The 144,179-nt window shown below is 42.8% G+C and overlaps 1 protein-coding gene across 6 annotated transcripts; it reads left to right on the top strand.

Annotated features, from left to right (window-relative positions):
* Positions 1-25,790: 25,790 nt before the first annotated feature.
* On the top strand, positions 25,791-141,751 carry LOC122559311 (sodium-coupled neutral amino acid transporter 4-like). 6 transcript variants are annotated; one of them, XM_087997011.1, is made up of 17 exons: positions 25,791-25,864; positions 85,627-85,737; positions 91,996-92,231; positions 96,986-97,079; positions 97,527-97,642; positions 102,141-102,214; positions 102,505-102,597; positions 110,490-110,571; positions 115,391-115,473; positions 117,353-117,411; positions 119,712-119,996; positions 120,085-120,164; positions 121,918-122,018; positions 122,247-122,371; positions 136,095-136,239; positions 136,759-136,856; positions 138,259-141,751. In XM_087997011.1, exons 3-17 carry the CDS (start codon positions 92,116-92,118, stop codon positions 138,358-138,360), a joined length of 1,653 nt encoding a protein of 550 aa, XP_087853137.1. In that variant the 5' UTR covers positions 25,791-25,864; positions 85,627-85,737; positions 91,996-92,115; the 3' UTR covers positions 138,361-141,751. The 6 variants fall into 6 exon arrangements, with proteins under 6 accessions (XP_087853137.1, XP_087853138.1, XP_087853140.1 ...); XM_087997012.1 differs by lacking the exon at positions 25,791-25,864 and adding an exon at positions 25,933-26,107; XM_087997014.1 differs by lacking the exon at positions 25,791-25,864 and adding an exon at positions 55,822-55,842.
* Positions 141,752-144,179: the final 2,428 nt, after the last annotated feature.

The raw sequence follows: 144,179 nt of genomic DNA, 5'->3' as shown, positions 1-144,179 counted from the left end.
CAACATTTAAAAGGCACCTGGATGGGTATATGAATAGGAAGGGTTTGGAGGGATATGGGCCGGGGGCTGGCAGGTGGGACTAGATTGAGTTGGGATATCTGGTCAGCATGGACAAATTGGACCAAAGGGTCTGTTTCCATGCTGTACATCTCTATGACTCTATGACTCCAAAACGATATCAAGCGCCTTCATGTTCCTCAAGCTGATATCCTTTTAGCACAGCTAGGAATGCCCAGTGGGTCTCTTCCTGGATGGGAACTCTCCAATTAGGATATCGTTTGGAATGCGGCCATCCTCCATGCAGTGGATGAGGCCCAGCCAGTGCAGTCTCCGCTGCCTGAGCTGGGTGTACATGCTGGGAAGGCCAGTGCGAGATAGGACTGCTGCGTTGGACACTCTGTCTTGCCAGGATATGCTCAGGAGACAGCGGATACTCCTCAAGTGAAAGGATTTCAGTCTTCTCTCTTGTTGGGAATATGTAGTCCACGTTTCACTGTCATACAGCAGTGTGCTTATGACGCAGGTGTTGTAAACTGACATTTTTGTTTTCACTGTCAGCTTGGGATTTGTTTCTACTCGCGTAGTGAGGCGAGAAAGAGTTGAGGCTGCTTTCCTGATCTCCTTGTCAGTCTCTGTGTCCAAGGGGAGGTTGTCAGTGATGAGAGAGCCAAGGTACGTAAACTGATGGGGGACATCAATGGTGATGACTGGCAGTGTCTCTGTGTCCTGTCCCAGGATGCTCATCTTCTTCAGATTGATAGTCAGCCTGAAATCCTTGCAAGCGTGGGAGAGGCGATCTAACAGTGACTGGAGTTCCTGCTGGGTGTGTGTTGCGACTTCAGCATCATCGGCAAACAGCATGTCCCTGATGTGTGCCGCGCGTCCTTTTGTTTTGGCCCTGAGGCGGGCAGGTTGAAGAGTCTGCCGTCTGATCTAGTGCAGAGGGAAAGCTTGTATTAACAAGATTACGTTGTCAAGCACAGGGGGTGTTAGGGGGTGTTTGGGGACAGGATTGCAGGGTCACCAATTGAGGAGGCCAAGGCTCACAGTGACTCCGGTATGGCTGGGCACGGCCCCGGAAATTGGATGGCAGCGCCAATGCCTGGAGGAGGATGAGAGGCAAGAGCCTGGGCCTGAGAGCGGCCCCAGAGGAAGCAAGGCCGAGGTCCAGAGACAGCGGCTTTGGTCGTGCACGGCCACCACTATTGCCCAGCTTTACAAAGGTTCCAGGGGAGAGGGGAGAGCCAGAAAGAGCTTCGGGGGGATGTGGGTGTGAGACTGGAGTCTGGGGGCAGCAGGATTGGAGATGGGGAGGGGTCAGTTTGGCAGCAAGAAGGACAGGGTGTGGGGTAGATTATTTTAAAGCAATCAATGTATCAACGATCATATTTACTGCGTTTTTCAAAATACAGGAAATCAATTGAAAGGAGATAAACTACTGACAACAGAAAATGAAGAAAAGTTGTGAAAACAAATACAGTGAAAGAGCTGTCACCCTGAGGGAGAAATCTGATCTTTGTCTCAAAATATATTTTATTCGACAGATTCACACATTGCTTCCTACGGTATGAAGTAAATCATTAACTCGTCACTTCACAGAGTTTTCAAATTGCTTTATAAATACCATAAATAAGATAACATCTATTATATCTATTTACCCAACTAAGCTCAATTTCAAAAAGCATACATATGAGCGACCAAGCGAAAGACTTTGTTTTTTTTTCCAGAATTTATAAGTAGATAAGGAAGTACACGTGCCATGATCTCTGGAAAGTTGTACCATTTAGAATCTTTCATTTGTCCAACTGATCTTTTTGTAAATTTGTTGCCTCCTCTGACAAGGCTCGATGGGGCCTGATTTGTCAGTGTATTGCTTTCCATAACGCAATCTCATATCTTCCTTTCCCACCACTGTTAGCTCAATCAATTCTACCATTCCTTCAGACGATTCACATTTTTTTCTTCTTTATTCCATCACAGGATGCTGGAGTCATCAGGAAGGTCAGCATTGGTTACCCATCTATGATTGCCTTTGGATTAAACGGTTTGCTAATCCAATTCAAAGGGCAGTTAAAGGTCAACCACAGTGTTGTAGGCTTGAAATATGGAAACTATTCTGAATAACCATGGCTGATCCTCCATCTCAATGCCATATTCCACTTCTTCCCCATGCCCCTTGATCCCCATTTCAATCCATAAAATGACTTCTTTCTTTCTTGATTCTAGTCAGCGTGTTATGCAAACAAGGCCAGACCAGGCAAGGACAACAAATTTCCTTTTCTAAAAGTTTTCACCCTCTTTTGTATCCAAACGTTTCATTCCATTTTCAAATATTTGAAATCTACTAAGAACCTAAACCAACATATGGCAAATCTTCAAATCCCAACATGTCCAAATGTAATAACAAACTATGCAAACACTTTCACTGTTCTTCTAATGTTCTTCCAGACATTAGAATTTTCAGGTAATTTTCTAAAAATTATTACTCCAAATCACTTACCTCCACAGTTCACAGGTTACAATGCATAGCCAGTTGGAGACAGTAAGGACTGCAGATGCTGGAAGTTGGAATTAATAGAGGTGAAGCTGGAAAAGCACAACACGTCAGACAGCATCCGGGGAGCAAGAAAGTCAACATTTTGGGGTGAAACCCTTTGTCAGGACTGAATCCTGAGTCCTGATGAAGGACATCAGCTTGAAACATGGCCTTCCCTGCTCCTTGGATGCTGTCTGACCTGCTGTGCTTTTCCAACTTCACCTCTATTAACTACAATGATGGCCAAGTGTACATTAGTTCCTTACCTTGATTGGTACCTTTTGGTTCAGTCTAAGCATAGCATGTGTTGTGGTATTATACCTTGAAACACAAAGGCATGGGGTAAGAGTTGTACAGTTTCCTGGTCAGCCATCCTGCAGAAGGCAATGGTAAACCATTACATTACTTCCAGAACACGAAGAGGAGGAGGCCATTCAGCCGCTCCAGCCTGCTGCACCATTCAATACGATCATGGCTGATCTCATCTCGGCCTCAACTCTGCTTTCCTGTACAGTCTCCATAACCATTTAACCTGTTACTAATTATAATCTGTCTATCTCCTCCTTAAATATACTCCATGCCCAGCATCCACCACACTCTGGGGCAGTGAATTCCACAGAATCATGTCTCTTTGAGAGAAGTAATTACTCCTCATCTCTGTTTTAATTCTGCTATTCTAAAACTGACCTCTTACTCTAGATCAGCCCACGAGGGGAAACTTCCTTTGTACATCTATTTTGTCAATTAGCATTTCGTAGAACTTCGAACACAGAACAATACAGCGCAGAACAGACCCTTCAGCCCTCGATGTTGCGCCGACCTGTGAACTAATCTAAGCCCATCCCCCTACACTATCCCATCATCATCCTTGTGCTTATCCAAGGATTGTTTAAATCTCCCTAATGGGGCTGAGTTAACTACATTGGCAGGCAGGGCATTTCTCACTTATATCCCTCAATTAGATCTCCTCTCATTCTTCTGAACTCCAGTGAGCACAGGCATGGTGGCTCAGTGGTTAACACTGCTGCCTTACAGCGCCAGGGACCCGCGTTCGATTCCTGCCTCGTGCAACTGTCTATGTGGAGTTTGCATGTTCTCCCCGTGTCTGCAATCCAAAGATGTGCAGGTCAGGTGAATTGGCCATGCTAAATTGGCCATTGTGTCAGGTGCGTTAGTCAGAGGGAAATGGGTCTAGGTGGGTTACTCTTCGGAGGGTCGGTGTGGAGTTGTTGGACTGGATGGCCTGTTTCCACACTGTAGGGAATCTAATCTAATCTATTCAGCCTCTCACTGTAGCTCAAACCCTCAACCCTGCTTGTAAATCTTTTCTGAACGCTTTCAAGTTTCACAACATCCTTCCTGTAGCAGGGATTCCAGAAGTGAATGCAGTTTTCCAAAAGTGACATAAACAATGTCCTATACAGCTACAACATGACGTCCCAACTCCCATACCCAATGCACTGACCAATAAAGGCAAGCATACCAAATCCCTTCTTCACTATCCTGTTGACGTAGGACTCCACTTTCAAGGAAAAATGATCCTGCATTCTAAGGTCTCTTTGTTCAGCAGCACTCCCCAGGACCTTACCATGAAAGTGTACAGGTCCTTCTCTGATTTGCCTTTCCAAAATGCAACACCTCATATTTATCTAAATTAAACTCCAGCTGCCAATCCTTTGGCCCATCTGATCAAAATCCAATAGTACTCTGAGGTAACCTTCTTCACTATCTATTACACCTCCAATTTTGGCGTCATCTGCAAACTTACTAACTATACCTCCTATCCAAATCATTTATATAAATAATGAAAAGCAGTGGACCCAGCAATAATCCTTACGGGACCCAACATCAATCCTTGCAGCACACTGCTGGTCACAGGCCTCCAGTCTGAAAAACAACCCTCCACACCACCCTCTGTCTTCTATCTTTGAGCCAGTTCTGTATCCAAATGGATAGTTCTCCCTGTATTCCATGTGATCTAACCTCACTAACCAGTCTACCATGAGAAACATTGTTGAATGCCTTACTGAAGTCCATATAGATTATATCCACTGCTCTGCCCTCATCAATCCTCTGTCGCTTTTTCGATCAAGTTAGTAAGACATGATTTCCCACGCATATAGCGATGTTGTCTATCCCGAATCAGTCCTTGTCTTTCCAAATACATGTAGTCTATAGGAAAGTTATTTCACAGTGCACCGAATAGTACAAAATTATCCTTCATCTCTTACAAACAATTCAGTAGACTTTAGTCAAAGTAAAAATCAGTGGAAAGAACATTTTTTAAACTGAATTCAATGTTGCCTATATCTATGTTCTCATTAATTAATGATGTCTATTAATCTAACATCTTCCCACCACAATGGAATTATAGTATACCTAAGTTTTGACAATTTTTTCAGTCAAAATATGCACAATTTTCTTTCACATAATATATGTATGAAATCAATGCTTTTCAGAATTCTGAAGATGAATGTCCAATGAGTGGATTAAGAAAATTAATATTCATCTATTGTTCTCATATCCTAGTTCCCAAGTATTGGACCATAAGCTTATAGGAAAAAGCCAGAAAAATAGTCTGCAGGTACAGCATGTAATAAGGATGCTGTATCTGCAGATTTTGGTAATTATTACTAAAGGAATAGAATATAAAAGTAAGGACGTGTTGTTGCAATTGTTCAAGGCATGAGTCAGAAATCACATGACTACAGGTTATAGTCCAACAGGTTTAATTGAAATTTCAAATAGACCTGCTATACTATAACCTGTTGTCATGGGATTTCTGACTTTATCCACCCCAGTCCAATACCAGCACCTCCACACATTAGTGAGACCACACCTGGAGTATTGCATACAGTCTTGGTCCCTTACTTAAGGAAGGATGTAATTGCATTGGAGATAGTTCAGAGGAGGTCCATTAGATTGTGTCTAATGAATAAGAGATAAAAGGTTTGTCTTGTGAAGACAGACTGAGCAATTTAGGGAAAATAGCCCCAGCCTATTCAGCGTCTCCCGATAACTCAGGCCTGGAGTGTCGGAGGTTGAGGGGTGACCTTATAGAAGTTTATAAAATCAAGAGGGGCATGGATAGGGTGAATAGTCAAGGTCTTTTCCCTGGGGCGGAGGAGTCTAAAACTAGAGGGCATAGGTTAAGGTGAGAGGGAAAAGATATAAAAGGGACCTGAGGGGTAACATTTTCATGAAGAGGGTGGTGCGTGTATGGAATGAGCTGCCCGAGGAAGTGGTGGAGGCTGGTACAATTACAACATTTAAAAGCATCTGGATAGGTATATGAATAGGAAGGGTTTAGAGGGATATGGGCCAAACACATATGGGATTAGATTAATTTAGGATATCTGGTCGGCCTGGATGAGTTGGACCATGGATGGTGTTTTTCCATGTTGAGCAACTCTACGGTTCTATGACGCTAGTTCACACTTTGGCACACATCCAACTCTTTAACATGCTGAGATTTACTTACATGTTTCCATTCTGTATGACACTACCAAAAAGTCTTAGGTTATATTGCATTCATAATAAGAACACTATGTTAACTTCTTTGTGTTATTCTATATAGCTGCAAAATGTACTTTAATCCCAAACAATAGACAAAACAAGCAAAATTAAAGCAAAAGAAAGAATACACTTTAAAATGTCTTATTTTACCATTAAGTGCAATTGAAATAAGCTACAGTAATCACAAGGAATAGCATTATTTTTAAAAATGCCTTGCAATTGAAGTTTTGCATTTTCTATGACATAATTATTTCTAGTTGACAAGATCTTCAACATTTTCTTTGACTCATTCAAGGGATGAAGGCATCTCTGGCTAGGCCAGCATTTCTTGCCTATCCCCAATTGCCCAGAGGGTAGTTAAGAGTCAACCACATTGCTATGAGGCTGGAGTTACGTGTAGACCACACCAGGTAAGGATGGCAGTTTCCTTCCATAAAGAACATTAGTGAACTAGATGGGTTTTTCCAACCATCGACATTGGATTCATGGTCATCTGGACCCTTAAATCCAGACTTTTATTCAATTCAAATTCCCATATTTGCTGTTAGTTACCACAAATGAAATAATCTTTTCTGGGGTTATTCAATATTGCTCAATGAAACAGTTTTTCATGTTCGTTTCCTGCATATTTAATGCTGACTGCTATAGAGAACCATACCTGTGACATGATCCTTACACTCAAAGACTTGAATTGATCACTTTGACCATGAGCTCCATACTACAATGAGCTGAGCCAGAGGCACTGGTCTCATGGTATTATTGTTAAGCTGCTAACCCAGAGACTCTGGTAATGTTCTGGGGACCCATATTCAAATCTTGACATCAAGAAAACCAACAAAAGTCTGGAATTAGATGTCCAATGACAAACATGAAACCATTGTCAACTGTTGGGAAAAACCCATTGGGTTCACCAATGCCATCCTTACCTGGTCTGGCCTTTATGTGACTCCAGACCCACAGCCAATGACCTCAATTCTTAACTGCCATCTGGGAAAGGACAATAAATTTCTGGCCTGATGACAACATCCCATGAACGAAATAAAATTAAGCCACAGGTAAGAGCTAACTGAGGTACCTTCCCCCAAGTACCTCTTCTCCTCAGGGTTACAGAGATGTGTCATGAATCATCAGCCAGGTCCCATAAGGCTGGCCTCTCAGGTGATGAGCCTCTGCTGGTGGCCTCAGAACATCCAGTGCCAATGGTCAACGTTAAGAAGGTTGTACCCACAGTCATGTGTTACATCCCCAATAGCTCACAGCCCTAAGATCCCGGACAAAGAAACGAGCTCAGCAAAGACACCACTCTCTGCCCTCCTGCCCAGCTATGGATGTCAAGGCAAAAAGGTCATAATGGGGAAAAAGTAGGATATCTTCATGAGATGGGTGTTGAGTTACTGTAAATATGTATGCAGGCAGTGGCATAGTGGTAATGCCATTGGACTAGCAATCCAGAACCTCAGGTTAATACACTTGGGGCATGGGTTCAAATCCTACCATTGGAGCTGGTCAAATTTGAATTCAATAAAAGTCTGGAATTTTAACAAAGCTGGTGTTAATGGCAAGTATTGTTGATGGCTGCAAAAGCCCATGTGGTTCACTAATGTCCTTTGGGGAAGGAAATCTGCCATCCTTACCCGATCTTTGTGAGACCAACAGCAATGTGGTTGACTCTTAACTGCCCTCTGAGCAATTAGGGATGTGATTATAAACTCTGGCCTAACCAGTAATGCCTATACCCATGAATGAATTTTTAAAACAATTTTTTGTTCCCTTGATACCTGTGTGCATCATTTCTTGAAATGTGTAATTCAGAGAGCATACTGCATCGCCCTATTCTCCCACCCCTTCTACTGCACTGTTCCATGACAAACACTAAGGTTGCAGTATCCTCCTTTTATCTCCTCTGTTCTCACCATCTAAAGCCCCAAACTTCTCTTCCGGATCAAACAGCAATTTAGGTATATTTGTTTCAATTCACTTTATCACGTTCACTGTTTTTAATCTAGTATGCTTGGCCTTCAAGTGATCAATTGTAGAAATGGGTAATTGCCTTCAGAAACAACTCCACAAATGCAACCATCACGACAACTCTCCACATTGGTCCCACACTCACCTTTCAATTCTTGATCTCCTGCTCTGACAAAGCTCAAAACATGGTCAAGAAGCAGCACTGCATCTCCCTGCCAGGCAATTCACAGCCTCCTGGAATCAACCTTGAGTCTGATGATTTCAGATTTTTTGTGTCTATTTTGTTTTCTTTTCCTTTGCAGGTTGTAATTTTACTGTCTTGCTTTCCTCTTCATTTGTTTTCAAGTCACAACGGTTCCACCTTCTGCCATTTTCACCTTCTCTCCATCTTTTGCTTCCTTACTTGTTCCGTTACCACTCCCTTCAGTCCTGCCCCACCAAGTGCTTGGCTGTGTAATCCCTCTCGCCCTGCAACTTTACGGATCACTCCTTATGTTCTCTTTCCACTCTTCCCCCATACCATTAGCTTAAAGCCTATCACATTCTAACATCTACCAGTCCACATGGCAGAAGTTTGAAACATTAAATCTCTTTCCCCCTCCACAGGTGCAGCCTGAGCTGCTATTTACAACTTCTGCTGTTTTTTGCATTTGTTTTATTCTGGCTGCCTTTCTACATTTCTGTCTGTCTTTCACCATTTTTACTCATCCTTTACGAAGCAAGTAACATCAGGGTTGTTGAGACCGAGATACAATGGTTAACTATTCATTCTTCCAAACCTAAACCTTCCAAGCCCACACGAAGGGAAGCAGATATATGAGAACACCACCCCCTGCAAGTTCCCCTCCAAGCCACGTACCATCCTGATTTGGAAATATGTCGCCATTCCTCCACTGTCACTGAGTCAAGATCCTGGGATTCCCTCCCAAAGGGCATTGTTGGTTTACCTACAGCACATGGACTGTAGCAGTTCAAGAAGGCAGCTCACCCCCACCTTCTCAAGGGGGGCAACTAGGGATGGGCAATAAATACTGGCCTAGCCAGCATCGCCCAAATCCCACAAATGAATAAAGAACAAAACATTCAACATATTCCCTTATGTTAGAAGTAAGCCCATAGGTATGGAATGCAAAATGGATTTTATTGGCAGAGGTCTTCAAACTGTAACTTTGATGTTCAGGTCTAGAATAAATAAATACCCTTGATGTGGTGACAAGGTAACTTGCAACAGTTTCAACATTTGGCAAGTTTCTTCAAAAAAAGCATTGTGTAACTTCAACGACAGCCAAAGAACAGCTTTGGTTAATCAGCTTTTCATCTTATCATTTCTTGATTCCAATATATTCTGGTCTGACATCTGAAGGAATGTGACAAGAGAAGCTTATATATTATTAATAATTTGATTTGATTTATTGTCATGTGTACCGAAGTACAGTGAATGTTTGCGAGCAGTACAGGCAGATCATAGTAATCAAGGACATACAGATCATAAGGTGAATAAAACTTGGTCAGAGTGATGCATAAAGGTTACACTACACAGGGTGTGTGCGAGGCAAGATCAACATTAACAACATCAATATTATTTGAAGTTACAGAGTCCATTCATCAGTCTAATGACAGGCAGGAAGAAGCTGTTCCAGAACTTGCTGGTGTGTGTGATCAACCTTCTGTATTATCTGCCTGTTGGAAGAGGTTGTACAAGAGCATTACCAGGGTGTGATGGGTCTTCGATGATGCTGGCAGTCTTTCTGTAGCAGTGAGCTGCGTAAATGGACAGAAGGTCGGCTTCTGTGATGGGCTGGGCTGTGCACATCACCTTCTGCAATTTCTTATGGCCCTGGACAGAACAGTTGCCATACCAGGCCATTATGCATCCGGACAGTAATCTCTCAATGGTACAAGTTGGTGAGGTCTGCCTGTGTTCCAATGCTATGTCAGTCTGACAAACCCTCTGTATAGATTCACACCTTCTCTCCTCTTTAAAAAGCTGAGCTATCTTGAGAACGTAATTTGGGGTAAGTTCTGGGATTTATATATCAAAGAACAGAAACCAGCATTTCCCATTATAAAAGATGAAAGTTTTAATCTAAGATTATTTACTGTATCACATCTCCATGACACTGGACTCCTTTGGCTATAAATTCCATGAACACGTTCTTAACCTCCACAACCACCTGATGAAAGAGCATCACTCTGAAAGCTAATGCTTCCAAATAAACCTGTTGGACTATAATCTGGTTTGTGTGATTTTTAACTTTGTCCATCCCAATCCAACACCAACATTTCCAAGTCATGCTATTTCTAACATTTTCTCTGTCTATATAAGGATAGAAATAATATACATGCTGGCAACATTTATCAAATTTCACAATTTTCTGCTCACTAGAACATCTCACAGGTGACAGATGTCATGTTTTCCATTTCAATGCGCCTCCTTACTGATGAAGCTAGTCCGAATGACCATTTGCTGCAGAGGCTGGATTTCTATAGATCCGGGGGATCTGCACACACGCTGCAATCAAGGCAACCCCAAAATAAGCAGGAATTACCATTAACTGGAGGGAATTATAATCCATCAGTGCTCAGCTTGCCCAGCCATTGATGGATGCAGAATGAATTGATGTCCTGTGTTACAAGGTGTCCAGGGATTTGCCAAGATCCTGCCCTGGACAAGTCCATTGTAAACTTTTCTCTGCTCCTGCTGAGAGGATTGGATAAGGTTGACAGTCTGAATCTTTTCCCAGGTTTGAAATATTTACTCTTTGAGGGAATGCATTTAAAGTGAGTGGGGAAAGTTCAAAGGAGATATGAGGGGCAGTTTTTCTTTACCCGAGAGATATAGATGCCTGAAATGCACTGCCTGGGGTAATGGTGGAGGCAAATACAATAGGGGCTTTTCGATAAGCACATGAATAAGCAAGGAATGGAGGGATATGGAGCAAAGGCAGGCAGATGGGATTAGTTTAACTTGTCGCCATTTTTGGCACAAAATTGTGGACAGAAGGGCCTGTTCCTGTGCTGTACTACTCCATGTTCTATGTTCAACTTCAAAGCAAAGTCAGAAGCTGGCTCTTGGACAAGGATTACTCTTCGAAGATGTGGCCGGTGAACCGTGAGGAGCCTTGCCACTGATGCCTGGGAAAGATTCAGCAGAAGAAACCGAAGAGCAAAAGCTAGGATTGAGCAAGTGGCCAAGATGTCCAAATTACAATGCAGGGTTACTGGACAGATCAGAAGGTACTCTTCAGTATGATCAATCAGAATTTTTCACAAGGGTGGTAGGCATCTGTGGACCTTGCCAGCATTAAACTGCATTAGAGACAAAACAAATTGCAGATGCTGGATTCCAGGGTAGACAAACAGGAGGCTGGAAAAACACAGCAAGCCAGGCAGCATTAGGGGATGGAGAAGTCAACGTAACCCTAAACTGCAGCAAAGCTTGGAGGAGCAGGGTGATGACCATGTTTCAATTTCCAAGGAGAAGAACAGGAGAGGAGAAGGAAAGGAGAGACTCTGTTGTGATGCAGTCACTGAAATGTTTCAGGGATAGCAAGGACAGACTGCTTCGAAGAAACTTCAATTAGCACAATGCATCAATTCTGAGCTCAATGTGAACCCTATCCTTCCCCCCTCTATCTGAGCCACAATCACAAAGCACTCTCACAATTTATGATTCGTTCCTTTCACAGATACATTGCACATCTTCAATTCTTGTCATACACTTCTTCACAAAGCAAAAGACCTCCATGATTGCAAATGCAAGCACAAATGAAAGACAGGAAAAAAATGCTGTCATGAACATAAACATTATATGACAATATGCAGAGGGATCTTGGGGTTCATGTCCATAGCTCGCTGAAAGTGGCCACGCAAGTCGATAAGATGGTGAAGAAGGTATACAGGGAGGAGAAAGTGAGGTCTGCAGATGCTGGAGATCAGAGCTGAAAATGTGTTGCTGGAACAGCGCAGCAGGTCAGGCAGCATCCAAGGAACAGGAGAATCGACGTTTCGGGCATAAGCCCTTCTTCAGGAATGAGGAAAGTGTGTCCAGCAGGCTAAGATAAAAGGTAGGGAGGAGGGACTTGGGGGAGGGGCATTGGAAATGCAATAGGTGGAAAGAGGTCAAGGTGAGGGTGATAGGTCAGACTGGGGTGGGAGCGGAGAGGTCAGGAAGAAGATTGCAGGTTAGGAAGGCGGTGCTGAGTTCGATGGATTTGACTGAGACAAGGTGGGGGGAGGGGAAATGAGGAAACTGGTGAAATCCGAGTTCATCCCTTGTGGTTGGAGGGTTCCTAGGCGGAAGATGAGGCGCTCTTCCTCTAACCGTCGTGTTGTTGTGGTCTGGGGATGGAGGAGTCCAAAGACCTGCATATCCTTGGTGGAGTGGGAGGGGGAGTTAAAGTGTTGACCCACAGGGTGGTTGGGTTGGTTGGTCCGGGTGTCCCAGAGGTGTTCTCTGAAACGCTCCGCAAATAGGTTGTGGTCTGGCGATGGAGGAGTCCAAAGACCTGCATATCCTTGGTGGAGTGGGAAGGTATACAGTATCCTTACCTCTATTGGGAGATTTCAGAAGAATTGAGTACAAAAGTCAGGTTGTCATGTTGCAGCTTTATAAGACTTCGATTAGACTTTAATTCTGGGCAGCACAGTACAAGAAGGATGTGGAGGCTTTGGGGAGGGTGCAGAAGAAGTTTACCAGGATGCTGCCTGGATTAGAGGGTATGAGCTATAAGGAGAGGCTAGAAAAACGCAGGTAGTTTTCTCTGGAGTGGCAGTGGCTGAGGCAAGACTTGATAGAAGTCTATAAAATTATGAGATGCATAAATAGAGTTGACGGTCAGAATCTGTTCTCCTGAGTTGAAATATCAAATACTAAGGGAAATGCATTTAAGGTGAGAGGGAGGAGTTGGAAGGAGATGTGAGGGGCAGGTTTTTTTACACAGAAAGTGATAGGAGTGTGGAACACATTTGCCAGGGGTGGTGGTGGAGGCAGATACGATAGGGGCATTTGAGGGACTTTTAGCTAAGCACATGAATATGCAAAGAATGCAGGGATATGGACCAAGGGCAGGCAGGAGGTATTAGTTTAATTTGGCATCATGCTCTGCACAACATCATGGTCCGAGGGACCGGTTCCTCTGTTATACAGTTCTATGTTAATAGTACCTGAGTACACCTGAGTACCTATTCTTGTGCAGATCCAAATTATTCCTCTGTCCATTTCTACTAATCCTACTGCCCTGTAATGTATTTTTATTCATTCACAGGATGTGGGCATCACCAGTCAGGTCAGCATTTATTGTCTATTGTTACCCAGAGGGCAGTTAATTGCCAATCATGTTGCTATAGGTCTGGAATCACATGTTGGCCAGATCAGGTAAAGATAGCAATTCCCTTCCTTAAAGGACATTAATGAATCAGATGGGATTTTCTCCCAATGACTTGAACAGTTTCATGGTCATCATTAGACTCCTAATTCCAGATTTTAATTGAATTTGAATTCCATTGTCTGGTATGGTGGGATTTGAACCCAAGTCTCCAGAGCATTACATGGGTCTCTGGATGAATAGTCTTATCTGTTGAATAGATAGTTATTAATAGCTGGATAATACCAGGAGGCCATCACCACCCCTTTAGCAGAGGGAGATGCAAGATTTTCATGTTATCTCCAACTGTCACAAAAACTTCACCAAAGCCCTTAAAACTGTTAATCTAACATACCACCATCACTATATCCTTTGAGAGTCTCACATCTCAAGAGATCATCAATTTCAAAATAAATAGAACTGAGTTAGTGAGTTCAGAAGGGACCAACATTGAGGGGAGAAAGTGACAGTAGGATTAAAGACACAGCAACTCAGAGACATGGATCTCATTTTTAGATGTACTTTAATTGTTCAACATCATCCCTTCAGGAAATCATTTATGAGGGCACTATGTTGCATTCATAGAAAGCTCCACACTATACTTCTGATGTGCCTGACTAATATTGCAGACTACCAAAGAAACGAGGGTCACTCTAGGGCTTTCTTTAACAGGGACCCAATTAGCCAATGACCTAGTCACATATACTCTGAAAAGAACACACTGACTGGTGCTTTACTTATTCTTCAGACTCTAAATTTCTGTAGCTAACTTTTGACTGGATTTAAAAGAGGGTGAAAACACCTAACCCTCATGGAAAGTGGGCGAGGGAGTTAAATTCTGAGACATTTTTGGAAAATCATGTTGGGTCTATAATAGAACCTGAACTGGTGCCACCAATCTTCCACATTCACAGACATTTACAATATCTTCCCGGGAATATGGGACTAACTGTCAAATCAAATAAGAAGGGAACTAGTTCTAAGAAGAGATGAAAGTTTGTGTGAAAATGGGGAAATGAAGCTTTAATGAAGCAGAGGTCAAGCACATATAGATTGGGAATACCTAAGCGGTTTTGTTCAGCTTAAATTTAATGTATTACTGCCTCATGCTGCTTTTGGTCAGTAATCTTCATGATGGTATAATGGTAAGTGACCCAGGTAGCAGGGAGGAAATAAAAGTTTTTGCATTTTTCAGCTGCACTGGCTTAAAAATGATTGAACATTGCATGACCTGTGAATCAAATTTACTAAGGCCAACAGTCCAACAATAATAATTCAACTGGGCTTATATGAGGAACAACTTGATCAAATTGATTTGGATAGAGATATTCAATACCAGCTTTCCATGTTCGTTTTTTTGCAATCAGATTGTAAGAAATTTTAATTGAACACAACCATATCCTAGGTCTTTTTTGAGGCACTGAACAGCTTTAAGTATTTATATATAACGTCACTAATAAGGGTCTTGTGATAGTGTCTCTAATCTGAGGTAGAAGGCCCAGGTTAAAGTCCCACATACCCTGGAGATGTGTCATAACATATCTGAATAGGTTGATCAAAAGCATCTACAAGGATCATGATTCCATCTCTGTATCTCTCAGTGCTCATTGTGTGTCTAACTGTAGAATTGCTAACTTCCTGAATTGATTTTCACTGGTTTCTAAGTTGGATTACAGGACTCCAGTATGATGTGAATGTTTTTGAAATAACTCCATTGAGGCTGATATCTCATTACCAAGTCACCCTTTATTTATATGTGGAAAGTCCTTGACACTATTCCAGCTCTCTCAGAGCCAGCTCCCAGAGTGAACAGAACCTCTGACACTCCTGTTTATATCTGTCAGCCAGGGCTCCCTAACCAGACCAGGTTAACAGCCCCAATCAGGGAACTCATTTTCCCTAAGATCTACCTGGCTGACCTCATTACAATCACTGCAGTTGTTATTTGGAAAATTACTACATCAAATTTGTTGAGACGTACAAATGCATTTTTAAAACATCTTTTATGCAGAATAAATCAAACATCATTTCAAAGCTATGATGATGAACTCTAGCCTAGTCAAACAGAGGCAGGATGTTATTTTTAAATAACAACAGAAAAAAAGTAATAGAAGTAGTTCAACATTGACAACTTTTCAAGTTCAATTTTGTTTTATGGATGAACTCTCTCTCGTGGTTTTATGACCTGTGCAAAGAAAATCCCAAAGTTACTATCAAGTAAGAGAAATCTCAAATGCTGAACATAAATGTCAACTTTCTACAACAGGTGTTACTATCAGAAAGTTAAAATGTCTCCTTATTGATTTAGAGATATCGTACTTTGGTAAGTAGTTACTCATTCAACCAAATTGTTGGACCAGAATCATAGGGAAAACAGGTGAAGGATTCTGAAGTGAATATGAAAGGAAATGCACAGAATTGGGAATAGCTGCATATTAAACACTGTTCACACTATTTAGCAATTACAATAGAGCACAGTTTTGTCTTTAGATCTCAAAAGAAGATCAAAGAATAAAAGTAATATCTCTAATTACTGTACAGCCAATATATAATATGCAATCATATAGTTTAAATTTTTAAAATGTTAGTTGTATTGGATACACAGTTGCATCTTTAAAACTACTAATTTGTTCCAGTTTATTGATAATCTCTATGTCTTTGTAATTCATCAATTTGTTTTATTTTCACATAGATTAAGGAAGTGGGATGGATTTAGTACAGCTTTGGTGATACAGACTCTTACTATACTGTAAGATTCAATGATTCTATGAACAAAGAATTAAAAGAACAAAGAAAATTTACAGGCCCTTCGGCCCTCCAAGCCTGTGCCGATCCAAATCTACTGTCTAAACCTGTCGCCCAATTCCTAAACATCTGTATCCCTCTGCTCCCCACCTGCTCATGCATCTGTCCAGAAGCATCTTAAATTAATCTACTGTGCCTGCGTCTACTACCTCTGCTGGCAACGCGTTCCAGACACCCTCTGTGTATATGCCCCTTAAAGACTTTCAGTCTGTAGCAATGTTTGGGGAGTTGGAGATCACTAACCAGTGCATTGTAATACTTACTCACGAGTTACAAAAATGCAATATTAGTGCAACCTAAAAATGGTTGATGACGATTTTCAGTTGTCACTGCCAGCATTGTGCATTGAGGCACAATATCCTTGGGTTAGGCAAACACAAACTGCAGTGACCTAATTTGTTACACAATTCAGCAGTATTATGTGTTCTCACTAAGGGGCTGTTGGAGGGCAGCATCCGTTGGAACATCAGACTCTCAAAGTTCACAAATGCGGGCTCCATTCCCATTTCTCTGATTTCTCAGCCTCAGTCAAGACTTATAGAGACACATTGTGCACATAAAATTTCACAGTTGTCTCATTGAAGACAAATAAATGAGGGTGAGTTGGCAACATTTCGTTTCTAAGCTTCTTAGCAGCTAGTTCCAGAGGGGAATTGGCCAGAGCTGAAAGCCTAGTTGAATGCTGCCAGTAGTTTGTTACATGGCCTGAGGAAGCTGAACAAGAAAAAAAAAATTAAAAAAGAAACACATAGAAATAATAAACCAGAAGTGGGCTGTTCAACTCAGTAGTTTATTCTCTCAATGTCAGTAGTTAATACCAGTCTCATTAATCCATCCTGTTCTGACCTCTTTTCGTTTCCTGAATCTACCAGTCACTTTGACAAAGGTTTCTTTGCCCTTAGTTGCTACCCTTGTGAAAGGTGTCTGCAGCATCATAACACCTGCAGGATTACACCAGTTTTTGTTATCCTGCTCATTTTCTGGTTTACATATTTTACAGCATGATAATCGACATGTTCAACATTGTTCGTGGAGAGAGAAAAGCAAAGTTAAATGTCTGAATCTTCTGGAGGCAAATGATGGGGGCTGTGTCAAGAAGTGAGGCAGAATGATGCAAAGCATCCAGCAAGGCTAATCTCAACACTGAGGAAAACTTCAACAGAAATTGCTAGAAAAACTCAGCAAGTCTGGCAGCATCTGTGGAGAGAAATCAGAGTTAACGTTTCAGGTCCGGTGACCCTTCTTCAGAACTGAGGAAGGGTCACTGGACCCAAACCTATAACTTTGATTTCTCTCCACGGGTGCTGTCAGACCTTCTGAGCTTTTCCAGTAATTTCTGTTTTTGTTTCTGATTTAACGCATCTGTGGTTCTTTTAGTTTTTCTTGAGAAAAACGTGTTGCTTTTCATTAAATTCGAAGTGAGATTCTGGCTAGGCAGCAATGAGTTGCCTATCAGTCAGGATTTATACTTATTAACAAACTTATGAACAGCTCTGCCCTGACAGTCCTGTTAAAGATGGCACTGGCAGTCCATTCTGGGTTATCCATCACTGTTCCAGGTACACTGAGTGGTAAGATGGAGCTAGGATAGATAACGCGGCTCCAATAGGGAAAAAGTGAAGACCGCAGATACTGGAGATCAGAGGCGAGAGTGTGGTGCTGGAACCGAGGAGCAGGAGAATCGACGTTTTGAGCATAAGCCCTTCATCAGGAAGGTAGTCAATGAGGCAAGTTTGGTACAATGCAGCAATAAAACTATCCAGGCATCTTGGAGAGAACTCCTGTGTGATACTCAAGAAAACTGACCCTTCTCCGAAAAAATAGATTCAGCCCAGAATTTGGTTCACCAAATTGGTTCCTGGGATGGCAGGACTGACACATTTGGAGAGATTGAGTCAGTTAGGATTATACTCACTGGAGTTTAATAGAATGAGGTGGAGATCTTATAGAAGACCAGGTGGAGATCTTATAGAAAATCACACAAGACCAGGCTATAGTCCAACAGGTTTAATTGGAAGCACTAGCACTAGCTGGTAGTTGACCACCTGATGAAGGAGCAGCGCTCCGAAAGCTAATGCTTCCAAATAAACCTGTTGGACTATAACCAGGTGTGGGGTGAGTTTTAACTTTCTACACCGAAGTCCAACACCGGCACCCCCAAATTATAAAATTCGAACATGACTAGATGGTTCGATGTGGGAAGGGTGTTCCAATAGGAGGAAGAGTCCAGAGCCAGGAGTCATAATTTAAGGACAAGGGGTAAGCCATTTAGGATTGATTGATTGATTGATTGATTGTCCTGCATACTGAACTACAGTGAAAAGCTTTGTTTATGAGCAATCACAGCCAGATCATAGTAAACAGGGATGTACAGATCAAAGCTTGTAAAAAAATTAAGGTGAGGAGAAATTTCTTCACCCAGAGTCTGTAGAATCCATTACCACAGGAAGTTGTTGAGGCCAAACCACTGTATGTTTTCAAGAAGGAGGCTGAAGTAGCTCTGGTGGCAAAAGTGGTCAAGGGATATGGGAGGAGGGTGAGACTAGGATATGGAACTGGATGATCAGCCTTGATCACAAGATAAGCCCTGGTTAGCCCACACTTGGAATATTATGTTCAGTTCTGGTCGCCTCATTATATGGAACTGGATGATCAGCCTTGATCACAAGATAAGCCCTGGTTAGCCCACACTTGGAATATTATGTTCAGTTCTGGTCGCCTCATTATAGGAAAGATGAGGAACCTTTAGAGAGGGTGCAGAGGGGATTTACCAGGATGCTGCCTGGACCGTTATGAAGAAAGGATGAGGGAGTTAGGGCTTTTCTCATTGGAGCGAAGCAAGGGAGTAGAGACATCCCTGGTAATTATAGACCAGCGAGCCTTACTTTGGTTTTGGGTAAGGTGTCGGAAAAGGTTATAAGAGATAGGAGTTATAATCATCTTGATAGGAACAGGTTGATTAGGGATAGTCAACACAATTTTGTGAAGGGTAAGTCATGCCTAACTAACCTTATTGAGTTCTTTGAGAAGATGACCAAACAGGTGAATGAGGGTAAAGCCATTGATGTGGTGTCTGCAGATTTCAGTAAGACATTTGATAAGGTTCCCCACGGTAGGCTACTGCACAAAATACGGAGGCATGGGATTGAGGGTGATTTAGCGGTTTGGATCAGAAATTGGCGAGCTGAAAGAAGACAGAGGGTGGTGGTTGATGGGAAATATTCATCCTAGAATTCAGTTACTAGTGGGGTACCACAAGGATCTGTTTTGGGGCCACTGCTGTTTGTCATTTTGAAAACGACCTGGATGAGGGCGTAGAAGGATGGATTAGTAAATTTGCGGAAGACACTAAGGTCGGTACAGTTGTAGATAATGCCAAAGGAGAGTGTAGGTTACAGAGGGACCGAGGTAAGCTGCAGAGCTGGACTGAGAAATGGCAAATGAAGTTTAATGCAGAAAAGTGTGAGGTGATTAACTTTAGAAGGAGTAACAGGAATGCAGAGTGCTGGGCTAATGGTAAGATTCTTGGTAGTGTAGATGAGCAGAGAGATCTTGGTGTCCATGTACATAGATTCCTCACAGTTGCTACTCAGGTTGATATGTTTGTAAGAAGGCATACGGTGTGTTAGCTTTAATAGTAAAGGGATTGCATTTCGGAATGATGAGATCATGCTGCAGCTATACAAATCTCTGGTGCGCCTGCACTTGGAGTATTGCATGCAGTTCTGGTCACCGCATTACAGGATGTGGAAGGTTTGGAAAAGGTTCAGAGGAGAATTACTAGAATGTTGCTTGGTATGGAGGGAAGGTCTTATGAGGAAAGGTTGAGAGACTTGAGGATGTTTTCATTAGAGAAAAGAAGGCTGAGAGGTGACTTCATTGGAGACATATAAGATAATCAGAGGGTTTGATTGGGTGGACAGTGAGAGCCTTTTTCCTGGGATGGTGATGGCTAGCATGAGGGGACATGTCCTGTACAGCCGCAACATGACCTCCCAATTCCTGTACTCAAAATTGAGGGGTGATAGATATAGGACAGATGTCAGAGGTAGTTTCTTTACTCAGAGAGTAGCAGAGGCGTGGAACGCACTGCCTGCAACAATTGTAGGCTTGCCAACTTTATGGGTATTTAAATGGTCATTGGATATGGACGGAAATGGAATAGTGTAAGTTAGATAGGCTTCAGGTTGATTTCACAGGTCATACAGTCATAGAGATGTACAGCATGGAAACAGACCCTTCAGTCCAACCCATCCAAGCCGACCAGATATCCCTAACCAAATCTAGTCCCACTTGTCAGCACCCAGCCCATATCCCTCCAAACCCTTCCCCACTCTTTCAGGATAAGGGCCATCGTATTCTCTCTGCTCCCTCACACTGTATCTCTTATGCTCACATCCAATCCTTGTGGCACCACTGGTCACAGGCCTCCAATCTGAAAAACAACCCTCCACCACCACCCTCTGTCTTCTACCATTAAGGAGTTCTGTATCCAAATGGCTAGTTCTCCCTGTATCCTATGAGATCCAACCTTGCTAACCTGTCTCCCAAGGGGATCTTTACCGAATGCCTTACTGAAGTCCATATAGATCTCATCTACAGCTCTGCCCTCATCAACTATTTGTTATTTCTTCAAAGCCTCAATCAGGTTTGGAAGACATGATTTCACACGCTAGATTAGTGTGGTGCTGAAAAAGCACAGCAGATCAGGCAGCATCTGAGGAGCAGGAAAATTGACATTCCGGGCAAAAGTCTTTCATCAGGAATGGAGGTAGGGGGCCTCCAGGGTGGACAGATGATTTCCCAAGCACAAAGCCATGTTGACAATCCCAAATCAGTCCTTGCCTTTCCAAATACATGTACATCCTGTCCCTCAGGATTCCTAGCAACAACTTGCCCACCACCGACGTCAGGCTCGCTAGTCTATAGTTCCCTGGCTTGTCCTTACCTCCTTTCTTAAACAGTGGCACCAAATTATCCAACCTCTAGTCTTCTGGCACCTCACCTGTGACTATTGATGATACAAATATCTCAGCAAGGGGCCGAGTAATCACTTCCCTAGCTTCCCACAGAGTTCTAGGGTATACCTGATCAGGTCCTGGGGAGTTATCCACCTTTATGTGTTTCAAGATATCCAACACTTCCTCCTCTGTAATATGGACATTCTTCAAGATGTCACCATCTATTTCCCTACAGTCTATATCTTCCATGTCCTTCTCCACAGTAAATACTGATGCAAAATACTCATTTAGTATCTCGCCCATCTCCTGCTGCTCCACACAAAGGCTGCTTTGTTGATTTTTGAGGGGCCCTTTTCTCTCCCGAGTTACCTTTTTATCCTTAATGTATTTGTAAAACCCTTTGGATTTTCCTTAACTCTATTTGCCAAAGCTATCTCATGTCCCCTTTTTGCCCTCCTGATTTCCCTCTTAAGTATACTCCTACTTCCTTTATACTCTTCGAAGAATTCACTCGATCTATCCCGTCTATACCTTACATATGCTTCCTTCTTTTTCTTAACCAAACCCTCAATTTCTCCAATCATCCAGCATTCCCTATACCTACCAGCCTTTCCTTTCATCCTGACAGGAATATACTGTCTCTGGACTCTCGTTATCTCATTTCTGAAAGCTTCCCATTTTCCAGCCGTCCCTTTACCTGCAAACATCTGCCCCCAATCAGCTCTTGAAAGCTCTTGCCAAGTACCATCAAAATTGGCCTTTCTCCAAATTAGAATTTCAACTTTTAAATTTGGTCTATCTTTTTCCATCACTATTTTAAATCGAATAGAATTATGGTCGCTGGCCCCAAAGTGCTCCCCCACTGACACCTCAGTCACCTGCCCTGCCTTATTTCCCAAGAGTAGGTCAAGTTTTGTAACTTCTCTAGTAGGTACATCCACATACTGAATCAGAACATTTTATTGTACACACTTAACAAATTCCTCTCCATCTAAACTCTTAACACTGTAGCAGTCCCAATCTATATTTGGAAAGTTAAAATCCCCTACCATACCTACCCTATTATTCTTACAGATAACTGAGATCTCCTTACAAATTTGTTTCTCAATTTCCCTCTGACTACTAGGGGGTCTGTAATACAGTCCCAATAAGGTGATCATCCCTTTCTTATTTCTCAGTTCTACTCAAATACCTTCCCTGGATGTATTTCTGGGAATATCCTCCCTCAGTACAGTTGTAATGCAATCCCTTATCAAAAATGCCACTCCCCCTCCTCTTTTGCCTCCCTTTCTATCGTTCCTGTAGCATTTGTATCCTGGAACATTAAACTGCCAGACCTGTCCATCCCTGAGCCATGTTTCTGTAATTGCTATGATATCCCAGTCCCATGTTCCTAACCATGCCCTGAGTTCATCTGCCTTCCCTGTTGGGCCCCTTGCATTGAAATAAATGCAGTTTCATTTATCAACCCTACCTTGTTCTCTGCTTTGTCCCTGCCTGCCCTGACTGTTGACTTGCTTCTGTTCTCAACTGTAGTCTCAGATCGATCTCTTTCCTCACTATCTCCCTGGGTCCCAAACCCTCCACCTTACTAGTTTAAATTCTCCCAAGCAGCTCTAGCAAATCTCCCTGCAGTAAATTAGTCCCCTTCCAATTTAGGTGCAATCCGTCCTTCTTGTACAGGTCACTTCTACCCCAAAAGGGATTCAAATAATTCAAAAATGTGAATTCTTCTCCCATATATCAGCTCCTCAGCCATGCATTCATCTGCTCTATCCTCCTATTCCTGCCCTCACTAGCTCGTAGCACCAGGAGTAATCCAGATATTACTACTCTTGAGGACCTCCTTTTTAAATTCCTGCCTAACTCTCTATATTCTCCCTTCAGAACCTCATCCTTTTCCCTTCCAATGCCGTTGGTTCTAATATGTACAATGACTTCCTGCTGGCCCCTCTCCCCCGTGAGAATATTCTGCACCCTCTCTGAGACATCCTTGATCCTGGCACCAGGGAAGCAACACACCATTCTGCTTTTTCACTGCTGGCCACAGAAACGTCTGTCTGTACTTCGGACTGGAGAATCCCATAACACAATAAATCTTTTGGAACCCAACATACCCCTCATTGCGTCAGAGCCAGTTTCAATGCCAGAAACTTGGCTGTTCGTACTATGTTCCATCACCCCCTACAATTTCCAAAACAGCATACTCGTTTGAAATGGGAATAGCCACAGAAGACTCCTGCACTACCTGCCTACCCTTCTTACCTTTCCTGGAGTTAACCCATCTATCCGACTCTATCTGCAACTTTTCTCCCTTCCTATTACAATAGGATCTGGACCAGATGGGCTAATGGGCTGAGAAGTGGCAGATGGAGTTTAATTCAAATAAATGCAAGGTGCTGCATTTTGGGAAAGCAAATCTTAGCAGGACTTATACACTTAATGGTAATGTCCTAGGGAGTGTTGCTGAATAAAGAGACCTTGGAGTGTAGATTCATAGCTCCTTGAAAGTGGATAGGATAGTGAAGGCGTCGTTTGGTATGCTTTCCTTTATTGGTCAGAGTATTGAGTACAGGAGTTGGGAGGTCATGTTGCGGCTGTACAGGACATTGGTTAGGCCACTGTTGGAATATTGCGTGCAATTCTGGTCTCCTTCCTACCGGAAAGATATTGTGAAACTTGAAAGGGTTCAGAAAAGATTTACAAGGATGTTGCCAGGGTTGGAAGATCTGAGCTACAGGGAGAGGCTGAACAGGCTGGGGCTGTTTTCCCTGGAGCTTTGGAGGCTGAATGGTAACCTGATATAGGTTTACAAAATTATGAGGGGCATGGATAGGATAAATAGACAAAGTCTTTTCCCTGGGGTCGGGGAGTCCAGAACTAGAGGGCATAGGTTTAGAGTGAGTGGGCAAAGATATAAAAGAGACCTCAGGGGCAACGTTTTCTCGCAGAGGGTGGTACGTGTATGGAATGAGCTGCCAGAGGATGTGGTGGAGGCTGGTACAATTACAACATTTAAGAGGCATTTGGATGGGTATATGAATAGGAAGGGTTTGGAGGGATATAGGCTGGGTGCTGGCAGGTGGGACTAGATTGGGTTGGGATATCTGGTTGGCATGGACGGGTTGGACCGAAGGGTCTGTTTCCATGCTGTACATCTCTATGACTCTATAACTGCCATCCATCACATCCTCTTGCTCTTGTGAATTCCTCAATGCCTCTAACTGTCTCTCCAACTGATCCATTAGATCTGATAAGATTCATAAGCAATGACATTTATTGCAGATATAATCCTCAGTAACCTGTAAACTCACCCTAAACTCCCACATCTGACAAGAAGAACTACTGAAGGCCATTTTTGTTTCTATCAATCTACAGACACAGAAAATAGCACAACATCGAGGGCCGAAGGGCCTGTACTACGCTGTAATGTTCTCTGTTTTTTGAAGGATGAGAGGTGACTTGATAGAGATGTACAGGATGTTGAGAGGCTTGGATAGACTGGATAGACAGAGACTTTTTCCCATGGCAGAAATATCTATCATGAGAGGGCATAATTTTAATGTGATTGGAGGAAGGTTTTGGGAAGATGTCAGAGGTAGGTTCTTTACTTAGAAAGTGGTGGGTGCGTGGAATGCATTGGTAGTAGAGTCAGGTACATTAGGGACATTTAAGTGACTTTTGGATAGGCACATGGAAGTTAGTACAATGAAGGGTATGTCGGTTAGTCTGATCTTACAGTAGGATAGAAGGTCAGCACAAAATCGAGGGTCTAAGGGCCTGTACTGTGCTGTACTGTTCTATGTTTATGATTGGCAGAGCAGGCTGGAGGGGTGGAATGGCCTACCGCTGTCCCAGTTTCCAATGTTCCTGTGAGTGAAGTCTAACATGAAGCGTTAGGAAGAATCCTTATTGAATTGCAAATGTTAGCTGGATTCCTCTCTCCACAGATGCTGCCAAGTCTCTCCAGAACTTCCTGCTTTTAATTCGGATCCCTACCATCTTCAGTACATTACTCTTCTGCAAAAAGAAACGTGGATGCACACTCAAACTATTAATAACGCTGTTACAGTCACCAATGCACCAGGAAAACCGGACTCCACACGTTTGCTATGAATGAGCATATTTGGGAAAAAAAAAAGCACAATCCACACTCAGCAGCACCGCAGTCAAAGTTGCAACTCAGAAACGCCACATGTAGCGTTAGCACAAATACCCTCCCGGCCTGGGAATCCTGGGGTGGGGGAGGGAAGTTTTTTTTGCAGCGATATGAGATTGAGACAGATGAGAGAGTAAGGAATGTATTTCCAAAGAGAAACATATAGGAGACAGCATTGGGTCTGTTGGCAATTTGATGGTTGGATGTGCATTTTTTTCTTTAATGAGGCACGAATTAGACTTCTTTGGGGTGTCTGACTTTTGGGGAAGGTTTGGTCAGTATTCCTTTAAGAACAACACTGCACCGCCAGATTGTGTCTGCAAAGCGGATACTGTGGTGAGCTGGAGTCCCCTTTGTTTATGCTGGTTCTTCTTGGACAGTTCCGATTTGATTGACTGGTCCAGGGCGTGTCCTGTCATTCATGAAACATGAAACTGAGTGTTTTCTGTGCTCTGTTCACATGGTGGAAATTTCCACTATCTCTCCAACACTGTTAAATGCAGAGGAGCCCCTCTGAAAAATGACAATTGCTCGATTCACTTGCCATTTAAAGGTGGGTTTAGACCAAGACTTAAGGGGGGAACAAAGCCAGTTAATAAAAACGAGTGTAGATAACATTTAAGTTCCTTTTGCAAACCCAATTTAATCGGTCCAAAGCGTTGAGTATTTTGCTTTTTTTTAAAAAAAAGTGTATTTTTATTTTGGAAATTAAGATGTTGGTGTTTCGGCAAGTTAGAAGCTATTCCAAAATGTGCAAGTGGACAGTTAAGAAAAGCGTCAATTAATCTGGAAATGCGTGAGTAAAGGGAGGATTGTTAAATACTTGTTGGGGTGTCAATGTGAGAATCCTCTTTTCACGACCTGGACTGTTTTAAAGTCTATTCACTCTGTGTTATTGCAGGCGCGTTCGTGGGGTGTTTCTAGACGGGGTGTGTGTTTTATATAACAGCGTCTTTCCCGATTGATTTCTGACAAACCAGCTTTGCTGTGATTGTTGTGTTGCCTTTAACCGCGCGGTGTCTGAGCATTATTTCTGCAAATGTGCTGACCTCGTGGTTCTCAGGTGGGAATTGTTTAGTTTTGTTTCAGATTGTGTATGGCCCGGGCAAGCTCGGCGTTGGGTATACAAATGTGCCGGAATGTGTTTAAAGTCTAGATTGTTTTGTAGTGTTCTGGTGCCTGTTGTACCCGCCTCCCTATTGAATGTTGGATCTCTGGGATCTTTCAGCCCTTGTACTGGATTTATCCTTTTTCCCTGTTTTGTTTCTATCCCCACTCCGCTTCCTGGCAGAGAGTTGGCGGCAAAGTGGGTGGCCCAGGCAGAGGAGTGGGTGTGGGAGGGAATGGGTTAAAAAGGGCTGGCATAGGGAAGTGGGGGGTGGGGGGTAAACTGTGTGTGTGTGTGGGCGCAGTGATTTGGTTTTCAAAATCTTCAGGTCTGACTCTCCACATACACCTGGGCACAAGTGGCACCAATGGGTACCAAAGGGAGTGATCTAACCCAGGTTTCTCATTGCCTACCATTGGCTGTCCTACACGGTTTCCACTAAATAAAAAACTGAATGAACTGCGGATGCTCTAAATCTAGAAACAAAAACCAAAATTGCTGGAAAAGCTCAGCAGCTCTGGGAGTATCTATGGAGAGAAATCAGACTTAACAGTTCGGGTCTGGTGTTCTGAGGAAGGGTCACCGGACCTGAAACGTTAACTCCTGACTTCTCTTCACAGAAGCTATGATGTGGACGTGCATGTGTTGGACTGGAGTGGACAAAGTTAAAAATCACACAACGCCAGGTTATAGTCCAACAGGTTTAACTGAAAACACTAGCTTTTGGAGCACTGCACCTTCATCAGGTGGTTGGTGGACTTGATGAACCACCTGATGAAGGAGCAGTGCTCCAAAAGCTACTGTTTTCAGTTAAACCTGTTGGACTATAACCTGGTGTTGTGTGATTTTTAACTTTGTTCACAGATGCTGCCAGACCTGCTGAGCTTTCTAGCAACTTCAGTTTTGGAATTTTCAGTGGCTTGGTGTACTTCACACAGCAGTCTTACTGCGAAGATTTTTCTCCCCACCTTTACTTTTTTGGGAGGTCCTGTACCAGTCTCCTGCTTGAATTTACCATCTGTGAGCTGACAGACACCTTGATAGGTTACCAGGCAGTGAAAATGCAGGTATCAATTACATGATACTGAATGGCTATATTCTCCCTTTTGTTCCCTAATGCTTCTTCAAAATTATTTTCTCCCAAAAATATTATTTTATTAATGAAATTTGTGAAAACAGAGGAATAAGATGGGATCTTCTTGAAACAGGCATGATTCTGAGGAGGCTTGATAGGTTTGTTGTTGAAAGAATAACTCCCCCCGCTCCCCTCCCCCACCCACCCACTGTCAAGGGGTCTCGCACTAGAGGATGTTGTTTACAACTCCGTAGTCTCCCATTTGAGACAGAAAATGTCTTTCGTTGAGAGTCTTTGGGATTCGATTTCTCAAAATAGAATCTTTACATATTCTTAAAGGCTGAGGTAGGTAGATTTTTTTTTTGATGAGCAAAGGGATGAAAGATTGTTGGGGGTATAAAGAAATGTAGAGTGGAGGCTAAAATCCAATCAGCCATGATCTGAATGAATGGGGCAGCAAGTTCGAAGGACCAAACGGCTGACTGTTGTTTCTGACATTTGTATGTATGTTCTGAGGGTTGTGAATCTCTAAAACTCTTGTCTACAGAGAGTGGTGAAGGTGAAGTCTTTGAATTCTTCCAAGCGGCACAGTGGCTCAGTGGTTAGCACTGCAGCCTCACGGCTCCAGGGACCCAGGTTTGATTCCAGCCTCGGGCAACTGTCTGTGGAGTTTGCACATTCTCCCTGCGTCTTCGTGCTCCGGTTTCCTCCCACAGTCTAAAGATATGCAGGTTAGGTGGATTGGCTGTGCTAAATTGCCTGTAATGTTTGGTGCATTAATCAGGGGAAATGTAGAGAAATAAGACAGTGGGTTACTCTTCGGAGGGTCGGTGTGGGACTTGCTGGGCCGAAGGGCCTGTTTCCACACTGTAGGGATTCTAAGTTTCAGAAGAAGATAGGATTTTGATAGTGAGGTGTCTGCGGCCATTGGGGTAGGCAAGAAGGTGTAGTTGAAGACACACCTTTAATCTTAATCTTAATCTGTAATCGTGTGGTAGAGCAGACTAGAGGTGCTGAGTAGTGTACTCCTAATTCCTACATTTATATATGCACTGTGTTACAGTTCAAGTTTGACATTACCTAAATTACATCACAAAGGGAGTTCTTTCAGTAGAGATGCCTCATCACACTTAACATTGCAAACCATATTTACAATTCACGTTTCACATCAGATATGGATGCGAGCATAAGAGGTACAGTTAGTAAGTTGGAGGTGTAGTGGACAGCGAAGAGGGTTACCTCCGATTACAACAGGATCTTGATCAGATGGGCCAATGGGCTGAGAAGTGGCAGATGGAGTTTAATTCAGATAAATGCAAGGTGCTGCATTTTTGGAAAGCAAATCTTTGCAGGACTTATACACTTAATGGTAAGGTCCTAGGGAGTATTACTGAACAAAGGGACCTTGGAGTGCAGGTTCATAGGTCCTTGAAAGTGGAGTCGCAAGTAGATAGGATAGTGAAGAAGGCATTTGGTATGCTTTCCTTTATTGGTCAGAGTATTGAGTACAGGAGTTGGGAGGTCATGTTGCGGATGTACAGGACATTGGTTAGGCCACTGTTGGAATATTGCATGCAATTCTGGTCTCCTTCCTATTGGAAACATGTTGTGAAACTTGAAAGGGTTCAGAAAGGATTTACAAGGATGTTGCCAGGGTTGGAGGATCTGAGCTACAGGGAGAGGCTGAATAGGCTGGGGCTGTTTTCCCTGGAGCGACAGAGGCTGAGGGGTGACCTTATAGAGGTTTACAAAATTATGAGGGGCATGGATAGGATAAATAGGCAAAGTCTTTTCCCTGGGGTTGGGGAGTCCAGAACTAGAGGACATAGGTCTCTCTTATATCTTTCCCCTCTCACCCTAAACCTAAGGGGCAACCTTTTCACGCAGAGGGTGGTACGTGTATGGAATGAGCTGCCAGAGGATGTGGTGGAGGCTGGTACAATTGCAACGTTTAAGAGGCATTTGGATGGGTATATGAATAAGAAGGGTTTGGAGGGATATGGGCCAGGTGCTGGCAGGTGGGGCTAGATTGGGTTGGGATATCTGGTCGGCATGGACGGGTTGGACCGAAGGGTCTGTTTCCATGCTGTACATCTCTGACTCTATATTCTCTGGTGCTCTCAGTCCATCAGATTTTACATGGTTTTCAGTTGCTTGCTGTACTGTAATGGGAGGTTCTTGGACAGATGCCTTATCCCATTAAACATTATTTCCAGCAAGGTTACAGATGTCCACTCGAGTATTGATAAATTCAGGGAGGTGGATGGTGGTGTTTGGGTGCAGAGGAACTGAATGAAGAAGCAGTTTCCCGTTCCCATTCAATGGCTTTCCTGTATCCAGGATTTGAGAACGCACTCTAGACTGACACTTCAGCATGTTAATGGGGACATTGTGCATACTTTCAGAGGAGACACACTTCAATCTGTTGGATTGTCATGAAAAGTCTGACTGTGATCCATACAGAAATACGTGATTTTGTTTCGTTCAACTTTTGTGGCCACAATTTATCTTTTATCAATAAATTGGCTCTTTATCTCATTGATATTGTGAAAATTGGTTGTTCTGTCATATAATGGAAATACAATACAATTCAGAAATAGTCAATTGGCTGTGAAATGATTTGGGACATCTTTGGAATTTGAAAGGTGCTATGTAAATGCAGGATCTTTCTGTCTGTTGAAGAGTGCGTGCATTTGGATGTTAAGTGAAAATAGTTTGGGATTAGCCTCCCTATTCCCAAATTCACCTCACACTGGCAATGAGAACCATGATTGTCTTCCAAGAGAAGAAGATCCCTCCAAACTTCTCCAGCAACTACACCACTCCAGATTTCCCACACAACACTGTGTGGTTGTTTGCAAAAATTGCACGTAGGATTGTAATCAAATTTAGGATTGGCACTAGTAACCTGGAGTCCTCTCTGGTAGATATTTGTGTGATACATACTGTGAGGGCTTAACATGAAAACTACTTCTCAGGATAAGGTAATATCCCAAATCACAATTAGATTCAGTGACAAAAACAGAAATTGCTGGAAAATCTCAGCAGGTCTGGCAGTATCTGTGGAGAGAAATTAGAATCAATGTTTCGGGACCAGTGACTCTTTTCGGAACCCTTTTCTGAAAACGGTCACTGGATTTGAAACATTAACTCTGATTTCTCTCCACAATGTTGCCAAAGCTGCTGAGATTTTTCAGCATTTTCAGGTTTTTTTTTTCTGATTTCCAGCATCCGCAGTTCATTTGTTTTAAAATTGGATTCAGTGAATTGGTGTGAAGAGTAAAGAAACTAAATAATAACTTGATTTATATTTCGATCTAACTGTAATAGAAGATAGTGGTGTTTTTTTGCATAATGAGATTTCAGAGGTCTGCACTATGCTCAAAATATCTCTGTGTCTAGATAAAGATGCCTTGTGCAAAATGCAGGGATGTATGTGAAATACTATTGAAATGTAAATGTAATCCTGTCCAACACACAGACTGTCAACTTCCATCTTTGTGACTGTGATTATCTCTACCCCAGGTGCCCAAAAATGTCTCTAGCTTTTGCAGTGATGGGTCATTCCAAGTGACATCTGTGCATGGTTCAGAACATGCTAGCAATATTTTAACTCTCTCATCCCTGTTCTTGTTGGGGGTTCAAATAAGGCATTCAGAATATTGTAGGGACCTGATGTGTGCTGCGCGGTTAATGCCAAATGGCTCAAAGTATTTATAGGAGAAAGTGAGGGCTGCAGATGCTGGAGATCATAGCTGAAAATGTGTTGCTAGAAATGCGCAGCAGGTCAGGCAGCATCCAAGGAACAGGAGAATCGACGTTTCGGGCACAAGCCCTTCTTCAGGAATGAGGAAAGTGTGTCCAGCAGGCTAAGATAAAAGGTAGGGAGGAGAGACTTGGGGGAGGGGCTTTGGAAATGCGATAGGTGGAGGGAGGTCAAGGGGAGGGTGATAGGCCGGAGTGGGGTGGGGGCGGAGAGGTCAGGAAGAAGATTGCAGGTTAGGAAGGCGGTGCTGAGTTCGAGGGATTTGACTGAGACAAGGTGGGGGGAGGGGAAATGAGGAAACTGGAGAAATCTGACTTCATCCCTTGTGGTTGGAGGGTTCCCAGGCAGAAGATGAGGCACTCTTCCTCCAACTGTCGTGTTGCCATGGTCTGGCGATGGAGGAGTCCAAGGACCTGCATGTCCTTGGTAGAGTGGGAGGGGGAGTTAAAGTGTTGGGCTATGGGGTGGTTGGGTTGGTTGGTCCGGGTGTCCCAGAGGTGTTCTCTGAAACGTTCCGCAAGTAGGCGGCCTGTCTCCCCAATATAGAGGAGGCCACATCGGGTGCAGCGGATGCAATAGATGATGTGTGTGGAGGTGCAGGTGAATTTGTGGCGGATATGGAAGTGTCCCTTGGAGCCTTAGAGGGAAGTAAGCGGGGAGGTGTGGGCGCAAGTTTTGCATTTCTTGCGGTTGCAGGGGAAGGTGCCGGGAGTGGAGGTTGGGTTGGTGGGGGGTGTGGACCTGACGAGGGAGTCATGGAGAGAGTGGTCTTTTAGGAACGCTGATAGGGGAGGGGAGGGAAGGGAAATATATCCCTGGTGGTGGGGTCCGTTTGGAGGTGGCGGAAATGATGGCGGATGATACGTTGTACATGGAGTTTGGTGGGGTGGTAGGTGAGGACCAGTGGGGCTCTGTCCTGGTGGTGGTTGGAGGGGCGGGGCTCAAGGGCGGAGGAGCGGGAAGTGGAAGAGGTGTAGTCTAGGTAGCTGTGGGAGTCATAGCCACAGCTACCTAGACTATACCTCCTCCCACCCTGCCCCCTGTAAAAGCGCCATCCCATATTCACAATTCCTTCGTCTCCACCGCATCTGCTCCCAGGATGACCAGTTCCAAAACCGTACAACCCAGATGGCCTCCTTCTTCAAGGACCGCAATTTCCCGCCAGACGTAGTTGACGATGCCCTCCACCGCATCTCTTCCACTTCCCGCTCCTCCGCCCTTGAGCCCCACCCTTCCAACCGCCACCAGGACAGAACCCCACTGGTCCTCACCTACCACCCCACCAACCTCCATGTACAACGTATCATCCGCCGTCATTTCCGCCACCCCCAAACGGACCCCACCACCAGGGGTATATTTCCCTCCCCTCCCCTATCAGCGTTCCGAAAATACCACTCCCTCCATGACTCCCTCGTCAGGTCCACACCCCCCACCAACCCAACCTCCACTCTCGGCACATTCCCCTGCAACCGCAAGAAATGCAAAACTTGCGCCCACACCTCCCCCCTTACTTCCTTCCAAGGCCCCAAGGGACACTTCCATATCCGCCACAAATTCACCTGCACCTCCACACACACCATTTATTGCATCCGCTGCACCCGATGTGGCCTCCTCTATATTGGGGAGACAGGCCACCTACTTGCGGAACGTTTCAGAGAACACCTCTGGGACACCTGGACCAACCAACCCAACCACCCCGTAGCTCAACACTTTAACTTCCCCTCCCACTCCACCAAGGACATGCAGGTCCTTGGACTCCTCCATCGCCAGACCATGGCAACACGACAGTTGGAGGAAGAGCGCCTCATCTTCCGCCTAGGAACCCTCCAACTACAAGGGATGAAGTCAGATTTCTCCAGTTTCCTCATTTCCCCTCCCCCCACCTTGTCTCAGTCAAATCCCTCGAACTCAGCACCGCCTTCCTAACCTGCAATCTTCTTCCTGACCTCTCCGCCCCCACCCCACTCCGGCCTATCACCCTCCCCTTGACCTCCTTCCACCTATCGCATTTCCAAAGCCCCTCCCCCAAATCCCTCCTCCCTACCTTTTATCTTAGCCTGCTGGACACACTTTCCTCATTCCTGAAGAAGGGCTTGTGCCCGAAACGTTGATTCTCCTGTTCCTTGGATGCTGCCTGACCTGCTGCGCTTTTCCAGCAATACATTTTCAGCTCAAAGTATTTATAGTTTATCAAGAAATGGGCAGCATGGTGGCTCAGTGGTTAGCACAGCGACCTCACAGCGCCAGAGATCTGGGTTCAATTCCATCCTTGGATGACCGTCTGTGCAGTTTGCACATTCTCCCCGTGTCTGCGTGAGTTTTCCCCCCACTGTCCAAAGATGTGCAGGTTAGGTGAGGTGACCAAGGTAATTTACCCCAGTATTCAGGGATGTTTGGGTTAGGTGCAATAGTCACGGGTAAATGTAGAGTAATAGGGAAAGAGTCTGGATGGATTACTTTTCAGAGGGTCGGTGTGGACTTGTTGGGCCGAATGGCCTGTTTCTATACTGTAGGGATTCATTTTATGAAAATAAAGTATATCCTGAGCATTGTACTTTGGAAATGGGTTAATTAATGATTTTTTTTTTCTTGTGTACATGGCAAGTGTAAATGAAAGTCCAAGTACCTGCTGTGTCCTTTCACATGCTGGTTGTATAGAACCCTACTGCATGGAAACAGGCCAATTGGTCCAACAAATCCACACTGACTCTCCTGAAAAGCATCCCACCCTGACTCAACCTCCTAGCCTATCCTTTTAACCCTTTGTTTCCCACAGCAAATCCCTCTAACCTATACATCCCTGGATACTATAGGCAATTTAGCAATTTATAGAAAGTGAGGACTGCAGATGCTGGAGATCAGAGTCAAAAAGTGTGGTGCTGGAAAAGCGCAGCAGATCAGGCAGTATCTGAGGAGCAGGAGAGTCAACGTATAGGCATAAACATCAGGAATGTAGCCTGACTAATCCACCTAACCTGCACATCTTTGGACTGTGGGAAGAAACAGTGCAAACTCCACACAGATAGACATCCAAGGCTGGAATTGAACCCAGGTTTATGGCATTGTGAGGCATCAATGTTAACTACTGAGCCAGTAGAGAGAAGATGTTATGGAAACCCACAAGATTCTTGGGGAAATTGACAGATACAGAAAAGTTGTTGCCCTTTGTGAGAGAAGCTAGGACCAGAAGGAATTAAGAGCCATGGGTAAAAGGCAGGAAAGTGGGGTTGAGGAATATGAGCTAGCCATGATCTCATTGAATAGTGGAGCAGACTTGACAGGCTAAACGGCTGCCATCTGCTCCTATGTCTTTTGATGCGAAGGTCAAATCCCACTACTTGGCACTTGGATGCCAACCCATCTTAAAAACCCAGGACTTGGTGATCTCCTTGAGCTATTGCTCTTTCTGCCTGACCTTGCAGTCCTGTCAGCACCTCCCACCTGAGCCCTGACCCTGCTGTGGTTGCTGACCATTCTTGATACTGTCCCACTGAGAAGCAGCAGTCCCACTCTCGCCTTGTTTAGCTGCTGGCTCTGTGGTGGAGCTGCAGGATAGGCATCAATCCAATGCTTCACCTGTTGGCATACTTCCATTCTGTGGGGATGGGTGAACAGTTCCCCCTCTGCTTTTCCAAATCCAGTCCAAGAATTTATTGCTGCTGCAGCCTTCCTCATTGGAAAGACACTAGAATGATTAATTACAGGAAGGCAATCAGCTCGAGAAGCTGACAAGATTGAGATAATAATCCTTGTGTTGTTCAATGGGAGGTTCGCTGACATGAAGGTGTTTGTCTGATGCAACTCAATGATTGAATGCTGAGATAAAATGTGTTAGCTTTCTGGTTGAGATGATCCCAGTTATTTACCAGTTAAGCTTGGAAATTGAGTCAGAATTGATTGGAACACGTGGAATTTGCATCCAGCTTGGAAAAGGTATGGAAATTAATGCTTATTTTGTTTATTTAAAGTCTATTTAAAGTGGCTAAGCTAGTTTGAGGAGAAAGTGAAGACTGCAGATGCTGGAGATCAGAGCTGAAAATGTGTTGCTGGAAAAGCGCAGCAGGTCAGGCAGCATCCAGGAACAGGAGAATCGACGTATCTGAAGAAGGGCTCATGCCCGAAACGTCGATTCTCCTGCTCCTTGGATGCTGCCTGACCTGCTGCGCTTTTCCAGCAACACATTTTCAGCTCAAGCTAGTTTGAGGTAAACCTTGTTAGACCGTATGTAAAAATTGGCTGAAATGAAAATAATAAATAAAGTCACTATAGTCCTGCTCTCTGATGAGAAAGGGAGATGATTGGTGGTTTGACCTGAGGGTTAGCACGTGTCAGGCAAAAGGAGAATCCTTTATGGTAACATCAGTCAGTGCATGAATTGAACCCATTCTGTTGGCGTTACTCCATGTTATAAGCCAGCTGAGCTAACCAACCCCTGAGGGTGAATAACAAAGAACCATAGAATCGCTACAGTGTGCAAACAGGCCATTTGGCCCAACACGTCCACACCAACCCTCTGAAGAGTATCCCACCCAGACCCATTCCCCTACCCTATTACTTTACATTTCCCCTAACTAATGTGCCCAGCCTGCACATCCCTAAACACTATGGGTAATTTAGCATGGCCAGTTCACCTAACCTGCACATCTTTGGACTGTGGGAGGAAACTGGAGCACCCGGAGAAGACCCACGCAGACACTGGAAGAATGTGCAAACTCTGTTCAGGCAGTCGCCCGAGGGTGGAATCGAACCCTAGGCACTGTGTGACACAGCAGTGTGAACCACTGAGCCACCGTGCTGCCCCATAACATCAAGTAAACCTGCATTTCAAGTCAAAAAGGCAGGTAGCCTGGGAAGGTTAGGGAGCTTTATGCTGCTTTGCTAAGCAGGGGTTGTGGATGAGTAGAAATCGTTGGTAGACTTCGCTGGCAAGATTCACAGGGTCGTACCTATGGTAGAGGGTGGCTTAGCTCAACTAGTTAGCTGGTTTGCAATTCAAAGTGGCACCAATAGTGTGGGTTCAGTTCTTGCACCAAATGAGATTACCATGAGGGACTCTCCTTCTGAACCTCTCTCCTAGCCAGAGGTGTGGTGACCCTCAGGTTAACCACCATCAGTCATTTCTCTCTCTAGTGAACAGGACTATGACAATGTTGCTCCACATTATGAAAATAACAATCAATTTTATAAAGCGTAGTAAAGTTTCCTGCACAATGCCTGGACTAAGAAGGGGAAGGGCCAAACATAAGATGTACCTGATCTCTCGAAATGCAGAAAATTGCGAAGTGAATGCCGTGGCACGCTGTCTAAAATGCACAGATGTAATCTGGCGATAGTGTTATTAGTGAGCAGCCTGCTGGGAATGGCAGATGGATAACACAACACTTTCTCCAAAAAGGCCTCATTAGTGGCAATTAAAGTTTGCCAAATGTTCTCCCTCTGCCCACTTTATTTGAAAAGCAACAGACAAGAAGCATAAAACTACTATGACTGGGATCACCAGCCCCATTTTGTAACTGCAGTTTGTATCATAGGTTCTTTGAACAAACATACTACAAAGGATATTTGTGTAAAGAGAGTCAAAGGTTTGACGGTGGCGATATGCAACTACCCTTGATCCGCCACTCTGAAATAATGACTTTAGCTTCCCCGATATTGGAGAAGATTCCTGCTCAACAGGGTGCTTGTTGGTCAGATATGCAGCTGAATAGTTTAATCATGGTGAAGCGAGGCGATGTTGGTGAGATCATGCTTGGTGTCATTAGTATACATGTGAAAATGGATTCTTGCTTTTGTTTATAATCTACATGCCCCTCAGTGACATTACCCAAAAACAAAGTTTCCATGGTCCCACTCTCTCATTAGAAAGCAGTGATAAATTTAACTTGACAGCCTCAGGTGAGGTTGAGAAGGTGGAACCATCATGATAGCCTGACAGCCAGTTGTGGCAGTCAACTGAGCTAACTGACCTACAATGATAAGAAATTGGAGGGGATCAAAGATGGATCCTTGGCTGACACCAGTGTGGGAGCATATAGAGAAGCCATTGTATTCTCTGAGTACAGTGTACACGTGAGAATAGAGTAGCTGAGTAGAGGTCCTGCATAGCTATGGGGAAGGTATTTAAAGATGGTGATGTGTTCAACCATGTTGAAGATTGCAAACAGACAGAAAAGAATGAGGAAAAAATTTGTGTTCGTTCTTGTCACTGAGGATGTTATTTGCAACTTTAAGAACTGTTTGCATAAATCTGGTTGATTGTGATGTGGGGAGAGGTCAGAAAAAGATAGGAATGGACTTAGGAGGTGATGACATTGAGAAAGATTTAGTGTCCGGTCTAAATAAATGCTCAGAGTCAAAAAGTGTGGTGCTTGAAAAGCATAGCCATTCAGGCAGCATCTGAGGAGCAGGAGAGTCGACATTTTGAGCATGAGCTCTTCATCAGGAATGGAATCTCTCTACTATCTCACTCTGCGTTATCTATGTGCATGTCTGACATCCAGACCTGGACGGTACAAAGCTTAAAAACCATTTTTAGAAGCATCGAAAAGTGAGAAACATGGGAAGTTCAAAACTATTTAGAGTCCATGCACTTAGACCATTTAAATGATGTGCACGTGCAAATGGAAGCTAGCCTTGGGGAGGGTAAGAACATCGGGAGGTAGAAGCTATACAGCAGTTGCATTTATGAAGGGGAAATCATGCTTGACTAATCTTCTGGAATTTTTTGAGGATGTAACTCTGAAGATGGACGAGGGAGATCCAGTAGATGTATTGTACCTGGACTTTCAGAAAGCTTTTAATAAAGTCCCACATAGGAGGTTAGTGAGCAAAATTAGGGTGCATGATATTGGGGGCAAAGTACTAACTTGGATTGAAAGTTAGTTGGCTGATAGGAAAGCAAGAGTAGTGATAAACGGCTCCATTTGGGAATGGCAGGCAGTGACCAGTGGGGTACCGCAGGGATCAGTACTGGGACCGCAGCTTTATACAATATATGTTAATGATATAGAAGATGGTATTAGTAATAACATTAGCAAATTTGCTGATGATATTAAGCTGGGCAGCAGGGTGAAATGTGATGAGGATGTCAGGAGATTACAGGGTGACCTGGACAAGTTAGGTGAGTGCTCAGATGCATGGCAGATGCAGTTTAATGTGGATAAATGTATGGTTATCCACTTTGGCAAGAACAGGAAGGCAGATTACTACCTCAATGGAATCAATTTATGTAAAGGGGCAGTACAGAGAGATCTGGGTGTTCTTGTACACCGGTCAATGAAGGTAAGCATGCAGGTACAGCAGGTAGTGAAGAAGGCTAATAGCATGCTGGCCTTCATAACAAGAGGGATTGAGTATAGAAGCAAAGCGGTTCTTCTGCAGCTGTACAGGGCCCTGGTGAGACCACACCTGGAGTAGTGTGTGCAGTTCTGGTCTCCAAATTTGAGAAAAGACATTCTGGCTATTGAGGGAGTGCAGCGTAGGTTCACGAAGTCAATTCCTGGAATGGCGGGATTAGCTTACACTGAAAGACTGGAGCGACTGGGCTTGTATACCTTTGAGTATGGAAGACTGAGAGGGGATCTGATTGAGACATATAAGATTATTAAAGGATTGGACACTATGGAGGCAGGAAACATGTTTCCACTGATGGGTGAATGCCGAACCAGAGGACACAGCTTAAAAATACGGGGTAGACCATTTAGGATAGAGATGAGGAGAGACTTCTTCACCCAGAGAGTGGTGGCTGTGTGGAATGCTGTGCCCCAGAGGGCAGTGGAGGCCCAGTCTCTGGATTCATTTGAGAAAGAGTTGGATAGAGCTCTCAAGGATTGTGGAATCAAGGGTTATGGAGATAAGGCAGGAATAGGATACTGATTAAGGATGATCAGCCATGATCATATTGAATGGTGGTGCAGGCTCGAAGGGCAGAATGGCCTACTCCTGCACCTATTGTCTATTGCATTCCTGAGCCTTGGTTATATCACAACTGTCAGCAGTTTTGTGCAGCACACCTTAGGGTACATTGGCTTTGGCAGGAGTGAAGTGTAGATTTAGTGGACTGCTACCAAGAATCCAAGGGGGAGGTTACAAGTTACCCTTCTACAGCCATTCAACTTGTGAACTTAACTTGTTGAGTTACATTCAGATTTAATAACATTATATATGCACAAGTAAATGATGTAGTGATGGGAATCTCAAGATCCATCGAGATCTCAAGATCTCATTCATGTTTTTGTCAGTTTACACAAGAAATCTGTTTTTGATGGAACGAACCTTAACTTCCAGCCGATGCAAGCTTCTCGCGCATCGGTGACATCTTTCCAATCCTTGAATCTACACCCACCTGTAATCAGTTTAATATCTCTAAAGCTCAGTTTCACTTTTTTGAGATGGAACAGTCTAACATGTTCCCTTTCCCAGGCAGGATAGTTGTGAAATCCGTGCTCGGATGCTCCACTGCAGTCTGCCAGAAGGCCATCGTCATCAGACAGTAAATATGCTGGGATTCCTAAAGCTTCACGGTTATAGGTTTGGCTGCATCAGCAATCTTGTAAATAGGGCATTTGCCATTTTGCAAACATGATGCAGAAGTAGAGCACAACCAAGCCATTGTGCAGGACAGTGACTGTCCTGACCAGATCGTTCGTCGTTTACTGTATTGTGCAAACTCTCAAATGGGCTAAAGACCTGAAAAGGGATCAGGAAATGTAAGACCTCTCAAAAGGTGAGCTATATGTTAAGCAAGTCATCACACTGCTATCATGTAATGATTACATGAGTTCTATTTCCACTACGCTAATACTGCTATCAGTTTGAAAAGACTCCCTGCCCACCCCACCATTGCATTTCAGGGTCAGTGTGATACATAGACCACGTGGCAGAGTTATCGTGTGATTGAAGCAAACAGAAGTGCCTTTGATTTTTCCTAAAAGCCAGGGTATACTCAACTAGCCCATGCTTACAATACTCATTCTTGAAAGAAAACACCTATTACAAAACACTTGTAATCGGGGCAGCACTTGTTGAACAATCCTGAGTGCACCAATAGCTACACTAGGAACCAGTTTAAAATTACCAGTCAGGCTCATAGTGTGGATCATTTACTCTTGCTGGAAGTGATGTGTCCGTACACAGGGAACCAGTCTCTGCAAAGTAAAGAAACAACTTTTACTGCCTTGCATTCCCGTTGCCCACCCAGGAGCTGGAGAATCCAAAGGCTCCCTGTCGTTTTCTTCAGAGCAATGTCTTAGCCAAACAAAGCTGCCAGGCCAACCAGTCCGCTCCTGTAATATAAATAGTTACGATCTTTTGAAATGTTAAAAATCACACAACACCAGGTTATAGCCCAAAAAGTTTATTTGGAAGCAGTAGCTTTCAGACCACTGTTCCTTCATCAGGTGGTTGAGGATTATAAGATCATAGGACACAGAGTTTACAGTGTGGTATAACTGAAATTATATATCGAAAAATAACTGGATTGTTTGTTAAGTCTCTCACCTTTTAATATTCTTGCTTTTGTCCTGATGAGTGCCAGATATGAAGCCTTAACAATGTGTCCTCTTCTTAGCAATATTCAAGTTCTAGTTAGTGGAGTGAGTTGAATTAGACAGCAGCTTTCAGAACTGCTGGACAGCTCAAAATGCTTACTAACTGGTGAAATACTTTCGTGACATTTAGCCATTGTTGTAATGTAGGAAATGCAGAAACAGATTTTCTGCACAGCAAGCTGCAGTTTGATAATGGAGGAGAGTAGATGGAAATATTTAATTAAGTAACTGCTCTGGTTGTTTTCCCTCCTACAAAACAGGACTGGACAATAAGATGTAGGAGCAGCAGTAACCCATTCAGACCATCGAGTCTGCTCCGCAACTCAATAAGATCGAGCCTGATCTGATAATCATCAGCTCTACTTTCCTGCCTTTTCCCATAATTCTTGATTCCTTTACTGATTTAAAAAAAAAATTGGCTGTCTTAGCCTTGAATTCACTAAATGATTCAACCTCAACTGACCTCTGTGGTAAAGAATTCCACAGATTCGTTAACCCAAGTCCAAAGGTGTATAAGTTAGAGTGGGTAGGCCATGCTAAATGGCCCATTGTGTCTAGGAATGTGCAGGCTAGGTGGGAAATGCAGGGTTACAGGGATAGGGTGGGAGCATAGGTTGATGGGATGCTCTTCAGAGGGTCGGTGTGGACTCTATGAACCAAATGGCCTACTTCCACATTGTAGGGATTCTGTGAGAAGATCCATTTCTTCATCTGTGTGACCCCTTAATCCGAAACTATGCCTTCTGGCCCTAGCTTCTACCACAGTAGGAAACAACAATCCCAGATGAGGATTCTGGGTAATCCAAGATGGAGGATGGGAAAAATTTCTGGCTGTAACAGCTGCTCCTTTTTTAGGTATTGGAGGTGATTTCCTCGAATTCCAGGAGCATCGATTACTGTTTTATATGCTGTTGCATTGTTTTGGAATTTGGGAAAAACAAAGTTAAAACATCAGCAGTTTTAAAAGGGAGAAGAACAGACAAAGGAAGCACATGGTGAGGTCATTGCAGGAGAGAGAGAGAGAGAGAGAGAAACTACAGTGAACCTGCACAGTTGCTGCTTTTGCTTGCATGTTTCAGTAAGGTCTCCTCTCCTTCTTCTGAACATCAATGAGTGCGGGTCTAACCTACTCCACCTTGGTTTATAAAATAGTCCTTCCGTACTCAGGATCAATCTATTGAACTTCCTTTGGACCATCTCTAATGCTAGTCTGCATTTCCTTAGAGAGAGGGACAGAAACAGTTCACAGTATTCAGTGTGCCCAGGCTCGTGCCCTGTATGGTTTCCTATATGGAGAAAGTGAGGTCTGCAGATGCTGGAGATCAGAGCTGAAAATGTGTTGCTGGAACAGCGCAGCAGGTCATGCAGCATCCAGGGAACAGGAGAATTGACGTTTCAGGCATTCCTGAAGAAGGCCTTATGCCCGAAACGTCGATTCTCCTGTTCCCTGGATGCTGCCTGACCTGCTGCGCTGTTCCAGCAACACATTTTCAGCGCTGGTTTCCTATATGACCAGGCAGAGGCAACATGGCTTTCAAAAAGGGAAGTTATGTGTAACTAATATATTGGATTATTAACAAAGTAATATTCATGGTGGATAGAGGAAAACTAGTAGATGTGATGTACTTGCTTTCCAAAAGGTATTTCATCAGGTGCTGCATTAAGATTAAGAAGCAGGAAGTAAGGACAACTGGGTCTTTATCAGAATAAGTTAAAGAACGTTAGATGCTGGAACAAACAAAACAGAAATTTCTAGAGAAACTCAGCAGATCTTACAGCATCTTTGTATAGGAAGCACTTTGAGTTCTGTCACTCGTTTTCAGAGATGTGATGATGGTTCTGTGGTCATTATTACTGAGACTAGCCTTCAGTTCCACATTTTACGAATTGAATTCAAATTCTACCGATTACTGTAGTGGGTTTATGAGCCCAAGTCTCCCAGGACATTAGGAGAAAGTGAGGACTGCAGATGCTGGAGATCAGAGTCAAGAGTGTGCTGCTGGAAAAGCACAGCATCCGAGGAGCAGGAGAATCAACGTTTCGGGCATAAGTCCTTCATCAGCAAGCAGAACGATAGCCTGGGCCTCTGGGTTACCAGTCCAGTAACAATACCACACATCAGCCGTGTGAGATAAACATACAACACTGTGGATGCTTTACCAGCAGACTCGCAATACGACTCAATGTCTTGGAAAATGCAATTGTTCAAACACAGGGCCCTGTCCTTTACAAACAGAACATTTTCCACACATTATGCCTTCTTCAACTGACGCAAAGCTGTTGGTAGGTGCGGAGTGGATATGGGGTGAGAGTGGGAACAGTCACTGAGTTGGATGATCATAGAACATAGAACAATACAGCACAGAACAGGCCCTTCGGCCCACGATGTTGTGCCGAACTTCTAACCTAGATTAAGTACCCATCCATGTACCTATCCAAATGCCGCTTAAAGGTCGCCAATGATTCCGACTCTACCACTCCCATGGGCAGCGCATTCCATGCCCCCACCACTCTCTGGGTAAAGAACTCACCCCTGACATCTCCCCTATACCTTCCACCCTTCACCTTAAATTTATGTCCCCTTGTAACACTCTGTTGTACCCGGGGGAAAAGTTTCTGACTGTCTACTCTATCTATTCCTCTGATCATCTTATAAACCTCTATCAAGTCACCCCTCATCCTTCGCCGTTCCAACGAGAAAAGGCCGAGAACTCTCAACCTATCCTCGTACGACTTCCTCTCCATTCCAGGCAACATCCTGGTAAATCTTCTCTGCACCCTCTCCAAAGCTTCCACATCTTTCCTAAAGTGAGGCGACCAGAACTGCACACAGTACTCCAACTGTGGCCTAACCAAAGTCCTGTACAGCTGCAACATCACTTCACGACTCTTGAATTCAATCCCTCTGCTAATGAACGATAATACTCCATAGGCCTTCTTACAAACTCTATCCACCTGAGTGGCAACCTTCAAAGATCTATGTACACAGACCCCAAGATCCCTCTGTTCCTCCACCTGACTAAGAACCCTACCATTAACCCTGTATTCCGCATTCTTATTTGTTCTTCCAAAATGGACAACCTCACACTTGGCAGGGTTGAACTCCATCTGCCACTCCTCAGCCCAGCTCTGCATCATATCTAAGTCCCTCTGCAGCCGACAACAGCCCTCCTCACTGTCCACAACTCCACCTATCTTCGTATCATCTGCAAATTTACTGACTCACCCTTCGACTCCCTCATCTAAGTCATTAATAAAAATTACAAACAGCAGAGGACCCAGAACTGATCCCTGCGGAACTCCACTTGTAACTGGGCTCCAGGCTGAATATTTACCATCTACCACCACTCTCTGCCTTCGACCGGTTAGCCAGTTTTCTATCCAATTGGCCAAATTTCCCTCTATCCCATGCCTCCTGACTTTCCGCATAAGCCTACCATGGGGAACCTTATCAAATGCCTTACTAAAATCCATGTACACTACATCCACTGCTCTACCCTCATCCACATGCTTGGTCACCTCCTCGAAGAATTCAATAAGACTTGTAAGGCAAGACCTACCCTTCACAAATCCGTGCTGGCTGTCCCTAATCAAGCAGTGTCTTTCCAGATACTCATAAATCCTATCCCTCAGTACCCTTTCCATTACTTTGCCTACCACAGAAGTAAGACTAACAGGCCTGTAATTCCCGGGGTTATCCCTATTCCCTTTTTTGAACAGGGGCACAACATTCGCTACTCTCCAGTCCCCTGGTACCACCCCCGTTGCCAGTGAAGACGAGAAGATCATTGCCAACGGTACTGCAATTTCCTCTCTTGCTTCCCACATAATCCTAGGATATATCCCGTCAGGCCCGGGGGACTTGTCTATCCTCAAGTTGTTCAAAATGTCCAACACATCTTCCTTCCTAACAGGTATCTCTTCTAGCTTACCAGTCCATTTCACACTCTCCTCTTCTACAATACGGTCCCTCTCGTTCGTAAATACTGAAGAGAAGTACTTGTTCAAGACCTCTCCTATCTCTTCCGACTCAATACACAGTCTCCCACTATTGTCCTTGATCGGACCTACCCTCGTTCTCGTCATTCTCAGGTTTCTCACATACGCATAAAATGCCTTGGGGTTATCCTTGATCCTATCTGCCAACGATTTTTCATGCCCTCTCTTAGCTCTCCTAATCCCTTTCTTCAGGTCCCTTCTGGCTATCCTGTATCCCTCCACTGCTCTGTCTGAATCCTGTTTCCTCAACCTTATGTAAGCCTCCTTCTTCCTCTTTACCAGACATTCAACCTCTCTCGTCAACCAAGGCTCCCTCACACGACCATTTCTTTCCTGCCTGATAGGTACATACATATCATGGACACGTCGTATCTGCTCTTTGAAAAAGTTCCACATTTCCACCACATCCTTCCCTGACAGCCTATGCTCCCAACGTATGCTCCTCAAATCCTGCCTTACAGCATCGTAATTTCCCTTCCCCCAATTATAAAATCTACCTTGTTGTGCGCACCTATCTCTCGCCATAACCAAGGTGAAAGTCACAGAATTGTGGTCACCATCACCAAAATGTTCACCCACTAACAAGCCCACCACTTGTCCCGGTTCATTACCGAGTACCAAATCCAATATGGCCTCCCCACTGGTTGGACAATCTACATACTGCGTTAGAAAAGCTTCCTGGACACACTGCACAAACACCGCCCCATCCAATCTACTTGATCTAAAGAGCTTCCAATCAATATTTGGGAAGTTGAAGTCGCCCATGACTACGACCCTGTGGCTTCTGCACCTTTCCAAAATCTGTTTCCCAATCTGTTTCTCCACATCTCTGCTGCTATTGGGGGGCCTATAGTAAACACCCAACAAGGTGACTGCACCTTTCCTAATTCTGAATTCAGCCCATACTACCTCCAGAGGCAGATCCCCCTCAAACTTCCTTTCTGCAGCCGTTATACCATTTCTAATTAGCAATGCCACCCCCCCTCCTTTTTTCCCACCCTCCCTAATCTTACTGAAACACCTGTAACCAGGAACCTCCAACAGCCATTCCTGTCCCTCATCTATCCACGTTTCCGTGATGGCCACAACATCGTAGTCCCAGGTACCGATCCACGCCTTAAGTTCACCCACCTTATTTCTGATACTCCTTGCGTTGAAGTATACGCACTTGAGCCCATCTCTGTGTCCGCAAGTAGTCCCTGTCAGTGATACCTTCTCCACAGCCTCCCTACAGTCTTGGGCATCCTGACACACAGCTAGCCTACTTGCTGGACTACAAGTCCGGATCCCATCCCCCTGCCAAATTAGTTTAAACCCCCCCGAAGAGTGCTAGCAAACCTACCCCCCAGCTATGATCATATTGAATGGCAGAGCAGGCTCGAAGGGCCGAATGGCCTACTGCTATTTTCTTTGAGTTCTGTAGAGAACTATACTCCTCAAAAATATTTGCTAAAGGAAAGAACAATGATGTACAGAAGACTGAGCTTAGTGTAGGCTTAAATAAAATAATAACTTCCGTCGTCCACTAGTACATTGTGATCTTGGCAAATTAACAGACTGCATACGTGGAACTAAGAGAGTAAGCTGTATTAAAGAGGAAATAATGGAATGGATGTCACTAATTTTAAGTTAATTAATTTAGGTTCTTTGCTTTACTCGCAAGGCAGGATAATCAACCATGATCCCATTGAATGGTAGAGCAGACTCGAAGGGCTGAATGGCCTACTCCTGCTCTAGTTTATGCTTCTATGACCTTCTCTCATTGCTGCTGGTGCATGCTGAGTTTGGCCAACTGGTTTCATTGTTTTATTTTCAGCTTCAGCTAGAATCTGGTTTCTGTCCCTCTGACCCACTTCTGTCTTATGGTGACCTCCACACCCACCAGTATTTTGTTCATCTGTTCACAACTAATCCTGCACCTCTCCATCTTCACTTGCTGCAGCGAATCCTTAGTAATTTGCCCTCCACTACATTCCCTTGCTTAGCTTTAGAATCTCACTCTCCCTCCGCTAGGAGAACAGATCCTCCACACTCCAGGCTGACTCCACAGTCCACCATCATTTTGTTCCTGTTCCTCTCAGCCCTATTCCCAGTAAAAGTGCTGACCACCTGAACTCCAAACTTGGCAACATGAGTGAATTATTGCAGATGCTAGAAATCCAAAGTAAAAACAAAAGATGCTGGAAATATTCAGCAGGTCTGACAGCATCTGTGGAGAGAGAAGAAAAGTTAATGTCTCAGACTTTTTTTTTAATCTCTCAGGATTTTTGCTTCCCTCCAGTTTTGCTTTGTGAATCCCTGAATTTAACCACTCCATTGCTTTAAGCTTTTCAAAGTGGCATCTCCAAATCTCGTCCTCTCTCTCATTCTACGATTTGGAGATGCTGGTGTTGGACTGGGGTGGACAAAGTTAAAAATCATACAACATCAGGTTATAGACTAACAGGTTTATTGGGAAGCAATAGGTAACCACCTGATGAAGGAGCAGTGCTCCGAAAGCAAGTGCTTCCACACAAACCAGTTGGACTATAACCTGGTGGTGTGTGATTTTTGACTCTCTCTCTCTCTCTCTCTCTCTCTCTCTCTCTCTCTCTCTCTCTCTCTCTCTCTCTCTCTCTCTCATTGTAGACTCTTCTCAAATTCGATCGGTTTGACCCAGCTTTTGGTCATTTATCCGAATATCTCCATACATGGCTCAACTTCACGTTTGATTTGGAACTTCCCTTAGGAAGCTTTAATATGTTATAGGTGCAATATAAATGTAGATTAAATATAATGCCTCTTGTCTGTGTTTACGCTGTAAATCAGGATCGCCATTAACACTTCTTTCTCATACCAAGAACCTTCTAGGTTCACATCACTCCTTGCTATTTGAGTAAACATTTGAGAGCAAATGTGAACAGCTGTGTGTCTTATATTGCAACGAAATGCCATTCCTTTAGCCTTAAGCTGGTAATCAGATACCCTCAGCAAGTCCTTAGGTTAGAAGGAAGAATCAGACTCTCAGTCCCACTCTAACTGCACTGATGACCTTCAGTCATGTGTTAGTCTTTACCTTTTATTCACCTTGTTAAAGATCACACAACACCAGGTTATAGTCCAACAGGTTTAATTGGAAGCACACTAGCTTTCGGAGCGACGCTCCTTCATTAGGTAACTGTGGAACAGAATCATAAGGCACAGAATTTATAGCAAAAGATTACAGTGTCATGCAACTGAAATGATATATTGAACAAACCTAGATTGCTGTTAAATCTTTCATCTTTTAGAATGGGTTGCAGGTTTCAGTTCATTAATATGTAAGTCCCAGAACTTCTTTTAAGTCACATTTATTCACCTTCAGCAGCCAGGAGTGGTTTAAAAATGAAGGCTTTCGTGCAAATCTGAAGGTGTGAGATTGAATCCGATAGATATGCAGGGGAAATAAAATCAGAAAACACTCAAAAAGCTTCTGTGAAGAGGGAAGCAGTGTTTCCGTTTCAGATCAATCACCAATTCACGACAACTAACTGAAACTAGCTCTGCTTCTCATGGTTAGATATTGCCTGACTTGCTGAGTATTTTTCCCAGATTTCCAGTGTTTAGCTTCTGCGGATGCACACAAGACAGTTATTGCTGCTCTTTTGCAAATTAAGAGTACTTTTTTCATTTCAAAAATTTACTTTATTCATAAAAGTTTTTATATACAAACATAGTCACCAGAGCAATTTAAGTCTATGCAGTCTTTACAGATGTAGAACAAAGCATTTCTTTCTTGCTTTTCCAAGACTATATTTATAAGCATTTGAGCTACTGGGGGATTCTGATAACTGGATAGACGCCTGTTGTACTTTGACAGAAAGACCTCAGACTGTGGCTTTTCTCCACTGTGCATTGGCAGCAGCTGGCCCAAGCTTTAGCAGTTGATACGAAGATAGGGAGAGGGACAGGTAGCATTGAGGAGGTAGGGAGGCTGCAGAAGGATTTGGACAGGTTAGGAGAGTGGGCAAAGAACTGACAAATGGAGTACAATGGGAGAAATTGTGAGTACATGCACCTTCGTAGGAAGAATAGAGGCAGGGAGTATTTCTAAATGGGAAGAAAATTCTGAAGTTCTAGCCCAGGATTCTCTCATGGTAAACTCTTCTCAGTTGAGTCAGTAGTTAGGAAGGAAATGTAATGATGGCATGTATTGAGGACTTGAATATAAAATCAGGCTCTATAAGGCTCTGGTCAGACCACATTTGGAGTATTGTGTGCAGTTTTGTGCCCGATATCTCAGGAAGGATGTACTGGCCTGAACTGGAGGAAGTTCACGAGAATGGTCCCAGGAATGAAAAGCTTAACATATGAGGAACATTTGAGGACTCTGGGCTTATACTCGATAGAGTTTAGAAGGATGACTGGGGATTTAATTGAAATATACTGAATGGCCTGGACAGAGAGTATGTTTGGGACGATGTTTCCATTGGTATGAGAGACTAGGACCCGAGGGCACAGCCTTAGAGCAACGGGAAGACCTTTTTAGAATGGAGATAGGGAGAAACTTCTTCAGCCAGAGAGTGGTGAATCAATGGAATTCATTGCCACAGAAGGCAAAAGATTACATTCCTTTAGCAGGTTATTGAGTATATTTAAGACTGAGATAGTTTCTTGAGTATCAAGAGGGTCAAGAGTTATGGGGAGAATGAGTTTGAGAAACGTATCAGCCATGATTGAATGGCAGCAGACTCGATGGGCTGAATGGCCTAATTTCTGCTCCTATGTCTTTTCCTTCAGCACGTTGTCCTGTTCTTTGGAATGTGCCTATTTGCAACACTCGGTTGAGGTCAACTCTTTGCTCTGGAAGACCAATTGAAAACAGACTTTCTTCCCTTTGCCTCTGACCTAGCCCTTGTCTTTCCTCACAGTTCTTTAATCTTTATGATCAGAGCCTCCAGTTTTTGACCAAATCAAAACCACCTTTACTCAGCTCTTGCCTGCTTCCTTTGAAACATGTGCTCCTGTTTAATCCCTCTGAAAATATTGGCAGGAGTCTATTTGAATCCAAAAGTGGTGGTGGTAGAGTGAATGGGGGAGGGTGGTCCCAAGACTGCTTAATTGTTCAGAAGTTAAGACTTGAGATCTAAACTGTCTCTTTATACTTTTGTAAAATTTACAGCTGCACATATAAACCAAACAAAGTAAAACTTGCTGAGAGTTACCTGAAAGTAGACCATTTCCCCGTCCAATTTAGTTGCGAGGCAACACTCGAGTGTTGTATAAGATAAAGCATTGATAAGATGGCAAACATTATTTATTTTAATAAGATAACATAGATGCTTGGCTAACTAGTGGCAGACAGAGAGTTGGGGGGGGGGGGGGAAGAGGCATTATCAGGAATGCCTTTAACTAGTGGAGTGCCACAAGGATCAGTGATGGGACCACAATTACTTTAATGACTTCGATGAGGAAATGAAAAATGCTCCAGCCAAGTTTGTAGATGACATAAAAAAGAGATGGAAAAAGAATAATGAGGATGTCTACAGAGAGATATCGGCAGGTTACCCCAATGGACAGAAGCATGGCAGATGGAACCTAATGTGGGGAATTGTGAGGTTAAGCATTTTGGCAGGAAGCTGAATATCATTTTAAATGGGAAAAGATTTCAAAAAGCACAAAGATTTGTGAGTCCTCGTACATGACTCACAAAAAGCTATTTTCCAAGTTGAGCAGGTATGAGGGAAGGTAAGTGGTTTGTTGGCTTTTATTTCATAGATGTGGAGGTGTCGGTGTTGGACTGGGGTGGACAAAGTCAGAAGTCATACGACACCAGGTGAGAGTCCAAAGGCTTAATTTTCGGAGCACCGTTGGACTTTAACCTGGTGTTATGTGACTTCTGACTTTAGTTCAAAACAAATAAGTACAAAACTGGAGAAGTTTTACAGAAACTATCCAAAGTACTAGTCAGGCCACTGCTGGAATACTCAGAACAGTTTTGAACACTGTATCTAAGGAAAGCTATAATGACATTCGAAGCAGTTCAGAGAAAGCTTACCTAGGCTGATACCTAGGTAAGGAAAGTTTGGACTTATTGCAGTTTAGGGGAATAAGAGGCAACCTTATTGAAATGTAGAAAATCCTTAAGGAGTTTGGCAGGGTAAGTGCAGAGAGGTTGTTTCCCCTTGTGGGAAACTCTTGGATCAGAGGACAGATTCACAGAGTTAAGACAGTGATGAGAAATGTTAGGAAGATAGTCAATCATGGAATTCTTTCCCACAGAGGGCTGTCAAGACTGGGTCACTGAATATACTGTGGCTGACCTCGACAGATTTTTAATCAATAAGGGATCCACTGAAGGAGGATTGCTGGACCCAAAATGTTGACTCTGCTTTCTCTTGGCGGATGCTGCTGGACCTGCTGAGTTTCTACAGCAATTTCTGTTTTTATTTCAGATTTCCATCATATTCAGTTTCTACCTTCTTATGAAGGAATCGGGAGTTGTGGGGTAAAGGCAGGAAAGTGGAATTGAGGATTAAGGGATCAGCCACCATCTAACTGAATGGTGGAGAAGACTCGCTGGGCAAAATGTCCTCCATCTTCTCCTATCCTTATGGTTTCCATGGTCATGATTCTGAAAAAGTTAATGTCCTTGCTACATTGATGCCACCCATTCTACGGATGTCACACACACACACATACACTGTGGTTGGAGATGAGGAGTTCTTCACCAGCTTTCAGAGGGGGCAACACCCTCAGGTTCTTGTGAATCTGACCAAGTGTATTTGTACCTATTGCTATCGTGCAATAGACTTTCTTGTTAGCTGCATAGGAACAGGACTCCCTCAAGCTTGTTCTGTCAGTAACTGAGCTGATCTGTGGCCTAACTCCAAATGCCTACCTTTTGGCATAATAAGCAAAAGTACTAATAATAAACAAAACGTTTATTTTATCTCCGATTTAAAATTAACACTGAGATAGCACTCACTGTTGTTGGTTGGAGAGAGTTTCAAACCTGTACCACCTTTTTTGTGTAGAAGTGCTTGCTCCTGAATGGTCTGACCCTAATTATCACACTATGCCCCTTGTTCTAGAATCCCCAACCAGTGGGAATAGTCTTATCTTTATCTACCCAGTCTTTTCCTGTTAATATCTTTGAAGGCTTCTTCTGTAGCTACCCTCTGGTGGTGAATCCTCTATCCCTGATCATGGGATAGGCGGAAGACAAAGGAGGTTGAGTTAGTTCACTACTACCAGACAACTATTATCCAGTAATATGTACAGGTAGAGGTGAAAAATACCACCAGAAAGGTGATATTTGGCCCATTGCGCCTGTACTGATTCTATTACCTAGTGCCAGCCTCCTGCTTTTTCCCCCGACACACCATTACTATCCAAATAGCCATCCAATGCCCTCTTGAGTGCCTCAATTGAACTTGACTCCACAACATGTGCAGGCAGCGCATTCCACATCCTAACATCTCAGGGAAGTGAGAAAAACAGTTATCAAACACCCTTGCTTCATTTACCATCACGCTACACCAGTGCCCTCCTCCCCTTGTTTCTGTTCCAAGAGGAAATGGCTTGACCTTATCCACTCTGTTCAGCCGCCTCATGACTTTAAAAACCTTAACCAGATCTCCTCTCGGCATTCTTCTCTCCAAGGAGAAGAATCCCAAACTCATCAATCTATCCTCGAGGCTGAGGTTTCTCATCCCTGGAACCATTCTATTAACTCACTTCTGCACTCTCTCCAATGCGTTCACCTCTTTCCTAAAAATGCAATGACATCATCTTCCAGTCTTCCGTCATGGTCAAGGATCATAGATGCCAGAGGCAATGTCATGGAGCTTTCCCTCTCTATAATTTGTGGCCCATCTCCCCGTTGTGTGCTGAAGACCCAGAGGCACTAGCATTGCTAACCCCTGAACCACATATATTCTTCATGTGGACAGGTCACCCAGTCTTCTGTGCTCTCTCTCTGAGGCACACAACAAGACTCTGAAGCAAATCCAGGACTACGGCACCAAAGACTGTCGGAAACACTGCCGAACACTTCAAGAATATTTTGCAGTGGTAAATGTTGTCAAAAAGTACCTTACCTGAAATTTGGGTTTCTGGTCATTGAAAGAACATTAATACAGGCCCCATCTTCCAACTGCGTTGCCAGATCATCTGGCGTGCGAATGAGTTGCCAGGGCAGGCGACACCTTAACTGCAATGGAATGGAAGGAGCTGGGGCTAGGCTACATTTAGGTCAGGGTGGGAATGTGCTGTTCATCAGCCATTACAAGCAAACTGCAGTTCAGTTTTCAGGTTACACAAACATAATGCACTGAGCAAACAAATGATGGCAAATAAATTTTGGTGTCAGCTCGTGGCAATCGAATGATAATAAACGTGTTCCAAGAGTACTTCATGCAGCTCATGGAACAAACCTGTATACCTTACCCAGGCAATGCTACAATTTAGTGAGTTGCATTCTGGATTGGATGCCGGGAATGATACAGATGATCCTCACTGACTCCGGTCTAGTAAACCTGTTACAAGTGTACAAAAATAGAAATTGCTGGACAAACTCAGCAGGTCTGACTGCAGCTGTGGAGAGAAATCTGAGTTAACGTTTCAGGTCCAGTGACCCTTCCTCAGAACTGAGTTCAGATCCGAAATGTTAACTCTGATTTCTCTCCACAGATGCTGCCAGACCTGCTGAGCTTTTCCAGCAACTTCTGAATTTGTTTCTGATTTACGGTATCTGCAGTTCTTTCAGTTTTTATCTCTTACTAGTGTAGGTCTGAAAGAGGTTGAGTCAGAATGATGGTGCTCTTTTAAAATATTGTGAAATCCACTGGTGGCAGGAATTTTGGATTGTTTTACTGCACGGCTTCATGAGCACTATATTCAGAGAGAAGATTGATTTTGAAAAGTGGTGCAATATGCTGTCGTACTTCAGCTGTAAGTGTAGTATCTGCAGAAGAATACAGTACCATCAGATAAAAGTCCTTGGAGAATATGTGATCTATTGGGACGAGGGATTAATTGGATAGGAACACTATGGAGAAGTTCAGATAAAGACATAAACACAAAGCATGAAACTTTATGTTTAAACATTATGTGAAAGTCAGTTTGATCTCCACTTAAGAATTGTGGATGCTATAAATCTGAAACAAAAATAGAAATTGCTGGAAAAGCTCAGCAGGTCTGACTGCAGCTGTGGAGAGAAATCAGAGTTAATGTTTCAGGTCCCGTGGCCCTTCCTCAGAACTGATTTCAGATGAAAGGTCACCAAAACGCTAATTTTGATTTCTCTCCACAGATGCTGCCAGACCTGCTGAGCTTTTCCAGCAATTTCTATTTTTGATTTGTACTTGCCTAAACGCGTACACACAGCGATTCTTTCCTTCATTATGAAACTAATAAAGGTGAGCATTGCGACATTTATGATTGCAATAGTCGATAGGATGGAACACAATTGAACAATAACCATGTTGTGAGTGAGGGTTTGTAAGATGAGCTGAATCAGTGAAGGATCCAGACTGGAATATGCAGTAGTCTGTCCATGATGCTGTGTTCTGTTTTGTACACTTCATGCAACTTCTCCTAATGGGCAGTGAACTTTACTGTGCATAATGTGACTGGTTTGATGTTGATCCATTCGTTCTGACGTGAGCCAACACTGTGTCTCAGTTCACCATATACTCACATGTGATCTCTTCAACCTCTGCAATCTTTACTGACGTCTACATATCTTACTATGTGATTCTTTTTGTCGAAAATTACCTCTGAAGATGTTTTCTTTTAGAAGTTTGGTTAATTAATATCCACTTATAAAACCTGTTTTGGCCCCTTCAGCACACCAGTCAGTAATGATGTCCTCCTAACTAGTGGTTATTTCAGGGTGTTTGCAAATGCAGCTCCCTATTTAAGCGTGAGGTAAATTTTTTTTTAATCCTCCTTTCTATACCACAAAGATGGCCAACTGGAGATCCGTAAAGTGGACCCCCACCCCCCAATTCCTTTGCAGAAACCCTCCCTATTTGTAACCTGGAGGCTCAACTGTATCAATGCTCCACCGACAGGCCTCCCATTTCCCCCTCATCATTTTAGGATAAGGGGTAGCAGATTTAAAACAGGGATGAGACGAAATTACTTTTCTCAAAGGATCCTGAATCTGTGAAATTCACTGCCCGGAGCGCAGTGGATGCTGGGACTTTGAGTAAATTTAAAGAGGAAATAATTTTTTTTAAAAATTAGTAGTGGGTTAAAGTGTTATGGGGAGTGGGCAGGAAAGTGCGTGTTGAGATCGAGACCATCAGCCTTGATCATGTTAAATGGCGGAGCAGCCTCGAAGGGCTGAATGGTCTGCTCATGCTCTTAGCTCTTGCGTTCTAACATTTTAGCTCATTCAAATCTCTGCTGCCTATATCCAAACCAGCACATGTTCCACCCTGTCACCACTGGCCAAGGTTAGCTCCCTATCACCACACCCCTCCCCCCAGGACCTGAAGCGCAGAAGTTTCAATTTCACATCTCTGTAGCTTCACCCCTCCCCATTTCTAACATCCTGCAGCTCTTCAAACAGCCTCTCCATTCCTTGAATTCTGACCTCTTGGACTTTCCACAGTCCCATGCTGCCCACTTCCATGCTTTGGCAGTGTCATATGTTGGTTAGTTCAGTTGGCTGGACAGCTTGTCTCTGACTCTGAGTGATGCCAGCAGCGTGGGCTCAGTTCCCACACTGGCTGAGATGACCATGAAGGACTTCCCTCCTCAACACTGCTCTCCCCTGCTGCCCCCTCCTGCCTGAAGCATGGTGACCCTTGGGTTAAACAACCACTACCCACTCCCTGTGTCCAAACTAAACAGATAGAAAACTGCAACACAAACAGACTTGGGGGAACTTGTGCACACAGCACAGTAAGCCAGGCCAGCAGGTAATCAGGACGGTTAATGGATTATTCTTCCCTGTTTCAAAGGAGGAGGTGTACAAGAGTAGGGGAGTCTTACTGCAACTGTACACATTACTGATGAGACCACATCTGGAATACTGTGAGCAGTTTCGATCCCCTTAATTAAGGTATGCAATCATTTTATTGGAGACAGTTCAGAGAAAGTTCACTGCGATGATCCCCCGTATGGACGGATTGTCTTACGAGCAAAGGTTAAACTCGACTCATTGGAGTTTAGAAAAATGAGATGTGATCTCATTAAAGCATGTAAGATTTTTAAGGGACTTGACAGGGTAAATGCTGTGAGGATGTTTCCGTTCATGGGAGAGTTTAGGACCAGAGGCTATCAACTCAGAACTGAGGGTTCCAAATTAAGACCAATAAATGAAGGGATTTCTTCTCTGAGTCTTTGGAGCTCCTTGTATATTTAAGGCTGAGATTGATAGATTTTTGATCAGTCGTGAATCAAGGTTGAAGGGGAAATGGCAGGAAAGTGGACATGAGGAATGGTGGATCAGCATGATCCTAATGAATGGCGAAATAGCCTTGAGCGGCTGAGTAGACTACGGTAAGTAGAAACAGGAGTAGGCCAATGAGAGAGTGGGGCTATGGTGACTTTACTGTAGAAACTCATCAGCCTTTCCACAAGTCTTTAAGACCATCCTTAAAATCACCTCCTTGACCAAACTCTTGGCCATTCCTCATGTCACTGACATCAAATTATTTTTCCTATGCTTCAGTGTAATAACTGTATAACTGCACATTATATAAACCCAACTTGTTGGAATAGTAACAGCCGTGGGTAAAACTGAATCCAAGATGCATCTGTCACATATCCCATTTCAAGGATGGCAATATCACATGTTACTTATGGATGCAAAACCCCACCCAAAACTTATAAACAGCTAAGAATTGCCTCCTGACTGACCTGAGCTCCATGCAAACCATTCACAAAGATCATTATCAGGACATGCCAATTTACAAATCCTTCTCCACGTGAAACACAGCCTTGAGGCAACAGGTCAGATTAACACCTAAATATCCTGTATACTAGAGATCTACATTTTGTGAGATCTGTAGAGAAAAAAAAATCCAGAAGCTACATTATACATACATAACATTGTGTGTGTGATTTTGTTTTCAAGATCTGTATGAGTTTATAACAAGCTAATTAAGCAAATAAACTCATCTTTCTGGACATAGATCTTACATGGAATTATACTCAAAGAGAGGAACAGATGCCAGTGGAAAGGGATCCGGTAGGCGATCAAATAAAAAAAAACTCTGGTGCGTTGAGGCTATACATCTATAGTTACGAACTATATGAAAAACTGGAAGATATGGAATTACCTGTCGAGCTTCAGGATTAAACTGGGTTTTAACCAGGAAATGTGGTCAACAGTTTAAGGTTATGAACCACCTGTTGACTACAGAAATGGAACTTTGGAAGAAGAGCCAAGCAAGGCTGTTGGGGAGATGAGAGATGGGGTTTATTGCTCTTAATTATCCACATATCTAAATAAAAGTTTTGGTGACATTACTATGTCCTTTATCACTGAGACCTTTGGCAGGAAATGGACTTTGTTTAGCCATTCCTCTGGTACTATACATGAAGGAAACTGTTCCATCCCTTTCACTCCATTGAATTTTCTATGATATATGGATAAAGCTACAATTTGCATTCCTGCCAATTTTTAAAATAAAAACTGGGATTGCATTGACCCTATCTGTGAGAAATTTCTACTTTTACTGTTTCGGACATGAGTGTCCTCAGTACTAAGAAATGGGTACATATTCTCCAGTAAAGCCAATTATTGGAAGGTTGGTTTTCAAACTGCCCTTTGGATGAAAAGTAATGTCTTTCTCCAGGAAAAAGGGTTTGATTTAACTTCTGTATCCCTTAACACAGTTACAGATTAGTTGCATCATGGGAGAAATGAGGGTGTACTTTGACAACAGTCACATTCTTAATTGCTCAAAAATGGCTTTTGAAACAGAGAGTGGGACCCTGTGCTGATGGTTACCAAGCAACCCTTGATTTATTTCAAAAATGGAGGAAGTCAGAAGAAAGACAACTGTCATAGTTTTCACTCAATGCTGCAAGTCACTCCCTCCCCTTCCCCTGTTAATCAGTAAGGGGAATTGAGAGCTATGGGGGCAAGGCAGGAGAATGTGAGTTGAGGAAAAGTACACCCTGATTTCTCCCATGATACAGCTAATCTTTAACTGTGTTAAGGAATACAGGAGTTATTCAAACTCTCTTTTCCTGGAGAAAGGCATTACTTTTAATCCAAAGGGCATGCTGAAAGCCAACCTTCCAATAATTTTTTTTTAATAATCTTTCAACAATCTAGAAACGTTTACCCAGAGTTGAAATGTCTAATGCCATGGGGCATGTTTTTAAGTTGAGAGGGGGAAAGTTCAAAGGAGACATGAGGGGCATTTCTTTTTACAGAGTGGTAGGAGCCTGGAATTCACTGGTAATGATGTTGGTATAGGCAGATACAATAGAGGCATTTCAGGGACTTTTAGATTAGCACATGAATGTGGAAGGAATGGAGGGATGTGAGCCCGTTGGCAGGCAGAAAGGCTGAGTTTAATTTGGCATCATGTTCAGCACAACATCATGGCCGAAGAGCCCATTCCTGTTCAATGCCGTTCTATGTTCTAATTGGTATTAGTGGAGAATAGATACCCATTCCTTTGTACAGCGCTCACTTTGTATGTGACTTAATGTTCGAAACAACAATAAAAGTAGGCATTGTTTAGAAGTTTCATACAGATAAGGTGAATGGAATCCCCGGAATTTATTTGGCAGGAGTGCAAGTTGTAGCTTTGCCCAAAATAACAGAAAGTCCGATTGAAGACAAAGAGATGGAACAGTTCCAACAGGTTACAGATACCTTTCCTTCATTGGTGGTACCAGAGGAATAGCTAAACAAAGTCCATCATCAAAGTAATAACGTAGCCAAACCTTTTATTTAAAGGAGTAAATAATCCAAAATGAGTGTTTTGTCCTTCAATTGAGGCTCGGCCAGCAGATCTGGAGTTATGGAAGTTAGTAAAATTAGCTCCCACTGGAGTTAAGGCTGAGGGAAGTCTGGAGTGTACAGTGTTATAAATGGGGTTTTGATGAGGAAGTGGAGACCTCTTTACAGGTCTGGAAAAATAGATGGTCGTTGATCAGGTAGTGGAACTGCTAAAGCATCATAGCCTCAGCAGGCCGTAGAGCTGCTGTCTCTCATTTACAACCAGATAACTGGTGGTGGTTTAGCCTGAGGGTCACCATGCTTTGGGTGAGGGGAAAGGTTGAGAAGGAGAGTCCTTCATCCAGCTGAGAAATTAAACCTAGACTGTCAGCATTGCAGACTGACTATCCAGCCATTAGGACTAACCAGCCCCCATCATAAATGGATGATGTGGGTAGTTCATCAAATTGTTTTGTCAGGAATGTAGTGATATGAAAGCCCCAGCATTAATATGCCATCATTTCTACTGGCCACTCTTCACAAAGACATAGTGGAGTTTTGTGAAATATGCCATTCTCACCAAGAATTCTGCAATTTGCAATTATTCTGGCACCTTTTAATGTCCATATCGGTTTTTGAGAAACCATTCAGTCAGATATTAGTAGACTGTATATGACTGTTACCAAAACAAAAGTGGGACACCAACCTTCCAGCTTTCTATTCTGGATATGGTAATTCAGTTCCTGGGCATGTTTTTTTAGAGTGGTAGGAGCCTTTGTGACCAGTCACAGCTAAAGTGGCCGTGGAAAGTTTGGTCCTTTTTTTAATTGACTGGATAACTCCACAGAAACAGGAAGCTTCAGAGAGATGCCATTGGACTGTCAAGTCAATAATTGAAGCATATTGTCATGAAGATCTCCATGATGAGGAGAAATGGCTGGATTTGCGTTTATTTGCTTCCAGAAACACTCTGACTGAGTCAATAAGGTTTAATCCATTTGAATCCTTTATGGTCATGAGATCAGAGGTCCCCTAAAATTGATGCACATTTAGGGCTGGAAGATGAACCCTCTATGTTTGATTATGTGCCAGTGTTCCTGGAGAAACTCACAGGAGCATCTTTTCTTAAGAAAAAGCAAAGATGAAAGATGTTGAAATATGATAATTTAACAGGAATTGAAGTGTTAAGATTGTTACCTTTTACACAGTGAGACTTTAAAAGCAACATTTAGTAGTCTGTAAAAGATAACTAAGGTTTGAAAGGAGAATTATCTGATAGATATTCCAGATCCCGGGAAGAAAAGTTGGTGGTGTCCTATCAACAGGTTGAAGTGAAGATTCTAAAACTATACTGCATCGTCTGAAAATTAGGGCCAGACCGTTCAGGAGAGATGTTAGGCATCACTTCTACATATAAAGGTTGGGCGAGGTTTGGAATTCCCTTCCACAAATGACAGTGGATGCTGGATCAGTTGTTAATTTTAAATCCGAGATGGATAATATTTTGTTATGCAAGGCGATTGAGGGAGATATATGGAGTTATAAGGGAGATATGAGCCAAAGGCAGGTATATGGAGTTAGGCCACAGATCAGCCATGATGTCATTTGAATGTGGAACAGGCTTGAGAGGCTGAATGGCCTGCTCCAGTTCCAATGTTCCAATACCATTGTAGAAAGGAAGATAAGAAGAATCACGTGTGTCAGATAGTAAGTTGAAAAGTGTGGCACTGGAAAAGCACGATAGGTCAGGCAATATCCAAGGAGCAGGAGAGTCAACATTTCAAGCATAAGCCTTTCATCAGGAATGTCAGATAGTAAGAAGAGTTAATGATGACAGCGAAAGTGAGATCGAGGTAGAGGTCTACATAGGCCACTCATAAATTGATCTTCCTATCTCAGTTAGATAACTCTTAAATATGGGACAGCAAGCCATCATATACTTATCCTTAAGGGAAGGACATAGAGTGCAGTTTAGGTTTCCTACAGAATTGAAGGAAATCTTATGGAGATAAATTGGGGTGTACAACTTTAGCAAGGGATGATGTGGATGGAGATCTGCAACATAGAAAAAGATCCTTGGGGATATGGGAAATCTGCGTCAATGAAAGACCATTTTTATCGTTTAAATGGGTATATGATTAGGAAGGGTTTGGAGGATTATGGGCCGGGTGCTGGCAGGTGGGACTAGATTGGGTTGGGATATCTGGTCAGCATGGACAGGTTGGACCGAAGGGTCTGTTTCCATGCTGTACATCTCTATGACTCTATAAGTCCAGAGAAACTCGTGCACGGAAAAGTGGAAATTCAATATATGCTAGAAAATCACTTGTTGGATCTCTCAAAATCGTTGGAGTTCTCCAGTTGTAATAATTGCTGAATCTGCTGGGTCAACAAGATTCTGTTTTGATTTCAGGATAGTAAATGCAGTAATAACATCAGATTCACAACAATGCTTTGGTTAGAAAATTGTATTGATAGCATTGGTAGTGCCTGTTTCCTTATTTATGGAAGGGATACTGGCAAGCTCCATTGACATCAACAGCTAGGGAGATATCATCTTTTCTTACACAAAATTGATGTTATTAATGTATATACTTTTGTGTTGTGTATATTTCACGTCTACATCATAATGAAATGCATTTGGAAATGATTTGCATTTCCCAAGGGTGCGACCATGTTGCAACTGCATGACAACAGGTCAGTTTGCTATAACACGTTTCCTCACTGTGAATTCACTGTAACTCAATTGACAAATTGGAGATGCTGTTCCTAAAGTGCGAACTTTCAAACCGTGTGTTGGCTGTAATGTGATTACATCACCAACATTTTAAGCACTGTTTCTAAAGCGTAATTTTTCTATAACATGGGGTTGCACAAGAACACAACCATCCATGTTATAGAAGATCTGACTGCATATATTTATGGACCATGTGAAAACTGCAAGATATTGAACTGTTTGGGTACTTTCTGGATTAAATAGATTTTTTTTAACCAAGGAATGAGGTCAACAATTTAATGTAATCTGTGGCCCATCTGCTAGCTAATGAAAGTCAAATGACTTCAGAAAAGCAGCCAAGCAATGCTTTTAGGGAAATACAGGTTTATTGCCCTTAATTGCTGGATAATCTGGTTTTGGAATAGATTAGGGAAATCTGTGCTGCTGCGATCTGGCAATCCTCTCCAGCATTAGTTTCTTTTTCAAAAGCCAAGGGAGCCAGGAGAAAAATGATCTCCCAAAGCTTGTAGTAAAAGCTATAAGTTTCTTCCCTGTCCTTTTTAATGGAACTAATTAGAACCTGAGTCAATTTCACATCTCAATATTTTGACTATCTTGTAAATTCTGAGAAGCTGAGGTGCGATTATTTTCAAAAGACTTATGGTTACCTTGCCTGCGTTCGAACCAATGTTTGTGTGGAAGACCTCCCTTCAGTGTATGGCTGTCAGCAATTCGATTTCATAAAGAAGAAATACGGTGGATTGCGAGAATTCATCAAATTCTATCTTTTAGTTTGGCCATAAAATATTTTTTTCTTTTGCACTTTTCAAAAAAGCAACTGTGCAGAGACTTTGGTTTTTTGTGATGTGAGTGTGTTTGATTTGGGATTGAAAGAGGATATATTTCTAAATTGGGATTACAGCTTTAGTTGTTAACTAGTTTTCCCACTTGATTTTTAAAATAACTTGATTATTTAAAACAGAATTTATTTTTGAGTTTTTATTAAAGCAAACTGATGAAAGTCTCATTTATTCTGGATAGCAGTACAAAAAGGAAACAATTGGCCATTTTTCAGATAGAATCAAAACAATTCTATCAATGGGATGATTGTGGGAATAATGGGGCTTGATTGCCAGTGCATTCCACTGGTCATAGTCAGGACAAGGTATGTAGTAAAAGATTTATGTAGCTGCAACTTGGAGGCTATTGTACAATCTTTTTGCGTAGTGCATCATTTCAGTTGTTGACCATACTTATTTTAGTACAGGTGACAACATCGAATAGTGAAACCTAAGTGAATTAATTTACTTTGACTACGTTAGACCAACCAAATATAATGCACTATGGGAAGTTATTTGATTTCCAGAACTTGCCCTGTTTTCATACCACAGATTTCAACTGAATAATTTGAAATGCAGTGTCACTTTCCAACGAATAATTAATCATAACCAGGCGGATTTCCTGCTGTTTGGGCATCAACAAATTTACATTGGCCAATGACTTAAAATATCGACAAATCCAAATGGGAAGAGGTCTCCAGGAAGTGTAGGAAACATTTTGACTTTCCAAGACATCTTATGCTTTCACCCCACTGTTCTAACACACAGGATCATGTTGATTCATTGACATGAGCTGGTCGTAGATGTACCCATATCCGAGCTCATAGAGTGCCATTCACTCACCATCTTTGTCCTAAATTGGCTCCCACTCTATCAATACAGCACGGAAACAGACCCTTAAGTGATTGCTGGGCCTCTTGCTGAGATATTTGTACCATCGATTGTCACAGGTGAGATGCCAGAAGACTGGAGATTGGCAAACGTGGTGCCACTGTTTAAGAAGGGCGGTAAAGACAAGTCAGGGAACTATAGACCGGTGAGCCTGACCTCAGTGGTGGGCAAGTGTTGGAGGGAATTCTGAGGGACAGGATGTGTATGTACTTAGAAAGGCAAGGACTGATTAGAGATAGTCAACATGGCTTTGTGCATGGGAAATCATGTCTCACAAACTTGATTGAGTTTTTTGAAGAAGTAACAAAGAAGATTGATGAGGGCAGAGCAGTAGATGCGATCTATATGGACTTCTTCAGTAAGGCGTTCGACAAAGTTCCCCATGGGAGACTGATTAGCAAGGTTAGATCTCACGGAATACAGGGAGAACTAGCCATTTCGATACAGAACTGGCTCAAAGGTAGAAGACCGAGGGTGGTGGTGGAGGGTTGTTTTTTAGACTGGAGGCCTGTGACCAGTGGAGTGCCACAAGGGTCGGTGCTGGGTTCTCTACTTTTTGTTATTTACATAAATGATTTGGATGCGAGCATAAGAGGTACAGTTAGTAAGTTTGCAGATGACACCAAAACTGGAGGTGTAGTGGACAGCGAAGAGGGTTACCTCGGATTACAACAGGATCTGAACCAGATGGGCCAATGGGCTGAGAAGTGGCAGACAGAGTTTAATTCCGATAAATGTGAGGTGCTGCATTTTGGCAAAGCAAATCTTAGCAGAACTTATACACTTAATGGTAAGGTCTTAGGGAGTGTTGCTGAACAAAGAGACCTTGGAGTGCAGGTTCATAGGGCCTTGAAAGTGGAGTCGCAGGTAAATAGGATAGTGAAGAAGGCGTTTGGTATGCTTTCCTTTATTGGTCAGAGTATTGAATATAGGAGTTGGGAGGTCATGTTGCGGCTGTACAGGACATTGGTTAGGCCACTGTTGGAATATTGTGTGCAATTCTGGTTTCCTTCCTATTGGAAAGATGTTGTGAAACTTGAAAGAATTCAGAAAAGATTTACAAGGATGTTGCCAGTGTTGGAGGATTTGAGATAAAGGGAGAGGCTGAACAGTCTGGGGCAGTTTTCCCTGGAGCGTCAGAGGCTAAGGGGGTGACCTTATAGAGGTTTACAAAACTGAGGAGAAAGTGAGGACTGCAGATGCTGGAGATCAGAGCTGAAAGATGTGTTGCTGGAAAAGCGCAGCAGGTCAGGCAGCATCCAAGGAGCAGGAGAATCGACGTTTTGGGCATAAGCCCTTCTTCAGGAATGAGGAAGGTGTACCAAGCAGGCTAAGATAAAAGGTAGGGAGGAGGGACTTGGGGGAGGGGCATTGGGAATGCAATAGGTGGAAGGAGGTTAAGGTGAGGGTGATAGGCCGGAGAGGGGTTGGGGCGGAGAGGTCGGGAGGAAGATTGCAGGTCAAGAAGGCAGTGCTGTGTCCGAGAGTTGGGACTGAGATAAGGTGGGGGGGAGGGGAAATGAGGAAACTGGAGAAATCTGCATTCATCCCTTGTGGTTGGAGGGTTCCTAGACGGAAGATGCAAGTCTGTTTGAGGACATGGTTGAAGAGCTTCAGGGCAGAGGAGATGACCTGGGGGGTGCAGTGAGAGAGGGACTCACTGAAATCCTTGTAGAGAGAGGGAGAGAGCTTCTTCAAGGAAGGCATCCTTGCAAGAGGATTTGCAGTAGATTAGGGTTAGGGTTAGCCCTCACCCTAATCCAGCATCTGCAGTCCTCACTTTCTCCTAGTTGATTTTAACCTACTGCGAATCCTCTTGCAAGGATGCCTTCCTTGAAGAAGCTCTCTCCCTCCCTCTACAAGGATTTCAGTGAGTCCCTCTCTCACTGCACCCCCCAGGTCATCTCCTCTGTCCTGAAGCTCTTCAACCACGTCCTCAAACAGACTCGCATCTTCTGCCTAGGAACCCTCCAACCACAAGTAATGAATGCAGATTTCTCCAGCTTCCTCATTTCCCCTCCCCCCCACCTTATCTCAGTCCCAAACCTCGGACTCAGCACCGTCTTCTTGACCTGCAATCGTCTTCCCGACCTCTCTGCCCCCGCCCCCACCCCCTCTCCGGCCTATCACTCTCACCTTAACCTCCTTCCACTATCGCATTCCCAACACCCCTCCCCGAAGTCCCTCCTCCCTACCTTTTATCTTAGCCTGCTTGGCACACCTTCCTCATTCCTGAAGAAGGGTTTATGCCCGAAACGTTGATTCTATTACAAAACTGAGGGGCATGGATAGGGTAAATAGGCAAAGTCTTTTCCCTGGGGTCGGGAGTCCAGGACTAGAGGGCATAGGTTTAGGGTGAGAGGGGAAAGATATAAAAGAGATCTAAGGGACAACATTTTTACGCAGAGGGTGGTACGTGTATGGAATGAGCTGCCAGAGGACGTGGTGGAGGCTGGAACAATTGCAACATTTAAGAGGCATTTGGATGGGTATATGAATAGGAAGGGTTTGGAGGGATATGGGCCAGGTACTGGCAGGTGGGACGAGATTGGGTTGGATATCTGGTTGGTATGGACGGGTTGGACCAAATGGTCTGTTTCCATGCTGTACATCTCTGATTCTATGACTCTATAACTCAATGTCAACCACCCATCCCAGTCTGACCTAGTGCCATTGGCTCCATGTTCCTCTAAACCTTTATTCGTATACCTATCCAGATGCCTGTTAAATGGTGTAATTGTACCAGCCTCCACCACTTCCCCTGGCAGCTTGTTCCATACATGTACCACCCTCTGCATGAAAAAGTGACCCCTCAGGTCCTTTTTTTTTCCACTCTCACTTAAACTCATGTCCTCTGGTTTTGGACTCCACCATCCTGGAATAAAGACTTTTCATCCTATCCATGCCCCTCATGATTTAATAAACTTCTATAAGGTCACCCCTCAGAGTCTCATCCTGGTGTTCAGTCCCTCCATGACCTCAGTCTCCGCATCTCTGTAATGCTTCCAGCTCCTCTAGCCTCCAAATAGTTTATATTGTTCTAATGTATTTACTTGTGTATTCCTACTGCTTGTGCACCATCGTCATCACTTGTGCCTTCAGCTATCTAAGCTGTGGTGTGCCCTCCCTAAAATTTCCCCCTTCACTATTTCTTTAAGATTCAGTGTAAATCTTACCTCTTTAGCCATTCACCAGCTCTGATGTGCTCTATGTTGGCAGTGCACTTTATTTTGGGTTTATGTTCCTTGAAGTGCCTTCACCTTTTAAAATGTAATATAGCATCCTATGTAAATGGAAGGTGTTTCTGTAACATTAACGATAACGATTTATGTGTGAATGCCAGTCAGAAACTGAACTTATTTTGGTGACCTACTGTTCTGCACTGTGATATAAATGATATGTTCAGCCAAACCCTTTTGAAAATTTGAGAATAAGGAGGCAATCACTAGACCTATTAATCCACGGAGCAGATAATGTCCTGGGGACATGGGTTCAAATCCTCCACCGCAGCAAATGACGGAATTTGAATTCATTAAAGATCTGAAGTTAAGAGTCGAATGATAACCATGAAACTATTGTTGATGGTTGAAAGAAGAACCCATTGGTTCACCAATGCCCTTTTGCGGAGGAACCTGCTGACTCCAGACCCACAACAATGTGGTTGACTTTGACTGTCCTCGGTGCAATCAGGGATGGACAATAAATGCTAGTGTAGCTAGTGACACCCTCACAATGAATTTAAAAATCCCTCTATAATCGCATCTTCATGTTCCAATGGCCCTGTATCTGGAACACTGGTCATGGACTCAAAATATGAATCGCTGTGAGGGTTGCCATGACAGTTAAATCCTCTCCTGGAAGCTGAGCTTTCGGGTTACGTTCAGAAATAAGATATTGCTTCTTACTTTGCTAAATCCCCAGGGAGTTAACTAAAGAACGGCATAGAGAGAGAGAGTTGCTTGTGCTGAGTCATGCTTTACTTTAAGCCAAACATGATAACGTGTGAGAGATTGGCCTGAAAAGATGTTTGAATATACACAGTTCACCACGTCTAATATGTTTGTGTTTTCCTTTTAAACAAGCTGAGTGACTTGTACATTTACCATTGCTCTCATTTGAACTTTTGATAATATGTGTGTTATCCCAGTTATTAAATAAAAGATGTGAAAAGATCTACCTCACCCTGTTTCTTTGAAAGGGATGTGTGTGTTTTGATTTTGGCAAGCTAAGATATTTTCACTTGTGTTCATACAAACGTCAACCCTTCACCAGACACGGGTGATAACAATTTCACAGGTTGCTTTACTCAGAAGATGTACTAGAAAAGAGCAAATGGGTGGTTAATTATAATGTAGGTTGGATCAAGATAATAGCCCTTGAAGGTGTATTTTTCTATCTTGAGAAAGCATTTCTTTGGCTTATGGCAAGAAATTTCCACAAAATGTATCGAAACGCTTGCTGTGTGAATTATTCCAGTGATTAAATGTCAAACCTGGTAATATAACTTTATTTTAAGTTGATACAATTGTTATTTAAAGGACTCCAGGTTTGTATCAATTACTTATCTGCACAGTAATTGTATAGATACCTTCTGAAATTGAAGTGTAGCTATTGCCAGCAATAATTGCATTGCAGAGGAGTATCGTTTTATTTTACAAATTGGCCATCTTATTTAAACTATTTGGTGAGCACAGTCCTAATCTATCTCTGCCAGCTTGCCTCAGTAATGCCGCTATTGCCTTGGAGTTAGATAGCAATATGTTGAAATGCAACCTGAACCTAGAGCTTAATGTCTACAGGAACAGAAGACCTTGGGATGTAAGTGGATTCATTGTTGAAAGTGGCACAGCATATTTAGAGAGTGGTAACCAAAGCATAGGAGCATTATAAATCAGGCCAAGAGTACATCAGCAAAGAGGATATGCTACAGCTTGACTCTAGTTAGACCCAGGCTAAAGTCTAGCTTCCAGCATAGATAATCACATGATCTGAAGGATGCAAGGGTCCTTGACAGGGCACAGAGCAGATCGACCAGATTTTAGTTATGATCCTCCATCTCTAGAACCAAAGTTGAGTGGTCAGAGGAAAGGCAGTGGGTGGGAGCTCTGATGTGACTGTAAAGCATACAGGGTGTCTTGGGTTGTGGAATTTGGAGTGGAAGTTCAGCTCTGTTTTACATTTTGATTTATCTCACTGCTATTTGGGTGACTTTGCTGTACACAGATTGGTAGCCAGATTTTCTGACTTAACAACGATGACTTTATTACTGCATGTAAAATTCGTTGGCTGTGGAGCACTTTGTGGGGGTGGCGGGGAATACTTAGGATCTGAAAGGTACCAAGTGAACGTGAATGCTTTCTGATTTTAATGAAGTGGTTTCTGGGAACTCTGTGTCCCAATGTTTAAAATTTGAGCGTGCACAATAAAGAACCTTTTGGGAGGGCAGGGGAATTTAGTCATTTAGTTTTCTCTTGTTGCTTTCCTGAACACCCTGGCTCGAGCTCCTGCAGTATAGTTCCACGGCTGTTGGATACACTTGATGCTTCTCCATGTGTGTTTAGTCAACATGTGATTGATTTATTGTTGTCACGTACCAAGATACAGTGAAAAGTGTTAATTTGCTGCTGTACAGGCAGATCTTGTCATGCAAAATGTATCAGATTAACAGAACAGAGTGCATAATACAGTGTTACAGCGTAGAAAAGGTGCACCGAGAGAGAGAAAAATCAGAATTAGCATTTGAGGTTCATTCAGAAGTCTGATAACAATGCAGAAGAAGCTGTTCTTGAATCTATTTGCACATGTATTCAAACTTTTATATCCTCTGCCCAACGGAAGAGAATATAACTGGCATAGAAGGGATCTTTGATGATGTTGGCTGCTTTTCCTAGGCAGTGGGAAGTGTAGACGGAGTCAATGGATGGAAGGCTGGTTTGGATGATGGACTGGGCTGTGTTCATGACTTTCTGTAGTTTCTTAATGGTCTTGGGAAAAGCAGTTTCCTTACCAAGCTGTGATGTATCCAGGATGGCACAGTGGCTCAGCGCTTAGCGCTGCTGCCTCACAGCGCCAGGGACCTGGGTTTGATTCCAGCCTCTGACTGTGTGTGCAAACTCCACACATTCTCCCTGTGCTCCGGGTGCTCCGGTTTCCTCCCACAATCCAAAGATGTGCAGGTCAGGTGAATTGGCCATGCTAAATTGCACACAGCATTAGGTGCATTAGTCAAGGGTAAATATAGGGTAGGGGAAGGGGTCTTAGTAAGTTACTCTTTGGAGGGTTGGTGTGGACTTGTTGGGCCGAAGGGCCTGTTTCCATACTGGAGGTAATCTAATCTAATCATATAATGCTTTCTATGTGCATCGATTTAAAAATTGGTCATTGTGTCATTAGCCTCCTGAGGAAAACAGGTTGTGACTAATATCAGCCTAGTTAACCCAGGGGAGGGGGTTGCTTTGCTCAGTTGGCTGGACAGCTAGTTTGTCAGACAGAATGGCTGAACAGCTAGTTTGTCAAACAGAATGATGCCAACGGCAAGGTTTCAATTCCTACACTAGCTGTCATAAAGGATTCTCCTTCTCAACGTCTCCCCTCACCTGAGGCATGGTGATCCCCCGTTTAAAACTCCACTAGTTGTCTCTTTCTAATGAGGAGAGCAGCCATATGGTCTGGCAGGGCTATGGTGACTTGACTTAACAAGTTAAGAAGCTAGAGCCTGGTCCATTTCTTCCATCACACATATATTTACATTGAGTACTGATCGAGGGAGGAAACTCCGGTCAATTCTCAGTTCACAGACATGAAGGCAATCTGTCGTACTGCTTAAAAGAGAAAAAAGCAACACTCTCTTTACATCTGACAACCTGTAGGGGGCAGTCGTAGGAATTACATCTGCACTATGAATGTGGGATTAAATCCCATGCCCTTTTTATTTGCTGTTATGGTCTAATGCTTTACTTGTTAATTATGTGATATAATTTGTGTCTCTGCAACATTGTTTGAGTGTCATTGCAATTGCCTTTAACCTTATCATCATCAGTATCAAGCCTATTTTGTCAAGCATAGAAAAAAAAGAGGCTATAATTTCTGACTTCCAGGACGCAGCAGCTGACATGACAAATGACGCATTAATAACTTGCAGATAATGCTCGATCAGTAGCAAACTTAAACATGTTGTACATCCTATCTTGGGTGGGCATTACTTGCAATAATGAATATTGTAATGTTTGCTGGAGATAGCTACAGCAGGTTGAAGAGAAGTACATATTATCTACGCAGCATGTTCTCTTATTCCCATGGTCTATTTAGGTAAGAATCTAATTTGAGCTTGTACTTAAGTGCATGTCAGTCTATATAGTCTTTCAAAGTGATATGGAGAAGGTTTCAACTGGAAATATATTGGTGCATAGTTTGCAGTTCAAAATAAATTCAGCCATTCACCAAAGGAAATATCTTTCGGGTTTTTTTATACGCAAGAGACAGAGGTTTCAGTGTGTCATCTTTAAGATTAGATTAGATTACTTACAGTGTGGAAACAGGCCCTTCGGCCCAACAAGTCCACACCGACCCGCCGAAGCGCAACCCACCCATACCCCGACATTTACCCCTTACTTAACACTACGGGCAATTTAGCATGGCCAATTCACCTGACCTGCACATCTTTGGACTGTGGGAGGAAACCGGAGCACCCAGAGGAAACCCACGCAGACACGGGAAGAATGTGCAAACTCCACACAGTCAGTTGCCTGAGGCGGGTATTGAACCCGGGTCTCTGGCGCTGTGAGGCAGCAGTGCTAACCACTGTGCCACCGTGCCGCCCACAACTTGAAGGTTCAAGTCTGAAAGTTGCACTATCATGTTCAGTTTAAAAGTCCAATTTCGCCTATTAAAAACAGGGTCAGGGTTAGCCAGAGACTTTCCCCAGGGCAGGATTGACTGGTACGAGAAATCATAGTTTGAAGATATTAGGAGAAAGGTATAAAAGATACGTCAGAGGTAGGTTTTTTGCTCAGAGAGCTGTGAATGCATGGAATGCGTTACCAGCGGTGGTGGTGAAAGCAGAGTCATTGGGGACATTTAAGTAACTGCTGGACATGCACATGGATAGCAGTGAGTTGAGGGGTGTGTAGGTTGTTACTATATTTTACATTAGGATTAACCTTGGTACAACATCGTGGGCCTAAGGGCCTGTTCTGTGCTGTACGTTTCTATGTTCTATGTCTGTATTATGAGACTTGAAAATACAGACGACGCAAACATTATGAAGCAAGGATTCTTTATTCCACTGGCATCAGGTTATTACAAACAAGAAGGGAAGAGGTTGAAAAGGGAAGTGTTTCTTCTCATGAGCCCTCCTTCCCACAAAGATAACAACATTTTTTTTCTCGAGACGGTCTATTCAACTGTCGCAGTACCCCCCCCCACTCACTATCACCACCTGCTGGTGGAAGTCTTGGCACAATTGCTCATCATTGATTAGAGCCAAAAAAGGCACTAGAATCAAAAGTAGACAAACAGAAGGTTGGAAGAACACAGCTAGAAGGGTTAATACTCCAAAGGTTGACTTCTCCATCTCCTGACACTGCCTGTCTTGCTGTGTTCCTTCGGCCTCCTGTTTGTCTGCTGCTCACCATTGCTGCCTGCTGTTGGAGGTTCTGTTACATTGGATTGGACATCATAGAGAATTCCCTGCCCAACACAGGCATTAAACCCCTGCATTAGGCTGCTAGCCAATTAAAACAGAGGTAATTACACTGTACTCATTAATTGGCTGTGGAGCAATTTGAGGACAAATTTTTGGGATTTGTAATTCATTCAGTGAATGCAAATGTTTTCTTCCTTTCTTATTATCTCTGGGAACATTGTTTCCCAATCTGAATGCCACTTTACGTAACCAAAGTAGAGAGTGGGTCTGCCTGCAGTCCAATCAACTCCTTTTGAGCATGGGAGTTGGGAGGTCAAGTTGCGGTTGTACAGGACATTGGTTCGGCCCCTTTTGGAATATTGTATTCAATTCTGGTCTCCCTCCTATTGGATGTTTTGAAACTTGAAAGGGCTCAGAAAAGATTTAGGAAAGTACAGCACAGAACAGGCCCTTTGACCCACGATGTTTTGCTGGGGATTAATCCTAATGTAAAATATAATAACTTAACCTACGCACCCCTCAATTCACTGCTATCCATGTGCATGTCCAGCAGTCGCGTAAATGTCCCCAATGACTCTGCTTCCGCCACCACGGCTGGCAACACATTCCATGCATTCACAACTCTCTGCATAAAAAGTCTTCCTCTGAGGTCCCCTATATATCTTTCTCCTAATATCTTAAAACTATGACCCCTCATGCCAGTCAATCCTGCCCTGGGGAAAAGTCTCTGGCTATTGACTCTATCCATTCCTCTCATTATCTTGTATACCTCGATCAGGTACCTCAATCCTTCTCTCCAGAGAGAAAAGTCTGAGGTTAGTCAACCTCTGTTCATAAGGCAAGTCCTCCAGTCCAGGCAGCATTCTGATAAATCATCTTTGCACCCTCACCAAAGCCTCCGAATCTTTCCTATAGTAGGGCAACCAGAACTGGACACAATATTCCAAGTGTGGTCTCACGAGGGACTTGTACAGCTGTAGCAAAATCTCGCAGCTCTTAAACTCTATCTCCCTGTTAATGAAAGCCAAAATACCATATGTTTTCTTAACAACCCTATCCACTTAGGTGGCAACTTTGAGGGATCTATGTACTCAAACACCAAAATCCCTCTGATCCTGCACACTGCCAAGAATCCTGTCTTTAATCCTATATTCAGCATTCGAGGTTGACCTTCCAAAATGCATCACTTCACATTTATCCAGGTTGAACTCCATTTGCCATTTCTCAGCCCAGCTCTGCATCCTGTCTATGTTGCGCTGCAGCCTGCAATATCCCTCAGTACTGTCAACGGCACCTCCAACCTTTTGTGTCACCTGCAAATTTACTAACCCACCTCTCAACCTCCTCATCCAAGTCATTTATAAAAACTACAAAGAGCAGAGGCCCAAGTACAGAGCCCTGCGGGATCCCACTCAACACTGTCCTGCAGACAGAATACTTTCCATCTACAACCACTCTGTGTCTTCTGTCAGCCAACCAATTCTGAATCCAGAGAGCCAAATCTCCCTGTATCCCATACTTCATGACTTTATGAATGAGCTTACCATGGGGATCCATATCAAATGCCTTGCTGAAACCCATATGCACCACATCCACTACTCAATCTTCGACCTGTCATGCCACCTCCTCAAAGAACTCAATAAAATTTGAGGCATGACCTGCCCCTCACAAAGCCATGCTGACTGCCTTTAATCACACTATGCTTTTCCAAATATTCATGAATACTATCCCTCAGAATCCTTTCCAAAACTTTGCTGACCACGGATGTAAGACTGACTGGTCTGTAATTGCCAGGGATTTCCCTATTACCCCTACTGAAAAGAGGAACAACATTCACCTCCTTCCAATCCTCCGGTACAACTCCTGTGGAGCGTGAAGAGGCAAACATCCTCGCCAGCGGCTTAGCAACCTCCTTTCTCACTTCCTGAAGCAACCTAGGATAAATCTGGTCTGGCCCTGGGGACTTATCAATCTTAATGTTTGCCATAACTTCCAGCACATCAACACCATCAATCTTGATCTGTTCAAGCCTGTATCCCAGCTCCTCAAAGTTCTTATTCACAACAAGGTCCCCTTCCTTGGTGAAAACCGGAGCAAACACATTTCGGGCTTCCCCTATCTGCTCAGCCTCCATGCACAATAACCCTATGCTATCCCTGACTGGCTCTACCTTCTCCCTGATCATTCTTTTATTCCTCACGCATGAGTAAATGCCTTTGGGTTCTCCCTAATCCTTCTTTCCAAGCCTTTCTCGTGCTCCCTCCTGGCTCTCCTCAGTCCATTTCTGAGCTCCCTTCTGGCAAGCCTGTAATCCTCTAAAGCTCTGCTAGATCCTTGCTCTCTCTAACTTACGTAAGCTGCCTTCTTCCTTTTGACGAGTAACTCCTCTGTTCTTGTCATCCTAGGCTCCTTAATCTTACCCCTTCTTACCTATCTCAGAGGAACAAATTTGTGCATCACTCACAACAATTGCTCCTTAAACAGTCTCCACGTGTCTGGTGTGTCCTTTACAAAGATGTTGCCAGGGTTGGAGGATTTGAGCTATAGGGAGAGGCTGTTTTCCCTGGACTGTCAGTGGCTGAGGGGTGACCTTATAGAAGTTTATTAAATCATGAGGTGCACGGATAGGGTAAATGGACAAGGCTTTTCCCTGAGAATCGGGGAGTCCACAGCTAGAGGGCATAGGTTTAGGATGTGAGGAGAAAGATTTAAAAGGGACTTGAGGGGCAACTGTTTCACACAGATGGTGCATGTATGGAAGTGGTGGAGGCTGGTAAAATTGCAACATTTAAAAGGCATCTGGATGGGTATATAAATAGGAAGGGTTTGAAGGGCTGGCAAATGGGACTAGGTTAATTTGGGATATCTGGTCAGCATGGACGAGTTGGATTGAAGGGTCTGTTTCCGTGCTGTGCATCTCTATGACTCAAAAACCACTGGAGACATACAGTTAGTCGTTAAAATTGTGAGAGTGTTCTTTCTGGTCACAAGTTAGAACTGTGGGCCATTACTGGCCACTCCAACCAGGTGGTGAATCTTTGATTTGGTTTTTCATCATGTTTCTGTGTGATGGTGCTGAAATAATACAGTCAAAGATTTGTCATCGTGTTGCTCTCTGTGCCTTTCCAGGTGACTGACTGACAGGCATTGGGAAGGTCTAGGAGAAGGCTGATTGGTCACCTTCAGGCTCCAAGGAACTTGGGAGTTTTGACTAATTGGTAGTGAGGTAGAATGCTTACATTTAAATTTGTGGGGAGAAAATATCAATCATAAAGATTGGGGCATACTCATAGAAGCTGAAACTTCATACAAATGATTTTTTGAAATTGTATTATATTGTGGAAGCTTGAATTAAAATGGAAAACATTGACATTACAAAAATGTATAATTTGCTTCCAGAGCCAGAGAGGTTTTCTTGAAGTAGTTGTGATATAATACGTGGATAAAACCCCAGTTGCACCTTGTTAGCAATATGTCTTTTCAAGAGTTTGTACCAGAGAGATTATAAAGTAGAAAAGCTTTCAGCAGTTCAGTGACTTGTACCAAATTGTCACCTATGCGGGCTTCAGCAATGTAGCTGATATGATCAAAGAATCACCGAGAGTCAGTTCTTGACTTCCATATTTAGCTCTACACGTGGGAACAGCAAAGCTACTGTAGGTTTCATTTGGTAATTACAGTAAAGACTGAGAGTTTCACCACCATTACAGCTACAAACTCCAAGCTAATATTTCTTCTGACTGCTGTATACCAGTTACAATATACATGTGAATTGCAGAGTGCTTTTCTACTTTTATCAAAAGTGGTGCATCTCTGGCTGATTTTTTTTTTAAGCTGAAAATGTGTTGCTGGAAAAGCGCAGCAGGTCAGGCAGCATCCAGGGAACAGGAGAATCAACGTTTCCTGAAGAAGGGCTTATGCCCGAAATGTCGATTCTCCTGTTCCCTGGATGCTGCCTGACCTGCTGCGCTTTTCCAGCAACACATTTTCAGCTCTGATCTCCAGCATCTGCAGACCTCACTTTCTCCTCTGATTTTTATTTTAAACTAATCGAGATTTTTGACTGAAGAGTAGGGGGTAGTGAGTGACTGCCTGCAAACGTTCTAAACTTTATTTTGAAAGATGTTTGCATTGACAAAGAGCCAACTTTCCATGGACAAAATTGAACAATTGGCACATGGACGTGAGGCAATACTGTCCTTGGCTGGTGGGGAGGGGGGGAGTGGTTGTGCTGTTTGCAGCGCAACATGACCTTTGTCGTGATTTTAAAACTATTTGCTTCCCAGAGGTACCAATTGTTTTGCTGAAGGATAACTGCAGCCAAACTAAAAACATTGCATCTCAAAATGCTTGTTGCTCAAATCCATGAACTAACAACGACCACTGGATGGATCCAGTTTGTCCCATGCAAATGTAATGGTCGTGCGCACCAAAACAGACACACACACACACACCTCAGTAATACATCATTCCCTGAGAGAGGGAGACAAAAATCCAAAGAAAAATCCCAGTCAATTAACGGTGGGAGGAGTGGGAGGAAATTTCTTTCTGATCCCAGTTAAAAGAAAGTCACTAATGTACAGAGATGGCTCGATGCTGGTTAATGTCCTGTAATACCTAGATTTTCTACAAGATGTCCTGCCTAGTAACTAGTCTGGCTCTCACTTAAAGGAACTCTACAAACCAGATTTCACCATTTCAACTGGTATCATATGCTGGGAAATCAGGAAATTAACCAATTCCAAACATTGCGTTGGACTAATTCCAGTCTGGCCTTCTATGACTTGGTATTGTAATTCCTCTCTGACCTCCCAACCCTCAGGTCCTCTCCATTCGATTTGTTTGGAAGGAACAGTCTGCACAGTGGTCTGATTTGCTTCAATTTACAGTTACAGGCACCAGATATAGACATGATCAAACTAATAGATATTTCTCCTTATTTACAATGTTTCACTCTTAGCAATTGTTCATCTATTAACTATTTTGACTTCACTACCTCTTCTGACCTCAAAGAAAAGTATCTAACATCACCAATGTTGCTTCTTTTTATAGCCAGCTCTTAACTCCATTAACAACACAAATAGCAATAGATTCAGGAGCAAATTACTGCAGATGCTGGAATCTGTACTGAAAACAACAATTGCTGTAGATCACAGCATGTCAGCCAGCATCCATTGACAGCGAGTGAGTAAACGTTTCAACTCTAGATGACTCTTCATCCAAGCTGATGAGAAGTGTGGAGGGGGACAGCCTCCATGCTTTATTTATGTATAAATGCTGCCCCCCTCCACACTTCGCGTCAGTTCTGGTAAGAGTCATCTAGACTCAAAATGTTAGATTGCTCTCCATGGATGCTGTCTGAGCTGCTGTGATCTCCAACATTTGTTGTTTGCAATAGATTCAGTTTTATAATTTTGAACACTGCTCACATAGAGTTGGGAGGAAGGACTCTCCCTTTCTCACTTTCATCCCTGTTGAGGGTACAAAAATAAACTCCGTGTCTGTTCAGGGTGTTCTCTCACTTCTCTGCTTTCTAATTTCTGCTGTTATTGCCTCAAACTTAGGTCATTGCTTTATTAATAATGCTATGACTAGCATTTTCTTTAGTTCCTTACCATTATGCTGTAATGTGCACTCCTCACTCTCTCCTTTTTGGTACTTCTTCATCGCTGAAGATTGCAGGAGGCTTGTACTCATTTTGGGGCAGGTGGTGGTGCCGCCGTCAATTTAAAAACCCACCTGGTTCACTAACATCCTTTTTGGGAAGGAAATCTGTCATCCTTACCTGGCCTGGCCTACATGTGACTCCAGACCAGCAGCAATATGGTTCACTCTTAACTATCCTCTGGGCAATTAGGGACGGGCAATAAATGCTGACTCAATCAGCAATGTTCATATCCCATTAACAAATGAAAGAAAACTAATTAGGTACAGGCCCATTAGTAGCTCGCCAGGTTTATCTGTAACCATCAGATACTTCCACAGTTGAAACAGGTAAAGGAATAGTCACTGTTGGACCCGTACTTCTCCTTGTCTACCATGTTGGCTATTTACTCAGTCTCCATGGTCTCTGGAGTGTTCCTGATTTGGTATCTCCAGGCACAACACTATCTTAGGCAACTGTCCATTTGGGGAAAAATTCCTGAAGAAGGGCTCATGCCAGAAACGTCAATTCTCTTGCTCCTTGGATGGTGCCTGACCTGCTGCGCTTTTCCAGCAACACATTTTCAGAACTGTCCATTTGGGTAATGTGGCCTGACTCAACACAGTTGGCTGTGCAGGAAGAGTGTCTTGCTGCTGGTGACATTGGCCATTTCCAGTGTTTGTGATGTGATCCCTTCAGGAAACCATGAGCATGTTGGGGAGACAGCTTTGGTGGAAGAGCTTTCGAAAGTGTACACGTCATTGGTACAGACCCCATGTCTCGGCACTTTTTGCAAAAAGGTGGTGAGGTGGTCTACGCTGAGCTTGATCTGTGTTCTGAGACTGCAATTGCTCGACACTCATTTGTAGGGTTTTGCAAATACTCAGTTTGCTTTAGGATGCCTGTTGTTCACTTTCTTTGTCTTTGGTGGCATCAAACAAGATGCCATTCCCTAGATGGATAAACCACTTGACCGCATTTAGCCCAGTTCCCGTGATGTCAATGCTTGATGGCTTGTATCCTTTTGTTGGAGTGCAGGACTTTACTGTTTCATTAGATTGACTTTTAGCCTGAAGTGTTGTGTGGCCTTAGAAACACATGTTGTACAGTGCAGGTCTGACGGCCAGTGAGCCAGGAGAGTGCAACCATCAGTGAAAACATGTTTTACCGATGAGTGGTTCCTTTGTTTTTCTCTGAGGTTGAAAAGGCTCCCTTCACTCTGGAAGCCAACGCAAACTCCCTCATTAAGGTCTCTTGTTATCTGCTGCAGTGCCATTCTGAAGTAGCAGCACAGTGGCTCAGTGGTTAGCACTCCCTGCATCTGGTCTGTCCAGTCCTGTTCCAACTTTCTACAGTTCAATCCAATCCTTTTTCATTCTTCTAAACCCTAGTGAACACAGACACTGGTAAGTCAATGTTTAAACAAGAATAAATGTGGGGTTAGGGAGTGAGGGTGGGGTAGGGGGAGCTGAGTCTGGGTGGGATTCTCTTCAGAGTGTGAGTGGCGTGGCATGGTGGCTCGGTGGTTAGCACTGCTGCCTCACAGCACCAGGGACCCAGGTTCGATTCCAGCATTGGAGACTGACTGTGTGTGTGTGTGTAGTTTGCACATTCTCCTCGCGTCTGCATGGGTTTCCTCTGGGTGCTCTGGTTTCCTCCCAGCCCAAAGATGTGCAGGTCAGGTGAATAGGCCATACTAAATTGCCCATACTGTTAGGTGCATTAGTCAGAGGGGAAATGGGTGGGTTAATCTTCGGAGGTTCGGTGTGGACTTGTTGAGCCGAAGGGCCTGTTTCTACACTGTAGGGAACCTAATCTAATCTAAAATAAGTCAGGACCAGCACACACCCTTGCTGCATGCTATTGGAGATTCGGAGCCAGTTCGAGTGGTGACTGATGTGCATGACTTGCCCAAACTGGGTTTCATGAAATAAACACAAAGTGCTGGAGAAACTCTGGCAGCATCTGTAAAGAGAGAAACAGAATTAACATTAGAGTCCAATGTCACTCTTCAGTTCTGAAGAAGGTTCATATCAAACTCAAAATGTTAACTCTTTCTCCCTCTCTACAGCTGCTGCCCGACCTGCTGCGTTTCTCCAGTCCTTTCTGTTTTTATTTCCGATTTCCAGCGAAGGCAGCATTTTGCTTTTATTTGACTGTGTATTTTTTTCACGAAACTGCTTCCGATTGACAGGAGCCGGGCTGGGCATCCAGATTTTTGAAGAAGTTTCCAAAAGTCCATATCTGCTTACCGCGATGAGATCTACAACGGAGATGTTTTGGTCCTGTTTGACTCACGACGCCTTTTCTTGGGCTTTACCGAAGTGCATGTACCATGTCAGTTGTGCCGGTGTTTGCCCTGAAACCACACCGGTTCTCGGGGAGGTTTCCTTTGCGATGATAAGCACAAGTATTTTTAGACATATATTCTAACCAGGATCTCCCCAACAATATAAAGGTGGCTGACCCCACTACTATTGGAGCAATCTGACATTTCTCCTCAGTTTAGTGAGAGGGTGATGGTACCAGCATCTCTCCGATCCAACAGAATGCTGTCCTCTTCAGCAAAAAGTTCATGGTACTTATGTGGGGAAGGATCACCACCCTTCATGGTGGAATCTCGTCCCATTGACTCCAGGATTTATTGCTCTTTTATCTGGTTGATAGTGGTCACCAACTCCTCCTGGGCTCTCAACCAGTTTGTTTTTGATTTCAAAAAAAAGCTGCAGATATTGGAATCCAAACTATTCAAAACAGGCGGCTGGAAGAGCATAGCAAGCCAAGCAGCATCAGGAGATGGAGAAGTCAACGTTTCAGGCATAACCCAAGGGTCACACCCAAAATGTTGACTTCTCCACCTCTTGGTGCTGTCTGGCTTGCTGTGTTCTTCCAGCCTCCTGCCTGTCTACCTTTGCATTCCAGCATCTGCGGTTCTTTTATCTCCAGGCTAGTATTTATTGTCCATTCCAGAGAGTCAAGCACGTTGCTGTGGGCTTGGAGTCACACGTAGGCCAGACCAGGTGAGGAAAGCAGCTTCCTTCCTTTAAAAGACTGTAGTGAACCAGATGGGTTTTTCTAACAATCAACAATAGTCTATTCGTGGTCATCTTCCGACACTAAATTCCAGATATTGTGTTGAATACAAATTCCACCATCTGCCAAGGCAGGATTCAAACCCTGGTCGCCAAAACATTACCTGGGTCTCTGGATCAACAGTGTAGTGATAATACCACTCCTCTCCCACACATCATTTCTTTTTGACGACCTGTGGTCGATGGCACTGTCATTGAAGAGTCATTGGCTTTGACAAATCTTTCAAAGTTACCTGACCAATGGTCCAGGGATGACCCCTTTTCAATGCTCGGTTGAAGTGAGTTTGGAAGTTAATATTTGGCTGTGTTAGGAGGTTGTGATTGACCGCAGCAAGACCCAAGCATTTGTTTTGACCCCTATTAAAGATCCTTGTAAATTCCAGAGCAGGCAGTACCATCCTTTAAGAAAACTGCTCAGGTGTTTGGGGGGTTACTGTGGGAGGCAACATTCTTCCCCACATTCCTGATGAAGGGCTTACGCCCGAAATGTCGATTCTCCTGCTCCTTGGATGCTACCTGACCTGCTGCGCTTTTCCAGCGCCACACCTTTTGACTCTTAACTTTTGACTCTTAACATGGGGTGGGAAAGTGGCTCAGTGGTTAGCATTGCCGCCTCACAGTGCCAGGGACCCAGGTTTGATTCCACCCTCGGGTGACTGTCTGTCTGTGTGGAGTTTGCACATTTTTCCTGTGTCTGCGTGGGGATGCTCCAGTTTCCTCCCACAGTCCAAAGATGTGCAGATTAGTTGGATTGGCTGTGCTGAATTGCCCGTAGTGTTAGATGCACTAGTCAAAGGGAAATGGGTCTGGGTGGGTTGCTGTTCGGAGGGTTGGTGTGGACTTGTGGGGCTGAAGGGCCTGTTTCCACACTGTAGGGAATCTAATCTAATCTAAGGGCCATTAGGGACAAGCAATAAACACTGTACTCATCCTGTGAATGAATTTTAAATATTTATCAATGCCCAAAGCATTGAAATCCAAACCCAACGCATTCTCTCTCTCTCTCTCTCTCTCTCTCTCTCTCTCTCTCTCTCTCTCTCTCTCTCTCTCTCTCTCTCATTTTTCTCCCAGATCATAAATGCTGTAGAGCACTGTGCTGTGTCTCATGTTTCCTGCAATCTCAGCTGTTTAAAACCCAAATAAGCTTACAATTAATACGTAGAATCATAGAATCCCGACAGTGTGAAAAGAGTCCACAATGGCCCTCTGAAGAGCATTCTACCCAGATCCACCCCATCCCTGGTAACCCTGCATTTACCTAATCTGGCCAACCCACCTAATTGGGTTGGACTGTGGGAGGAAACTCTCGCAGATGCAGGGAGAATGTGCAAACTCCACACAGACAGTCGCCTGAGGGTGGAATCGAACCTGAGCCCTGGTGTGGTGAGGCAGCAGTGTTAACTACTAAGCCACCACATTGATTTTGATATCATGCTCGAAATTATCTAATGTTTGTTGTTTTTAAACCTGATGGTGTTTTGTGTCTTTGAACATACAAACGTGAAAGGAAAGCTTAAAGTGAAAAATAACTTCTGGGAACATTCTGCTAAAAATCAGTATTTGCTCAGACAATAAAAAGCATGACAATCAGATCATTCTTGTTTATTGTGTATTAATGTCCAGAGGATGCTTTGTTTTTCAATGAGACCTATTTTGGAAGGATGGTGTAGAATGTTGCTGTGCTACCAGATTGATAGGTGAACTAGGGCTTGGGTTAATCTTGATTTTGGATAAGATACTGCTCTTTCGTGTCACTGACGTAAGTAGGCTTTAAATGGAAGCGTTGGGTTTGGTACATTTGATGATTGGCTCTTTTAGTTTACTCCCCTCTTTTTTTATTCATCCGCTCACCTGTCCATCTGATGCAATCAGCCAACGGTCCGATGTACAACAGTACAAAAGTTGCTTTTCAGAGTTAAGCAATAATTTGAGTGAGAGTTTTGACACAGGGATTAAGGTAATAATTTATGTAATTGAATGAATTTATAAACTCCTATATTTCTGTTCACTTACATATTTAAACATTTTAGCTGTTATGCTTTTTTTATTTCAACAAGATTATGGAATTGCAATAGAATTGATTTTCTGAGATGTGTGCAGTCACTGTTACAGTTAGGATTGCTGAATCCATTTTATCAAAGAAATGACATTGAATACTGGTCAATTTCTTTCTGATGGCACTTTGAAAAATGTTGAGTTGATTTATAATTGTCAGATATACCTAGGTACAGTGAAAAGCTTTGTTTTGCGTGCAGTACAGGCAGATCATACCATACAAAGTATATTAGGGTAATAGGACATAATGAGGAATATAATGTTACTGCTGCAGAGAAGGTGCACAGAAAGCGTGATCAACATTAACTTGGAAATTTGAGATTCCATTTATCATCCTGTATTACAGTAATTTTAGAAATTAATGTTCAATCAGCGATTGATTAAGCTACGCTGCAGAATAATACTTTTGTAAGTTTTTCTCATTCTGCCAAACAATCATGAACTCTGAAATATTACCAAATGAGGTTTCTTTATTCAATAATGCAGGAATAAAATGCAAATAATGAAAGTGGATAATGTGATGTCACATTATCTTGAGCTGTGTCAGTAATTTATGTTGAAAAGTATTCCAAAATAATGTATTTGAAAAGCATTATGCCTCAAGTCTTATGAATTTTCTTTATTCAAAACCAAATGTAGTTTTGATCATGACACCAACAGATTTATTTGAAATCACACGCTGTCCGAGCTCTGCCCCTTCAGGTGAAGTCAAAGTTCTTAACGGTAATAGAAGAGCAGGAGGAGTACAATGGTATGAAGGGGCAGTTTGTGATTTCAAATACATCTGTTGGACTATAACCTGGTGTTGTGACTTCTGACTTTGTCCACCTCAGTCCAACACCAGCACCTCCACATCAAATGTAGTTTTTGCAATCAAAATACTTTTAAATGGAGAATCATCAGTACTGTTTTCCACTTGGAAATCGCAGTGGCAACTCTGTATATCGTAAAGCACAACGTGAATTTAGAATTTGCGAAGATATCTTGAGTGGCCACAGATAGGTGAAGATGGACTGAAGTTAAGGCATTTGATAAGGTTCCCCATGGTAGGCTCATTCAGAAGGTCAGGAGGAATGGGATACAGGGGAACTTAACTGTCTGGATACAAAATTGGCTGGCCAACAGAAGACAGCGAGTGGTAGTAGAAGGAAAATATTCTGCCTGGAAGTCTGTGGTGAGTGGTGTTCCACAGGGCTCTGTCCTTGGGCCTCTAATGTTTGTAATTTTTATTAATGACTTGGATGAGGGGTTTGAAGGATGGATCAGCAAGTCTGCAGATGATACAAAGGTTGGAGGTGTCGTTGACAGTATAGAGGGCTGTTGTAGGCTGCAGTGGGACATTGACAGAATGCAGAGATGGGCTGAGATTTGACAGATGGAGTTCAACCTGGATAAATGTGAGGTGATGCATTTTGGAAGGTCGAATTTGAAAGCTGAGTACAGGATTAAGGATAGGATTCTTGGCAGTGTGGAGGAACAGAGGGATCTTGGTGTGCAGGTACATAGATCCCTTAAAATGGCCACCCAAGTGGACAGGGTTGTTAAGAAAGCATATGGTGTTTTGGCTTTCATTAACAGTGGTATTGAGTTTAAGAGTCGTGAGATCTTGTTGCAGCTCTATAAAACTTTGGATAGACCGCACTTGGAATACTGCGTCCAGTTCTGGTCACCCTATTATAGGAAAGATGTGGATGCTTTGGAGAGAGTTCAGAGGAGGTTTACCAGGATGCTGCCTGGACTGGAGGGCTTATCTTATGAAGAGAGGTTGACTGATCTCGGACTTTTTTCATTGGAGAAAAGGAGGAGGAGAGGGGACCTAATTGAGGTATACAAGATAATGAGAGGCATACAAGATAATAGAGTGGATAGCCAGAGACTATTTCCCAGGGCAGAAATGACTAACATGAGGAGTCATAGTTTTAAGCTGGTTGGAGGAAAGTATAGAGGGGATGTCAGAGGCGGGTTCTTTACACAGAGAGTTGTGTGAGCATGGAATGTGTTGCCAGCAGCAGTTGTGGAAGCAAGGTCATTGGGGACATTTAAGAGACTACTGGACATGCATATGGTCACAGAAATTTGAGGGTGCATACATGAGGATCAGTGGTCGGCACAACATCGTGGGCTGAAGGGCGTGTTCTATGCTGTACTGTTCTATGTTCTATGTTACCTGGGCATTACTTGGTTGATATCCCCAGCCTGCTATCAGATTTGGTATTGAAGTGGACGATACACCAACTTTGACAGTCAGTGCCACACGGCTTGTTTAACACTTCAGCTGATTCTGAGAGGTGTACTAGAGAGCAACTAATGTCTGTCAAATCGTAACTTGGCAAGAGTCAGAACTTTCCAAACAAGAGTGGGCAAAAAGGAAATAAAATAATTGCATTTAGTTAGTGTCTTTCACAATCTCAGGACATCCCAAAGTTCTCATTGGCAAAATAATCACTTTTAAAGTGTAGCTCTGTTGTAAAGTAGGAAAACACTGCTGCCAATTTACACACATTTGGGCTTCATAAACAGTCATGTGACAAATTGGCAATTAAAGAGTTCTGGTGCTGTTTGTTAAGAGATAACTGTTGCCTAGGATACCGGAAAGCTAGTATTCTACTGGAAAATAAACTCTGATTAAACATTCAGGTCCTGGAGTAGGGTTCAAACCCTAACATTCTGGAAGAGGTAAGGGTTACCCAGACTGATTTCTTAAGCAAAAGACCTTTATTGAAAGTCAATTTCTGATTAAATTATCCTGCAAAAAGTAATTGCACACTTTAAAAAGGGAAACTTGACTAAAAATGTGAACGGTCTTTCCCTCTGTCCACAGATATTGCCAAGCCTGTTGACTATTTCCAGTATTTTATGTTTTTATATCTTTTTCAGAATTACAATTGAAATAATTAAATTAAATCAACTTTAAATGAAGAGGAATGGACCATGAATTTTAAGCACCTTTGTCAGGAATATTTGCGTTTACAAAATTGCTTTTAAAATATATGTTTTGAAGTATATGATTAATGTATATTTTAAAATCAACATTGTTTAATTCGTTTTTTTTTTATTTCCAGGTAGTCAAAAGAGGTTGAGTTTCAGAATTATGAAGGTTTGATTTTAAGCAGAAAGATTAAAGAATCTGCATCTCGTTGCTTGAATTATCTGAAGGGACTTGGTTATTTTTGGTAAGTTAGCCTGAGATGTCTTTAAAATATTTTATAATGCACATGTTATTACTTTGCAACTATTGCAGTATTTTTATGCAAATTCAGCATTGAGCAATTTCAGTTTAATGCCTCCAAATCAAATGATTGCATTTTATGATCATTTTATACATGAAAAGCTTCACTATATTGAATCATTGTGTATTTATGTATACCTTTGGATGAAGCAGCTTCTCATAATCAAACAAAATTTCTACTTCGTGCTTTAGTTTCAGGCCAACAAATAATTTATTCCCACCTAGAACAGCAAAAACCCATGCTCCGTTGAGTTTACTGGAAGAAATAGTTTAATTGGGAAGCTGGAAATTGTGATTAACCACAATTGGAACAAAATAATTGTTTCTCCTTTTTATTCCCTTCTGTCTGCTAATGAAAATCCTCACAACTTACATAACACTTCCTTTGCTGGACATTTCTAAAGTATACTTTAACAAAGCAATTTGTACCTTTGCATCGGAACTTCATTAATGCAATCAGAGGAATGCCAAGTTAACTGGGATTATGTCATCAGAAAATACTTTGTTTCAGCAGGAATGTTGTGCCAACATCTCCAATACCTTTTTTACATTCCCATCAGGCTATATTGCACTCAAGCCCTTGGTAACAGTACGCAGTCATCAGTGCACCAGCATTATCCTAAAAGACCTATTATTCCTAGACAGGCCAATGGTTTCTGTTTCCAATCTTTGTCATCCTTGGCTTTTTGAGGATGAATAAACCATTGAAATATTCTTCCCTGGGGGTCACTACAAATGCATTGGCATCTTAATCACACTTTGAAACTGTTCCGTGTAAGTTTTGCTCATATTAAATGAGTTCTAAACTAAGCAAGGGATTTGTTCACCAATTGGTATATCCAAGTTGAGGCATGAAACTATTTTCTCAGATAGATATCTATTTGATTTTAAATTTTGGCACTTGCTACTTGTTTGCATTGACTGTATCAGTGCCTCAGGCACACCGCAATGAAAGTAAAGGATATGCAATTGTAATAACACAGACTTGTTCTCCGTTAAACCAAGAAAGAATTTTGCTTTCAATAATTTCATTGAAAAAGCTAAGACTGTGCCATTATTTACCAGGGACTTCTCCTGTGATGCTTCAAGAAAGTTGGATTTATATTGTCAGTCTAATGAAAGAATGAGGTAGTTTAACTATGATTCTGTGTGTGACATTGGGTAAGACATCCCCCAGGTTGGGAATTAAAGGTCAGGACTCCTCTGGGTCCTGAACCTACTCTTGGGGAAAATAGCTGCTCATTATGATGCTCCCGGAAGTGTCCCTTAAATGACATGGAGGAAGATTCCTGCACCCATATGGGTCTCCATGGTTTACCTACAGCATTGCCCATTCCCACTGGTCTGCCACTCAATGCCACTTCCTGATTTGTAACCCCACCTCCAGAAGATTGAGCGTTTCCTGAAGTTTGTCTAGTTTGCCTCCTTTAATAGGCCTCCATTGAGTCTTCAAGAGCTGTCCTCTACCCATTGAATGGAGGTAGGGTTTAGAGGGGGAGCCAGAGAATTGACAAGCCAGGCAGCAGGGGTATTTTTAGCTACCATCTGCCACTGTCCACAACAATTTCTGTCTCAGATATATTTTCAGATGATGATAATATCAAACGCTGATGCCAGCAGGATATTTTTCATACCAGTCATGCTTTTCTCATTCTCATTTATTTAAATTCTCTATTCAGCACAGCATAATTACATGAATAAGTTCAAGGCAGACGATTTTTATTTAAGAATTAACCAGCGGGTACTGCACATTGATTCACATTAGAAAAGTTTCACTTTTCATATAGGATGTGCTGGTTAGCAACCAATAATGTGGTATACTTCTAACTCGATCAAACCTTGGCAGAATTCAGATGGGACACTGGTTTTAATACGACGAGGACTCTGTTTGACACTCTGATAAGAATGGGTTAGAGCAGACCATGGCACAGACTCTCCATAGCCAGATTGGGGGGAGGGGGTGTTGGTGGTGAAGGGACACCACGTTCTGAGATGCCAAGCCTGCCCCCTTTGCTTGAAACAGGATAGCCGGAATTGAAAAGCTCAGAGAGATTGGTGCAAGGTGTAGAGAGTCTAAAGGACAGGGATTCACCATCACCGAGCAAGGTGTAGCAGCAAAAATACAGAGCTAGATTGAATGCAGTCGGTGCAGAAACCACAGAGACTGTGCCCGCTTAATCACAGAATAGCACCCACATCATCCCCTCTGCCAGAGGTAAGAACAGCTCTTCTCCCCCTCTCACCATCCCACTGAGTCAGTCCCCACTAACCTCAGACCGACACAGAATTCACAGGCTTGCAATTTAGACTCGTGAATGTTTTTGAATCTCTGATATCTCAAAATGTATAGACAATAAAAGATTTCTGAACTGCGGTCACTGCTGCAATGCAAGAAATGCGACAGTCAACTTGTGCATATTCTGACTGCACAATGTGATAATAGCCAGATGATTGATCTTTAATGATATCCATTGAGGAATCACTATCGGCCTGGGCACCAGGGAGAACTGGCCTTATCTTTGCAATAATGCCATACTTTACTGGGTAGGGCACACAGGGTCTTGATTTAATTTGCTCATTTGCCCACACTCATCCAAAACACTGCACGCTGTGTCAATGCAGTGCTGAGAGGGTGCTGTACTACCAAAGATTTGCATTTTTATAGCACCTTTCATAACAGCAGCAAATCCCAACCAGTTTTAAATCTAATAAAGGCCTCTTGACTTGTTGCCATTATTAGAATTAAGGAAATACAAATGATGATTTGTACACAGCAAGCTCCTACAAACAGCAATCATAAAATGACCAGATAAGCAACCTCTCAATAAGAGATTAAGGATATTGGGGATAATGCCTCTATTTGCTTCAAAATCAAGCATGAGGCCTTAAAGTCCCATCTGTGAGGGCAGACAGAGCTAAAGTTTAATGGCTCTTCTGAAAAATAGGATCACTGACAGTGCAGCATAGCCTTTGCACAGTCTGGATTGTGTTCAATTCAATTGAATTGAATCCATACCCTTCTAATCCATGGGCAAGAGTTGAGCCAAAACTGTAACAGTGCATGAGAGGGTACCAAACAAATTGTAATTGCAAAAGCAAAAATATAATTTTGTCTTGTCTTCGATGTCTCGTCGAACAAGGTTTGTCTCAGCATTGTCCATGTGTTGGTACTGAGCATCCACAATATGTGGAACATCGAGTTACACCACTACTTCTGCTTGTTTGAGTAATTTCCTAACCTAGAGCATGGAACCAGATATTGTTTCTCCTTAAAATGCAGCACTGTCTTGCTCCCGATGTACTGAGGCGTGTGCCTTTTTCCCAGTTCAACCCAGGCTCCAGCTAGGCACTGCACCTGACCCATAACCCCCTCGAAATCTACCTTTAGCAGTGTTTTCTATAGTATCAAATTCACTTTGTCACTTTAATAAATAGTGCAGCCTGATTATCAATGAGGTTTCTATTTAATCATCTCCCATTATTGCACAATTCCTAAAACAACTATTAGAGTGACTTCAGTCAGTTACAAAGTTTGATAATACTGGTTGTAAAGGGTAAATATTTGGGGAGTGCTTAGTTATTGGCATGATCAATGTGTTGTATTGAGCAATCATGCTGTGTGTTCTGAAAACCCAGAACATTGAATTGGGACAGAGTGGAATTAGTAGATCCAATAGCTCGCCTATGGTGCAGAGAAATGCCAGTAACACTGATTCAGTCCCATAATGGCGAGTTCATGGAGATCTCCCTTTTTTCCTTACTCCACATTTGATCAGAATGGTGCTTTTTAAGCTCTGAAGCAATTGAATATCTCTCTAATGGATTGTGGATTATGGCTAATTTCTGACTACCTCAATGAGTGCTGCAGACAAAATAATTTCAGCTAAAAGCAAATTGTCTGTCTGATGTTTCAAGCTCTTCCGGTGCAATGATAATGTCCCTATCTCTGGAGATCTGGGTTCAAGTACCAAAGTTGTGTCATAATTTGTCTGAACAGGTTGATTAGAGTATCTATCTTATGGTCGAGGCCAAAACATTGAATGTCTTCAAGAAGAAGTTGGATATAGTTTTTAGGGCTAAAGGAATCAAAGGGCATGGGGTGAAAGTAAGAACATGGTATTGATTTGAATGATCACACATGATCATATTGAATGGCGGAGCAGACTCGAAGGGCCGAATGACCAACTGCTGCTCCTATTTCCTATGTTTCTATATACTCAAGTAACAGCCCAATCAACAACTTGCAGTCCCTATAGCTGACCATGATTGATACACAATTAACATAATTGGTCATTTGTTGCCTAGGCCGCTGGACAGGAAAACAAAATAATACACCTGTTATTGAGTCATAACGATATACAGCATGGAGACAGACCCTTCAGTCCAACTCATCCATGCCAATTAGATACCCTAAATTAATCTAGTCCCATTTACCAGCACTTGGCCCATATCCCACTAAACCCTTCCTATTCATATACCCATCCAGATGCCTTTTAAATGCTGTAATTGTATCAACCTCCACCACTTCCTCTGGCAGCTCATTCCATACAGCCAGCACCCTCTGTGTGAAAAAGTTGCCCCTTCGGTCCCTTTTGTAGCTCTCCCATCTCACCTTAAACCTATGCCCCCTAGTTCTAGACTCCCCCATCCCAAGGAAACAGCCTTGTCTATTTACTCTATTCATGCCCCTCATGATTTTATAAACTTCTATAAGGTCACCTCTCAGGTTCCTATGCTCCTGGAAAACAGGCCCAGACTCTTCAGCTTCTCCCAATAGCTCAAACCCTCCAACCCTGGCAATATTCTTTTAGATCTTTTCTGAACCCTTTCAAGTTTCATAATATTCTTCCTATACGAGGAAGACCAGAATTGCACACAGTATTCCAAAAGTGGCCTAACCAATGTCATGTACAACCGTGACACGATCTCCCAAACTCCTATATTCAATGTTCTGACCAATGAAGGAAAGCATACCAAATGCTGCCTTCACTATCCTATCTACCTGAAACTCCACTTTCAAGGAGCTATGAACCTGCACTCTTTGTTCAGCAACACTCCCTAGGACCTTACCATTTAAGTGTAAAAGTGCTGCCCCAATTCGCCTTCCCAAAATGTAGCATCTCATATTTATCTAAATTAAACTCCATGTATTTAGTCCTCAACTACTTATTTTGAGCACCTCCAAACTTATTTGTATGATTATTTGTTGGCAGTACAATTTAGTTTTAATCTATTTTTCTAATCAACATATTCAGAGAGATGTTATTACAGACTTCTGGAATGAATGGGACTTGAACCCAAGTCTCTTGGTCCAGGGGTAGAGACACTACCACTGTGTCACAAGCGAACCCTGCAATGTATTTTTACTACATTTCACTGAGCCAGCATAGATGAAGGCCATTCACTTCATTGTGCTTATGCCAGCTCTTGGGGACAGCAATTGAACTATAATCGTACTGCCCCACAAACTTTTCCCTTCCAAATATATATTGAATTCCTTTTGAAAGCCCTATTTGAGTCTACTTCCACCATCATCTCAAAGTGTTTTCCAAATTCAACTAATCCACGTTACTGAATTCAACACTAAGTTCTGCCATTTGACTCCTCTTGCAGTTCAGATGAAGTTAACTGCTTTAATAGTGATCTCTTATCCCTCGTTTTAATATTTCTTTTGTTCAAATTCTTATCCAGTTTCCATTAAGCATTATACTCTGTGCTAAATTGCCCGTAGTGTTCAGGGATGTGTAGGTTAGGTGCATTAGTCAGGGGTAAATGTCGAGTAATAGGGTAGGGGAATGGGTTTGGTTGGAATACTGTTTGGAGGGTCGGTGTGGACTTGTTGGGCCAAAGGGCCTGTTTCCACACTCTAGAGATTCTAAGGAGTCCATGTTCAAATGATATATTATGATGGAGAGAAAGGACAAGCACTTGGAGACATATGTTCTGTTTGTTTGTGGGCTTATGGATTGTGCAAATATTTCCACATTATCTTTATGGTACTCTCACTGTATTCTGTTTGCAGCCTGCTTGGTTACATAGTGAAACTCTGATTGTCAATGGCAAGACTGGTTACCCTGGCAAGTGTATGACAACCCTCCCTTCGATATTTTAAAGAAGGGTAACTGTTTGGAATAGGTATGCTAGTTGTTACACAGAGAATATTAAACTAACGTCATTTGTTTTCCTTACTTTTATTCAACAGAACGCTGTGTCCAAGAAGTAAATATTGAAGTTGAAAAGGTATCGAGCCTCCTGAAAGATTTAAAGGACCACTGTATTTGGTTTTTTTTCCTTTTGGACTGGTCTTATTTTGACAAGAAGTATGGATCGCATGGAGCTTAAGAGAGTTAATACGGAGGCTGATGACAGTAACAGTGAATGTGGTATGGATGATGACTGTACGAAACTGACAAATTCAGAGAAGGCTACCATCAGCAGGTAAGCATGAGAAAACCAACTCTGGCAGATGATCAAAAGTCAATATTTTATAAAAGTATTAATCTCAATAGCTGAATGTGGTTTAATGTGAGTTTGGGTTCTGTATTTTAATATTTCACCTGGGACTTAAACAAATTAATGTCTCCATGGGAGGGTGGTTAAGGTATATAATGTAACATGAAGCAAGCAGGATGACTCGGTGGCTAGCACTGCTGCCTCACAGCACCAGGGGCCTGGGTTTGATTCCAGCCTCAAGCAACTGTCTGTGTGGAGCTTGCATATTCTCCCAGTGTCCATGTGGATTTCCTCCAGGTGCTCCAGTTTCCTCCCACAGTCCAAAGATGTGCAGGTTAGGGTGAATTGGCCATATCAAATTGCCCATAGTGTTCAGGGATGTCTAGGTTAGGTGCATTAGTCAGAGGAAATGTCAAGTAATAGGCTAGGGGAATGGGTCTGGGTGGGTTACTCTTTGAAGGGTCATTGTGGATTTGTTGGTCCAAACAGCCTGTTTTCACACTGTAGGGATTCAATTCTATTCTGAGTCATTTTAGTTAACATGAGCTGTCTCAAACAAAGAGCAGCTATTTACTTGTTATCCTAGTATTTTTGACATATTGACAGCTCTGAAACGATACAAAAAGTTGGACAAAACATGTAAGTAGCTGGAACAGTGCCAAATATAATTTAATATGTAAAATAACTACTTCATGGGTGCTGCTAAACTAGTTAAAGATGAAGTTGAAAGAGGTTTTCAGAGGAGATCTACCATCTGAATGGAGTGTAGTCCAAACTAGTTAAATGAACACTTACAGCTGATCATGGGATTAAACTTCTAATAAAGTGATGAATATGTTAAAGATTTGCGTGTTAATCTGGCAGTTAATAAGGTAATTGGTTAACTGATGAGGAAATGGCCAGGTAGTTGTAAAGGAGGGATTTAGGGGCTGTTGTGGCACAGCAGTAGTGTCCCTATCTCTGAGCTGGGAGGCCTGAGTTCAGGTGCCATCTGCTCCAGCAGTATCTAATAACATCACTGAATGGGTTGATTAGAAAATATCTTTAGAGGGAGAACAGATGGGAATGGTGTGTGGAAAGAACTGTAAGACTGAGTAGTAAATAAACTCTATCCACAAAGCATAGTGTCTCAGTTTCTATCTCAACAATTGCTTGGAGCAGAATTAAAATCTGGGTAGATTCGGAATCAAAGGATGAATAATTTTAGATACAATGATGAGGAGAAGGTAGCATCTTAATGATCGAATGAACCAAATGGCAATCCTCATCCACAGTTACCATGAGTGGATGATTCCTTTAAAGAGACAAAAGGTTAGTTTTGCCATCAGTTGAGGGTTTTTTTTTAAACTCACTCATGGGATGTAGGATGTTAGGGAAGTGATTGCTGGGCATCTTGTTGAGATATTTGTATCATCAATAGTCACAGGTGAGGTGCCGGAAGACTGGAGGATGGCCAGTGGGGTGCCACTGTTTAAGAAGGGTGGTAAGAACAAGCCAGGGAACTATAGGCCCGTGAGCCTGACCTCAGTGATGGGCAAGTTGTTGGATGGGATCATGAGGGACAGGATGTACATGTATTTGGAAAGGCAAGGACTAATTAGGGATAGTCAACATGGTTTGTGTGTGTGAAATCATGTCTCGCAAACTTGATTGAGTGTTTTGAAGAAGTAACAAAAAGAATTGATGAGGGCAGAGCGGTAGATGTGATCTATATGGACTTCATTAAGGTGTTTGATGTTTCCCTATGGGAAACTGGTTAGCAAGGTTAGAGCTCATGGAATACAGGGAGAACTAGCCATTTGGATACAGAACTGGCTCAAAGGTAGACGACAGAGGGAAGTCATGGAGGGCTGTGACCAGTAGAGTGCAACAAGGATCGGTACTGGGTCCTCTACCTTATGTCATTTACATAAATGATTTGGGTGCGAGCATAAGAGGTAAAGTTAGTAAGTTTGCAGATGACACCAAAATTGGAGGTGTAAGACCATAAGACATAGGAGCGGCAGTAAGGCCATTCGGCCCATCGAGTCCACTCCGCCATTCAATCATGGCTGATGGGCATTTCAACTCCACTTACCCGCATTCTCCCCGTAGCCCTTAATTCCTTGTAGTGTAGTGTAGTGTAGTGGACAGCAAAGGGGGTTACCTCAGATTACAACAGGATCTTGACCAGATGGGCCAATGGGCTGACAGGTGGCAGATGTAGTTTTATTCAGATAAATGCGAGGTGCAGCATTTTGGGAAAGCAAATCTTAGCAGGACTTATACACTTAATGGTAAGGTCCCAGAGAGTCGCAGGTAGATAGGATAGTGAAGAAGGCATTTCGTATGCTTTCCTTTTATTGGTCAGAGTATTGAGTACAGGAGTTAGGAGGTCATGTTGCGGCTGTACAGGACATTGGTTAGGCCACTGTTGGAATATTGCATGCAATTCTGGTCTCCTTCCTATCGGAAAGATGTTGTGAAACTTGAAAGTGTTCAGAAAAGATTTACAAGGATGTTGCCAGAGTTGTAGGATTTGAGCAATAAGGAGAGGCTGAACAGGCTGGGGCTGTTTTCCCTGGAGCATCGGAGGCTGAGGGGTGACCTTATAGAGGTTTACAAAATTATGAGGGGCATGGATAGATAAATAGATAAAGTCTTTTCCCTGGGGTCGGGGAGTCCAGAACTAGAGGGCATAGGTTTAGGGTCATGATTTGGAGATGCTGATGTTGGACTGGGGTGTACAAAGTGGATGAGCAGAGGCTGATAGCTAAGTTCGGTACCCATAGGGAGGGCCTCAACTGGGACCTTAGGTTCATGTCACATTATAGGTGACCACCATTGCACTATACACACACACACACACAGATACTCCTACACACACACACACACACACTCGCGCACACACACACAGACACTCCTATACACACATACACACAGATGCGCACACAGACACCCACACACACCCTTACAGACACACACACTCCCACGCTCTCACATGCACCCACTCACAGACTTAAGACACTCTGCACTCACTACACACACACACACATACACTTTCTCACACTCACAACCCCCAACCCAGACAGACACACACACACACAGACACACACAGACCCACATGTACACATATATTTTGTGGGTGAATTTGTACTTGCAGAGTTACATTGTACTTCGCTCAAAAACTGCATGAATTTATATAAAACTCTGTTATCTCACTTTTTAGATTAGAATCAATCTAAACATCATGGCATAGACAGAGAACACAGGGGGCCAACACCTTCAACATATTGTCTAGCTATCACCATTGTTAACAGCTAACCCGAGAATGCAACTTTTAAAAAAAAAGATTTTGTGTGAGTTACACATGAAAGAAGTGAAACTATCATGGTATTCAAACAGATGAAAGACTTAACAGGCAATTAATTTTTCAATGTATAATTTCAGTTACATCACACTGTAAATTTTTGCTATATATTCTGTGTTCGGGTTGAGCCCTCCACTATCACCTGATGAAGGTGCGTCGCTCCGAAAGCTAGTGTGCTTCCAATTAAACCTGTTGGACTATAACCTAGTGTTGTGTGATTTTTAACTAGGTTTAGGGTGAGAGGGGGAAGATATAAAAGAGACCTAAAGGGCAACTTTTTCACACAGAGGGTGGTACATGTATAGAATGAGCTGCCAGAGAAAGTGGTGGAGGATGGTACAATTGCAACATTTAAAAGGCATTTGGATGGGTATATGAATAGGAAAAGTTTGGAGGGATATGGGCTGGGTGCTGACAGGCGGGACTAGATTGGTTTGGGATATCCATTGGTTGGCATGGATGGGTTGGACAGAATGGTCTGTTTCCATGCTCTATATCTCTGACTCTATGAGTGAGCATCACAGGGTCAGCATGTATTATCCACCCTATTTGAGCTTGGGAAGGTGGTGGTGAGCTGTCTTCTTGAACCACAGTCCCTGTGCTATAGGTAGACCCACAATGCTGATGGGGAACTCCAGAAGATTGACCCAGTGACAGTGAGGGGTCAGCAATATAAGTCCCTAAGTCAGGATGGTGAGTGGCTTGGAGGGGAATTTGCAGGTGGTGGTGTTCTTATCTACCATCTTTGTCCTTCTGAATGGAAGTGGTCTTGCGTCTGCAAGATGCTGTCTCAGGATCTTTGCTGAATTCCTGCAGTGTATCTTATAGACAGCAGCAGTAGCACTGTGTACTGAGCTTCGGTGGTGGAGGGAGTGAATACTTGTGATAATCAAACGGGCTGCTTTGTTCTGGATGGTGTCAATCTTCTTATGTGTTGTTGAACCAGGAAAGTGTGCAGTATTCCATCATACCCCTGGCTTGGGCCTTTTAGATGGTGGACAGACTTTGTGGGGGGGGGGGGGGGGGTCAGGAGGTGAGTTACTTGCCGCAGTATTCCGCACCTCTGACCTCTTGTAGCCATTGTATTTATATGGTAAATCCAGTTGAATTTCTGGTCAATGGTAACACCCAGGATGTTGATAGCGATTTCATAGAATCCCGACAGTATGGAAACAGGCCCTTTGGCCCAACAAGTCCACACCGACCCTTCGAAGAGTAACCCACCCAGACCCATTCTCCTACCCTATTACTGTACATTTCCCCTGACTAATACACTTAACCTACACGTCCCTGAACACCATGGGCAATTTAGCACGACCAAGCCATCAAACCCACACATCTTAAGAATTTGATCATTTACCTGAAACTTGGCTTTGCTTCCCTTCAACAGTCAATTCCATGATGAAGAAGATATCGAAACTCAAAGGTTTCTGACAAACGAATTTTCAGGGAAAATAAAATTTGAAGAATATAAGGAAGAATATGTGAGTCATGTTATCAGTCTATTGCTTTTCATTTTCTCAGGCATTTTTTTTTTATTTAAAAGGTTCCTAATTTTATTCCTGATGTAAAATTAACAGTAAATACAGGAAAATCAATATTAAATGCTACTACACAGAAAACTAACAGTGAATGTTGCAATACCGTAAAATTAAGAAGTTACAAATCAGAAAATTAACGGATATGTTATATTAAAGTAATATTAACTGCCATGTTACAATACAGTAATATTAACTGTAATGTTACAAGACATAAAATAACATTAAGCAATATAATACAGAAAATTAACTGTAAGTGTTACAATATAGTAACATTAGCATTAAATATTAACGTAAAGCAAAATCATCAACATTGAATGGTACCAGACAGAAAATTGATAGTAAAGACTCTTGTTTAGATTTGTACTGACTTGCATCTTTGATCATGTGCAGCACCCTGGAATGACATCATTTGGTATGTCAGCTTTTAACCTCAGCAATGCTATCATGGGGAGCGGCATTCTCGGTCTCTCCTACGCTTTGGCCAATACTGGGATTATCCTGTTTGTGTGAGTATTCCAAAGCTGATTTATCTCGTAAGATGGGATGGAATTTAGATTTTACAAAATTATAACAGACTGGTAAGAAAATAGGCAGCACTAACACATGTGTCCAAAAAGAGAGAAAAAAAGTGATTAGCCTTTGCATCATCTCTCTCTCCTCTCTCTCTCAGCTTCAGTCTATCCCAAAACCCCTGACAGCCAGTGAAATGTAATTTCCGCTGTTTTGTTTAAAATGTTAGAGAAACTCAGCAAGTCAGGCAAAATCTGTGGAGAGAGAAGCAGAGTTTGGATTTCAATGATCCTTCTTCAGAACTGGGCTCTCAATGTTAACTCTGCTTTCTCTCTTCGAAGATGCAGCCAGACCTGATGAGTTCCTCCAGCAAATTCAGTTTCAAATTTCCAGGATCTGCAGGTCTTTGAAGTACATTTTAAGGTTGCATCAGGTTGAATAAACTGTTGACTGATGTTCAATTTCAGTTCCACCTAGGCCACTCAGCCCCTGACTTCATTACAGTATTACCTTAGTCTGAACATGAATCAAAGAGCTGAAACCCAAGAAGTTAGGAGAGAGTGACCACTCTTGTCACAATGGCAGCTTGTGAATGAAACAAGGAGAGAATACTGGAAACATTCAGCAGGTCTGGCAGGATCTGTGGATAGTGAAACCAAGCTACCTTTTTGAGTCTCTTCTTCAGAAATGTTCGGTCACAGGACTGTACATCAAGGGCAGTCTGTGACACCAGTCCAGGGGCTTGGACATGGTCAGTCAGCCACTCAGTGGTTACAGTCAGCATATTTCCCTCGTAAAGGGTGAGGAGCTACAGTCAGGAAGCTAGCCATGCCCCTTGCCTCTTACTGCTCTATAGCTGGCTGCTTTCCTCCTATAGAAGAGGTAGACAGGTACTACAGGAGAAGAAAGTGGAAGGCAGAGCTGTTGCTATTGGTGGAGAGATGTCCTGAGTGAGAAGACAGCACAGAGGGCATGCAGCACTAGTGGTATAAAGGTGGTGGTGGGTGAGGGAAGATGTTACAGGCACAGTGGTTAGCACTGCTGCCTCACAGTGCCAAGACCCGGGTTCAATTCTCGCCTCAGGCTGTGTCTGTGTGGAGTTTGCACATTCTCCCTGTGTCTGTGTGGGTTTCCTCCAGGTGCTCTGGTTTCCTCCCACAGTCCAAAAAAAAATGTGCAGATTAAGTGAATTGGCCATGCTAAATTGCCCGTAGTGTTAGGTGAAGGGTTAAATGTAGGGGAATTTATCCAAGTGCACAGTGGGCTTTCGTTAGCTGATGTGGGTGCAATGGATTCCAGTCTTTCATTGACTATCCTGGAATGATGTGGGATAAGAGGGATGTTATGGGGGAGTTAGTTGGCAGTTAATGAGGTGAGTTTGGTGAGAAACTGAGAGAAATTTCACTTAGGCCCCACATCAAGAAAACCTCCAACAAACACTACACAGCTCACACTTAATCAAAAAACAAGAAGATTCAGCTCTCTGTTTCATTTTCAAAATGGCTTTCTTGATAAACATCTCACCGATCCAGGCTTCCACAGTCTTGCTACTGAATTCCACTGCTTTGGTTATTCACTTGGGCTATGCTTACTGTCTATTGTTTGATTGCGATAATGTGCAACATTTTTCTACCAATGCTTGCTCTTGAAGGGTTATCTACCACTTTTGGAGTTGAATATTTTCTGTAAAGTTGGGCTAGGAGTTAGGAGGGCAACAGATATGACGGGGGACCACTTCTCAGTGAAAGCTGGCATTTTCCTATTCCATCACATATTACCAGCAATAGGTATCTCAACAATTAAGGTTGTTAAGGGAGAGAAAATAAACCTTGTGACTGATGAGTTAAGAATCACTTGACCCCATCCGAGGCACTCTCCTTGATCTGCATTCCATGGTCTATGGAGTAGCCTCCAGATATAACAGGTTGACCTTCCCAGCAATGATGCTTCCCTGTGCCAAGTACCAAACCCAAACCCAATCCCCCTCACAGTCACTGGGACCTGGGTTCCCCCAACCAAGCTCTCCATCCTTCAAGGGCTCTACTATCTCCCTGGTAATGCAGTCTGAGCAATAGTCTGTACAAGCAGTGGCAGTGCCAACTGCTCCAATTCGGCTAGTAGCTCTTGGTGCCAGCCTATCATCTCAACTGGAGGCCTGGACAGTGGTCTGTTAATGTCCCAGTATCCTGCCAGAATGGAATCCATTCCTGCTTTCATTCCCAGAGGCAGGACTGGGGTCACTACGTGCTAAACACATCCAACCCCTTATTTACTTCTGCTTATCCAGATAGAAACTGTACCCAAGAAGCTCACCACATCCCTCCCCCCACCAACCAGGAATAAGCAGCCCATCCACCACCTTCAGTGTTTAACCCCTCCTCCATTGTGCAACAGCCAATGGCAAAGTATTATATACTTTCAAAAAGGAGGTAGATATAGCATTTAGATATAGTATTAAAGAGATCAAAGGATATGGGTTGGGGGTTGTGGGGTGCAGGAAAAGGGTATTGAGATGGATGATCAGACATGGTCATCATGAATGGCAGAGCAAGCACGCAGGACTGAAACGCATACTCCTCCTCTTTCCAATGTTTCCATCTGCAAGACTCACTGCTGCACCTTAGCAAGGTTCCTTCAACAGCACTCCCTTTTACCACTACCTCGAAGAACAAGGACAGAACAATCATATTAATACTTCCGCTTGTGAGTTACCATGACCTGAAACTATACCACCCATGCCCGCACCTCTTACTGGGTCAGACTTCCACAGCTCCCCTCCTTACAGCAATGTGGATTCACTGTAGACTGCAGCGGTTCAAGAAGATGGCTCACCATCTCCAACTAAAGGGGAATTACGGATGTTCAATTAATCAGCAATCTCCCACATCCCATGAACAAAGAAAAATACAGAAGGATATGAACTCTTTGTTTGCTCTACACTGTCTGACCAACTTTGTTTACAGTCTTTTTGTTTTGTATACTAATTCATGGGATGTGGGTGTTGCTGGCTGGGCCAGCATTAATTGCCTGCTCCTAGTTGCCCTTGAGAAGGTGGTGGTGATCTGCCTCCTTGACCTAGTCCATGTGCTTTAGGTAGACCCCTAATGCCAATAGGGAGAGAGCCCCAGATTTTTGATCCAGCAACACTGAATATTACTTCTAACATATAAAATTGTCATTTAAAATGTTAGATTTTACTTTAATTTTGGAACAGAATGTTCACTACAAGTAAAGTGATATTTGAAACTTAAAATGAATATTGAATAAGGTGGACTGATTTGTAATGGGATAACATTTATACCTCCTGACTGTAATTGTTTTGAAGAATGATTCAAGGGCACATTGAGGGTACATCTCTACCTTCTGAAAAATGGTTCATAGAATCAAAGGAGGTAGTGGAGGAATGGCACAGTAGACAGTCTAAACTATGTAGGATAGCAACCTTGATGAACAGTAACAGCTGTTAGTTATTTCTGTAAAGAGTCATGATTATATTTCTACATACCAGACCACTCTGTGATCAGTCAAAATCTGAATGCTGGACTTTTTAACTGTATGTAAATTTAATATGGAACATTGCTGTTAGTACATTCACAAAATTGTTAGTGATATTGACTCACCTTTAATTGAGGTATTAAAAGTTGAAAGTCTAATAACACTGGCTTGATTTAAGGTATAAACTTTCAGGGAAATATATAGATCACAAAGGTTTAGTGCAAAATCATTACGTTCTCAACTACAGTTTTTATTCTCTAATTTTTAATATGCCTCCCTCAAAACTTAATCTGGTCTTGTTACATTTCATCTCAAAAGTTTTATTAATAATTAAAAATACTGAAGGAGTCATAAACTAAAATAGTTAATCAAATTGTCCTGTAAAATATTGTTTTCAAAGTATCTTGGTTATACTGTGTTTTCAAAGACTTAGCAAAGAGAATGACTCAAACCTTTTTAATGAAGAATTGTTCATGAAGTCACACTATCTCTTCTTTCAAATTGCTACAGGTTGTAATATCAAACTAAAGCTTTTGTGTTCATTTCTAACTGAGGTTGATATGATGCTCAGAGCATTCAATACCCACAGTCGTACTAATATTGACAAATCTTGAGCTGTCTCATCAACATCCTTTGGAGAAACAAAAAGAGATCAGTTGCAAGCAATAGTCCACCTACAGACCCCTCCACATCCCACAGCTACTGACTGACTAACTGCTGTGTGTTTCTGGCATTTTCTGTTTTACTTCTGGATTTTCAGCATTTTACACAATTTGTTTGTATCAGTTAGAATTGACCAGGATAGATTCACATGTGACTATTTTAACATTTTTGTATTCAAAACTGAAAGGGATAATAACAGAAACAATAAATGAACTATTGAACTTCCTAGGAGATGTTAAAACTCAATTAGCTTAGTTTGACAACAATGTGACACTGTGCTTGCTGTGCTGTACCCAAAAACAACCATGTTATTCCTCACCTTTCCTTCTCTTACAGGATCTTGTTGGCTACAGTGGCTGTATTGTCATTGTATTCTATTCATCTCTTACTAAAGACTGCAAAGGAAGGAGGTAAGGGCATGACTTCCTTAGAGATTTAGCAGCATGTGTTGAGAGATAAGGATAGAAAATAGCCTCTGCACTGAAGGACAGCTTTTATCAGCCATTTGCTTATAATCTGTAATAGAATTGAATATAAAATACAGAAAGGGTTTAATGAATATCAGGCATGAGTAAAACCTAGCAACTGATCTGTTCGTTTTGCCTACTGTCTCCGATTCCTATCTGACAGCATCACTTGTTCCAAGTATGTATTATAATTTTATTTAACTAAAATCTTTGGGTTTTGTTTTGGAAAACAGGCTCTTTGGTTTATGAGAAATTAGGAGAACGAGCCTTCGGGTGGCCTGGGAAAATTGCAGCCTTTGGTTCTATTTCGCTGCAAAATATTGGAGGTAATTATTCTGTTTGGCAAAATGTATATTTAAGTCTGTTTGTTTTTGTAATACTTTACAGAGGAATTGACCATTCGAGTTTTGATTATGGCGTGTCTATTCAAAAACCATTTTCATCCTGGGTTTAATCCTGGTGGTGGGGAAGCAGGAGAGCCAGCACAGATTTATGGAGGGAAAATCACAATTGGACAAACTGATTCTATTTTCTCATTTAAAAAACTCCAAGTAGAGAACGGTTTTGAAGATCTATAAGGCATTTGATAAAGTCCCATACATTAGTCTGTTAGAAAGGTTGAAACCCATGAGGTGAGAAAGGGCATCAGCAGCAAAAATAGAAAATTGACGAAGTGATATTAAAAATAAAATTTTCATAGAATCCCTACAGTGTGGAAGCAGGCCATTGGCCTATCAAATCTACACCAACCCTCCAAAGAGCATCTCACCCAGGCCCAATCCTATCCCTGTAACCCTCTGTTTCCCATGGCTAATCCACCTAGCTTGCACATCCCTGGACACTATGGTCAATTTAACATGGCTAATCCACCCAATCTGTACATCTTGGATTGTAGGAGGAAACCCACAGAGACAGAGGGAGAATGTGAAAACTCCACACAGACAGTTGCCCAAGGGTAGAATCGAACCCGAGATCCTGGTGCCATGAGGCAGCAGTACTGACCACAGAGCCAACATGTAAATGGCTATTGTTTCAGCTCGAGGGGAACACATTATAGCATTCCTTGGAGTGGTATGTGTGAACTGAAGTCGGGCCCATTGACCCAGAAAATTCTGAGGGGGTGAGAAATTGCTAAGCCAAACTGTTTAGATGACCCACTGTTGTGTTTAAGAAGATTTTAGATCCTCTAATCTTCACCTCTAAATGCCACATCCTCATGCATCCACCAGCTAAGTATCCTGATAGCAGAGAAAGCTAAGAGGAGACATGACAGAGGTGATTACAATCGTAATGAGGATGCAGAGTATATAAAGACAAGCTGTTTCGAATGACCAGAAGGTTGATCATCTAAGGACTTGTGCCCACACCTCCCTCCAAGGCCCCAAAGGAAACTTCCATATCCGCCACAGATTCACCTGCACCTCCACACACATCATCTATTGCATCCTCTGCACCCGATGTGGCCTCCTCTATATTGGGGAGACAGGCCGGCTACTTGCGGAGCGTTTCAGAGAACACCTCTGGGACACCCGGACCAACCAACTCAACCACCCTGTGGCTCAACACTTCAACTCCCCCTCCCACTCCACCAAGGATATGCAGGTCTTTGGACTCCTCCATCGCCAGACCACAACAAAACGACGGCTGGAGGAAGAGTGCCTCATCTTCCGCCTAGGAACCCTCAAACCACAAGGGATGAACTTGGATTTCACCAGTTTCCTCATTCCCCCTCCCCCCACCTTGTCTCAGTCAAATCCATCGAATTCAGCACCGCCTTCCTAACCTGCAATCTTCTTCCTGACCTCTCCGACCCCACCCCAGTCTGACCTATCACCCTCACCTTGACCTCTTTCCACCTATCACATTTCTGATGCCCCTCCCCCAAATCCCTCCTCCCTACCTTTTATCTTAGCCTGCTGGACAAACTTTCCTCATTCCTGAAGAAGGGCTTATGCCCGAAACGTCGATTCTCCTGTTCCCTGGATGCTGCCTGACCTGCTGCGCTTTTCCAGCAACACATTTTCAGCTCTTCATCTAAGGACACAAGCTACTTTGTTTTTTCATTCACTCAGAATGTGGGTGTCACTGCCTGGGTCAGCATTTATTTCCTGCCCCTACGTGCCCTTGAGAAGGTGGTGGTGAACTGCTTTCTTGAACCACTGCAGGTCACGTGCTTTAGGCTAACCCACCGTGCCATTAGGGAAGGAATTCACCCAGCGACAGTGAAGCAATGGTGGTATATTACCAAGTCAGGATGGTGAGTGGCTTGGAGAAAAACTTGCAAGGGGTGGTGTTCCCATGTATCTGCTGCCCTTGTCCTTCTAGCTGGAACTGGTCATGGTTTGGAAAGTGTTGTTTCAGAATCATTGGTGAATTTCTGCAAGGCATTTTGGAGATAGTACACACTACTGCTACTGAATGTTGGTAATAGGAGTGGATGCTTATGGATGTGGTGCCAATCAAGCGGGCTGCTTTGTTCTAGATGGTGTCAGGCTTCTTTAGTGTTGTTAGAGCTGCACCATCAAGGCAAGTGGGAAGTATTCCATCACACTCCTGACTTGTGCCTCATAGATAGTGGAAAGGGTTTAGGAAGTTAGGTGAGTTACTCACTTTCACTGCAGTATTCCTAGCCTCTGACCTGCTCTTATAGCCACTCCAGTTGAGTTTCTGCTCAATGGTAACCCCATGAAATTTTAGAGTAGGGGATTCAGTGATGGTAACACCATTGAATGTCAATGTTATGGTCACAGTGTCTCTCATTGGAGATTGTCATTGCCTGGCATTTGTGTGGTGTGAATGTTAATTGTTGCTTGTCAGCGCAAGCCTGAATATTGTCCAGGTCTTGTTGAATTTGAACGTGGACTGTTTTCATAGCGGAGGGGTTGGGAATGGTGTTGAACATTTGAGCAAAGATCGGCGAACATCCCCTCTTCTGACCTTATGATGGAGGGTCAGTCAAAAGATCAAGACATGACATGATAAGAATATCTTGCGGCCATTTGGATTTGTGGTTCCTAATGTAGTAATAGAAAGAGGTTGCTTAGCAGCCTTCCTGAGGAAATTGCACAAAAACCTTGGAAGAGAGAAAATGTAGGGATATGAGGAAAGAGAAAAGGAATGGGGACACCTTGGAAGAGTTAGCTTAGGTTTGATGTGCTAAATGCCTCCTTTGAAATTGGTCATATAGTTTCCATGTGAAAATAATTAAATGACATTTGGTGTTTGACTGTTCAGATTTGGAGGTGTTGGACTTGGTGGACTTGGTTTAAAAATCACACAACACCAGGTTATAGTCCAACAGGCTTATTTGGAAGCACTAGCTGTCAGAGTGCTGCTCCTTCATCAGGTAGTTGTAGAGTAGAAGGTCATAAGACACAGAATTTATAGCAAAAGTTTACAGTGTGATGCAACTGAAATTATATATTGAACAAGACTTGGATTAAGTCTCTTATCTTTTAGACTCTTCTTTCATATGTCAATCCCAGAACTTTTTTTTAAAAGTTACAATCTCAAGTGAACTTTAACAATAGGGGCCATGTCCACCCATTGAAGGTGTGAGCTTCCCTGTGTGAGGCTGCCTGTGCCCCAATGTTTGACTGATTCTATTTCTAAAAAGGGATTTACAGAATCTTACATGGATTCATGCAGTTTTAGAGCAAAATAAAATGTAATTCTGCAAGTACAAATTCACCCCACAAACTTTTATTTGTGTGTGTGTGTTTGGGGGGTGGGGTGGCATGAGGGTGTGGATGTGTATGACTGTGAGTGTAAAGGGCTATAAATCTGTGAGAGTATAAGAGAAAGCTTGTGTATGAGAGAGGGTCTGCGTGAGTGTGTGTGTGTAATGTAGTGTGACATGAACCCAAGGTCCCGGTTGAGGCCATCCCCATGGGTACCAAACTTGGCTATCAGCCTCTGCTCGGCCACTTTGCGTTGTTGTCTGACCTGAAGTCCACCTTGGAGGACGGTCACCCGAAGGTCCGAGGTCAAATGTCCTGTACCGCTGAAATGTTCTCCAACTGTGAGGGAACACCCCACGAGGCATGGTACATTGGTGAGAACGAGCAGAGTCTATGGCAATGGATGAATGGATACCGCACAACAGTCAACAGACAGGGGTGTTCCTTCCCAGTCGGAGAACACTTCAGCGGTCCGGGACATTCGACTTCGGACCTTCAGAGGCTGATAGCCAAGTTCAGTACCCATGGAGATGGCCTCAACCAGGACCTGGGGTTCATGTCACACTACAGATGACCCCAGTACGTGCCCTCTCACAGACTTATACCCCTTTACACTCACACACAGACGCGTCTCTCACAAACACTCATGCCCCCCCCACCTGCACGCGCACATACACGCAGGTTTGTGGGGTGAATTTGTACTTGCAGAATTACATTTTATTTTGCTCAAAAACTGCATGCCTCCATGTAAGATTCTGTAAATCCCTTTTATTAGATTAGAATCAGTCTGACCATTATGGCACAGGCAGCCTCACAGGGAAGCTCACACCTTCAATACATTATCTGGGGCCGACCTAGCACCTATTGTTAAAGTTTACTTGAGAATGTAACTCTTAAAAAAAGTTCTGGGATTTACATATGAAAGAACTGAAGCCAACATTGTCATTCTAAACGATGAGATTTAACAAATAATCCAGGTCTTTTTCAGTATGTAACTTCAGTTGCACCACACTGTAAACTTTTGTTATAAACTCTGTGCCTTATGATCCTACAACCACCTGCTGAAGGAGCAGCACTCCTGAAGCTAATGCTTACACGTAAATCTCTTGGACTATAACCTGGTGTTGTGTGATTTTTAACTTTGACGATTCAGAAGAATTGATGCAAAATTTTTAAAACAACTGTTTCATGTCAAATTTTCGAATATGATTAATGTTTTATCTTTTCTGTTTGGCTACTCTTTAAAAATGAGCAGCACCTCATCTTCCGCCCAGGAACCCTCCAACCACAAGGGATGAACTCAGATTTCTCCAGTTTCCTCATTTCCTCTCCCCCCACCTTGTCTCAGTCCCAACCCTCGAACTCAGCACCACCTTCCTAACCTGCAATCTTCTTCCTGACCTCTTCGCCCCCACCCCCACCTTAACCTCCTTCCACCTATCGCATTTCCAACTCCCCTCCTCCAAGTCCCTCCTCCCTACCTTTTATCTTCGACCTGCTTGGCACACCCTCCTCATTCCTGAAGAAGGGCTCATGCCCGAAACGTCGATTCTCCTGCTCCTTGGATGCTGCCTGACCTGCGCTTTTCCAGCAACACATTTTCAGCTCTGATCTCCAGCATCTGCAGTCCTCACTTTCTCCTACTCTTTAAAAATGTCAAACAAGTAATTAGTGATATTTTTACATCTGCATGAATTTAACATTAATTCAAAAATACAAAATCCTCAAGCTCCCTTCCTAACAGCATCACGCATGATGCTACACACCCAGGCACAGTACTGCTTGTTGAAGACAGCTCATCAGCAACCTCCCTGGGCTACTTGGGGATTGGCGATCAACGAGGGCCTAGCCAACAGTGCTCACATCCCACGTACACATAAATGAACAATCATTTTAGCATCTCCAATTAAAACAAAATTGGAACAAGTGCACCTGTAAAGATTTTTTATGTGAAATAAAATGTGGTAAAATTTTTAAAGCCTGCAGGTAAGTCCCACTAACACATTCAATGAATCAATGACTTTCACAAAACTGAGTACAAACAGGCTATGACCTAGTGGTATTATCATTGGACTGTTAATTCGGAGACAAAAAGTGTGGCGCTGGAAAAGCACAGCAGGTCAGGCAGCATCCAAGGAGCAGGAGAATCGACGTTTCGGGTATAAGCCCATTCCGGATGAAGAGCTTATGCTCGAAATATCAATTTTCCTGCTCCTCGGAAGCTGCCTGACCTGCTGTGCTTTTCCAGCGCCACATGTTTGACTCTGACTCTGCAGCATCTGCAGTCCTCACTTTCTCCCTGTTAATCAAGAGACCCAGGTAGTGTTCCAGGTACCTGGGTTTGACCCCCACCAGGGCAGATGGTGGAATTTGAATTCGATAAGAATCTGGAATTAAGAGTCTATTGATGACTATGAGATCATTGTCAATTGTCAGGAAAAGCATTTCCAGTTCAGTAATGCCCTTTAGGGAAGGAAACTGCAATCCTTACCTGGTCTGATCCTTGACAGACCCACAGCAATGTGGCTTAGCCAGCAACACCCTCTATCCTGTGAATGAATACCTGAAACTTCAGCTCAATCAGTGGGTAAGTTGGCCTAATTCTGCACCATCCCAAATTTGAAGTGTTTGATTCCTTATCCACTTAGCTCATTACATGGCAGATTCAGCAAGTTCCCTGATGTGCATGCATTCATGGATTCTGGATTAGTGGTGCTGGAAGAGCACAGCAGTTCAGGCAGCATCCGAGGAGCAGTAAAATTGACGTTTCAGGCAAAAGCCCTTCATCATGCATTCATCGCTGTCTGTTTCTCATTTTTCACCGTCTAGGCAGTCCAATGCAGCAAGGTCAAACTCCAGAAAACTCATCTCTCCCATTACACCATGTTAGGCAGAATTCTCTATATAGCTTGCTGACAAATGTAATTCTACCTGAGGTGAACCTTGTGGATATTGCCAGGTTATAGCTAGATTATCCAGTACATGAAGCAGTATTTTGTCCTGTGTGTGTTGTTATTTACTTTTTAATTATGATTTATTTCTATTCTCATTTCCCCTGACAAAAAATATTTTACTTATTTATTCATAAGCTGTGGGCAGTGCTGGTTGGGCCAGCATTTATTGCGCATCCCTAGTCCCCTTTCAGGAGGTAATGGTGAGTTTCCTTCTTGAACCACTGCTGTTCATTCCCTGCAAGTATGAAGAGACATTCATAGAATCCCTACAGTGGGGAAAGAGGCCATTTAGCCCATCAAGTCTACACTCAGGTTAAATTAGATTCCCTATAGCGTGGAAACAGGCCCTTAGGCCCAACAAGTCCATACTGAGCCTCCAAAGAGTAACCTACCCAGACTCGTTTCCCTACATTTAACCCTGACCAGGGCACCTAACACTGGGCAATTTAGTCTGGCCAATTCACCTGTCCTGCACATCTTTGGATTGTGGGAGTAAACTGGAACACCTGGAGGAAACCCATGCAGACACTGGGAGAACGTGCAAACTCCATATAGACGGTCGTCCAATGCTGGAATTGAACCCGGGTCCCTGGTGCTGTGAGGCAGCAGTGCTAACCACTGAGCCACCGAGCCACTCCATTCACTCTGAAGAGAATCCCACCCAGACTCAGCTCCCCCCGCCCCACCCTCTCTCCCTAACCCCACATTTACTCTTGTTTAAACACTGACTTACCAGTGTCTGTGTTCACTAGGGTTTAGAAGAATGAAAAAGGATTGGATTGAATTGTAGAAAATTGGAACAGGACTGGACAGACTAGATGCGGGGCGAATATTTTCCATCTTGGGGAGTCTAGAACCAGGGGACACAGTCTCAGGATGCGGGGGGAGGGCACTTAGAACTGAGATGACATTTCTTCTCAGTGGGTGGTCACCCTGTGGAATTCACTACTACGGATATTTATGGAGGCCGGGTCATTTGAGTATATTCAGGAAAGACGCTGATAAAAATTTAGATAGTAAATGCATCAAAGGTTATGGGGAGAAAGCAGGAACATGACATTGAGGATCTGCTGTGATCACATTAAGTGGTGGATCAGACTCAAAGGACTGAATAGCATACTCCTGCTTCTAATTTCTATAAAATGTTACCCACAATAGCATTACTGGCCCAGAGACACCGAGGGACTGGTGATATATTTCCAAGTCAAGATAGTGAGTGGCTTGGAGGGGAACTTGCAGGGTATTCCCATGTATCTGCTGCCCTTATCCTTCCAGATGGAAGTGGTCATGGGTTTGGAAGGTGCTGTCTACGGAGATTTGGTGAATTTCCGCAGTGGATTGTGTAGGTGGTACACACTGCTGTTACTGAGCAATCTAAACGTTTCCACGAAACAACCAAATAAATTTTGTTGGCGGGTTTTATTCAGGAGTACACTGATGATGTGCATAATCATTCCCTGGCATTCTCGAAAGTAGATCTAAATTATTTTGTCAAATTCCTTTCCCCTTAGAAATGTTTTCTTAAAACTGAGTGAAGTGACAGTTTTGACAGTAGTGTACCTAACAAAACCATTCCCGTTACAGCTATGTCAAGTTACCTCTTCATAGTCAAGTATGAACTACCCGAAGTAATACGGTCATTTATGGGAATTGAAGACATCAATGGGTATGCATTTTAGCTTTCAAAGAAGCAATTAATTTGATACATGTAACTGTAGTTCATGGCTAATCACAAATGTATAGAACAGTAGTTGTATTCTGAGTGAATACTGGTCCCTGACAAATTTCAGTTTCAAGTTTTAATTATTTTCTATTGGAGTTGATATAAATGTTTTTTTCCCTAGCACTTGTCCACAATCACAAACAAGGTTTCACGACTCCGTTGCCCTCTGATAGAAACTTTTCCCAGGAATTTTCTCCCCAGTGTAACTTCAGCGGGAGATTCTCCGTTTACATTTCGATGCTTGGCCTTCCTCCGTATTTGCAGCTGTTAATTTGGAAAAGCACCCTCCCTGTCATTTTATCCGCTGAAAATTCCCAGTTGCTGCTGCTGTCTTGCCTGTCAGTTTCCAGCGTGTGTTTCTTAGGAGGTTATTCAATAAAACACCATTTCCAGGAATCTGGTGGACAGCTTGATCTGAAGGAAAGGCTTAAACAGCAAATTCCCAAATAATTGTGATCTATCATAACATTATTTCCACTTTATTTAAGTAACCATCACATTTAATGGTTTTTACATTTGCCAATCATAACTCTGGGAATTTAATAAACCAGTCAGCAGTGAGAGGTTCTAATCAAACCCCAGTTGGAATTCATATGGTGTGGACTTTGCATTAATTTGCTATTAGGACTTATAACTGGAAAATTTTGAAATGCTAAGGTGGACACTATATTAATGGAATTAAAACCATTTAAATTTAGAACAGGTACTGTGAATATTGATTATTATACGAAGTGTATGGGTTAGAATATTGCTTTCTTATATACAAAGTTTGTTTAAAAACTGTGTGTTTCAATGTATAGTTATAAGATTATCTTCATCAGGAATGCTTCTCTCCTGCCCCTCGAATGCTGCCTAACTGGCTGTGCTTTTCCAGCACCACACTCTCAACTCTGATCTCCAGCATCTACAGTCCTCAGTTTCTCCTATAAGATTATCATCTCCTCTCCAATCAAGATTAAAAAAAAATTGGTGTTGCTAATATTGAGGGGGATGCTCTCAAGTTACAACCTGATATCGATCAGTTGATAAATTGGGCAGAGCAATGGCAGAGGGAATTTTATTTCTGAGAATTGTGAGGTGGGATGTTGGGAGATCTAATAAGGGAAGGAAATACACAATGAATGGGTGACCCCGAGAGAGTTCTGAGGAACAAAGGGAACTTGGTGTACAAGTCCATAGAATCCCTGAAGGTGTCAGTATAGGTGGACAGGGATGTTTGCCTTCATTACCCAGAAGATTGAAAAAGGAGCAAGGAAGTCTTATTACAACTTCATAGGCCACAGATGCGGTTCTGGTCACCACACTATAGGAAGGATGTGATTTATACCGGAGATTCAGCAGGATATTGCATGGGGTGGAAAGTCTCAATTATGAGAAGAGACTGGATAGGCTGGGTTTGTTTCCCTTGGAGCAGAGGAGGCAGAGGGGAAAATCTGATTGAGGCACTGGATGTAAGTTTGCTCACTGAGCTGGAAGGTTGGTTTTCAGACGTTTTGTCACCATACTAGGTAACATCGTCAGTGAGCCTCTGGATGAAGCTCTGGTGGTATGGCCCGCTTTTTATTTGTGTTTAGGTTTCTTTGGCTTGGTGATGTCATTTCCTGTTCTTTTTCTCAGTGAGTGATAAATGGGTTCCAAGTTAATGTGCTTGTTGATACAGTTCCAGCTGGAAGGCCATGCTTTTAGGAATTCTCATGTTTTTAGTCCTAGGATGGATGTGTTGTCCCAGTCAAAGTGGTGCCCTTCCTTATCTGTATGTTAAGATACTAGTTAGAGTGGGTCATTTCTTTTTGTGGCTAGTTAGTGTTCATTGCCACTATTATCTCACTAGTATCTTAACATACAGATGAGGAAGGACATCACTTTGACTAGGACAATACATCCATCCTAGGACAAGCCAAACAGACACACGCGTGAGAATTCCTAGAAGCATGGCATTCCAACCAAAACTCTATCAACAAACACATTGACTTGGATCCCATTTACCACCCCCTGTGAAAAAGGATAGATAATGACATCACCACAGGAAATGACATCATCGACTCAAGGAAACCTAAACACACAATAAAAAACGGGCCATACCACTAGTGCTTCATCCAGAGGCTCACTAATGATGTTGACGAAATGTCTGAAAACCAACTATCCCTCTCAGCAAGCAAACCTACATTCAGAGCCTCAACCTGAGCTACAAATCTTCTCAAAACTCACTATCTGATTGAGGTATACAAAATTTTGAGAGGCAGAGATAGAGCAGATCATCAGATCTTTTCACAATGGCAGATACGGCGAAGATCAGAGGTCATATGATTAAGGTGGGGAGTAAATGGTTTAAAGGGGACCTGAGGAAAAATATTTTCACCAGAGGGTGACAGAAATCTGGAACCTGCTGTCTGAAAGGATAGTGGAGGCAGACATTCTCTCAAAACATTTAAGTAGCATCTGGATGAGCTCTTAAAATACCAGGGCACATGAAGCAATGGGCCAATTGCAAATCAATGGAATTAGTGCAGATTGGTGCTTGATTTAGGCATAGATTTGGTGGGCCAAAGGGCCTGGTTCTATGCTATATGATTCAATGACTCTATGATTAGAGGAGACATGAGGAAAATTGTTTTTGCTCAGAGGGTGCTGGCTGTCTGGAATTCACCGCCCACTTTGAGAGCAGTCTGGATTTGGTCCTGAAAGCAGTAGCCTGCAGAACAGCTGCTACAAAGTAAGATTTGAATAAGTAGTTAATTTATTCAGCCAGTTCAGTCATGATGGTTTCGTGGCCTCTTCCGTGCTGCAACCTCTCTGTTATCCAATGCATGGAGAGTGAAGAGTTTCATGCATTGCATAAAGACAGCACAGTTTGATTTCGCTGCTTTATATGGTGAGAGAGTAGGACACTGTGAAATAGAAGCCTAAGTAGGAGATTGGGAGCTAGTGTGATATGAGCAAAGTTGATTTGATGTGATTTATTAGATTTGATTTATTGTTGTCACATGAACTGAAATACAGTGAAAAGTATTGCTTTGCACACTCTTCGGGCAGATTGTACAATACAAAGTACATCAGGGTAGCAGAATAGAGCGCAGAACGCAGTGTTACAGCGTAGAGAAGGTGCAGGGAGAGAGATCAGAGTTATCATTTGAGAGGTCCGTTGAAAAGTCTGATAGCAGTGGGGAAGAAGCTGTTCTTGAATTTGTTTGTACGTGTATTCAAACTTTTATATCTTCTGCTTAACAGAAGTGGAAAAGAGTATAACGGGGTGGGGGTGGGGGAGAGAGAGGTCTTTGATTATGTTGGTTGCTTTCCTGAGGCAGACAGAGTCAGTGGGTGGAAGGCTGGTTTGCGTGATGGATTGGGCTGTGTTCACAACTCTCTGTAGTTTCTTGTGATGTCGGGAAGAGAGTTGCCATACCCCAACAGGATGCTTCCAGATAGGATGCTTCCTGTGGTGTTTTCTGTAAAACTTGGTGAGAGTTCTTGTGGACAAGCAGAATTTCCTTATCCTCCTGAGGAAGTTGAGGCGTTGTTGTGCTTTCTTGACCATTGCATCCACATGGGTGGACCAGAACGGATTGTTGGTGATCATCACTCCCAGGAACTTGACGCTCTCAACCACCTCCACCTCTGTCACTGGATTCTTGACTTCCACTCCTCTTCCTGAAGTCAATGACCAGCTCTTTCATTTTGCTGATGTTGAAGAGGAGATTGCTGCCTTTACCCCATGCCACTAAACACTCAATCTATTTCCTGTACCCTGTCTCTTCATTGTTTGAGACCAACCTACAACAGTGGGGGTGGCAGCAAATGTGCAAATAGAGTTGGAATTTGACCCCATTTCCTGAGTGTAAAAGGGGTATAGTAGGAGGCTGAGCCTGCAGCCTTGCAACGCACCGGTTTGGAAGATTACGATGGTGGTGGTGGTGTTGTCTATCCTTACTGATTGCAGTCTATGGTTAGGAAATCAAGGTCCAGTGACAGACGAGGGAGCCGAATTTTAGAGGTCTCAGAATTTAGAGATCAGTCTGTTTGGAATTATGGTGTTGAAGGCAGAATTGCAGTTAATAAGTAAGAACCTGACAGAGATATCATTGTTATCCAGATGTTCCAGGGATGAGTGCAGGGCCAGGGAGATGGTGTGTTCCATGGATCTGTGAATTGCAAAGGATCAAGGCAGTCTGATGGAGTTGATGTGAGCCATGGCTAACCTCTTGAAGCATGTCATAATAATGAAGATCAGGCACTAGTCATTGAAGCACGCTGTATGATTCTTCTTTGGCACCGGGATGATGGTGATTTTCTTCAATTGGGGAGTGACTTCAGATCATAGTAAGGAGGGGTTAATGATGTCAGCAAATACCCCAGCTAGCTGGTCCGCACATGATCTGAGTGTACGGCCAGGGACTCCACCTGGACCAGTCGCCTTTAGTTGCTGAGTTCAGACTCTAACAACAGTAGAACAACAGCAGAATCAAGTTATTAGCAGACTGGGTGTACCAGCCAGGATCTGGTATGGTGCCATGCACCACTATGACCTATGTATAAGGCAACACCTAGTTTCAAGTCATAAATAGTGACCAAAATGCTTAACCTGCTAAATTATTATTTGTAGTGGCTACCTGAATATATTTGTCATGGGATCTGTGCAGAGTTTTTATGTTAATTTTTGAGATGCATTCCTGGAGAAAAGGTATAAAGCAATTTGAACTTGAAACATGACAATATTTCGCAATTTATTGCCTTGTTTGTGATGCAAATAAATTTTCTGTTCCAGAGTGTGGTATACAAATGGCAACTACCTTGTTGTACTTGTGTCGCTATGTGTTATTCTGCCACTTACGTTTCTCAAGAACTTAGGTAGGTTATAACACCTGTACGTAAGTCTCTGGTTCTGTTTCTGCTATTTGTCCTGAGAGCGCCAAATGGAGTGCTAAATTGACACTGCTGAAACTTTATTGCTGGAACAGCACAGCAGGTCAGGCAGCATCTAGGGAACAGAAGATTCGATGTTTCGGGCACATGCCCTTCTTCAGGAATGAGCAGAGAGTGTTCAGCAGGAGAAGATCTTCTCCTGCTGAACACTCTCTGCTCATTCCTGAAGAAGGGCATGTGCCCGAAACGTCGAATCTTCTGTTCCCTAGATGCTGCCTGACCTGCTGTGCTGTTCCAGCAATAAAGTTTCAGCTTTGATCTCCAGCGTCTGCAGACCTCACTTTCTCCTGCTAAATTGACACTAAATTACATTGTAAGCGCTGTATTAACAGAATCTAAGTGCCTTTCTGGTGTGTTGCAATTAAAACGAAGCATCAGGAATACTAGGCCTCAAACCATTTAGAGAGGCCCCTCTTGCCTTATCCTAAGATTTTGAAATTACTGCTTAACTTCATAATCTGCATTTACAGCTAATGTTTGTGTGTTGTGCTGCACGTATTAACATCTTGTTGAGGATATGGCTTTAACAAACTGGTTTTGCAATGATAAACATAATAAAAGTACAGACATTGCACTGTTCCAGTTACTGTGTTTGTCCAAGGAGAAATGTAGTATCAAAATGTGTTCTGAAGAAGGGTGACTGGACTCGAGCCAGCTTTCTCTCCACAGATGTTACTAGACCTGCTGAGATTCTCCAGCAATTTCTATTTTTGTTTCAGATTTCCAGCATCCACAGTTCTTTGATTTTTTTTTAAAAATGTGTCAAAACATATTTTTAGTTTCAAGATCTGTTTTCACAAATTTGCAGCAATTATCAAGAGCATGGCAATAGGGTTGCAGGCTCAGTCTTTTTTCTCTTGAAGAGAGAAGGCTGAGTGGGGGTGGGGTGGGGTTATAGTGGAGGTCTTTAAAAGATTTTGATTAGTGTAAATACAAAGGGAGTGCCTCTAACTTGCGGGAACTGGAAAATTAGCAGCAACCAAGTAAGGAATTAAGAAGAAGTTCTTTACTCAGTTTGTGGTGAGACTGTGGAACTTACAGTGGCCGAAATTGATAAATTCTTCATCGCGCAAGGAATTAAGGGCTACAGGGAGAGTGTGGGTAAGCGGAGTTGAAATGCTCATCACCTATGATTAAATGGCAGAGTGGACTTGATGGGCCGAATGGCCTCACTTCCACTCCTATGTCTTATGGTCTTACTACCACAACTGTTGAATAATTGAGACAAATACAATAGATGGATCTAAGTGCAGGCTAAATATGATGATTTGGAGACACCGGTATTGGACTGGGGTTTACAATGTTAAAAATCATACAACACTAGGTTATAGTCCAACAGATTTATTTGAAACCTGGTGTTGTGTGATTTTTAGCTAAATGTGATGTGGAGGTGCCAGAGTTGGACATGGGGTGGTCAAAGTCAGAAGTCACACGACACCAGGTTATAGTCCAACAGATTTATTTGAAATCAGAAGCTTTTGGAGCTCTGCTCCATAAGTTTAAGGCTAAATACGAATGAGAGAGAGGAGGGAATGGAGGTTTATGCCGATAGACCTAGATGAGGATGGGTAGGAGAAGATTTGAATGAATGCTGTATGTTCTCTGTAGTTTGATTTATGTGTGTAACCCATTGAACTTGCTCAGAAACAACTCATAATTTGTTCTGATTTTGTCTTAATCGTATTGTTCACTGTCTATATATTCAGGCATTTTGTTAAAAAAAAAGTTAAAGAGATGGTTGGTATTGTCATAGAAGTGATATAAAATAATTCTAATCGCTGTTATTTTGTTTCTCCCTGTACAGGGTACCTTGGATACACAAGTGGATTTTCGCTCTCTTGTATGGTTTTCTTCATATGTGTTGTGAGTACAGACTGACTGCATTATACAATAAACCAAGGCAAGCTATAGAACAGGCAGTCCTCTTCTGGAGGCAGAAACGACAATCAATCTACCAATTCATGTCAATTGCAGGCCTTTGTTCCAGAAAATGACCAGCCCTTTGTAAAAGGGTATGTGATAAACAGCAGGAATGGATAATAAAGGTCAACTCACCATAATCTTACTGCACCATTATAGAGAGAGAGAGAGACAAGTGGTGGGTGTTTGACATGAGGGGCACCATGATTCAGGTGAGGGGAAAGGTTGAGGAAGGGAGCCCCTTATGGCAACTTCAACTAGTGCGGGCATTGAACCCATGCTGTGGGTATTACTCGACATAGCACACCAGCTATCCAGCTAACTGAGCTAACAGACCCCCAAAACTTGCATCGATGGCAGAAGATTAGAAGAAGTTTCCATAAACAATGACCAGAAGAAACAATAAGTGCTGGAAAATGGGACTAATGTAGATTTAGTTTTTTTTTATGGTGTAGACCTAATGTGCAGAAGGTCCTCTTCTGCACTACATATATAATTCGATGAAATCATTACAATCCTTGTAAATTGCTGTTTAGACCAATAGCACACCAAGCTCAGTACGTCTGCCTAGCTTCAATATCTATGCCATGCAGGAGAGAGGCTTACCTCTCGGGCTGGGAAAGTTGGACTGGGATTCTCTGCTGGAAGAGACAGTCATATGAGCCATGGGAGAGATTGGCAGAAAGCACACTGTTTATGTGTCCCAATTGATAAAGGGGTTACAGAAACTAATGTTGTTATACCAATATTCTCCAGGATTTTATCCACAGCAGTGAGGGTGTTGGGCTAACTGAGAATTTTCAGTGGCACCTTCAGAGGTTCTTCTCTTGTCATTGATAGGGTTTTCCCTGCGACCATGGGTGCCAGGCTGACTGATGGACCTATTGTCTGTTCAGAAAGGGAAGAGCTCCTGGTCAGGCATCCTCTGCCCAGTGGAAGCCTCCAGGCTCCAAGATAGTTGGCCCCACCCTGTGTCTTCCCCATTGCCACATCCTGATGAACCATGCACCCCCAAGCCTCATCACTGGAGTCTGCCTCCACGCAACCACAGACCTACCTTTCCAGTGATGACCTCCCATAGTCATGGACGTCTACAATACAGAAAAAGGCCCTTAATCCTATCGGGTCCATGTTGGTCAAAAGCAATCACCTTGGTTGTTAATGTTTTGACACTAGGCAATTGTAATAAAAGCTAAACTCCATGTAAGAGCTGAAAATTGTTTCTGATCCAATCATCACTCCCAATCTGGTGGAGATAGAGTCATAGAGACACACAGCACAGAAACAGACCCTTCCATCCAACTCGTCCATACCAAGCAGATATCCTGACCTAATCTAGTCCCATTTGCCAGCTCTTGGTCCATGTCCCTCCAAACCCTTCCTATTCATGTACCCAGCAAAATGCCTTTTAAATGCTGCAATTGTACCAGCCTCCACCACTTCCTCTGGCAGCTCATTCCGTACATGCACTACCCTCTGCCTGAAAAAGTTGCCTCTTAGGCCCCTTTTAAATCTTTTCCCTCTCACCCTAAGCCTATTCCCTCTAGTTCTGGGCTCCCCCACTCCAGGGAAAAGACTTTGACTATTCACCCTATCCGTGCCTCTCATGATTTTATAAACCTCTATAAGGTCACCCGTCAGCCTCCGACGCTCCCGGGAAAACAGCCCCAGCCTGTTTAGCCTCTCCCTATAGCTGAAACCTCCAACCCTGGCAACATCCTTGTAAATCTTTACTGAACCTTTTTCAAGTTTCACAACATCCTTCCAACAGCAGGGAGAATGGAATTGCACACAGTATTCCAAAAGCGGTCTAACCAGTGTCCTGTACAACCACAATGTGATTTGGGCTCATTCCTTCACTTTTCAGCTGGGGCTGTTGGCCCCTACATATAGTCAACTAGGTAAAAACAATGACTGCAGATGCTGGAAACCAGATTCTGGATTAGTGGTGCTGGAAGAGCACAGCAGTTCAGGCAGCATCCGAGGAGCAGTAAAATCGACGTTTCGGGCAAAAGCCCTTCATCCTGATGAAGGGCTTTTGCCTGAAACATCGATTTTACTGCCCCTCGGATGCTGCCTGAACTGCTGTGCTCTTCCAGCACCACTAATCCAGAACCCCACATATAGTCGTTTATTTTCTTTGTAATGTGGAGGATTGCTCTGTACCTTAGCTATGTTTGTACAGTACATGTTTGCACAAAACACCCCTACTTTAAAGTAAATCTCCTGAAATATTCTTCCAGGTCATATATAAGAAATTTCAAATTCCCTGCCCCTTGCTTCCACTGGACCATCATTCAGGAAACTTCACAACATTGGTCAACACCACAGGGCACTCGTTAACAGAGTATCCAGTGATCCGTAACATAACCACTCATCACGACCTGAACCTTATGATGCCCTACGTTAATGGACACACAGCAGCAGAAGATGAAGATTATGCCCTCATCCACACCAATGGGGTCAGTTATGAAGCCCATCTTGAAGCTGATATGTGCAAACCAAAATACCTGGTGTTCAACTCACAGGTATGCCAGACTTTTAACTATCGGGAGGGAAGAGTTCTCCTCTCTGATTTTTCAGAACCTCAAGAGGCTGTCTTCATTTCTCTTTCAGACGGCGTACACCATCCCCATCCTTGCCTTTTCATTTGTGTGTCATCCTGAGGTACTTCCAATCTACAGCGAACTTAAAGGGTAGGAACTTCTCACAGTCCTTTACTTTTGCAAAGAGTAAACATCCCAGTAAAAAAAATACAAGTTGAAATCCTGAAGGAGTAGAGTCATAGAGATGTACAGCATGGAAACAGAGTCTTCGGTCCAACCAGATGTCGATCAGTTATCCCAACCTAACCATTTGCCAGCCCCCAGCCCATATCCCTCCAAGCCCTTCCTATTCATATACCCATCCAGATGCCTTTTAAATGTTAATTGTACCAACCTCCACCATTTTCTCTGGCAGCTCATTCCTTTCACGCACCATCCTCTGCGTGAAAAGTCTCCCCCCGAGGTCAGTTTTAAGTCTTTGTCCTCTCATGTTAAAGCTAAGCTGACTAGTTTTGGACTCGTGTATCCTGGGGGCAAGACCATGTCTACTGACGTCCCTGTATTCTGTTCTAAAGAAAGCTGAAGAAGTTATAGCGGTTAATTTTAATTGGAGGATGAGGTTTTGGCCTAGTAATTATTATAGCTAGACTATTAATCCAAGGACCCAAAGAATGATCTGGGACCCTAGGTTTGTAATCCTCCTGTGGCAAATGGTGAAATTCAAACTCAATAAAAATCTAGGATTAAGAGTCTAATTATGACAGTGAAAGTGTTGCTGATTGTTGGGTGGAAAATACTCATGTGGTTCACTGACATCCTATAGACAAGGATATCTACCATCCTTACTTTACCTGGTCTGGCCTACATGTGACTCCAGACCCACAGCAATGTGGTTAACTCTTACCTCTCGACAGTTTGGGGTTGGCCAATAGACGCTGGCCCAGCCAGTGATGCCCACATCTTGTGAATGGATCAAAACAAAATTATTTTGTTCTTTACGAGGAGTTGACCAAAACAATAAATGGAACTGGAAAAACTGAAAAAAAAACCTGAAAATGCTGAAATATTCCACAGTCCCTCGGTAGAGAGACACTAAACCTTGAACCTTGGTAAGGCCACATTTGGAGTACTGTGTGCATTTCTGGTCGCCTCACTTTAGGAAAGATGTGGAAGCTTTGGAGAGGGTGCAGAGGAGATTTACCAGGATGTTGCCTGGAATGGAGAATAGGTCGTACGAGGATAGGTTGAGAGTGCCAGGCCTTTTCTCATTGGAACGGCGAAGGATGAGGGGTGACTTGATGAAGGTTTATAAGATGATCAGGGGAATAGATAGAGTAGACAGTCAGAGACTTTTTCCCCGGGTACAACAGAGTGTTACAAGGGGACATAAATTTAAGGTGAAGGGTGGAAGGTATAGGGGGGATGTCAGGGGTAGGTTCTTTACCCAGAGGGGCATGGAATGCGCTGCCTGTGGGAGTGGCAGAGTCAGAATCATTGGTGACCTTTCAGCGGCAATTGGATAGGTACATGGATAGGCGCTTAAGCTAGGACAAGTTTTCGGCACAACATCGTGGGCCGAAGGGCCTGATCTGTCCTGTATTGTTCTATGTTCTAAACTAACCAGGTTAACTTTTTTAAAATTAACCATCAGTCAGGTCTGATGAGTTCTGTTGAAAGATGTTGGACCTGAAAAGGTTAAATTGCTCTCTCCATCATAGCTGCCAGACTGAATATTTTCAGCATTTTCTGTTTTTAATGCCACTTTGCATGAACAGTTCTGCCAACCTGTTTCTGCAAGTGCCCAGGTAGGTCTTAGAATGGGGTATAAAATAGAACCTTTAATTCTTTTGGCAAATCTGGCATATAGAGATTTTTTTTAAAAAAAACTCTGCTTACCTTTCAGTCGCTCTCAAAAGAAAATGCAATATGTCTCCAATGTGTCAATTGCCGCGATGTTCATCATGTATCTACTGGCTGCTCTTTTTGGATACCTGACCTTTTATGGTGAGTGAGAAAAGGAACATTGACGCAAAATCTGCTGCATTTGATATCCAAACCTTTGTTTCTTTGAATCAAATGCGAAGTGTGCATCGTCAATCCACTGCTCCAATTGATTAAACTCGCAACATGTCAATTAGTGCAAACAAAGCGCCACCTTTTGCTGCTCATTTTATCTCTTTTTGCTTTCAGATTATGATTGTGTGCTTTTTTTCCCTTTCTCCTTCCACACAGGACAAGTTGAAACGGAGTTGCTTCATACTTTTACAAAAGTATATAATTTTGACGTGTTACTATTGTGTGTCCGTCTGGCTGTGCTGGTGGCAGTTACGTTAACAGTACCCATTGTACTTTTCCCGGTAAGTAAGGACATGGCTCATGGTATTGACGCCCAAATGGCTACTTTTTATTCTGTTACTTTTGGATGATTTTGACATTTGTGGGGAGAGAAAATATCCACAATCCATTCATTGTCACGGATAACACTCAGGAAGGTGCCTTCCTTGTCAACATCCAAATTGGGAACGATTGCCAGGGATGTTGAAGTTTGGACAATTCATTCAAAAAGTCCATCAGCACACCACTCATGTTTCTAAAGAATGTGTTACCTTGGCTTATGAACTACAATATAGTCCTCTCAATCCATGAGTTCTAAGTTCAAATCTAACCCAGAGCAGGAAGGTTAAAAATCGAGTTTGAGCCACGAGAACAGCAAACAAATTTGGACAATTGAAGCAAATTTGATACAGCACAACATTACATTAATGCATGGCTGGAGTGGCAAGTGGAAAATACAGTTTGGCACTCTTCAGTGAAGTAAAGTATATAGTGATAGATATAGGACAGATGTCAGAGGTAGTTTCTTTATTCAGAGAGTAGCAGGGGCATGGAACGCACTGCCTGCAACAGTTGTAGACTCGCCAACTTTACGGGTATTTAACTGGTCATTTAATAGGCATATGGACGAGAGTGGAATAGTGTAGGTTAGATGGGCTTCAGATTGGTTTCACAGGGCGGCGCAACATTGAGGGCCGAAGAACATTACAGCACAGTTCAGGCTCTATGTAAAGCTTCTGACATTAATTCAGGATTCTATGATTCCTAAACTTGACACTAGTGGAAGAATGCTGACTATTCCAGGCACCCTTCTCCAGGAAACCTTGGGCCCCTTCTCTATTTGGCTCCTCTCACCAATGCCCCACTGTCCCCCCCCCCCTGTCCCCTTACCATGAGTACCTAATAATGTCTGAATTTACAAGCTACTGTGTGAGTTGGATACAGTAGTATAAACTGTTACCTGGAAAAAAAGCATGCATTCAGTAAATTGTCCTGTACAAAGGAATATCATTGATGTTTCTCTATGTAAACTATATTACTAGCTGTTAACCTTTTCATTTGATATTCCTTCGTAAAAATTATAATATGCAGTGGAAATGCTCTCTCAAATTACAATATGAGGGATCAGGCTTTTGTTGCTGGAAATAAAGAAATGTTTAAAGGTTGGGAGGTCTAAATGTTTCAGTATGTTCTTGAATGCTTATAAAAATATGCCTTGACAATTAATTGTATTTTGTTAAAGTCTGTTGGGGTTTCTTTGCTTTAGCACATGTTGATGACATGAGGGAGTCTGTGCATTCTGAACAGGTCGATTTTAATAAGGCCTGCTCTGGGAGTTTTGAAAAACTCACTCCAGTTTATGTACTTCACCAGCAGTGTATCTTCCCAGGGTCAGGCAATGATGGATTGAACTTCAAATTGCAGCTTTTCTTATTCGGTCACAGTACTGCTCTAACTCAGTGTATCTTCCCTTGAAACAATTAACGTGGTTAAAATAGCCAGAGTGTGAGGAGGTTCTGTCCAGTCGGTCTTATCTGTATATCAGACCTAGCTTCCTGAAAAATAACACCAAGCATGTTTGTATAAAGCTTATTAACCAGTAATGAGTAGCAACATTGAAGAACATTTTCCTCAGCACTGCAGCAAATAAATTGGATGAAATCTCGTTATCCTTTTTACAAACTGAAACCGTTGGCAACAGGCAGCTTTTGTTGCTCAGTTTCTAGCAGCTGAACGTTTTAAGGAAAAGAGAACATTAGCAAGGAAGCTTTTATAATTGACTGACTGAATGAATCTGGCTCTGGATTAATGGTGCTGGAAGAGCACAGCAGTTCAGGCATTCCAAGGAGCTTCGAAATCGACGTTTCGGGCAAAAGCCCTTCATCAGGAAGCCTTCATCAGGAATAAAGCTTTATTCCTGATGAAGGGTTTTTGCCCGAAACGTCGATTTCGAAGCTCCTTGGATGCTGCCTGAACTGCCGTGCTCTTCCAGCACCACTAATCCAGAATCTGGTTTCCAGCATCTGCAGTCATTGTTTTTACCTGAATGAATCTGGCTGTTTGGGGCTGTCCTGAAAGGTGTTTATGTCAGTTCTCACTCTGGTTTGATTCAACAGGTGTGAAGGGCACTGACTCTTCAAATCTCCTCCTTGCACTTCTTGCCAGGTCAGCCACAGTGGTGGCTTGTGTTTTTCAGGCTGGTAGCTTCAACTTTCTGCTTTAGGCCTGCAGCTTGGGAACTTCGGGTAAGCCAAATCGGGCAACACCGTACCCCTTGTTTTAGTAAACCCAGGCTTTCCTAACGATGACAAGCCTCTGTTATTGCTGACTCCACCTTTAATAAAATTCATTAAACTTCTTTTATGCCATCTACCTTACTTTAAGTATAAGTTAGTGTTGCTAAGCTACAGCATTATGTATACCTACTGTTTGCTTGGTTAGGCTGAACATGTTGGATTTCAGGAGCTATGGGTGACACAGTGACTGAGTGGTTCGCACCGCTGCCTCACAGCGCCGATTCCAGCCTCGGGCAACTGTCTGTATGGAGTTTGCACATTCTCCCTGTGTCTGCGTGGGTTTCCTCTGGGTGCTCTGGTTTCCTCCCACAATCTAAAGATGTGCAGGTTAGGTGAATTGGCCATGCTAAATTGCCCATAGTGTTCAGGGATATGTAGGTTAGGCACATTAGTCAGGGATAAATGTAGAGTTATAGGGTGGGGGAATAGGTCTGGGTGGGTTATTCTTCATCGAGTTGGTGTGGACTTGTTGGCTAACTGGCCTGTTTCCACACTGTAGGGATTCTATGCTATCTCTAAAGTTTGACTTTGCTCTTGATGTTCAAATAAATTCTGTCATTGTACTTTTGTTAAGGTAACGACCACTGTAAAGAAATTCAAAGTTTTGGTGAAGAAATAAATTGCATCTTTATAGTACCATCTATTATCACAAAGGAGAGGCAAGAAAAACTTGGGTTGTTGTTCCCTGGAGTGTTGGAGGCTGGAGGGGTAACTTGATAGAAATCTGTAAAATCATAAACTGCACAGATAGGGCTGATGGTCAGAATCTTTTCCCCAGAGTTAAAATCTGAGCTGAAAATGTGTTGCCGGAAAAGCGCAGCAGGTCAGGCAGCATCCAAGGAACAGGAGAATCGACGTTTCGGGCATAAGCCCTTCTTCAGGAATGAGGAAAATGTGTCCAGCAGGCTAAGATAAAAGGTAGGGAGGAGGGACTTGGGGGAGGGGCGTTGGAATTGCGATAGGTGGAGGGAGGTCAAGGTGAGGGTGATAGGCCGGAGTGGGGTGGGGGCGGAGAGATCAGGAAGAAGATTGCAGGTTAGGAAGGCGGTGCTGAGTCCATTTTCAGCTCTGAGCTCCAGCATCTGCAGTCCTCACTTTCTCTTCCCAGAGTTGAAATGCCTAATACTAGGGTGTATGCATTTAAAGTGTGAGTGGGAATGTTCAGAGGAGATATGAGGGGCAAATTTTTAACACCGAGTGGTAGGGGTCTGAAACATGCTGCTGGGGATAGTGGTGGAGGCAAATACAATAGGGACATGAATGTGCAAGGAATGGAGGGTTATGGACCAGGGGCAGGTAGAAGTGATTAGTTTAGTTTGGGTCACATTCAGCACAACATTGTGGGCCGAAGGGCCCGTTCCTGTGCTGTGCTGTTCTATGACTCAATGTGCTTTACAGCCAAAGGATGTATTTAGAATTGTGGTCACCGGCAAGCAGGTTAGTTACAGAGTTAAATGCAGCATATAGATGGTGAGACCTAGAAAGGAATGTTCTTGATCATATATATTACTCACTGAAGGAGGTAGTGTTTAAGTACAGGAAATATACTTCAACAATAAATGATGGATAATGGTCTTATTAGAAAGTGCATTCAGACAGAATTAAGTAGTTAAGTCTTCATTAAACTTTGAAGGTTTCCAAAAGGCACCACATTTTGAGAGTCCTTGGATATTCTTCCTCCTTTTGATTTCTTAAAACAAATCACAACTTGAAAGAGCCACCTCTGACCTTGCAGACATTTGTACTGCTCTATTCTAGGCACCTGTCTCCTGGTGAATTAATGTGGGATTAGCTAAACCATATAGCCATTTATTTTAAAAGCTTAAAAATGTGTTGCTGGAAAAGCGCAGCAGGTCAGGCAGCATCAAAGGAGAAGGAGAATCAACGTTTCAGGCATAAGCCCTTCTCCTGTTCCTTTGATGCTGCCTGACCTGCTGCACTTTTCCAGCAACACATTTTTAAGCTCTGATCCCCAGCATCTGCAGTCCTCGCTTTCTCCTAATTTATTTTAAAAGCCCTATTTATTTGTGGACTGCACACAGGTAGAACATTGTCGTCCACCTTTGATTTAAATCCTGCCCTGCTGATGGGATGGAAGTTGGTTTGGGTGGTGAGGCAGTGTATATATGAAATAGGTTTGAGTTTTAATTTACTGTAACTTTTGAACAATATTGTAATATCACCCCAAGAATATAACATAGCTAGTGTGGGAACACAAGAATTCCTACTGTGAGGACTCTGCTGATTTGAATTGAACAGAAGGATTGCACAACTCTGTTACACACAACCTAGAGCAGCCCGAAAGAGAAATATGTTTCATTTTCTCATCGCTGACAAAATAAAGGTGCTTTTGATGAACTAACCTTTGTTGATAATTTAATTTACTTGAAAAACCCATTCATAATCCGAGAAATAAATGTGTTCAGCCTAATGGCAATGACATTTGGATGAACTTTCTAATCTTAATTCTACAATGAACTTTAATGAAACAAATTAAACTGATATTGGTGCTGTTAATTATCTGTACTGCATGAACAAAATCAGCTTGCCTTGGAGTAATTCATTCAAAATAGGAAAGACTAGCATCTGATTTGGGTCTTGTCGCGGGCATAGATTAAGCTGTAACAATGAACGTAATCAAACTTTTGAGTGTCAGCAGTACCACAAGGTGAAACTTCACCAATCTGGACCAGAGTATAACGGTTCTGTCATATATATCTTAACTATACCAAAGGGCTCCTTCACAACCTCCTGTTAAATGATCTGCAAAAACAATATTGTAGTTCCCTGTAGTCTCTGAGCAGTTTGTTAGAAAGAGGTTTAGAACATAGAACATCACAGCGCAGTACAGGCCCTTCAGTCCTCGATGTGGCGCCACCCTGTCATACTAATCTGAAGCCCATCCCACCTACACTATTCCATCCGTCCATATGCCTGTCCAATGATGACTTAAATGCACTTAAACTTGGCGAATCTACTACCGTTGCAGGCAAAGCATTCCATACCCATACTACTCTCTGAGTAAAGAAACTACCTCTGACATCTGTCTTATACCTACCTCCCCTCACTTTAAAGTTGTGTCCCCTCGTGTTTGCCGTCCCCATACTTGGAAAAAGGCTCTCCCTGTCCACCCTATCTAACCCTCTGATTAGCTTGTATGTCTCTATTAAGTCACCTCTCAACCTTCTTCTCTCTAACGAGAGCAGCCTCAAGGCCCTCAGCCTTTCCTCGTAAGACCTTCCCTCCATACCAGGCAACATCCTAGTAAATCTCCTCTGCACCCTTTCCAAAGCTTCCACATCCTTCTTATAATGCGGTGACCAGAATTGTACACAATACTCCAAGTGTGGCTGTACCAGAGCTTTGTACAGCTGCAGCATAACCTCCTGGTTCTGGAACTCAATCTGTCTATTAATAAAGGCCAAAACACTCTATGCCTTCTTAACAACCCTGTCAATCTGGGTGGCAACTTGCAGGGATCTGTGTACATGGACATTGAGATCTCTCTGCTCATCTGCACTCCCAAGAATCTTACCATTAGCCCAATACTTTGCATTCCGATTACTCCGTCCAAAGTGTATCACCTCACACTTGTCCGCATTAAACTCCATTTGCCACCTCTCAGCCCAGCTCGACATCCTATCTATGTTTCTCTGCAACCTACTACATCCTTCGTCACTATCCACTACTCCACCGACCTTAGTGTCGTTCGCAAGTTTACTAACCCACCCTTCTATGCCCTCATCCAGGTCATTTATAAAAATGATAAACAGCAGTGGACCCAACACCGACCCTTGCGGTCCGCCACTAGTAACTGGACTCCCAAGATGAACATGTTCCATCAACTACAACCCTCTGTTTTCTTTCAGCAAGCCAATTACTGATCCAAACTGCTATATCTCCCACAATCCCATTTCTCCACATTTTGTATAATTGCCTACTGTGGGGAACCTTATCAAATGCCTTGCTGAAATCCATATACACCACATCAACCAGTTTACTCTCATCTACCTGTTTGGTCACTTTGTCAAAAAACTCAATAAGATTCGTTAGGCACGACCTACCCTTCACAAAACCGTGCTGACTGTCCCTGATCAGATTATTCTTTTCCAGATGGTTATAAATCCTATCTCTTATAACCTTTTCCAATACTTTACCAACAAATGAAGTGAGACACATTGGTCTGTAATTACCAGGGTTGTCTCTACTACCCTTTTTGAACAAGGGACCCACATTTGCTATCCTCCAGTCCTCAGGCACTATTCCTGTAGACAATGATGATTTGAAGATCAATGCCAAAGGCTCGGCAATCTCTTCCCTTGCTTCCAGAGGATCCTAGGATAGATCCCATCTGGCCCAGGGGACTTGTCTATTTTCACACTCTGCAGTATTTCTAACACCTCTTCCTTGTAAACCTCAATCTGTTCTAGTCTAGATGCAAATATCTCTGTATCTTCCTCGGCAACATTTTCATTTTCTGTAGTGAACACTGTCGAAAAATATTTATTTAGTGCTTCCCCTATCTCCTCTGACTCCACACACAACTTTCCACTATTATCCTTGATTAGCCCTAATTTAACTCTCATCATTCTTTTATTCCTGACATACCTGTGGAAAGCCTTAGGGTTTAACCTGATCCTATCCGCCAACAACTTCTCATGTCTCCTCCTGGCTCTCTGAGCTCTCTTTTTAGGTCTTTCCTGACTTCCTTGTAACCCTCAAGCGCCCTAACTGAGTTTTCACATCTCATCCTAACATAAGCCTTCTTCTTCTTCTTGACCAGGGATTCCACTTCCTTAGTAAACCACGGCTCATGCGTTCTATATCTTCCTCCCTGCCTGACAGGTACATACTTATCTCGGACACACAGGAGCTTTTCCTTGAATAAGCTCCACATTTTTAATGTGTTCATTGTGGGCGGCACGGTGGCACAGTGGTTAGCACTGCTGCCTCACAGCGCCTGAGACCCGGGTTCAATTCCCGCCTCAGGCGACTGACTGTGTGGAGTTTGCACATTCTCCCCGTGTCTGCGTGGGTTTCCTCCGGGTGCTCCGGTTTCCTCCCACAATCCAAAGATGTGCAGGTCAGGCAAATTGGCCATGCTAAATTGCCCGTAGTGTTAGGTAATGGGTAAATGTGGGGGCGTGGGTGGGTTGCGCTTCAGCGGGTCGGTGTGGACTTGTTGGGCCGAAGGGCCTGTTTCCACACTGTAATGTAATGTAATCTAATCTAATCCCCTGCAGTTTCCTTCCCCATTCTATGCTTCCTAAATCTTTCCTAATTGCATCGTGATTTCCCTTCCCCCAGCTGTAACTCTTGTTCGGTGGAGTACACCTATCCCTTTCCATCACTAAAGTAAACCTGTCTCCAAAGTGCTCACCTACTTCCAAAGCCAGCACCTGGCCAGGCTCATTACCCAGTACTAAATCTAAAGTGGCTTCGCCCCTTGTAGACCTGTGTCAGGAACCCCACCTGCACACACACTGGACAAAAACTGACCCATCTATAGTACTCGTACTGTAGTGATCCCAGTCAATATTTGGATAGTTGAAGTCCCCCATGACAACTACCCTGTCTCTCTCACTCCAATCGAGAATCATCTTTGCTATCCTTTCCTCTACATCTCTGGGACTATTCGGAGGCCTATAGAAAACTCCCAGCATGGTGACTTCTCCTTTCCTGTTTCTAACCTCAGCCCATACTACCTCAGTTAACAAGTCCCCAAACATCCTTTCTACAACTGTAATATTGTCCCTGATCAACAATGCCACACCTCCCCCTCTTTTACCATCTTCTCTGTTCTTACTGAAACATCTGAATCTCGGAACCTGCAACAGCCATTCCTGTCCCTGCTCTATCCATGTGTCTGTAATGGCCACAACATCGAAGTCCCAGGTACCAACCCACGCTGCCAGTTCACCCACTTTATTTCGGCTGCTCCTCACATTGAAGTACACATACTTCAAACCGGGTTCTCACTTGCCAGTGTCAGATACTTGATTTGGGAACTCCCTATTCTCATCCTCTTCTGTACCTGTCCTACAATTTTGGTTCCCATCCCCCTGCTGTATTAGTTTAAATCCACCTTAATAGCTTTAGCGAATTTTCCACCCAGGATAACGGTACCCCTCTGGTTTAGATGAAGACCATCCTGCTTGTAGAGATCCCATCTAGCCCAGAAAGAGCTCCAATTATACAAAAACCCGAAACCCTCCCTCCTGCACCATCCCTGTAGCCACGTGTTCAACTCCTTTCTCTCCCTATTCCTCACCTCACGAGCACATGGTACAGGCAGCAAACCAGATTTCTTTTCCATTTGGGGCTTATAAAAGCTTAATGTGGGGGATTTTTATTCTTTCTTGGGATGAGGGCATCACTGGCTGGATGAGCATTCATTGCCCATCCCTCAACCCAGCTGAGAGTCAACCATGTTCTGTGGGTCTGGAGTCACATATTGACCAGAGTCTAGATTAGAGAAAAGCACAGCAGGTCAGGCATCCAAGGAGCAGGAAAATCAGCATTTCGAGCAAAAGCCTTTCATCAGGAATAGAGGCAGGTTGCCTGCAGAGTGGAGAAATAAATGGGTGGGGAGAAAGTAGCATAGTACAATAGGTGAATGGGGTGGGGATGGAGGTGATAGGTCAGAGAAGAGGGTGGAGTGGATAGGTGGGAAGGAAGATAGGCTGGTAGGACAGGTCATGAGTGCGGTGCTGACCTGGAAGATTGGAGCTGGGGTGAGGTGGGGGAAGGGAAAATGAGGAAACTGGTGAAATCCACATTGATGCCCTGGGGTTGAAGTGTTCCGAGGCAGAAGTTGAGGCGTTCTTCCTCCAGGCGTCGGGTGGTGAGGGAATGGTGGTGGAGGAGGACCAGGACCTGCATGTCCTCGGCAGAGTGGGAGGGGGAGTCCAGACCAGGTAAGGATGGCAGATTCCTGCCCCAAAAAACGTTAATGAACAGGAGGGTTTCTCTCTGACAACCAATTCATGGTCATCATTAGATTCTCCAGTTTTGTTTTGTTACTTAATTCAAATTCTACCATCTATCCTGGTGGCATTCAAACCCAGAGCTTTCCTGGGTCTGTGTATTAACAGTCCAGTGGTACTAACACAAGGCCATCGCCTCCCTGCAGGAATTTAACCTTAATGTTTCTCAGAACTGTAATGGCCTGATCACAAAAATGGATCATTTTAAGGTGTTATCGAGTGCCCTGATCTTTGAAACATTGTTTACTATCTTACCCTTTAATGCAAAATCTTTCAAACTGTTTCTGCTAACAACCATTCCTTATACCCTTTATCAGATGTTTCTTTAGGGAGCATTACACTGACCTAGTAGACTAGCGAGACGGATTACAATCTGAATAGTTTCCAAGGATTTAAACACAAAATACGTAACAAACGACTTGAATGGCCTGCTATCATTTAGCTAAAAAATTTGGAAGTTGCAAATCTGCAACAGTAATTAAAATCAACATTTTGTTGCAGTGCGTTTTATGCCAGAAAAAGCTGTTAGTACTTTGGGTAAATTCACTGAAGCTTTCCTTGAATTCTGCCTTTTCTTCATTGCCTGAAGAACTCTTGTCCTCATACCATATCACATGATTCACAAATGACCAATTCTGAATGAGCATCCCCTTGAGTTTAATTAGAAGTATTGCAGGCTTCATAAAGCAGCAGCCATCTAGAATAAAGTAATAACTTTGCCAAGTAATGTCTGTATGCAATGGAGAAATTGGAACCAGGTGCCTAAATGGATGCTGAGCAGCAGTTGGGGAAGTTAGGAGAGATGACTAGAAGCATGGATGATAAAAGGATGTTTTGTAATATAGACTTTTACAATCAAAGGATTTTAAGGTGCTGAGGGTGAGAAAGGGAAATGTTACAACTAAAATCTTTGGAACAGGAAAACGATATGTGTCCAGCAGTACAACATTAGAGAGGAGAGGCTGGGATGAGAAGCTGTCGATGTTTGGAGGGTCAAAAACCAAGGAGACTTTTGTCAGGGGTCACAAATTTTAAATTTGATGAAATTGGGTGCCAAGGTAACAGTGAATGTTGTGGTGAACTGGACTTGGAAGTAGGCAGCACAGTTTTGGACAAGTTAGAGCTTATGAAGTGAAAACAAGAAATGCTGGAGATCACAGCAGGCCAGGCAGCACCCATGGAGAGAGAACAAGCCAACATTTCAAGTCTAGATGACTCTTTGTCAGAGCTTGTGAAGGATGATGCTTGAGAGGATCAGTTGGAGCAGTTGCAGAGAAATGACAAAAGCTTGGGTAAGCATTTTAATGGGAGTGGGGTAAGAACAAACCTGGTCGATGTTGTAGAGGATTGGATTCTGTGGTGATCAGATACTGCGGTTGACTTGGATAACAAGCAAAGGGTGAGGGGATGTCAGTAGCAAAGAGCTTTTGGCCAATAGTGTCTGAATAAAATGATTTCCATCTTGTCATCCTTGGTAAGAGAGGGATAGTTGCCAGAAATGAAGTTCTGGTCTCATCTACAAATTAATGTCAGGCAGCAAGGACAGACAAGATGGTGGAAAGAGAAGCTGGGTGATAATGAATGATACGGAAATATAGCAGCCACAAACGATGCATTGATTTGAATGGGATGTTACTGGAATAGTGAGTACATCATTGGGAAATGCCAATACTTTTGGGGGGGAGGGGTGGTTTGGAGATAAAATGGAAGGTTTGAATCAACTGTAGCGTTCGTTCATGCTTTTTCATTCATGCTTCGACAGTTTTCAACAATAAACCATTTTTCTAACTTGATTATATCTAAACAAGAGGGACAATTGTGGGGTTTTCAGCTGTAAAACAATCTCGTTGACATTGTGGTAGAGGTACATTAACCTATACCTGCTCAGAAGATGAGAATGAAATTTATTTGGGTGATATTCCAACAAGAGAATTACCTGGTTGGAATTGTTAAAATAGAGATATATGTTATGCCATCATTTTAGTAATTTACATTCAAAACTGGAGCAACAGTTTGTAAATACCATAGAGTCTACCCTTGTAGGAGTCAATAATATTTGTAAGCCACTTTTTTTGTGCTGGCAGATGTATATGTAAAGGGAACTAGTTATTCTAATGGACAAGAGTTATTCCAAAAGAAAATATTTTATATTTACCACCATAGACTTAAACAGACAAACATCTCCTCCATCTGCCTTTACACTAGCAGCTACTGCACTTGAATTATTTTTTCTGTGTTTCTGTGTATTCATTGCAACTAATTCACTGCTTCAGACTTCACATTGGTATTTCTTTCAGATGGTTCAAATAAAGTTCAGTGCTATCTTTATCCCGCGTCCAAGCCTTTATTTAGCCTTCTAACCTGCGCAATAGGGGAAGCCTGTCACTCACAGTTTTTAAGATTAGATTCCCTACAGTATGGAAACAGGTCTTTTTGTCCAACCAGTCCACACCGACCCTCTGAAGAGTAACCCACCCAGACCCATTTCCCTCTGACTAATGTACCTAACACTATGGGCAATTTAGCATGACCAATTCACCTGACCTGCTCATCTTTGTGACTGTGGGAGGAAACCGGAGCACCCGGAGGAAACTCATGCAGACACGGGGAGAATGTGCAAACTCCACACAGACAGTTGCCCGAGGCTAGAACTAAACCTGGGACCCTGGTGCTGTGAAGCAGCAGTACTGATCACTGAGCCACCGTGCTTCCCCAGTATTTTTTTAAATAAACTTAAGCCAGGCATGTTGTCGATCTCTGTTTCCCATTCTCATGTTAATTAGCTTTGAAGTCACTGAACGATGGGTTTGCTACATCCTCTTCTGATTTCACTTGAAATTCTATGGCTGTTCTCCTTTCATAGCTCCAATGAGAGACCAGGAGAGTGCCTGCAGAGGTTCAGGGGACACACTACTCCTCAATTCCTTTTAATGAGTTCAAATGCTTATTAGCAATAAATGCTCAGAGACAGGAAATAGCACTTGAGTAAATTATGAGACAACTTTGTTACCCAGATACTCCACTAGTGGGCAGTGTTTGGGCCTCATTCAAAAGTTAGAGAAAGGCCTTTTGAGGCATGTAAATGGGAGACAGGTCCTCAAATTGTGCTAGAAATTTGGAACTGTCTTTCACAACAACAATGAACACAAAATCAACTGTTCACTTTAAACCAGAGATTGTGTTTTTTTAGCCAAAGGTATTATGAGATATGGAATAAATGCAGGTATATGGAGTTAGGTCACTGATCAGCCATGACCTTAACAGAATGTTGGAACACATTTCAAGGAGCACATGACAGATTTCTGTCCCAATGCATTCACTTTCACTTAAAGCATGAATACTTTTGCCAAAATAATCTTTTCATGCAGCTTGTGGAGTAAGACCCTTACTTTCAGACTTTAGTTGCTGTTGCTGTCTCGCAATAGAATATAGGAGCAGAAGCAGGCCATTCAGCCCTTCAAACTGTTCCCCGTTCAGTGTAATCAAAGTTCATCTCAAAACCCCCGTCCCACTTTCTCCCCATACCCTTTGTTCACTTTAACCCTAAGAACTACAACAACTTCTTGAAAACATTTAATGTTTTGGCCTCAATTGCTTTCCGTGGCAAAGAGCTCCACAGGCTCACAGTCTATGAAGAAATTTCTCCTCACCTCAATCCTGTGTGGCCTAACCCATATCTCTGAACTGTTCCCCTGATTCCGTAATCGGCAATATCCTTCCTGATTTATCCTGCTATTCCTGTTCAAATTTTATAGGTTTCTATGAGATCCCTCCTCATTCTTCTAAACTCTGGGAATAATGACCTAAACAATTCTAGGAATCAGTCTGGTAAACCTTTGTTTCACTCCCATCATAGCTAGAGCATCCATCCTCTGATAAGGAGACCAAAACTGCACACAGTATTTCAGGTGTGGTTTCACCAAGGCCCTGAACAATTGCAGCAACACATCCCTGCTCCTATACCCGAATCCCATCGCTATGAATGCCATTTATTGTCTTCACCGTCTGCTACAGTTGCATGTTTCCTTTCAGCAGCTGAGCTACAGCAAGTTTCATTATAGCTCCCAATTTCCCAATCTATTACCATTCAGATAATAACTTGCCTTCCAGTTTTTGCTACTAAAGTGGACAACCTATCTATTTAACGGCTTCTGTCAGCTAAAAGCATCAAGGCAAAGTTGCATTCATATGCCAAGTCTGATTTTAATTAGTAAAAGTTGCCTTTGAATATCTTAAGTAAGTGCAGGAAAGTTTGCAACATCCGGTTCTGACAATGAAAAAGGGCTGCCATAGATCAGAAATGGGGGGGGGGCTGCAAACTTTTTTTATTCTTCTGTTGCTAGGGCAGTCCTTTGGGATTGTCTGTTATGCAATTTTAGTTTTAGGGGTGTGGGTGAGTATGCAATCTAACATAGTTTGCAAAATGTTTGAAACATTTTTCTCATCATATTTCATGTCTACAGATCCGAACATCGATTCAGGAACTGGTATGTCCGAGAAGGCCTTTCAACTGGATACGGCACATTATAATCGGAACAATCCTGCTAATTTTAGACAACCTTCTTGTGATATTTGTTCCAAACATTCGGGACATTTTTGGGTTTATAGGTAAGCTCATGGGTACCGCTGCATAACTGGCATTACGTTATTGAAAAATAGAATAGTACAGTACAGGCCCCTTGGCCCTTGATGTTGTGCCAACCTTTTATCCTACTCTAAGGTCAGCCCAACCTACATACCCTTCAATTTACTAACATCCATGTGCCTGTCCAAGCATCGCTTAAATATCCCTAACGTCTCTCACTCTACTACCATACCCAGCAGCGCATTCCATGCACCCACCACTTTCTGCATAAAGAACCCACCTCTGACATCTCCCCTAAACCTTCCTCCAATTACCTTAAAATTATGCCCCTCATGACAGCCATTTCTGCCCTGGGGAAAAGTCTCTGACTATTCACTCTGTGTGTCACATCATCTTGGACACCTCAATCGAGTCACCTCTCACTCCTCTTCACTCCAATGAGAAAAGCTCCCTTAACCATTCTTCGTTAGACATGCCGTCCAGCCCAGGCAGCATCCTGAAGATGTTTAATCTTGATGGTTTCTCGTTATTCTGTGTTCTAGGTGCATCTGCAGCAACAATGCTTATCTTCATCCTCCCGTCAGCCTGTTACATCAGACTTGTGAAGAAAGAGTCAATGAAATCCATGCAAAAGATTGGGGTCAGTAAATGATACAAGATTACGAGCTAAAATTGTTTATGACAAATTTCTTAGGGTAAGCTTTGAAGTCATGGGTTGCACAGACCAATATTTCAACATCTTGAAGCATGTTTTCTGAAATGTATGACCGTAATTTAACTTCACACCTCGTCCACTGTCGTAAAAACATAACAATGCAAGTAGACCTTTTCGCCCCTTGATCCTTTTTCTGCTACGCAGAATCCCTACAATGTGAAAGCAGGCTATTCAGTCCATCAAGTCCACACTGACCCTCCAAAGAGCATCCCACCCAGACCCACTGCCCTACCCCGTCCCTGTAACCCTGTATTTCCCACGACTAACCCACCTATTGTTAGTTCAGTGACACTGTAACAACTTTTCATTTGCTGTCCATACTATTCTTCAGGTATTTATTATCTTCATAAATCATTAACAAGCAGGTATTTGTGCTCAGAAATCTTAGTGGGCTATTGTGCCAGCAATGTTCAACAATACGGGACACTTCCATTTGCCCAAGTGTTGATCCAGCTCCCAAAGCCTGGGGATAATAAAGGAGATGGTTAACAATGATGCCATCTGGAAGTTCACAAGGGAGAAGCGGGGTGGCATGGTGGCTCAGTGGTTAGCAGTGCTGCTTCACAGCACCAGGGACCCAAGTTCAATTCCGACTTCGGCCGACTGTCTGTGTGGAGTTTGCATATTCTCCCCATGTCTGCGTGGGTTTCTTCCAGATGCTCTGGTTTTGTCCCGCTGTCCAAAGATGTGTAGGTTAGGTGAATTGGCCATGCTTAATTATAGGTTAGGTGCATGAGTCATGGGTAAATGTAGCGTAATAGGGGAGTGAGTCTGGGTGGGATACTCTTCAGAGGGTTGGTGTGGACTTGTTGGGCTGAAGGCCTGTTTCCAGACAGGAGGGATTCTAATTCTAATTGAGAATGCACACATGTTTAACTCCCTTTCTAGATCTTGAAGGATCTGAAAGAAACACTTCCTGTAAGAACTAGGAGCAGAATTGGGCCATTTGGCCCATCAAGTCTGCTCTGCCACTCTGATATATTTCTCAACCCCATCCCCCTGCCTTCTCCCTGTAACCCTTGATCCCCTGACCAATCTGTCTCTGTCTTAAATACACTCAATGACTTGACCTCAACCATCCTCTGCAGTTATTACTTGCCAGGTGATGAATTGCTAAAATAATGAAGTGTCTCTTACCATAGACATTGGAGATTCCAAGTCTTGCACTATTTTCTAAAACGTTTAATTATAGTTGGGAATCCCACTATAATTTTTTTGTTTTGTGTTGAAAAATGCAATCACTATTGATATGGTAAACAATATGGTAAGTCTGAGTTGCAAAATGTTGTGAAATGTTAATTTTTTTTCTGTGCCTCATGTTTTCTAGGCTATGATTTTTCTTACTATTGGCATTATCTTTATGATTGGAAGTATGACTCTCATAGTCATTGACTGGATTCACAACTCACCCAGTTCAGGTGGCCATTAATGCTACTGAACAGAAACATTGATTTCTGCATTTTACAATCCACTCCGAAGGACAGAGACTGTGCCATTCCTCTTTCTTTCTTTCAACAGCATGATTCCAGAGATTTGAGCTAATGAAGAGTTACAACTAGCTGTTGGCTGTAGATAACTGAAGATTAGCTCTTGCAAGGGATTGCTTTGGTTGAACATAAGATGTCTTTGGATTTCACAGAGAAAATAAAATTCCGAATCATAGGATGTGCTGGGAATAAAGGCACAATACTTCAGACAAAGCATGCTTTGACTGCTGACTATAGTCAGTTTCGGAAAATATGTTCCTATTGCTCAAATATTGGAAACCTTTTTGTCTCTGAGGTTGTACATAATTTTCAAATATTACACCAAGCGTGCGCATGCATTTCTAACTTATAAAACACCTCTGCTAGTGTTAGCCTCATCTTTTTAGACATAGAAATTGCATCTAGCTGCTACAACATACAGGGTTGGTAAAGTAAAAGCATCCCTTTTTTTAAACAGCTTCTTCATTTTTCAGTTTAGGATTACAATTGATTAAACGGTCTTTCGTTAGAAAGTTTTGCATGTCTGGAGTAAAGGTCCAGAGCCTTGTTTTGAACTCCTTCTTTACCTCCTCCAATCCTTCGTTCATACCAGTTACAGTGCCTGGAAGTAGAATCATACAATCACTATAGGCCATTCAGCCCATCAAGTCCACACCAACCCTCTGAACAGCATCCCACCCAGACCTACCACCCTACTCTATCCTTGTATCTCCCATGGCTAATCCACTTAACTACACATCCCTGGACACTATGGGACAATTTAGCATGGCTAGTCCACTTAACCTGTATGTCTTTGGACTGAGAGGAAACCAGAGCACCCGGAGGAAACCCACACGGACATGGGGTGAATGTGTACGCTTCACACAGACAGTCACCGAGGGTGGAATCGAACCCAGGTCCCAGTCATTATGAGGCAGCAGTACTAACCATTGAGCCACCGGACTAGTCATCTGTAGTCATGAATAGCCTTTCATGAATGAAAGATGCATAAGATTTAATATAAAATTATACCTGTGTTATCTGATTTGAACTAATTAAACTTATTTCATTCTAACTTTTAATCTGTAAAGATATGCAATATGTCAGGAATCTTTTAACTTCACTGGATTATTAGTATAACATACATATTAGTTATTACCTCTTAGAAAGGTAGAAGATTCATATCAATCTGAAACTTTGGATCATTTCACAAAATCCAGTCAAGTATGTAAGCTATTGCCTTGCCTCGCCAACATGTATAAATTTATGTTTTTCTAACATTTCAAGGTCATATTTCTTATGGTGTTTTGCAAATACTCTTAAAATTGCAGAACAAGTTCAAGATTGCTTTGTCTTCCATACATAAACAGAAAAGTGTGAGAGAGTGAAATGATTTTAAACTAGCACTAGTTATTGAGAATGTTATACCACAGGCAATGATTTCGTCAGTGTATGTATTTTTTTTTATGAGTTGATATATTTGAAATTAAAATGTATAGTATTGTTTCTGTTCAATTGCAATTTAAAAAAAATCTCTCGGATTATCAATGAATCAGATTTAGTTTTAAACTAGCCTCTCCTTAGCATTTTAATTGTTGAGTTGTCCAGCAATTTGTATTACTCAACTGTATTACAATACAAATTTTTACTCGTTCGCACAGTACACTTTGACATCTGAATTGGCTGCCCAGAAGTTCCCCTAATCCACCATGATTAAATTCAGTGTTTGATGTACTTTGAAAACAGCATTTTAAAAAATATGTAATATGAAAAAAATCATTACATTACGTTGTGGAAACAGGCCCTTCGGCCCAACAAGTCCACACCAACCTGCCGAAGCGCAACCCACCCATACATTTACCCAACACTACGGGCAATTTAGCATGGCCAATTCACCTGACCTGCACACCTTTGGACTGTGGGAGGAAACCGGAGCACCCGGAGGAAACCCACGCAGACACGGGGAGAACGTGCAAACTCCACACAGTCAGTCGCCTGAGGCAGGAATTGAACAGGGTCTCCGGCGCTGTGAGGCAGCAGTGCTAACCACTGTGCCGCCCACTTCCTGATTTTGATCATGCTTTGAAGTTTTGATAGCGCAACAAATTTCTGAGTGACTTTTGGTACTCTGGAACTTCAAGCTAGTTTATGTCTTTTCTGCATTATTGTACAAACATGTTTGTATCATGATAAAGGCTTGTGGTCATTCTGATGGGCAACAAATACTCGGCAGAAGTATCTGTATTTAACTAGCCAAAGTGGAACTTTATTTATAGATGTAGGTATGTGTGACAAGTGAATTTCCTGCTGATGTGATTTGTTCTTGTTTGAATGTTTTTGATTACTCAAATGGTGTGTCTTCACTTGAGTATTTTATGCATTGTAAATCAGGATCCCCCTGCTAAACTTGTGTAAGTTTTTGATGCCTGGTGAAACAGTCATTCTCGACAACTTGACAGATGTTTTTTTTACACTTGTATTCAATCAAATGGTTTGTGATGTTCAGTGTCACCATTGCTGGTGCTAAGGAAGGAAGTTCCACAGTAGAAGATGTAAGAGGAGAAGTTAATATGTCCTCAGCGAAATGGGCACTGGAAGTGTAGGCCCAGCTGGACAGAATTACTGATGGGATCTCAGATAAAACAGAACTTCACTCCACCAACCTCTCCTTGGGATTGGATGCTAAGGGTCTCAGAATTTAGGACTCAATGGCACTGAGATGCTTGGCTGAGACTCGTTCAAAAATCAATTCTGCCTTTCTAGGCTGGCTTCCCACTATTTGCATTTGTCCTTGATTGGTCATTTCTGTAGTCCTGGGGAAATCAGGCAGTAAGGCATACGATATTTGGACAATAAGCACTTGAGCTAGTGGGAGAGCCATGCATAATAGACCCAGGAGTATTCAACAACTTTAAAAGAGCCTGATGAACAGTTTACCTTGAAGATCTTTTAAGGATATGCTTCAATCAGCATTGGTAAGTTTGCCATAATATGACAACTGACTACTTTGCTTTTCTTTTCTCATGTTTAAAATAAATGTCCCATCTTATCCTTTTCAGTAAAGCTACACTTGATCAACCATGATCTATCAAATGTCTTACCATGATTCATTTGGAGTGGTGATCAGTTCTGGTTTGTTTTATGATATAAATTATGTATAATATTCATGAAGTGGTTCATATTTTTGTACAGTTTTGTGATGCTGCTAGCAAGATAGAAATTATGTTCCAGTTTTCTGAAAATCTGTATAATCTTTCTGACTTCTTATTACTGGAAAGACAGACTTAGGCTTTTTTTTGTAACAAGAAAAATTGTGAGAAAATGCATAATGCTCAATAAAACTGCTTAAAGACATTTTTCTTTCATTTTATTTGTGCTGGAATTATGTGAGTTCTGTCTCCGAACTGGCAATCACACATTTATAGCAATAAAATGATCAAGGAGAGGAGGACTGAGGGCCAATGTGCCTGTACCTCCTCTTGAATTTATATCTGATTAGTCCCAAATCTCTGCTCGTTCTCTGTCATATTCAGGTGTATAACCAACTCCCTTTAGAAATTTATTACTGAAACCATTTCCATCTATGATTTCTAGATCATAATATGTGTGAAAAGAAGAAAATTTCTCCTTGCGTTCCCTCTAATTAATTATACCAATTTCATTTGTATTTATCTTTCCTGTTAAATTTGACCAAAAAACCTTTTAGAAATCCATATATAGAATATTCAGGCATTGCACAGCTGAAGATTCATATTGAGAAGTCACATGTTAATTATGCTCGATCATATGCAGGTAGTGGGTATTAATTGGGGATTCTTGAGCTCATATACAAAAGACACATTAAACTGATTGTCAGGTTAGGAGGTGTATTCTTGTGTTTATCACTTTAAAGAAAAATAACAGTGTGTAAATATTGGCTGTGTTTCTATCATTTACCAGCTGGAGTAGAAAGTCAAACCTACCATTAGCTTAGCAAAGAATCACGATGCTTTGAAATGCTGACACAGAAGTGAATTGTCTAGACACTTCTTTTGAAGAAAGGCAGAGGGATGTACGCCATGGAAACAGACCCTTTGGTCTACCTCATCCATGCCAATCAGATCTCCTAAATTAATCTAGTCCAATTTGCCAGCACTTGGTTCATTTCCCTCCAAAGGAGAAAGTGAGGACTGCAGAGCAGAAAAATGTGTTGCTGGAAAAGCGCAGCAGGTCAGGCGGCATCCAAGGAGCAGGAGAATCGACGTTTCGGGCATGAGCCCTTCTTCAGGAATGAGGAAGGTGTGCCAAGCAGGCTAAGATAAAAGGTAGGGAGGAGAGACTTGGGGGAGGGGCGTTGGGAATGCGATAGTTGGAAGGAGGTTAAGGTGAGGGTGATAGGCCGGAGAGGGTGTGGGGGCGGAGAGGTCGGGAAGAAGATTGCTGGTCAAGAAGGGGGTGCTGAGACTGAGGGTTGGGACTGAGATAAGGTGGGGAGAGGGGAAATGAGAAAGCTGGAGAAATCTGCATTCATCCCTTGTGGTTGGAGGGTTCCTAGGCAGAATGTGAGGCGCTCTTCCTCCAGCCGTCGTGTTGCTATGGTCTGGCGATGGAGGAGGCCAAGGACCTGTATGTCCTTGGCGGAGTGGGAGGGGGAGTTAAAGTGTTCAGCCATGGGACGGTTGGGTTGGTTGGTCCGGGTGTCCCAGGGGTGTTCTCTGAAACGTTCCGTAAGTAGGCGGCCTGTCTCCCCAATGTAGAGGAGGCCACATCGGGTGCAGCAGATGCAGTAAATGATGTGTGTGGAGGTGCAGGTGAATTTGTGACAGATATCCCTTGTGGTTGGAGGGTTCCCAGGCAGAAGATGAGGCGCTCTTTCTCCATGGTCTGGCAATGGAGGAGGATGGATGGATATCCGTCACAAATTCCAGCAACACATTTTTCAGCTCATTTCCCTCCAAACCCTTCCTTACTCATATACTCATCCAGATGTCTGTTAAATGCTGTAATTGTACCAGCCTCCACCACTTCCTCTGGCAGCACATTCCATACATGCACCACCTTCTGCATGAAATGTTAGCCCTTAAGTCCCTTGTAAATCTTTTCCCACTCACCCTAAACCTATGCTGTTTAGTTGTGTACTCCCCAGCCCAGGCAAAAGACTTTTTCTATTTACCCTATCCATGCCCCTCATGATTCTCTACACCTCTATAAGATCACCTCTCAGCCTCCAGCGGTCCAGGGAAAATGGATAGAGGAGATTACTTTTATTCCTTTTTCCTGTAATGTCCTTCACTTACTACAGATCCCTAAAATAAGAATAGAATGTGTTGGAGAATCTCAGCAATTCTATCAGCATCTGTGGATAGAGAAGCGTGAGTTACCGTTTTGAGTCCAGTATGACTTCTTCATAAATGAAAAGGGCTAGGAAAGTGATGGGATCATACTCTAGACAAAAAGGGAGAGGAGGAGCAGGTGGTAAAGATGCCACAGAATGAAGGCAAAGGGAATGCTAATAATAGTAAAGAAATTATATAGATTGAAGAGTTGGTGTTAATAGCAGAAACTAGGTTGTGTCTACTGAGAACAAACTCATGTAAAGAAAACCTTGGTAGTATTATGAGGAGAGAGGTATTCAAATAGAGGACAGAATTCATCATTTGATATTCAATTATGAAGGTTGTAAATTGCCTAATCTGAAAATGAAATAATGTTCCCAATAGAGAGCTGGTTCTTAACTGACTAAAATTATACATATTAAAGATTAATGAAGAGGCTGCAAGTGGTCATTATTTGTTAGTCACTG

Source organism: Chiloscyllium plagiosum, unplaced genomic scaffold (assembly GCF_037043375.1).
Source record: "Chiloscyllium plagiosum isolate Xiang-an unplaced genomic scaffold, Cpla_swu_hap1 HiC_scaffold_19, whole genome shotgun sequence".
NCBI classification, from domain to species: domain Eukaryota; kingdom Metazoa; phylum Chordata; class Chondrichthyes; order Orectolobiformes; family Hemiscylliidae; genus Chiloscyllium; species Chiloscyllium plagiosum.
Note: the sequence above shows the minus strand (reverse complement) of the source record. Positions and strands in the feature narration are given on the sequence as shown.

Coding starts and splice junctions, on each gene's coding strand:
- LOC122559311 (XM_087997011.1), top strand. CDS start 92,116: ATGGATCGCATGGAGCTTAAGAGAGTTAATACGGAGGCTGATGACAGT. Junction 115,474..117,352: donor TACGTTTCTCAAGAACTTAG/GTAGGTTATAAC, acceptor CTCCCTGTACAG/GGTACCTTGGATACACAAGT. Junction 122,372..136,094: donor TACCCATTGTACTTTTCCCG/GTAAGTAAGGAC, acceptor TCATGTCTACAG/ATCCGAACATCGATTCAGGA.